Consider the following 144,179-nt stretch of genomic DNA (forward strand, 5'->3'; position numbering starts at 1 on the left):
CATTTATGAATAGAAGCACCAATCCCACATGGATGTTAGAGAGCTTATTAAAAATACAAACAATATCTGCAGAGAACCAAAGAGGAAGAAGACAAGTTGTAGAAACATGCTTCAGGTGTCACCAGGCATTTCCTGGACAGTTATACATACAGCTCTAATTGCAACCTCCCCGTAAATAGTTTTTTTTTCCCCCTCATCCCATCTCCCCCATGCAGAAGTCAGAGCAAGTCCTGCAAGTGACATATACTACCACCCAGCAAAGTAACCCAAAACCAGTAAATTGTTTGTCCTGACACTGAACTCTCTAACCTAAATTCAGTCACAGCCACAGTTAATACAGTAATTTATAGTATACTTTACATGTTTGCCTGCATGAATCCTCTACACCCTGTTAAGCATTGTACCACAGATAGTAGGCAATAGCTAACAGCTGGTAGGAGATAGGTGTGGGCTATAGTTAATAGCTGGTAGGAGATAGAAGGTGTGTGAGGGGGGAGGTTAAATGTCCCTGAGCTTTTGTGGCCTGCCTTAGGGCAAATTGAAAAAAAAAAAAAAGTTTGTCCAAATAACATTCAGCTGAGGCTTAAAATGATTAATTTGACTTGTTCCGCAACCACAAAGGTGAAACATACCCATGCAATGTGGTACCATTAAATGGTATTTGGAATAATGCAGCCTCACAGCTGACACGAATCCACTTTGGAGCAGTTAGTCAGATGAGTTTGAACTTTCTAACTTTGTCTGGAAACAGAACTACAAACCACATATCAGAAGCAGTCTAGGAAGTTTTCACTGACTTTTGTAGTTTCTAGGCATGGTCTGTATTTCTGCTCTCAGTAGCCTATTTGAGTCCCATCTGTAACAAAACTCCTTCGGTTCCTTCTGTTGATTCTACCACAAGGGGATAATCTAGCTCTGTGGTTCATCAATTCCTTTTGCTTGTGGAACTTTCCAGGCATCATGGAAAGTGATACTTCAAGAAAAAGTGAGAATTGCTGACATTTTCCTTGTATTGTCTTTAGGAATATTGTAACTAGATATTCCATCCACTCTGTAATAATTCCAGCAATAATGGTGAGATAGTGCTTTAAGTTAATGATATTTCAAAATATGAGAAGTGAAAGATAATATATCCATAGGAAATATGGCAAGTTATTTTCAAAAACTACTAAAACGAAACCAAAAAGATAACCAAATCTTTTATCTTTCCCACTATGCACCGACACAAAACCACATCTAAGCTTTGCAGAACGTCTCTCTCTGCTGAACTAAGTTCTGTCCTAAGCGTGAAAAGGACTTTCATAAACCTCTCCTGTATGTCTTTCAGTTCCCAATTTACTTTATGTATAGAAAAGCTCCACGTGCAGAAGCTACACTTGCAACACAAAGAATCAAATTGAGTGCCTCCTTTTGACACTGAGTTAGTGGTATAAAAAATGAACAAAGGTTTTTATGGGACCTGGACAAAAGAGCAGACTTTGGAACCACCTGTAATGAGGTACCAAAACTGCAATTTCTCAAAGCAAGAGAAAGACACGAAAAAAAAAAAGTGAAAACTCGTACCTAGTTGTAAGTGCCTTTTGTTTTTTTCAAATACACATTATGTCAAGACAAGAAAATATGTTCAGTATTAGTTGAAAATTAAATGAAAATGTTTATAAAAGTTGAACCTGCATCCATTTTGATGCATCTGTAGGCCATTTCTACCTATAGTAAATTTGACCTGAGCGACATAGGGAACATTTAAAAGCCATGTGGGGAAACTGTGGGCTAAAGCCGCTTGAGGAGGTTACCACTGATTTGGTTCCTCTAAGAGAGCAGGAAACCTGGTGGGTAGGTAAATGGAGGCCATGGTGGTATCCACAAACAAAAGAAGGGAATCGTTAGGGTTGGAAAAGACCTCCAAGATCACCTAGTCCAACCATCCCCCTACCACCAACGTCACCCACTAAACCATGTCCTTAAGCGCCAGGTCCAACTTTTCCTTAAACGCCCCCAGGGACGGTGACTCCACCACCTCCCTGGGCAACCCCTTCCAATGCCTGACTGCTCCTTCTGTGAAGAAATGTCTCCCAATTTCCAACCTAAACCTCCCTGCCTCAACTTGAGGCCATCCCTTTTAGTCCTATTACTAAACCTTACAGGGATGTGGAGCTCTCTGTCCTGGGGAACATACGCTGCGGGAGGCCCACACAGAAAAGCCAGCGGCCTGCAGTTTCAGCCTAGTGACCGAGTCACAGTAGGGCCGGGGCTATCGGCAGCCCCACCGGCACGCCTGAGGGGCCGGCAGCACCTTGAAGGACTCTGCCAGCCGGTGCCACCGCCTCTGCGGGGCAGAGCGGCGCCCTGAGGGACACCAGCCCCCCGGGACCGCGTTCGCCTCCCGGGAAAGCCCCCGTCCCTATCGGCTTCGTCACTCTCGCCCCGCTCGGGGGCTGTCCCGGTGCCGTGGCGGACAGCTCGCCCGCCCCCGGCCCCGGGCAGCCCGGCCCCTGCTCCCGCCCGCCCGGCGCTAGGGCCCGGCGGCTGCCGGCAGCGGGGCCGCAGCTCGCTCCTCCCGCCGGGGCCGCGGCCGCCGGTTGCTCTCTGCGCGCGGCGGGAGCGAGCAGCGCCCTTGCCCGCGGAGGACCCAGGCGCTCCCCGCGCTGACTGGCGGCCGGTGGTGGGGCCGGGAGCGGCCCGGTCAACCCCCCCCCCCGGTTCCCCGGCAGAGAAGGGGCTGAGCGAGGCGGGGAGCAGCGCGCCCGGCATCCTCCGCATTGTGCGAGCCCGCATATGGGCACGGCGCGGAGGCGCGGCCGCGGGGCTCCCCCGAGCCTCCCGCCCCCCGCCGTGCGCTCGCTCCCTCCCTCCCCGGCGCCGCCGTTCGCCGGGAGGCGCCGAGCCGAGGCGTGAGGGATGCTTTTGTGTGCGAGGGGAGCGGCGGCGAGCGGCGGAGCCAGCGGCTGCGACTGCGGGGCAGGTGGCCGCAGCCCTCCCGGCGGGAGATGCTGAATTAGGCGGTCGGAGCCCTTGCGAGCGCGGGGGCAGGGCTCGGCAGCCCGATGGCGAGCAGCCGGAGCATCGAGCTGGAGCACTTCGAGGAGCGGGACAAGAGGCAGCAGCGCGCAGGGCCCCGCCGCGGCGGCTCGGGCTCGGGCGGCGGCGGGGGGCCGCGGGGTAACGGGCTGATCCCCAGCCCGGCGCACAGCGCCCACTGCAGCCTCTACCGGACGCGCACCCTGCAGGCGCTCAGCTCGGAGAAGAAAGCCCGCAAAGCCCGCTTCTACCGCAATGGGGACAAGTACTTCAAGGGCTTGGTGTACGCCATCTCCCCCGACCGCTTCCGCTCCTTCGACGCCCTCCTCGCCGAGCTCACCCGCTCCCTGTCGGACAACGTGAACCTGCCCCAGGGCGTCCGCACCATCTACACCATCGACGGCAGCAAGAAGCTCACCAGCCTGGACGAGCTGGTGGAAGGTGAGGGGGCTGTGGCAGCAGGGCACGGGTGGGCCTGCCCTGGTGTGGTGAGGCACCCCAAGAAGCGATGTGGGGCCCAGTGGGCTGTGGGCGCTTGAAGAAGCTGAGGGGGTCCCCTTGCTGAAATTGGGGGGCTGAGGGGGTCCCTTTGGTGAAATTGGGGGGCCGAGGGGGCCCTGAGGCAGGGGCAGGCCTCGTGTCCTCAGTGGGGCTCAGAGACGTGCGGGGGGCCGGCTACGATGGTGGGCAGGCAGCGGGGACGCTTTTCGTCTCCAAGATCCGCAGGGAAGTTCTTGGCTGCCTTGCAGTTTTCACCGTTTGTGGGAGAGAGAAGTGTTTTAATTTAGTTCCCTAGCTGTTACTACGCTGTCATTGATGCCTCACGGTGGCTTAAGCTTTCCCACAGAAAGCCCCTGTGCTGTGAAAAGGGATGTTTATACCCTCCCACTCGCTAAAACAAGCTGGTGTGAAGTCCCATTTTCAAACGTGACCCAGAGTCTGTGTTCTTAAAGGGAATTAACTACCTATTCTGACTTCCAAAAGCATTCTAAAGAATCAAATGCTTTTTGGAGTTGGCCCTCGGTGGTTTTTGATAATGGAACTTAGCTGCAGAGATTACATAGACCTTGCAAGTGTGAGTAGAGCAGCACTTGACTACTTTCCAAAATGGGGCCAATAGTGCCACTTCTGAGTGAAACGTACACCTCTTCTTTGTATGCAATGAGAATTACGGGGACAAGGAGCAGATAAGATTTGAGTGTTTTTTTTTCAGCTAAACTTACTGTGTCTGCAAGCCTGTTGTGTCACAGCTTCTTTTAAGTTCGAAGCAGTAAAATATTTCAGGTGTATTTGGAGCACCATATCTGGGAGTGTGACAAGATACCTCAAAGTAGGCATATAGGTTTGCTTAGCTTCTGCAGGCACATGTACCCAACAAGCCAAGTTTTCAGTAGATACATGCATGTTCTAGTTAAGACAACTTCCCTAGTGCTCTCTTGTGATATTTTAAAATAGAATTTAAATTCAGCGTTATACAAATTATCTTTTCAAATGTGTAGGTCCTGTTGTGCACGATGTAAGGCCCATAACCAATTTGCACTTGATGCTTCCCCTCAGGTATCTCATGTATCTACCACTGCAGTCTTCCAGCCAGCGAGCCTATATGCCAGGTGTAGCTGATTTGCAGATCTTTAATCTGTTGACGAGCGATGCCAGATCATGCAAGAGGGGAGAGGCTTTGGTATTTGCTTCATTGAGAAGGTCCAACTCAAAAAAAATAAAATGTAGAAAAGTGCACTTCATGGCGGTGACAATGCCTGAAGACTTTCCCTGTCACGTGATGCAATATAAGGCAGTTCCATGGTCAAAACAGAGAAAACATGAAATGATTGCAAAGTAAGATACTGACTCTGTGGTGGTAAAATAAATGTGAAATCAACCAGAAAAGTATTCCATGATACAGCCAGTGGTTAATTTAGAAATAGCTTTAAAAAAAAAAGGAAGAAGCTGGTGTGGGGATGGTAAGAAAAGGAGATGAAGTAAAACTTGGAGAAACTAATGATAACTTGGGGTAACTTTTGAAATGTTGCAGAAAGAATGATTCTTAAGCTTCCGTGGCTTTAAAAAAAAAAGAATGACTTGCTGAACAGATGTGTAAATGCAGTTTATAGTCTCACAACTCTACTTAAGTTAATAACTGAAAGCAAAAAAATGACTTCCTGTCTCTTCAAATACATTGAAAGAGTGACCTTTTTCATTGTTCTTCACTGGAAGAATAAAGCAAAGCAAATGTCACAATTGAAATGCTACTTACATGCTTTCTGTGTAAAATAAAAGGGAAAAAAAGAGTCCCAATTACTTAGTCATCTATCCATGACCAACACAACTCTCAGGAATCTTAAAATAATCCTGTAGCATTATAATTGGATTAGTACGTGCTCCGATTATCATCCCCAAAAACTTTACCAGTTTAAGTCTAATCGCCATATACAGTGTTGGGAAGAAAGCAGACAAATAGGGAATCCATCATTCCTTGAAATTCTCCGAGTTCTTTGCCAGCTGTTTTTTGTTCTTGAGATCCTGGAAGAGGATGATTTGTTTGTTTGTTTCTTGCTTGCTTTCTCTTTTTTTACAGTTCACTTTTTTGCAGCATAGCAGGCTTGAATGTTTGCTCTTTAACATGTACTTGAAGATTGGTAATATGCAAACTCTTGAACTGCAATACCAGAAATAGTTTTGAATGGTGTTTTGTTGTGTTGCTTTTTAATTTTCAGAAAGGAAGGGAATGTTAAAGTGTTGTTACACATGCCAGCTACTGGCTGAACACCAGACCAAACATGGCTACTTGACACAATGCCTAATTATCTGGCGAGTTTGCTTATACATCATCAGTGTTACTGACAGGGTACATGGAATCACAGCAGTTCAGGTTTACTAGTGGTAGCTCTTTGAAGAGAGCAAAAGGTGAATCCTTGGCCACCCTTACCAAGCCAGCAAGATCTGTATTAAACTTCCCCAACTTGAGCCTATGTGTGTTGCTCGTGGCCACTGATGTGCCTCAGTGCAAGCGGCTCTTTAAGGCCTGTTAGCTGTTTAGCAGGTTAGTGTCTGTCTCAAATACAAAAGCTGGCAGTATCAGATTCTATATTGTAATAGTCCAGACTGGTGAATTGAGTCACTGATGCATGTTTTTGGGGATTTGGTTGTATTTGGCAGTCTGTTTTACTGTTTACCATTCTAAAAGGAAAAATATCTAATGCACAGATGTATTCTAGATTTCAAATATTACAGATTGAGTCACAGTAATAAATGTGATCTGGTCACATTTTTATTGAAAAGTAACAAGCTCCATTTTAATCATACTGTTTTTCTTAACTGGATCTAACAGGCAAAAAAGCATGTTCTGTTGGCCCAATCTTAGGCAAATTTCATTTATATTTCTAGCCCCCTACATTAATGAACATTATGGATTATGAGTTTGACATCTTTCTATTGCTTTCTTAGAATGGGACAAGTGAAGAACTTTAGTGTTGGCTTCTAATGCTCTTCCTGATCCAGAGAGGGGATGGAGTTTGGGAATATTATGAATTTCTTCTAGTTTTGTTATACAACTCTACTGTCTGACATTACAGTGACGTTACATTGACATTACATTCACTTTTGGGTAGTAGATTGCTTGTGCAATTTTATGTCTTGGATAGCAGTAATGGAATAATAATTCATTTCTATTCTATACCAAAATCAGCTAATTAAGCATTTGTCTAAATCCTTCAGTTTTCTTTAAAAATGTAAGCTGTCTAAAGCATAACACAATGGTAGTAGAAAGACCTGTGCAGTTCATCAGTGCTGAAGCTTCTGTTTTACATTGATACCAGTCATGCCTTGTCTTGCTGTCCTGTGCTTTGATTGTCTTGAGGTGAACAACGTGGAGTCTCCTGGTTGTTAAGATCTGCTGCGAAGTTGGGAGATTTTGTTGGGTTTTGGGAGAGGAAAGCAACCATAGATTCCTTTCTGGAAAAAAAAAAAGTCACTATTTGTTATGTGATAGGGACTTTTTCTAGTTCTTTAGGTAGGAAGCACTGATAAAGAGTGTTTATTTCTTCACAATGCTTAATTGATACAGTCCTTTTGAAATGTTGGTAGTTTTGTCTGCACAGTTGGAATCAGCAGGCACCTGTAAGAAAGTGTTTGGGGAGAGATTGAAAGCTTCTGAGCAAGGCAGTCCTTAAGCATGGCTAGGATGTGCAGCACAGGGCAGGAGCTGCTTTAAGGAAACGGGCTCTGCCACAGGGTCAAAGAATGTTTTGAAACCAAACGTGGAACAATCCAAGTACCTTCTGCCTGAGATCGTTATTATTTCACTTTATATTACATAAAATGTAATATGTAGTAACATAAATTGTTACATTAAAATTAAAAATCCTACTTAAGTACCTGGGATTCTCTTTAGTACACTGTTATATTAGGTCAAGAATATATTCCCTCTTGTCAGGGCAAGCAGATGGTAACAGCAATTAGGCAGTTTGTAATTTTGCTTGTTGCAAAAGATATGATTACATTCCTGTGCTAAAGACAAAAGCTATAATGCTTTAAACAAAGGCAGAAAAACTGTAGCAGATTTAACAAAGAAGGGTAAAAAGAAAGGATAAAAGGATTTTAAAAAAAAAAAAAGCAGTTATGTTTCAGACTATATGTTCAAAGCACTGTAGTTCCCTAGTCCTACAGCAATGAGGTGTTGATGTGAAATATTGATGTAATTGTTACATCCAAACAAAATAAAATAGTCCCACCACTGTGCACATCCTAGTTTCAGGGAGGGGAGAAGTGTAACGTACCTGAGAAAAGTTGCTTACAGTAGAGGAGGCACATGGTATTAGGGTTGATACCAAGTACCCAGTTGTCTTCTGAAAGCTCTGCAGAAAGCTTGAGATGAGGGGTTGGACCAGAGGTACCTTCCAACCTCAACCACTCTGTGATTCAGGGAAAGCTTGTAGGAAGCTGTCTTCTGAACCTCCTGACTAAGTAAAGTCAAAAGAGAACTAGGAGCAGCTAGTCATCTGCTAAAATTCTTGGTCATCATACCAGGTTTTAAACAGTTTGTGGGAAACGTAAATGCTCTAGATGAGGAATGCTGGTGACCCATACAGGATTACTGGAGGTGACATGAAAGTGACATAATTGTAAGAAGCTGATGAGGAAGGAAGTTCTTTGAGAGAAAGGAAGCAAAGAAAGATGTAAATAAAGTCTAGTCCTTCATAAAAGCGAAAGTTTTATTTTTAGATCAGTCCTTTTATACATGCCGTGAAGACATTGTTCTGCTGAGCTTTGTGTCACAGAACACCAAAAAGGTGCTCTGCCATGATCCTTAAGTTGGAAAGTTAGTAGTCCTAAAAACTGTTGCATTATAGTGAACAAGCAACTTTTGGCACTCTTGAAATTGATGAGCTCCACCAAAACATGATGAAGGATGTGGGATGGTTATATGAAGTGTACTCAGAAACCTGCCCTGTTCTATGTGCTCCAAAGTGGAACATGTTTTAAAAATACGAAGAATAATGCTGGTTGTTTTGTTTGTTTGTTTGTTTTGTGTAGGGATATTTTTACCTGTGTCAGCTATACCATTTTCTGTTATTCAGTGTGTCATTTAAAACGCGGTGCTTTATGTGACTCTCAGAAGACAATAGTGCTAGTTAACACCTTGTAAAACACTAGCCAGAAAATCTTGTTCAGAGGCTTTTCAGATGTCTTCACTTTTGAGCGTTATATACTTAATTTCCTCCTTACAATCCCTGCTAAATGGAGTATGCTCTTTTTTTTTTTTAGTTAGCCTGATGCTAAAGAAAACGAAATATCTGCAAGTCATTCATTAGCAGACACTGTTTTTAAAGACAGCATGTCTGAATGTTTCTAGGCTATATTTTAAAATGCCTTGAAGTTGGCTTCAACTCACAAAACTTGTGCCATGAAGAACCTCAAGCTGTAAGGCAGCTGTGTTTCCTCAAAACTGTACATTTTTTGTAAGTGATGTACACTTGTGATACAAAAAAGACAAGATACATCTCTCTTTTCCTATCCATACCTAAAATTGCATGGCTGAATTTTGGAGATTTCACTTACACCCTAACTCCTTCATCCCTGCATTTATGTTTTGAAAGGAGCCGGATAACTTTCCTGTGAATAACAGTGTGGAAGAAACAGATGGCAAAAGAAAACTTTCCTGGATGAGTTTTTAAGTAGGCAAAGCAGTATTTAGGCGAATAATGGTCTGTGGCTGTTTGTCAGTTGGATTGACCAATATAGTCTTGTTTTCTCTTTTAATCCATTCTGTTAGTCATCTGTCTTTCCTGTGGTGGGGGAATGGTGAATATTATGTTTAGCCTGTCCACTCTGAAACTGGAATCCTTCTACCGGGTACTTAAACATGCTACACACACGTGGGTCTTGCTTTTTGAATAGCAGTGCACCTGGTTACTAAAGCAGTGCAGGTAAATTATGAAGAGGCAGGTAGTGTTTCCTTGCTCAGAGGTAATACTTCATGTCTTCTATCTGTGTTTGGTGTTTTTTTTTTTTTTTTTTTTTTAGTGTTAATAAGACAGAGAGACAGAAGTAAACTTAATCCATTTGTTGATCATATTGTGACTCAAAATGTCAGCAGATGTTATTCCTTTTGAGTTAGCATATGCCCCATTTGAGGAATTTTTGGTGGTAGCAGGATTTCTTCATTGAAGAAGTGACACTTTTAGATTGCTAGGGGTACTGTCATGAAGCGTTGGATGGGTGGCACATATGTTCTGAAATTATGATGCCAACTTAAAAGGAGGTTTCATGCCTCTGCCAAAACTGCTCTGCAGTCTGGCTGAGCTTTCTGCTATAGAGTAGTTTGTCTGGGTTCAAAGCCCCAGCTGTAACCTGTGTATTTGATTCTTGCCTTTTTTCTTTCTTTTTTCTTTAAAAAAGAAAAAATACACACGTATATATTGCTTAATAGATCTTTCTACTTCTTTAGTCCATATTTTAAATTTTTACCTTCAAACACCTCTTTAATATTAGCGATTAACTTCACAATCTGGTTGAAAAACTAGGGACCTGACTGTTTCCTGCTAATGTTAAGTCAAAGACGTGCTATTTATTTCCAGTAGTGCAACTGCTATGAGCATGTGTCAGTTAAGGTTAATATGCATTAGCTTTAAGATATTTCAAGATGGTTTCAAATGGAAAGTCGGCCTTCAAACCATAAAAGTGACTGTATCCAAGTCAGTAATAAAAATATTTGAAATATTGTTTATACCTATCTGTGGAGTTAATCTAGCAGACCTAGAAAGTTGACATACAAATTACTTTAAAAGCTACAGTTTGCTCAAAATGCCACTGAAGCTTCAGAAAAGATTGTTTTAGTAATTGAGGTGATATATATTTAGGTTAGAGGCATGAAAGTCTCACTTAAGGCAGTTAGTGAAACAGCAAACTTATTTATATATGTGATTTGAACTGTAAATCTGTGTTACATTTTTAGCAATGTTTGAAATCAATTTGGTTTAAATAAAACAAACCAAAAATGAACAAAAAAACAGTGCTGTATTTTACATCTTACAAATACCGATTTTCTGGGAGTGTGTGAAGATTATCCGAAGTGTGTATTTATACTGAAATTAATTCCAAGCGGATTTAAAATCAGGTTTTATGTTCAAGCAGTGGGCAAATACTATAGGCAACGTTACACTTGCAGGTTTCTCTATCTGAAAAATATAACATGACGCATTTTTACAAATGACGTGGAGCTTCTTGCGAGTAGGCATGCAAATACATTTTGTACTTAGAAGGGTGGCTAAAATAACAATTTAATAGCACAGTATTCTAAAATGAATGCCTGCTCATCAGGTGATTTTCTTAGGCTTGCTTTCTGAATATACCATTCTCTAGGAAAGTTTCCTGTAGTGAGCTTTATAGCTGTGATTTAGCTCACCCCTGCCATTTTTTTCCTCCTTAAATATTTTATTCTATTGAATAATCAGTTGGATACTGTGTGAACCCAACAAAGTCAATGGTTAATTCCTAGAATGGTCAGTTCCTAGAAAATTAGTCTTCATGCAGAATATAACAAGTGCTTTCTTATGTTCTATTTATGGTGGTTTTCTGGCTACTTTGCAAGGTTCTCAGTAGAACTTAGAAACTATGGCTGAGGTCCTGGTTGTGGTGAAATCACTAGAAGATTAGATACTAACTGCAGTGGAATAAAAACATCCTTTCTCTTTTAAGTTACGAACAAAGCAAGTCACTCAGTTCATGTGTTTTCCTCTCTAATGTTCTCTAATCCTGCCATATGTGCCTGCCTTGCAGGTGTAGTAGTAAAATTCGTTTTCCATGTAAAAACCTGTATTACTAATTTTAGTTTTTATGACTGATGTAAGAAAGCAAGCATGGAATTTAAAACACATAACAAATGACAAATTGGTCATTACAATTCTCAAGTAGTTAGTCTGTTCCCCTATCTGCCAGTTATAGGAAACTGTTTTTGCCAGATATGCTTTTTGAGAAACTAAAACAGTTTGTTCTTCCCATTGAGGTTTGGTTATATACAGCTGAAAGAAGTTATCTGAAATTCATTCTATTAAGGTGTTGCATTATTTTTAATTAAAAGCACTTTCTATTTTTCTCATCTAAAGAAGGAAACTAAGACCCCTGCTTAATGTATAAGAAATAATAAGAATAAATCTGTAATAAATGGGTATTGAAGTTCAGATCATCAGGAAATTTTGTTTTAAATATGCTTCAAGCAAAGGAACTGGTAGGAATGAGGATGTTTTACACAACTGTTGTAAGTAAATAAAGATCTTTTTTAGTCTGTCCTGACTGAAGATCTTATAAAAGGACAATTTCTGCTTTTCAAAGGGGTGTTGAAATATGATTTGACAGGTTGTAGGTCATGTTTGGTGACGGCATTAGGAAGATACTCTGTTATGTGTCTGTAAATTAGAATACCCTGTTGAGATTCTTCTATGGTAAATCTAGCAAAGAGTCTTCTTATTCTCTACCTCTACTACTTACATGTAACAGTTTATTTTGAATTGGAGATCCTGTTTCTGAATAGTCATCATTTTGTTTTCCAGCATTGTTACTTAAAGCTTCAGCTCTGAGGTTTAAATGTGAATTATCTTGAAAGCGTTTCTTGGTTTTGTTTGTTTTGTTTTACTTTGTTTTTAGCCTTCAATACGTAGTGACTGCTGAGATGAAAGTGCAGTGTTATTTTGAATCAGAGTGTTACAGGAAAAGGCTGGTCCTGCTTTCCTGTTCTAATAATAACTGCTTTTTTGTTGGGTGTTAGGAATCCTGTTTTGTGTTTTTTATGGATTTTTTTTTTTTTAATGGAGGATGTTCATCCTTTTCTAGTTTGAAAGGATTTGTTTCTGAACATGGTGGCAAGTTTTGAGGTATTTTGTGGTACTGATTGCTACACTTTAACTCCTTATGCACTGCTCTACAGTCTGTACTTCAGAAGTTACTCTGACTTAATAGGTGACTTCATGTATTGAAGCTTATTTGAAAACTTTTGAGATGCTAGGGGCGCTTGCTGTGTTTACAAAGATATCCTCATGCACAGGATATTGTCACTTTTTTATACAACAGTGAGGTGTCAGGGACTTTCCGAAGTTGAATACCTAGTATTATGTATCCTGAATAATGATAAGGTACCTTTTTTTGTTCTTTTTTTTTTTTGTATGAGGAAATAATAATTAGCATTCTTAAATATCTTAAAAATCTGCAGGTACACACATTCATATAAAAGACAGCAACAAACAAACACAAAACAACCCAAAGCCACTTGTTAGGTGTATCCACAAAAAGTTCAGCATGTAATATTGGAAAAACATATCCTGAGGGTTCTATATCACACAAGAAACTAGTCACAGAGAGGAGAATAAAATGATTTCTGAGGCTTTCTTTTATTATTCAATTATTATTCACTGTCACTCAGAATCTGGTATCCCGTTCTCAACTTGCATCGTGATTCTACATCAGCAACAGTGAAGAGGCTGTTCCTGTTAACTGACTTTAAAGTAAAAATAGATGTCTGTAAAAATTAAATCTTGGGACTTAAAGGAAAACAAAGGCATACTGCATCTGTTGTCTGTGTAATTCCTTAGCAGTTATAATGTTAATAAGTCTATTGGCATGAATTAGAACCATCAGCTTCTTTGAGATACTTCTTATTTGCCAGCGCTGTGTTTAGAGCTAGACAGCTTCATGGCTCATTAGAAATTATTCTGAAAATAAGCAGGAATCTTTCGAATCTTAGCGGGTGTAGGGATGTAGTGCTATTTCACACTAACAGGATAGACTAGAGAAATATCTCCGGAAGCTCAGGCTGCTGGAAGAACCGCTCCACCTATTTAGAATGGTAGGGTAATGCAGTTTGGAAGAGACCTCTGGAGGTCATCCAATCCAACGTCTTGCTCAAAACCAGAGTGATTAAATCGGATTACTTACAGACTTGTTGTAACTTAGCATGTGGTTCTGTGGCAACGTAAGCTTCTAGGCCACCACACTTCTTCCTGAGCTGCGCATTGGTGTTTTTTTTTGTGTTCACCCACCACCTGTAGGGCAGTGCCTGTGTGAGTATGCAGGTGCATGAATATATGGATATTCCATTCAAGGAGCTTGTGGGCTGAAAGCAGCTTATTTATGTATTTATCTATCTATCTATCTGTCTATCTGTCTATCTTTCTCATTTCTGGGGAGAAGAGGAGGAGTCTGTCTGTATCAGTTCCCATTTTGTGCACCATTTGATCTTTGAATAGAAGGAGGAATGGTGGGGATGTGTGAAGACGAAGGACACAGGCAAGACAGTGGCACCAGTGAAACCTCACACCAAATTGTTTCCTTGTACCTCAGCGGAGAACCATCCCAGAGGCTTGTGGAAGCAGAACTGGCTGCCAAACTTTCTTGAACAGAATCATTTGTTAACTTGACTTAACTTCATTCATTGAGTGAACAACAACTTCATTGTTTTCTTTCAAATACAGCAAGTAAACTTTCAAGAAGGTCTAAACACTTGATAAATTAGACAGCAGTAACTGGGATGGGAAAACATCTTTCAGACTACAGAAGTTCTTAAGGGGTCTGAAAGTAGTTTTCTATCTTGCTCTTAGAGTAAACTATACAACTTTTCAGTAAGATCAGCTCTCCAAACAACAGATCTGAAAGTAAAAGCGTTGTTTAAAAGCCCACTAGTGTATATCTAGACATAGGTGTACATTTCAAAACTTTGACATTACTGTCCCACGGTTGTGTTTGCATTCTTTGCTCCTTTTGTGGTGTGTGTATATATAGGAGGATTTTTTGCAGTGTGTTATAGGTTGTTTTATTTCAGTAGCAACTTTGAGCACGTAGCTTTATTTGCAGAACAGTATAAGGTTTTTAAACAATAGTTCAAAAACTTCTGCCTAGAGGCAGGGTGTGCTGGCCAGCGTGGAACACTTGTACCATTCAGTGCTTATAATCTGCGATAATCTGCCTCTCTGAGAAAGTCTTTAGAAGTCATTTTGTGAACCCCTGAAGATGTAGGTTAAAAAAAAAAAACACAAAACACTCAGAATTGAAGATGTTCTTTGTCATGGTTTGCGTATTGCTGGCAGACATTAAAAGGGTTGTGCTAAACAATTAGTGGCAGTTTGGAAAGAAAACTTTCCTCTTCAGAAAGCTGGAGAGTCTCTAGCCTTGTGTTATGTTAGAAGATGGAGAGAAGTAGTAAGACTCCTTAGATCTACATCATGGTTGTTTCTCTTTAGGTAATTTGATGCAAGGGTACGTATTACTAGCCTGTAATAAGTAACATGTTCTGTGTTTTGTTGATGATGTTCTCTCACCTCTTTTCCTCCTATTCAGGAGATAGCAGGCTTTGAACTAGGAAAGAAATCAAAACGGGGAAGTCTGTGCTTTCTTACACCTGTAGTCTTGGTCTCATTTGTGGCATCAACAGGTGCTCTTGGTCTAAAAATGTTGCAGTGACTCCATTTCAACAGGGTATCCTTGGTAGAAAGGCAGTATGTACATACTTCTGGTAAACTGATGTGTGCTTCAGGACAAGGATCTTGAGATGCTTGAATTTTGTTCTCTTAAAACTTGCTCCTTTTAAAATAACCTATTATTAAACAGGGGTGTGTGTGTGTACATATGTTTAAGTATGTATTTGAGGAATATATAGGGGAAGGACCCACATGTTTGCTATAGGAGAATGATCTTAATGTCATGTCTTGTGAGCTCAAGTAATTTAATCACTTGCAAAATGACTTAGCAGTCAGAAATTATGATCAAAAAGAAATGGGAAATATTTTCAACCTCTTTGTTATCCTTTACTGCATTTTATTGCTTAACCAGAAGTCTTTTGAAACCTGTTGACACCACTCTGTGAGATTATTGTTTGGACAGAGTTCTTCTAATTTACTGTCCTTTAGTTAAAACGACCTGCAGTTGAAATACAGGGAAGCCACTGCTTCTGACAAATTTGTTATCTTTTCTAATTGGCAAAAATAGCTTTAAAACCTCTTAAATTAAGAAAATGTCATTTTTTTTCAGGTGAAAGTTATGTATGTGCATCCAATGAACCATATCGCAAAGTTGATTATACCAAGAATGTCAATCCAAACTGGTGCGTGAACATAAGGACTGGGTCTACTCGATCCTTGACATCTTTGACATCCACAAAGAGTGAAGTGAAGGAGAGTAAAGATTTCATTAAACCCAAATTGGTGACTGTTATTAGGAGTGGAGTAAAACCACGAAAAGCTGTGAGAATTCTGCTGAATAAGAAGACTGCTCACTCCTTCGAACAGGTCTTGACTGACATCACAGAAGCCATTAAGTTAGATTCGGGTGTAGTCAAGAGACTTTGTACGCTGGATGGAAAGCAGGTAGGAGAATAAATTGCTGTGAACATCTACTAATTATGAGTTAATCTAAATAAGCTTCTTTGTTTTCATAACTTGAATTCTTGTTACTGTATGTGTGTTATCTCCTTCTGAATAAGGACAATTAAGTAAACTGTAACTCTTGAAATTTCTATTCAAATATTAACATCTATAAAAATTTAAGATTGTCTATATTGCAAAAGAAATTTACCACATTACCTTTTTATATACTAAACTAAGTGCTTTTTGATTATGTTCAGTAATACAGTTTGAAACATTTGAAAGTAAATTTAGTAAAGTTGTTAAAATACGTGCGTGTTTTCAGAAGCAGGGTCATATTTTCAGACTACTATGAAGTGCTGAGTGGTATAGAAAAAAAAAAATACTGCTGTCCCCTTCCCTTTCATTTCCACAGACTGGTATTTAAGAAACAAAGGTATTGGAATGTCATCCTGGAGATACTAACTGAGATGGTCTAAGGTCAAGAATTTTATCTGAAATAAGTATTTCAGAGGTAGCGTTCATGTCTTTGAAATTTGGTTTTACTTCTAGTTTACTACTGCAAAAACATGCTGTCAAGATTAATGGTAAAGTAGATCTTTTATTGTAACACAGAAATACAGAGGAGAGACCCAAAGAATATTGTGCTGCACCAGATAAAAGTGTCAGTAATACATTGGCTGTTGATCATTCAAGTGAATGGCTCATCTCTTCATGGCACAGGACTTCGATACTTGATGCTTTTATTTGACACTCATGCAGGACTTCAACAGCACAGGCTGCAAAGTAGATCATGTTTGATATCTGATACCAGGGCTACGGTATTGTTGACTAAACATTAGGATCCTTGCTCATTCAGAAGGTATTTTTGCACATCTGCATACCTGTATGTTTGCATGCACTACTTGTAAAAGTTTTGATTTTGTATAAGGAGAGCTGGGAATTTTTATTCTCAAGCTTTTCATAATGTGCTTCAAAGAACACATTTTTATGTTGCAAGTTGTTAGCAAATGTATCATAGAAAAAGTGCACTTATTCATGTCATCTGAACATGAGATCTCTCTCAAGTTATGTTCTGTGTGCTATGGATACATCTTTTATAATCAAACGCTTGGAAAGAACTACTTCTGTTCTCTGGTATTAAGTATAGTGAGGCAAATGCATCACTGAGGCTCTTGATTTGCAATATCTGACACTATAATATGCTATTTAGTTCTAATATTTTTATTTTAAATGAAATTTGTTACAAGAGAATCTTTTCTAGGAATGTGCTTTTCTTTTTAAAAGTCCTGAAATGTGATTTAGTCATGTTAAATTTAATTCATTACAAGATACCTTTGAGTATATTTATAATACAGAAATGATTCTCTTCTATGCATGAATTCTTCTGTTACTGTCCCATACAGGGAGATTTTAATTTTCTCAGGCAAGTAGATAAAAAAGATTTGGGAAGAGTCAGGAAAGGCTAAGATTTGGAGTCTCAGTTCAGATTTGCTTCTTCTATTGAATTGTTGATACCGTGGAAACTCACCCATCTGCATTTATGTGGTAGCTGCAGTGGTGCATCAGGGAGTAATAAAATTAACTAACTTGCAGTTGTACATTAAATTTCACATATGTTGCTTACACATTAATGTCACCCATGGTGGATGATGGCTGTCTTCTCAGAATAGAGGAATCCCTAGTTCTCATTGTGAGCAGCCTGCACTGTGAGCAGCCTGCAGTACTCACACTGTGAGTAGCTGCTCCTTAATACTCATCTCTGTGTAAAATGTTTCAGCAGTGGCAGTGCATAAATGTGGAAACCTACACATGTTTGGAAGAAAGGACTTTTGCTCTTCCAGCTAGGCTTCAGGAAGGAGCCTTTCCTTGCACAACCACAATGTAATTATGATTTGGGGGGATCGTGTGGTACAGGTCTTCTACCCAGGACTTCAGACACCCTGATATAAGAGCCTCCTTCTGCTTCTTTTGGAGGATAGAGACTTCTGGAAGTTTTTGTTGTTGTTTTCCCCAAGGTGAAAGGCTGAGCACTGTTGGGATTTTTTTTTTCTTTCTCTTTTCATTGCTGGTATATGTAGAGTTTGGTGCCCAAGGTCTTTGTGGGGTTTGGCAAATAAAGAGTTGCTTTGCTGCCAATTACCAATCGGTGGAAATTTCTGAGCCTATTTTCTCTAATGTGGTAATTGCTTATTCTTCTGAATCTGCTAGGGAGGCAGATCTTTTATATTCGTCCTATTGTTGGCACAGCTTGAAAGGCAACCATTAAAAAAAAAGGCACTTTGTAAATGGCTGCATCTTATAAATGTAGCTGTTGTGATTCTCAGGGTTCCCTCCCTGCCCGCTCCCCCTCTTTTATCTCTGAAGAAATACAGATTTTTTTTCCCTTTTATGAGAGGCAATGGGTTTAGGTTGTGTGTTCAGTTTAATGTGGAATTGATGTTGAAATACAAATGTATAAAACATGCATGTATAAAATTTGTATCCTTTTATTAGGTTATTAGGGAACGTGAGGTTCTCTCATTAACATATGGGACAATTTTGCCTTCCATTGAGGTATTTAATGTGGGTAGTAAGAAATAATCACGAAACCAGTGATCTATGAAAAAATCTTGTTTTTAATTTTGATCAGTACAATGGAAAGGATGTCTATAGAGTAAGTTTTGTACACCCATCTGACTTCATTAATCTTTAGTATAGTAAGATCTTGGTAATAGTAAAGCAGAGAATAATATCAGTGTTGAATCTTTTCTTTGACTGTTTTGTATGAAGACGGACAATTATCTAGCTTTAAATTGTAAGATTTTATAACATTAACAAGGAATCTGTTTATCTTTGTGTTTGAAATGGATTATTTCTAATGGATAAGACTTTTGTGATGGTTTGTGTAAGGAAAAATACTCCTCTCAGTAGCTAGGCTTTAACTTTGCAGCCTGGCTTCTGCAATTCCAGTCTTTGTGCTTCTGACACTGAGGTTCGTCTAATGTATTTGCCTGACCAGAGTGCTTTCCTTACTTGGCTGCATTTTTTTCCCTCTGTTCTTGCTGGAATCTGTCACTTCCCTACTGTGAAGCAAGGACAGTCGCACTGCAGCTTCTGCAGTTGGGAAGTTAACCCTTCCATATCTCCAAAGTGAAGATAAACAAGCTTAAATTATTGTGAAGTGTAGGGTAGCAATATAATGGTAATTTACCTACTAATTGTTTGAGAGTACAGTGGTGGTGAATTTCCTTTGAGAAACTCACAAAAACTGTACAGAGCTCTGAAGCATATATTATTGTCACCTAAAAGAAAATGAAATCTTCACTTCAGGAAGATAGTAACTTCTCAAGCTTGCCTTGTGTTGCAATTGTATGTATGAAAATATGTAACAGGATTGAAGAGATGAATGAGCCACCTCTTCTATACTCCATTCCCAAAATATTGAGAACATGCTGCAGATAAAACATACCTTTTTTTGAAACTTTTTTCTGATGAGCCATAAGTATGATGGTGACGCTCTTTGAAACCTAAAGCTCCCTAATTTTCTGATAACAATTTTTATAAAGGACTTGTTAAAAGTAAATGGGAAATTAATGAAAACATGTTACAGCTGGAAGAATTCATCAGACTTATCATACTCAGTTTTTTATTTTCTAGTGACAGGTTTGAAAGCTCTTAGTAGAGAGATGATGGCTTCTGTAAACTGAATTTTGTATTTGTATTGTACTGGAAATTTGAATAGACCAGCTGCAGCTGTTAAGATACCCCTCAGAGATGGCAGATCTTCCTAGAAACTGAAACAAAGGTTCAGCAGGGAGATTGTAAAGGCTTGAAGCTCATCAGATCTAGAGGAACTCCATGGCAAACAGTCACTGTTGAATTCAGGTTAATGAGGAGGTGATTTTTGTTACAGTTTTGCTGTCTTTTTTATTTTTTTCCTTTAAGAATGGGTTTGCTAGAGATCACTCAGGAGCAATTGGAGTTTAGTTTGCCTTTCTGTGTGGTAGATAAATGGGGTCTGATAGTCTCTGCGGTTCCTGAAAATTCTGCTTCTATCTGAGTGTTTTCTAACTAAAGGCTGTCCACAGCTTTGGAAGAATTGTTGAACTGGAGACAAAATAATAAAAAACTGAATGCCAGTAAGCATTAAGATGTGTGCGTATACGCACCTGCATTTTCCATTAAAATTCATAAAGCAAGGTTTACAGGGAGAGTAAATTCAAACCCAGTGGTAGCAAACTTCAGGTAACATTTGGAATGAAAGGTGATTTGGGGGAAGCTGGGCTTGTGCAATTGTTTCAGAGAGTAACAGTGAGAGATGTAAGCCTGCTGGGTGGAGGATACAAATTTTATGAGTATGAGAAAAACAAAAGAATTAAAGAGGCCCTAAGGTTGTGGAAGCCTGTATGACAGGAAATGAGTTCATCTATGGACACTGCTACACAGTGTTTTTGTCCAGACTTTCAGTCGGAAGGCCCGGAACTGGAAGCAGTGGATATTTATTGCTAGAGGGAAGGAGGAAATGGTGTACTCAAACAGAGGAGATAATTTTGGCCTTCATCCATGGATATACAATTTTTCCCATCTGTGGTTATTTATGGAAGGCAGTGTTATCTGAAACTAACCTGAAATGAACTGTGCTCTGTCATAGATGTAGGGATCTGAAAAATACCCTAAATATGAAAATAGAGACCTTTTTCCACCTACAAATCATGTTGGGGAATGCGTCCTAAAGCAATTTCATTTAATGTAGTAGCACAAAGGCCACACGTAGATGATGTGTGGTTTAGGATTTACCTCAAGAAAGTATTTACAGCTTTTGCCACAGTGGTCAGAGGATCATTACCATTTTGAGGAGCAATGAAAATGCAAAGGGGTAAGGATTTTATTTGGAAGTATCAAAATGATGATGCCTGTGGTGTTAAAGAAAAAGTAGTAAAAAAAAAAAAAAAAAACCAAACAAACAACAAACCAACAACAAACTTGAACATCTTGTGAGTCATCTAACAAGAGTGTCTTAAACTGGCGGTGAACAGTTATGCTGAGAAAGCTCTTCAGCTTTGTTGTATGTGCAAAAAATTAAGGCCATGCCATTTGGAATAGCTGCAGTCTAGCACTGAAAAATTTGGCTTTCGAGTCTTTAGAATTTGTTTGGGGATAGGAGGGTGGCAAGGAACCTGTGTAGTATTCATACTTTCTGGAAATCAATAATTTAGAATACAGTACAGATGAAATGGAGAATGTATGTTTCCTTCCCCTCTTCTCTCCCTCAGGGGGATATAACTCTGGCTTTGGGGATGTGGTGTAGCATTACTGAGAATGTAATGGCAAGGGTCCACTGGGGGTGAATTTAGTCTTTTTCAGTGATGTAAGGTTTAGATATATAATCACTAGTAGCCACTGCCATCAAACTAACAGGTTAGTGAGGTGGGATGTCGAAATAACAGAATATTTATCAAAATGAATGCAAAATCAGACTCTGATATGAAGTCAGCGCTTCTAAATTAGACGACGACAACTGAAAAAAGCTGCTGATACTTTAAATAAAAGCAAATGTGTGTACTGTTAAACTGACATCCAACTTGCCAGCGTCTTTCTGGATCCACAGAGAGGGTAAATCCTACTGGGTTCTCAATTTTTGTCTGTGCGCTCCAAGAGCTGATGGCACTTAATAAAAATGACATGCTGCACGGTGTGGGAAACGACGGCCGCAAGAATAGCGGTGTCACCAGCAGAAACGTGTATTTGCTGATGTATGATTACCATAATTTTAGTACTGGGTTACCGAAATGGCGTGTGTAGCTCTTAGAATAAATGAAGGGTATGCAGTCATTGTCTGCCATCTGCCATGCTACGATCAAATCACATGACTTGGAAACTAAACCTTGGGAATTTGTTGTGTCCCGCTGAGCCCAGCCATTAACAGATAATTAGTCTGGTAAAAATCTTTTGAATTCATTCTGCAGCTGTCATATGCCAGATTAGGATTTGTGTCACATGTCCCTTATTACTTTGAGATCATGGATTTTTTTTTTCCCCATAGTTAAATTACCCTATTTTACTTTAGTAAACAGTTCTTCGATTACCACATTTAAATATTCAAACTTTCCTTTAAGAAGCCTGTTACACCTCACATTGTAAAGCTGTTTACCAACTGCATTTGAAAGGGTTTCAAGATTGAATTTTCTCTGTTGCTGTTCATAACAGTCTGTAAACAGACTTTCCGTTTAAGATCTTTCAGGTTGTCAGGTTGATGGATCTGTTGTACTAGTTGCTGCTTGGTTGGCGGTATTCAGATGGTCAGCATCTCTTAAGTATACTGAAGCAATAATACTGAAATCTTAAAGTATGAAATTTTCTTATAGATTTTTACCAATTATTAAGACAAATGACGTTCTCTTCCATAACATGTTCATGTCAGGAGACGTGACACGATTTGTCAGAGAGGAAATGGAATATTCGTCTCTAATGTTTAAAATATTACTACCTGATTAATTTGCAGTGAACCTTTAAACACAGTAGTTTGAAGGGAAGGTAATAAAGTAAGCAGTAAACGCCAACTTTTAAAAGAAGAGAGCTTTCCAGCACTTAGATGGAATAATGACCCTCTTTGTGGCTGTCAGGTTGTAAGCTTTGCATAGGAAGGGGTGATGGTGTTTTCACTGTAGGCAGTGAAATTCGGTGTCCTTGTAGCACTTCTCTCACAAGGTCAACCACCATTTTCTTCTGTTGTGTAAGTATGCCATTTATGCCACGTTCTTAAATATTTGACTTGTTTGTATTTACTTGACATTTTATTTATTGATATATGGCACAGGGTCGCTGCAATCATGGGAGACTTTTTGAACTAAGATAATACAGGAAAAAAAAAGTATAGAAAACAACTTGTAAACTACGGGGAAAGTTAGGTTTTTGGACTGAGGTCTGGGTAGGCATTTCTTGGCTTTGTCCTTATCTCTAACTTAAAGCTCAACTAGTAATATTATATTAATTACTATATATATTCATTATTAATATATTATTAATATAGTACTAGTATTTTGTATTTAAAATAACTTCAGCATTTTGAGTAAAATTATTGGAAAATAGGCCAGTTAGTTAAAGAAAAACAAAGAGTTTGGTATCAGAGAGACAGAACCAGAATCCTCCTTGTAAGCACTTTATGAGGATGCCCTTTTTTTGCATGTTGAGAACATGCAGTTTCTCTTTTAAAGTAAGAATCTAGTTGATTTAGATGGAAGTAAAATTGAACCAGAGAGATTAAGCACAGATAAATGTGGAATTGGGTCCTATTTATGAAGTATTTGCCGTATTCTCTCTCAATTTTGCAAGGGAGCCTTGCAGACAAGGCAAAGGAGCCTCAGAATATGCCTACCTGGTTGAGCAGGCAGACATCTGACCACAGCTAGCTTTGATCTGTATAATTTGCAGACCTGGATGTGGTGTGTGTCTGGTCAGGCTGCAGACTACCTGACGTTGCATCTACTTACTGTTAGGTGGGTAGATATATTCTCACTCAGTCAAGAAAATAATCCTTTTTGAGGCAGGAAGTATTAAGCTTTTTTTGTGAAGAGAATGAGAATATACTGTGTGTGCTTCGTGATTCTTTTTAGATTTCTATGTGGGTAGCAGAGAAAATTTATTTTCCTATTCTTTCTTTCTCTCCAGTCTCTTCTATAAGTCATCCTAACCATTTATCAGGTAATAGTAAAGCAAACACATCAGAAGGAAAAATACTAACTTTTTACAAGCTTTTTCGTACTAAGTTTCAGATTTTTGTTTCTCCTTTTCCTGCAGAAATGAAGAGTGACTTTAATGAAGGGCATTTGGTACAGTGATTGGGGTACTACCCTTTGTAAAATTGTGGCAATGTGACTATATGACTTATATTAGTACAGCTAATCCAGAAATATATTTTCTAATATTCCAGTTCTGTTTATTTCTAATCTATATAGTTATGCTTCTAACAAACTGTTCTATAAACATAAGCGTTCTGAGTATCTGGAAGAAATTTTCACTTCACTGGAGCTGTAGGTGTTACACAGGGAAATCTTTTGATGGTCCCCATGCAAGCTCCGATACAGCAGATTAATGTGCAAAAACATTAGGGCATATTTGTAACATTTGTGTTAATGTATACTTGTGAAGTTTATAATATAAGTATACTTTCTATTAATTTTTCTTAAAGCATAAATACAGTAAAACCAGTCCTATAATTATGGGAAATCTAAGAGGAGGAAGATGAACAAAGGATAAAATCTGATTCATAAAGTGTCCTTGCAATTCTGTATTTGTCCTTCTTTGTTTTCACATACAAACAATAAAATTCGTTGCAGTTTTAACATCAGAGGGGCTGTTGCTATAGACAATGGATTTGTTACTTCCTATATAGTCCCTGAAGTCTGATGCCTGCTTAAGAATTTACGTCTAGTTCAAGCATTATTTTCCCTTTACTGAAAGGGAATTGTTCTTAGTTTGGGACTGATATATCTATTTGAGGATTGAGAACCTCGCTGTTTTCTTCTGTCACAAACTATCTAGAAGCCCATGGGAGATGGTGCAGTCTAAGTTGCCAAGATAGTATCAAGAAGTTTGTAGGATCTGAGAGGGCTTCGTCTACTATTTAAACTAGAAGTTTGGGTACAGGTTTGTTATTTTTTACACATCAATACAGTTTGATTTCTTTCAGAACACTTAGTCTTTTGCACATTTTTTTTCCATCTTCTACTTTTGAGATGTTAGACTTTAAAAAACATGGTTTTGGATATAAAAAACATTTATATCCAAACAACCTCAAGCCTTACAAAATTCAGAACTGTATTATAGTAAGTGGATGAATGAGGATGTTTGATAACACTTCTTGTGAATTGCATATGCTTAGCTGGAATTCCCAAAGTAACTCTCATAGCTTGCTTGCATATTTTGGAAATGATCTGTGTGAGGTGAAAATTTCTATTCCATGAACTTCTGTTTTAGAACTTTCTCAACACAGTAGAAGATCCTTTTTTAACTGTCTTCAATGTATTTATATCTTAATTTATGGAAGATATGAAATAAATGTTAATACTAGGAGTGTGCACTGGTCATAATATTGTGCCACAATTTTCTTGCTAAAAACTGCATGAAGAGAAGTACAGGTGTTAGACAAGACAGATAAACATTTCTCTTTTTTTTTAAGGAGGTTTTTCGTCTTCATTTAATACCTATGTAACATAATATGAGTATGACTGACATTACACATCTATTAATGGAAATGAAAAGACCTATCTTTTTCCATTTTTTACTCCTGTACTCATTACAGAAATAATGGGTGGACTTGCAGCTGTCTAGACTTTTGCTGAGCTACCTCTGATTGCACAGAAAACAGCCAGAACACAGTGCTGTTCAAACACACTTCATCATTTGCACTGGTTCTTCTTAATCCATCTTATTCTAATTTATACACTGCTCCTATATTAGTGGCAAAAAAACACTACAGTGAATTTTCAACTCAAAACCCAGTTGGCTTCCAAAATAAGAGGGGGACTCTAAACCTACTAATAGCCCAGCCTCAGAGATCCTTACTTGTTACTCACTGTGTGGGAAGATTCTTGCGTAACATCCAAGACCACCCTTCTTCATCTGTTGGTAGGTGGATGTAGGCCCAGAGCCTAAACACTTGTCTGAAATTGAAGAAGATTCAGCTTATCCATCTCCCTCAAATAAGGATTCTTTAATTATAATAAAAACTAACGATAATAGTGATAATAAAACCAGGTTTCATATAGTTAGTCCTGTCACTAGGGACTACCTTTGATGGTTGGGGCCATTTTGTTTTTCAAAAGCCTTCCTTTTAAGTAAGGAGCGGGAAGTCTGTGGTGTTGTCATATGCAGAATGATACTGTCCTGTACAAACTGTTTTCTACTTACTCTTCCAGTTACAAAGGGTAAAATTATAATTAGGAAATGTCAGCTGGTAAGCTAAGAAAAATGAAAAGCATACCTGCTTTGGTTGTTCTCAAGTGTTTGGACACAAGTACTCACTGCACAATGAGGTATAGTTTCTGAACAATTGAAAAGCTACGAGAATAAGAGGTTTGGATATTTTCATTAAACGTGACTCCCTGTTCCTACGCTGCTCTCAGGTGTGCAGCATATATTTAAAATAACTTCCAGATCTCCTAATATTTTTTACCTTCATCTGTAGTAGAGTTTATTGGTGAAATTCTCTTGAAATCACGTCTGCATTAGAGGAAAAATATGCCTCAGGTGTGACCACACGATACAGTTAGAAAGTGTATCTGTCATTTGACTGGAATTTTTTCCCAAAACTTTTCCAAAGTAGTAGTCTCTGCGTTTCTGCCTTCCCTCCAAAACCAGTGATAGCCGATACAGATCTTGGTAACAGGTAATATTGCTGCTCATTGCTCTGAACATGAAGTCTTTGTTGCTGTAGATCTTGAGGAAGGAGGGAGGGAAAGCTAGGGTCCAATATTTTCACATGCAGAACCTTCTATGAATCCTTGTTAGGACAGTGGTACACTACATAAGAATTGCAATATTTGTTTGTATGATGAAAGGAGCGGTTTTGGGGTTATGTGAAGTTCAAAATGATGGGGGACTGAAATAAAAAAGATTCGTCAGGTATGTCACGAGTTATAAATATTAATTTCTGCTGTGTAGATTGTCTTTGCTAGGGATGAGACTGAAGTTAAAGGTTCTTTGTGACCTTTTTTTTCCCCTCACTATTTTATATATCCATATATAATTAATTTTAAAATGTTTTAAATGATTCATCCACCATCATACTCTTGAGTCATTTTCAGCCTGACTAGCCTACTTAAAAATATTTTTAGCTAAGGGCTAGATATTGAGTTTATGATACCTGGATGTTTGTGAGAGGATCTTATTTGTAAAGTGTCCTCAGCTGGCAGGGAGTAAGTTATAATTTTGTGTTATTCTATAAAATTTTACTTTTAACTATCATTTGCCACAATGGAAAGTGCAGGTTTTCTGTGAAATGGAATATTAACAAGGAAACTCTTATTCTAATACTGTATTACCAGGTTTCAGAGAGAAAAGTGACCTTTATCAATAGCATTCTTTATCATATATATACTTGTGTGTCTACTTTGTAAAATACATAAAGTTTTTTTATGAATCTGTATCCTCAAAACAACAAAAAATCATATATTTTTAATAGAAAGTATTAAAAGAAATAGAAAGTATAGTTTAAGGAGATTGTTCATTTGCTTCTAATATCCATCTGCAGCAGATTCTTTGATGGGTAAATCTGGCTGCCGTTTCTTAAAATTTGATCTAGTAAGCTATACTTAAAATCTCAAAATTCTTGAACACATTTCCAGCTATTTTAAAAATCAAATTCTCTTGTCAAAATCTGAGCTCTGAGAAAGTCATTTCCCAAAATACCTGCACGTATGTACAGATACGCATGAAGCTCTTGGTAGCATCTGGATCATCTCCAGCTGGGTTCTTACAAAGAATAAGCAGAAGGTTATAACCAAATGTACATATGTAGCACTTGACAAATTAGTCACTTGCAAAACTGTGGTTATAAAACTGCTGGTTTCAAATTACTAGTTCTGCCTCATTTCTATAGCAAGAACTCGATGTCTGCCTTCCTCTAATTCACTGTGACTCTTCTCCATCACCTCACTGATGGGATTGTTTTTCTGTGTGATTTACATTTCTTTTGTTTCTACTATTGTGGGGAATTAATAGTCTTGGAAATCCCTCGAATGATTTCAGTCTAAAGCTGGCTTTTTTTTTTTTTTTTTTTAAGCATTAGTAATGTTAGTGTGTGCTAGGGAAGGTATACAAATGAAATAGCTATTTATAAAAATGTTTTAAGCTTTCACTCTTCCTATCTTTAACACAAATTTGGAGGTAGATGAAACGTATATGATTTAAGTAATGTGATTTTCATAACTGTTATATTCTTAAATTTCGTTTCTTTTTTGTTCTTGCTGAGTCTCTCACTGCTTGCTACTTCCCTTCATATACATCTTGCAGTAGTAACTTGCTGATACACAGGGGAATACCTGAACTTTTATGGAGTATGTATGCAAATTTAAATTTGGGATGACGGTGCTTAATGAAAGATGAAGCGTATTAAGAGAAACTGGGAGTCATTGCATTTCTGCTGTGATTTTTTTTTTTTTTTTAAGCCTAATGTTTTTAGAGTACCTTCGGGAATATCCATAGTGATAGGTATTGCTGAGCTGAGAAAATTCAGCACAAGTCCAGAAAACCTGACCATCTCCCACTTGTAGGCACTGAGCTGTCATGTTTTGTTTGATCTGGGTATTAAATGAAAAAAAATAAAATAAAAAAAAATCAATTTTAGACTTTAATACAGCTCTTCGGAGAAAGCTTCTTTTGATCCTTGCATGTAACCAGATTTCAGGATGACTGAGTTACTTTGAGTTTATTAATAGTTCTCGCTCCTTTAAAGGCACCGTTATGTAACTGCCATGTACTGAATGTAAATATTTGTATAACAATTTCAAAGGATTGTTTAGACTAGTAAGCAGAGAGTTTTAGAACAAAAATAATATTGCTACAGTCCCCTTTCAACAAAAGAAAAGCCTGGCAGGGAAACACGTATGGAATACTTAGCAGATGCAGTGTGAACCATGGATTTCTGAAGAGCTGCAGTTCACTTTTCCATACCGTATTTGAAGCAGCAGTTTCAACATGGTGTTCATGGAAAACAGATGGTTTGTACAAACCTAATTATGAATAGTAAAGTAATATATTTGATAATTTTAAATTCCCTTATCAGGAATCTGCATCTCTACCAGAAATATTTCTGGGGAGCCTCAGAAAAAGAAAACAGAAAAATATTCCACTGATCCAATATATGTTTTCTAGAAAACTTTTAGGATTATGACTTTATTTTGGGAATAAATGAACCACATTACCTCTAGTCCCTGAGACCTTCCTCTTGCAATTAATTTAAAACAGACTTATTAATGGTAAGTGAGGCTCTGTGTACCAATACAAACCATATCCTTAGACACTTCCCTTAAGGCAGCTTCTAAGAGAGCTGCTTGTTTGTGGAAGGCTTTGCAAGCCAGACAGGTATCTGCCAGCCCCTTTTAATGCACTGTACGGAGTGCACTGTACTGCCAGTCCATTTTAATGCACCAGTACAGAAAATGTCAGGGTAACTGAAATCAAGTAACTGTGACCGGATACGCTGATGTAGATGAGAATTAGGACTCTTGCCTGTGAATCTGCCAAAAGTAGCTGGGCTTGGGTTCTAATTTTGAATACTAAATCAGTTGATCACTGACAGGGCTCCACAGAGATCTGCTTGGCACACATAGTGAAACTCAACCCAGAGCGAGTAAAAACAACATATGTTCCCAGAAGCTGCTTAGGAAGCTCTTTAACACTGAGGAATATCTACAAAAGCATTAGACCTTGAGAGTAGAAATAAGGACACCGGTAACCTCCTGATGAAGGAGTAGTTGCCAGAACTATACTCCTTCTTTAGCAACAGCGACTACATAGATTAAGGCTAATACTGCTGTAAACAAGTGTAGGAGCAGCTGACATTCAAACCAGAGCTCCCATGTGTACAGAAATTCACTCAATGGGAGGAATTGCAAGAGGGGAAAGTGTCAAGTGAATCTGTTAGATAATTAATGCGTGAGATTTATTGATGACATCCTGACATATTTTTGTGTAATAGTCTGCTTTCCCATTTTATGGTCTGTATTATTTCAAGACTGTGGTGATATTTTAGCAATTGAAGAGAATGTCAGAAATCGTTACTGAGAATGCATTTCTGCTTTTGCAGAGCATCAGGTACTTGTGGCCTCAGGAGGAGGAGAATGATAAATTTTATGCAAGATATTAATCAAAAGAGAAAATCTATTTCTTTTGTTTTAATGCTTGTTCAGGATCAGACAACTGATATGTTAAACCATACATGTAATAATGGAAGTTAGCAGAATGAAAACAGACAAATCACATTATATGCTTCTTAAATTAGGATGCTTCTCCAGACATTGCTTATCTTTTGAAGATGAAACAAATAAAGTCTTGACGAGACTGCAGAAAAATGGTGGAATGGGTTTAAGGCCATGTTGTTGTATGTGTAATTGGAAGTGTGTGAAAATGACAGCCTTGCTGCAGTGCTCACTTCAAAGCCCATGTAATTCCACTTCTGAGCAGATGCAGTATCAGCTCCTGATCTGCTACTAAATAGCACTTCCTGGTGCTGCTGCTGGTTGCAAGGTATGTTTCTGATTTTGAGACCACCCACGCTATTTTTATTCCAATGTATTGCAAGCTGTTTGTAGTGTATGATGTGCATTTCTGTGCAGTTGCATACCCAAGGTGCAAGCTGTGCAGTGGTCTTGTGCATACCTCCCTACTGCATGGAACAGGGGTGAGTTTGTAATACCGTTTGGTCCCGGGAGGATCACTGCACAGAAGAGGTGCAATTGCAGTGTGACTCTTTAGTTGGCTCTGACACAAACTGCAGAGAACTGGCAGGGTCCCAGGTATCAGCTGCTGGCAGTAGGACCTAGAATGCCATTATTTTGCCTTAATGCAAAGCTTTATGCTAGAGCATTGCTACAGTTAGTACTGAATATAGCTAGATAAAGCTACCTTGGATTTGTCTGTACGAGGTGGAGTCCACGTTAGCAGAATCACGTTTAGAACTTGCATACGGATGTATATTTCTGGAAAGTAAATGTTTGTTTCAGGCATCGTACCAGTGAAACAAATAGATTTTTATAAACTTACAAATAGAGCATTTGGAAATCGTTGTATCTCTTTCCTCACACTGATAACTGATCCCAGGTCAGCACATCTCTTTCTTACCTCTGCCCCTTTACTGAACTGGAGGAGCTGGAACTTTGGGGAGTAAGAAGGAAGGGAAAGGAAAGCTGTAAGCAAGGCTTTGTTCCAAGTCTTCACCGGGATAAAATATTTGTCCTTCTGTCTGTAATGACAAATTAATGCACCTGAAGCATCATATTTGTTTAATTTATGTATTGTCTTAAATGTGTATGGGGATGTCATGATAATGGTGTCTAGAATCCTGATAATTTTTCCTCTGAAGAAATCTGGGGACTGAAAGACAACTGGTCATCATCAGTCCTATTGGTGAAGTAAGTGTTGTGGCTTTCATTTTGTAAACTTACTGTTGGCTTAGATTATTTAATGATACGATTTTTCAGAAATTTCAAGTATGCTTATATGGATATTATTTGTGGTTTTGAATTCCTTTTCAAACACTAAGCATAATATTTCAGTCTAATATTTTGGGCTGGTATAGTTCCCCAGAATTACAACAACATACCATCATCGCCAATCTCAATATTTTTTTTGTCTAACTGTAGAATAAATTGAAAAAACATTGCAAGTATACATTTTAGCTCTTTTTAAAATCATCCTATGTCTGCTTAGTCTTGGTTAGGACATTGGTTTTGTTGGTGGTGGTGGTTTTTAAGGGAAAGGAGAAGGAGGAAAGTCAGAAGATTTTTCTGTTTTGCAAGTTAATCCTCTTAATAGTAATGAAAAAACTGTAATCTGAGGATTCCCAAATCTTGTTTGCATTGGTATTTCTATCAGCTGCAGCAACAGATGCATTTTGAGCCAGACTGAGCATCTTGATATCAGCCTCTTTAAAGCAGAGCATAGAGTATGGAGCACTGCAGCTTAGATTCAGGCAGACTGAGTGGGACTTTAATTAATTCCACATGTTGGCAGCTGTGATAGGAACATCACAGGAGGTGCTGCAGCTACAGCAGCTTCCAGTTCTGTGCAAAATAAAATAGCAATTCACATGTTGGGGCTTCATTCGCTATTCTCAACTGCATCAGGCTGGCTTAGGATCAGGATCTGCCACCAGGCAGGGCTCACACAGGGAGCATCCTTGGTACCGTTGGAGGTGATCTCCATGTCAGTAGAAACATACGTATTGGAGCCAGCCACTCTCATCTGTTCCCAGTTTTGTTGTCAGCTGTAATGGTTTTGAAAACAAGTAATGTTTTTGAAAACATCCTCTTCCATCAACATTGAAAACAGGTAAAACAGATGTACTCAAATGCCAAAGAAAACTAATTTAGTGGGGAAAAAGACACAGAACAGTGAAGCAATACTATTTATATTACATAGCAGCACTATTAGGCACAAAATTGACTCATAACTGCTCTTGTTAATATGTGATTAATGAGAAAAAATTATGGCATCTCCATAGCTCTTCCACTTCCGTAGGCTGTTCTTAGTTCTAGCCTGAAGCTGACTGGGTTTTACTTTTTGTTTGTGTTTGTTTATCTAGCCAGAAATAGGTGATTAAGGACTTCCAGATGGACTAGCTGTTGTACACGATATGACTAGGAGTGTGAGGGGACTCAACTGCTGGATTTACCGTTTTCCATATGTGAAAGAAATGTGATCAGTGCATTGAAAATAATGAGGGCTGATACAGATTTTTAAGCATTGTGAAGACAAAGTATGAGGAAATGCTTGATGAACTGGTGATTTAAAAACAAACAAACCTTGAAATCAACAAATGTATCCCAATTTAGATTTCTTACTGTATTTAAACAACTCCCAGCAATGTATGAGGGCTTCTAAACAGGTTTTGATGCAGAGGAAAAAATGTTTATTTGGGAAAACAGCCCTTGGATAAAATAATACATTTAGTAAACTCTGACACTTATTACAACAGAAACACAAACTTGGAAGACTGTCATGTTAGCACCAGAGATCACAATGAAAATTTTGGAAAAATAAACTAAGCAAAATCACTGAAAATATTTGGTTAGCCAAAACTTAAGATAATACAGATCTAGATTTTGCATTGGGCCTTCCATTATGTAAATTAAAATTTAGTATTTTCCACATTCATGTAATTCTGAAGTCAAAAGAGGTTTATATTACAGGAATAAGTATGTTTTGTATTTGCTCTTCAGTGGGTGGTAGGCGTCTGGAAGAAAGTATTGAATCGAGTATTGCCAAATATAAGTGGAAAAAATAGGAAAATTATTTTAGTACCAGTATTGGTTTCTGCGGGTAGCAGAGCTAATACATGACTAGCCTTCAGTGTTGAGTTTCACTGTGGTTGATGTTAGAATTTGAAGACTGTGTTTGCTTCATTTTACACTCCATAATTCAGTATCTTATAGAAGGAGGCATGAAAAATATTTTTAAACTTTCTTTAAAAAAATCAAAAATGCAGTGTTTTGGAAATGGATCTTCAGTAACAATCTGTGATGTATCAGTTGTTCCTGCTTTCCTAAGATTTATTTTCAGATACCAGTAAGGAATTCTGAAGTAATTAATTCAAAACAGGATGATGTTTCTCATGCATTTCCAAAGTACCTACATTATTGATGCAGAGGTCCACAAAACAGGATAGTGTTACCAGGTGCTTCCAAAATTCAGCAGCCTTTGCATCTTGAAATGTTTATTTTACACAATGTCCCTGATGTTCTGTCTCGGCAGAAATAGTCATCCAGGCGGCTTGAGGATTTTTTAATTTTCAGTAGTTTATTGCTGAATAATGACCCTTTATGCAGCTAATCTCTTGATTAATCTGTTATATCCTCATTGCTTCTACTTGGTGCCAGCAGTCAAGCGTTATTGTTACGGATGTTGCATGCAAGTTTGACAGACCAGTGTGACTTATGACAGGCAAAGCAAAGCATGGAAACTGATACCTTCACAGTATATATGGTAGTATTTTTATATGGTATTTCTGTTATTTCATCTGTGAAATGTCATGGTTTGAAAGAGCGAGTAGAGAACATGCATAAGTTTAATTTCCTTCCTGTATTTACGTTGCAGTTCAGCGAGGAAGATACAAGAAAACTAGGAGAGGGACTCTTTGTCAGGGAGTGTAGTGATAGGACAAGGAGCAATGGTTTTAAACTAAAAGAGAGTAGAGTTAGATGAGATATTCTTCACTCAGAGGGTGCTGAGGCACTGGAACAGGTTGCCTAGAGAAGCTGTGGATGCCTCATCCCAGGAAGTGTTCAAAGCCAGGCTGGATGGGGCTTTGGGCAGCCGGATTAAGTGGGAGGTGTCCCTGGCCATGGCAGTGAGGTTGGTATTAGATGATCTTTAAGGTCCATTCGAACCCAAACCATTCTGTGATTCGGCAAGAATCAAAAGCATTTGAAAGATCTGTGTGTGCAGTTTGAATGTATGGCAAGCAATTAGCATTGCAAAACCTGTAAGCTAATGGAATCACAAGCTTAGCTGGAAGCATGGTTGTTATATTGAAATAGATATAAAGCTGATTAAACGAAGTAACTTAATGTTTAAAAATGTTAATATATGGAGGCAGTTGACCCAAACTTAAAATGCATGCAAAACCCATTATTGTGCTCTGTAAGCAGCTCAGTGGATTTTAGCAAGACTTCTGGTTACATGAAGTGATATAAATGGGACAGAATATATATATATATGGCACAGAATTGAAAGAGAGACGTGAATTTCTAGAATACCTAAACTTTTTCCCCTCCTATTGCAGTGCTGTGAGAAACAGCTTTGAATGAGTACCAGATTGAAACCTTGAGACAGGAACTTAGAAAACAATAGTTGTATTTCCACATAACAACATTGAATTGCAGCGAGTCTTGCATTTCAACTAGTATATTGAAACTTAAGAGTTATTTAATTCGATCTTTTAAATGAAATTCTGTAACCTCTCCAGGAAATAGTGTCTGCTCACAAACAGTAGAGGCCTTGGATTGCAGCAGATTATAGCAGCATGCCTCAGCAGGTCTTCTGATCTAAAGAATCAAAGAAATGAAAGTAGATTGAGTATTTGGCCGTATGATTTCATTCTTCTGAGTTCTCTGTAGTATGTGAATGCTGTGTTTGTCAAGTAAGGTGATTCTAGCTAAGGGCACTGACTTCTATAATGCAAAAGAGGTTGTACTGAGGAAAATGATACAGTTTATATTTAACAGCAGTTGTGTCATAGAATCTATAATATTTTACTGAACTGGATGAGCCAGCTGTCTGTCCTTATAAGTAGGCTTTTTCTTTTTAAGTTCTTTCTTGATACAAGTAGCTTTTATTTTTAGATTAGCTACTCAGGGCTGAGATGGAAGGTTAGCTGTATGAAGTCAGGGGCTATTTTTGGTTCTGTATTAGTCTTCCCAGTTATGCCACTAAAGGAAAGAATCTGTTATGCTGACTTACTTGTGCTGCCGTGACTAATGCATCTATGGGCAAGGATATAATTCTTGTCTTGTAACTGAAAATGCTATGTTTTTTTTTTTCCTCACACAGGCTGGATTATGGTCACAAGCTGCATTTGTTAATTCTCTGTTTCCAATTTCCACTTATTTCCTTGTTTAATAAGGCTATTGTTTCTAAGTGTAACTCTTTAAATTTAGAAGTGTGATGTTAAACTTCACCGTTGTATAATATACTGAGCTATTCAGTATATTATATTTTATAATATTCTGAGATTTTGTTCAAGTACTGGATAATACTGGGGGAAGGGTTTTTCTGGGCTATTTTTCGTTACAGAGAACGATAATGTGATTTGTATTGTGAATCAAGGTGTGATTCAAATTATTCAAAATTTACAGAATTTTAGACTTCCCAACTGTAATTGTTCCCATATCGAAATAGCTGCACGTAACCAGTGCAATCTTTGAAATACTGTGTTGCAGAAAGAAGTCAGGTCTGTACTTTGGAAGACCAGTGAATGGCCCTTGCCAGAAAGTCCTACAGTACTGGAAGGCTTTGGGATACAGCTACGTGTAGGAATACACTTAAACTTGTGCATATTTCTAGAGCTTAGTTTTCTGACAGGCATTTCCAGTACAGTGAGGATGATCTGTCTGTTGAAATGCACCCAAATGCAATCTTCCATTTTCATGCGTGTTCGTTTTCTGAATTAAACTCTAGGGATATTGAAAAATATATGCAAAAATCTGTTTAAAATTAAAATAAAACTAAAACGTGGTATGTGCTGTATTCTGTCATCTGTTCCACATAGCTGTATGAGTTGTGGTGACCTGACCAGTCTGTTTATGCAGTCTTTCTGCATTGTCATACTGTATTAGGCGTTTCCTGGGCTTGCTGCCAGACTTTTTCCGTTTACAAGGCAGCAGGCGAAGACTTAACATTTGTTTTCTTTCTTACTCTTCAGATTCCCTGTGGGACAGAAGGGTTTTGTCTCCTTCGTTTTCACTGTTGTTCCTCATTACAGGGTATCAGTGAAAGGAGGTTCATTTTCTGATGATGACTGTAATATGTGTCACAGCCATTGATTAAATAATCAGTTAGGAAGCTGGCCTAGAGGCATTATTCTTATTATGGTCTTTGTTTCAATATTCTTTTTTTTTTTTTTTTTTCCCGAATAGGATAACAAGCTGTCTTTATCCAAGGAAAATTCAACATTTACAATGTTTTGTATATATTCAGAAAATGTAATGCTTCCATCACTGTTCATTGAATTTAATGAACTTGAAGGCAAAGATAATCAGACAATGCTTTGTGGAAATCGTAACCTAGAAATCAGATGTAATATATAATTCTACTGCAGTGTCCAGCAGAGCTGAGGAGGCCCTCAGGCCTTTCACAAGTTCATGCTGTGCTTAGTTTTGTGAATGTGAGTAATTCCACTCACTGCAGCAGGACTGCTCTCAAGCCTAAAGCTTGGCTTAAAAAGGGGATTTGCTGGGCTGGGACCAGAAAGCAGGGGACACTGCTTGATCCAGCTATAGAAAAAAAGACCACTGAGATGTTTTCAAAAATGGATAAATTGAGATTGTAAGGATGATATTAAAGCATCTGAATAATTGCTAAAGTATATGTCTATATCATTGTTAAAAGGTTCTTTATTTTTTTCCAGAAATATAGATTATTGTAAAGGAAAATCACAGACTTAAAATATTAACTTAATTTGCCGGTCTCAAAACACTCACCGAGATGTACAGGGATATAACAGAAGACCAGGTAGTGATTTTTGTCATTCTGTAGCATTCGTTAGTTTTGCATTCTTTCTGCATGACCTGATCTTTAACTGTGTTTCACGTTTTAGTCACAAACAAAAAAAAAATCTGCACTTGAGCTTCAGAAATGGAGGTATTTGGCCTAGTCCCAACTATTTATAAAAAACAAATGAGATTTTTTTGTCCTGGTCTGCTAATGACCTTGAAGAGATTGCCTGCTGGGGTAGTCACTGGCATGCATTGCATAGTACTCATAGCTACAGTCAGTAAGAAAGGTGTCGAGTGTCTATCAAGCTCGTGGCTATATGTCCCCAAACCTTAGGACTCCCCAGCCTCTACCCTATGGCTGTTTCAGGCAGAGGTGCTTAGTCCTAGAAGCATTTGAGCTCTTCCAAGCGCTGCATCAGAGGCTAGTAGTTTGTCTATCCATCTTTTCGTATTCTGTAATTTTGTTTAATGTGGGGAGTACCAGCACAATTCTGCACTAGAGCTGTTACTGACCACATAAGCTGGTGAGGAACAGAACAGTTTTTTGCTGTTCAAGTTAAACCTCAGAGATGGCAAGTGCTTCTTTCCTATACCAGCAGGAATCTTATTACTCAGCCTTATATTCCAGGCTTACTGCCTGTCTGATCTAGCAGTGGTTTTGTTGCTATTCTCATGTACCCTGATGTGGGCTTCCATACCTGCCTGGCTCTTGCTCAGTTTATTTTATTTTTTTTTTTACCTGCTTCTAATTCACTTAGTATTGCTGCCTTTGACTCTGTCGTTTCTGCCAAGTGTTAATTTAAAAAGAACAAAAAGAATACTGGCAGTTACAGTACCTTTTTTTTTTTTTAAGGGCATACCAAAGGTTCACTGGTCTACGACTTTTCTCTATATGTCTTCTTCCTGGATATATCCTGGCTACTGATTTGGTTGTTCTCTTGCTATTTACTGAAGACATGGCAGGAACTGTGACTCAGTATAAGGGGGAAAATAGCTGCCTTAAGCTAGTAATGAACAGCTTTCATTCTGGTCTTAGTTCAGTCTCGAAAGACATTTATAGTTTCAGTAAGTAGTTAATAATGGTTAAATGCATCCATCCCCTTTCCCTTGGTCTAGCTGTTCAGTGGAAATACAGGGACCCAGGGGAAATTCCAAGCTAAGAAAATCCATGTTAAAATCACAGTGCTCAGTAAAAAAGAGTGGGAATGCCCTTTTCACCTTCCTCTTTGAGTTCCTGAGGCTGCCCAGAGGAAATTCTTGCTTTTGAAAGTTAAGTCTGCCCCTGCTGGTGATCGAACTGAAATAGAACATGGACAACTGACCTATTTCTGCAGGACTTCTTTGCTTGCATTTTGTACTTTAGGACATGTATAAACCCTTGAACTGTCAGCCTGACAGTTACAGTGGGATGGATCCAAAAACACTGCAAGAATTTTAATGAGACTGTTCATGTTGCAGTGATGAGGAAGTGGCAATGCTATCTTTATTTGAGAAGGGAAACGAAAATGATGATCACAAAAATGACCTGTCAGGCAAAGTAGACAAATCTTTTACTTTTGCTTACTCAGAAATAAAAGTTGATGCAAGGGGCAAAGGGCAAAACTGTTGGTACAACATAGCTGTAATCTGCCCCAGTCAAAGTGGAGTAGCATTGCCTTGGAGAAAAGCGGAGACCTGTCAGACTGAAGGTACGAGCAGGGAGGTTGTATCTGGTTTTGTTATGCTGACATTCAGTGAATTATTTTTTTTTGTGTTTTTTTTGATTTGTTTTGTTTTTTTTTGTAGCATTTTTTTGGGAAAAGGTCATATTGCATTTCTTTAAGAGTTTCAGCCCCTAATGCCTGTCACTACTGCTGAGCTGCAAATATGCACAGATCCAGCTGTTACTGTGCATGCCACTTCTCTTACTTTTCCTTTTGCCTCGTATGTTATGCACTTCCTTTTTCAAATATTTACACCATATCCTATTTTCTTGAAGTCAGTAGGTATACATTTTCTTTTCATTGTTTAAAAAAAATACAGACAATCTTTTGTATATTTTCCAGTTGGATGTCTTAGTTCAGTTTTCATCTAATGTGGGGATTTTGTCATCCAGAGCAGCTTTCCCTAGGCACAGGGTGTGGCTCTTAAGACTTAAACCATCCAGTCCTGTTGCTGTTACTTAAATTGAATCAGCCGTACTAAATTGAGCCAAAGTATTTGTCTTTACAGCTTGTCATTCTACATTTAGAATGAAACATAGTTGTACAGCTGGAATAAATACAATTTATTCAGTGGGCTCCTGGCTGAAGGGTCTTGATATATGGATCTGCTGTGTGCTTTTTTTGTTTGTTTTAATTTGTCACCTAAAGGAAATAGTCTGTTTTAAAGTTACATCACAAATGCATGTGTTAAAAACTTGATTTTTGTTTTGAACTAAAACTTTAAACTAGTTGAAGTCCTCAGATAATATTTAAAGAACACCATACTGCTTACTTATCTGTGTAAATTTCTTTCAATTCTGCACAGCTGTGTTTGGGATAACAGGATATTTAAAGGTATCTTTCCTCTGTGAACTGTTCCACTGTTGGTTAATCTGAATAAAGTAACGATGACATTGTCATAGTCTGTGGCTCAAGAGGTTAAATATTATTACGCTTTACGCATCATTTTTTTTACATGAAGAGAAATGCCATTTGCTAGGCTTTGTGCTCCAGTTGCCAGTTGTCACTTCCTGCCTGTTACTTGCCTTTCCTCTGACTCACAGGGCGCCATACAAAATATATGCCTTTTTTAATGAAATATCCAGTAAAAAAAAAAAAACTATAAGGTGGTCATTTAATTATAGTTGGTTACAGGACTCTTTTTCATATTAAAGATTTGAGACGAATTGAATTCTTTAGTACTTTTAATATGTTTATAAAACACTGTAGTGTCAGTTTCTCAAAATCTTTTAGTGCTTTTTTTCCTCTGGAGGATGGAGGACAAATACCTTGTGGGCGAGATCGTCGTTCAACTTTTCTAATTGTAACTTTGTCATGAAGGATAATTATAAAATCCCTGTTGAATTCTGTCTATAAACGATGGGTCGTTCTTCTTGTGTCTTCCAGGGATGCATCTTCTGCTTGTTACAGTCAGAGGTAGGAGTAGGGGTTGGTGCAAATTACATTTTTAGGCTTATGTGATGGTAATAATGGGAAAGGGATTTCTGTAAAGGTCACGGTTTTCTATAATCTAGTCCTGTAGCTTTATTTGACTGAAATACTTCTTTGTAAAGAGGAAACTTCTTAGGTTGGCTATAAATATTTGTCAGAAATACAAACCAATTTAAAAGGTAAATGTGATGGTTGTATATGTTGCATTGAAACACTGCACCAGCGGACAGCAGAGGATGAGGAAATTTATTTTTCAAATAGATGTGTTTGAACAGAAGCCGTGCAACAAGACAACCTGACAGCAGGCTGGACAGTCAGAGGAGCAACAATGGGTCGCTTTGTATTCAAAATAAAGGGAAAGTAGTGGAGTTACCAGCAGAACATAGGCAATGTTTGTCCAGGAAAGGGTGTTGTCTTTAGAAATAAATAGGGCTTAACACATTTAAAACACTTTACTTAGAATTAGAATTAATTAATTCAGAGTTAATTAGCTAATGTTCTTTTTAAAGCATTCCTAAAGAGTTTTTCTCAAAACATATTTCATTTTTCTGTTGGAAAAAAAAAGAATTCAAAGAAATATGAAACTCTGGTGTAAGGCTTTGTAGTGTCAACTGTAATTAATTCTACAAAGCTTCTTCATGTACCTCCGTATATGCCTTCTTTTAAAATATATATATATATATGTTTAAATAGACCTTTTCTTTCTGTAGACAAGCAAATCACATTCATCATCTTCTTATTCAAGACCATTATCTGTGGTAATTTAAGCCACAGACAGGAGAGATGTTCTGATTGAGTGTTACTGCCAGGCCACTGCTGGAAAACAAGCGCTCTGAGTACTCATGTAGAGCTTTTGTGCTTAAAGCTAGGAATTGGCCAGACCTAAATCTCAGAAATGACATAAGGACTGTAATTCTAAAAAAGCCCTCAATAGTATTGAAAATTAGATATTCTTCTGGTGCTTGACCTTGTCAAGGTGTCTACAGCTTTTCAAATTTAAACATCATGCACAAAAGCCCACAGCATCAGGACTAGCAAGAGAGTTGTTACTTGAATGAGTGAATGAAAGACTCCTTATTTTGCTGGTTTTGCTATGGTATGCATATGTGCAACAAAACAAAAAGAATGGGTAAGACACAGCAGACAGGCACTTAGTGGAGAGAAAAGCTATATTTATCGTATACTAGTTCAATAAATCAAATTTTGTTCACTAGCTTACTGAAATAGTTCTCATATGCAAAGGTTCTACTGCTGATGAAAGTAAAAAGATAAGTAATGTTCAAAATTCAATTGTTTTTAAATTTCTAAACCGATGAATCCTGTTTGAAGCTATAAACAATTGCTATATGATCAAAATATAGATATTGCTATTTGATCAAAATATAGATATTCTTCCAAGCAGAATTGTGTTATTTGCAAGTGAGACCACAGTGGACCTGCAGCATGCAAAATCTCATGCAAACTATTCAGTTCACCTTTCCCTCAGTAGTATTTTTGCATGCTAAGTGAGCACTGTTATCATTAACTGCAGCATATACATTAGTTTGAACTCTGTGGGAAATGAAGACCATTTATTTTAGCATCTGCTTGCATCTTGGGAACTGATTCTATGACTTTATTATGAAGGCCTAGAAAAATAACCATTAGATTGTGCTTTTAGGAAAACCAACAATTTCTGTGAATGTGGTTTTAGAAACACTTTTCTTACCTTGTAATTTTTTATTTTTTTTTTGGGGGGGGGGGGAGCTTGGTAAATTTGAGCAGATCTTTGTTCCTCATTGATTGAACTCTTAAAATATTTTTTTTACATGCTTGCACATTTTACATGTTAACCAGTCAAGACTATTTGTAGGGAGAAGGAGGAATTGCAGTATTCACTGTATGGCAAGCAGCTATGTAAATGTTTCTCACACTTGCATTTATCTGGGTCCAGTTATAAGTACAGTTTAAGACCCTTTACAGTCAGCTGAAGCCTTGGCTTGTGATGGACAGGTGGAAGTTGCGGTGCTTTAAATCAGAACAGAAGGATTCATTTTAGGCTCTGTTAAAGTACAGCATTCAGCTGTAACCTGCTTGAAACAGCACTGCGAGGGCACAGGGGCACAGGTAGGGCAGTGGTGGGTGCGCAGACGTTATGGAAATGGAACCTAGTTTGGGGGCTTTGGGTGGGAACTTGGGCTTCATGGAGTGTTTCCCTCCTTTTCCAGCAGTGCAACTGGGGTAACTATTCTGAAAGGTTTCCCACGCCTTACTTTTCTTATAAGGATGGGTTTGAGTTGGTTGTTGAATTCTCTGCCCTCCTGCTCCTTGTAGGTGGAAAAGATATTTGGTCTTTGTATCTAAAGCAAGCTTTTACATCAGTGGTGATGCTCTTGGGAAAAACAAAACAAAAAACAGAAATCTCTGGGGATGTAGACTCTCCTTATTAGTAGAGGGGAATAAATGCCGTGTTAGCAAAACTCTTAAATTTATACAGCCTTTTGAATCCCATTGGTACTGCCTCTTTGGTTAAACCACCATCAGCAGTTTCAAGTACAGCTTAAAACATCTCCGGGAAATGCAAGTGGGTTGTTGTTGTGACAATAAGATAAAAATAAAAGGATTTTGTTGATGGCCGGAGCCCTTTGGCTTCCTAACACAGTGAAACCAGCAGTTGATGCTGCAAGTGGCCGAGCCGTGTGGCTCCTCGTGCTGCAAGGGCACCTGCTGTTCTTCCAGGGAAAGCTGCCATGACAACTGCGTGGCTTGCAAGCGCCTGGTCCCTGCTTTCCTGCAGCGATGGAGGGTCATTGGTATTCTGGGCAGCTGCCTGCTGCAGGCAGCAGCAAACCCTTCCCTTCCTCGAGATCTGCCAGCACTCGCTGTTAGCACCCTGGGTAAAATATGCAAATGGTGTTGACAGGTATCTGGAAAAGGAAAAAAGGAAAAAAGGCCCGTTTGCATAGAAGCAGTGATTTGTTTTAGCTTGTTAATTAAATGCTTTTACCAAATGGTTCTAACTTTCATAGCTTCTACAAATCTTTTATTCCCAAATCTCATTCAGAGTATGCAATGTTAAATAGGAACGTAAAAAAGAATAGGGAAGCGAGGTGGGGGGCATGTAGAGCACACAGGAAAACATTAATCAGCTTACATTTAAAAAATATCTTCCTACCTGCAATCACTTATTTTCTTAGGGACAGTTAAAAGGAGTTTGGAATTTCTTTAGTGGCATTTTTGGTTTTAATTTGTTTTAAAGCAGACATTTCTTCACAAACTGGCTTCTTGGCTTTTGAGGGGTGGTTTTATTCAAGGTCTTTGGTTTTGTTTCTTTAAAGAATATCTAAAGCATTTGTCATTGTGACATTCCCATCCTTCTCCAAATGTATTTTAACTTCATTATTGCAACAATAAAGAACAGAATGAGCTGTAAAGGGCATGGAAGGAACTTTGTTTTTCCTTTTTTCTTCAGTAAGGACTACCTTTTAATGACAGGGTGAAATAGATGTCTTGTTGGGTTTGTTTGTTTGTTTGTTGTTTTTAATAGGACACCAAAATATGAATATTAAATGCCATAGATAAAAAAAAAATGCAGAAGCAAAAAAATTTTAACAGATTTTCCCACAAGCAATTGATGTAAGAATACCAGAATGCTTCAGTAGGTTTTCTAGCTGTTTTCATCAAAGCCGTCAGCATGCACATATAGGCAAAAATACAGGTATTAAATGTAAGAGAAGGTGGTCTTGGAGGTAATGGGCAGTCATACTTAACATTCTTGACTGTGAGGTTTCCTGTACTTCTTCCTGTACGTGGAAGATAGCTGAAATACCTGGGAACTAGAATGTTTGTCATTATAAAAGAACGTTACGGTATCGCTGTAAAAAGGAAAACAAACTAATTAAGTGTTGCTGACTAACTGAAGACTTAGCATTTGAAAATACTGCATTTGTTTATTTTACTTTGTATATTTTGCCATCAAGGTGACATGCTTGCAGGACTTCTTTGGAGATGACGATGTCTTCATTGCATGTGGACCTGAAAAATATCGGTATGCTCAGGATGACTTCGTCTTGGATCACAGCGGTAAGACTACACATCCTGAACCTACTGAAATAGTCAAGTTCATTGAGATTTCCTTTTTTTCCCCCCTCAAGCTGTGCATTATAGATTGGTATATATTTTCTTATTGATGAAAGCATTTTCCCAAACCATCATCTGAATTCTGTATATCTGTTAAAATGCACTAACAATGTTTAACGAACCCTGTCCCTAAAGTTCAATGGAAAACAGCACTGAATTTTCAAAGGTTCAGTTATGTCTCTAAATGTTCCTAAAACCAGTTATAAACATTTACTTTTGACTTCTATGGGCTACAAGATGGTCTCACATATTGCTGTCATCATGGGATGTTTAAAAAGATCACATATGTAACTGCTAATTTCAGATCTCAGGTTGTCCTGCTAGACAAGTCATATTCCATGTTGAGCCTGTTTATACTGTGAGATGGTAGGGGGTTTTGTGCAGAGAAGGAGGTGAGACAAACCAGGATGTTATGTCCACACTGTCTTCCATTGACAGATCGTGAATTTAACTTGTTTAAGAAAGTTACTTTTCCATACAGAGAAAATCTATAATGCAAGTTCAAGAAAAAGTTCCCTACCAGGGAGTTTTAGAATTGTCTCGGAATATCAAATCATACACGCTTTTTGTTGTTGTTGTTTGTTTTTTCCCTCCTTTTCTTTTTAGGTCTGTATTGTCTGTAAAATCACAGTTTTCCTTCTATGAAAAATGAATCTGAGTGGTAATAAAAATTGCCCTGGCAAGAACCATCAAATTATTTGAGGATAGATTTGGGTTGTGAACTTTTGCTGTTTTTTCTAATTTTTATGAACACCATAATTTCATTACAAAGTCTGCTGTTATATCAAGAGGCATAGGTACGTACCTAACCAGTGGTCCATACAGTAGGACGGATAGAGGATTTCAACTGGCTCCCATTCTAGTGTAATCGACAGCATGCTATTCTTCCAAAACTACTTGATTATGTTGATTCAAATAAAGAGTATGTTTTAACCATTTAAAACTAGCTAAGATATGTTTGTATTCTTGTGCAGACATAGGAGAACATGGTAGTATTAACTCACACTACAAATTCTAGCCTGAACAAAATTATAATTTCCTTTGTGATCCCAAGGCTGTAAGTTTACTCTTCCCATTACACCATGGACAGACTGAGCTCATTTCCTTACTGAGAACCCAGTTATGGAGGGTTTCTTTCTCAATTTGTCTCTTCACCTTCAGTGGTCCTTGCTTCTTGTTACATGTCTGGAGGTCATAATGGATAAAAGCAGTTTAAGTACAGAGTGGATCATGACTTGGCTGGCAGGGGATACAGCTCTACATACTACTTCTGATGGCGACTTTGTATCACAGTCATTGCATTGCCATCATGGTGATGAATAACAGAGACAAAATCGAGAGGGAAATTTATATGATTTCGTGGGGAGAGATTTGCAGTAGATGCTAACTGTAGGAATTCAAATTTCATCAAAATGTCAATACATGTATGACTATTTATTCCTTTCCCATTTAGGTTGTCCTTTATTTAATGACATACAGTTGGTGGTAAATGGCAGTAATCTGTTGTCTCAGCATTTTGAAAGCAATAGACATTTTTCACCTCTTCAAAAATTGTTCACAACATCAGCTTCTTCTGAAGTAAGGTGAATTGAGCTTGCTGTGCAGTTGCCCTATGTGGAGGTGCCGTTACAGCACACAGGATTTACTGAACTGTCAGAGGAATTTTGTCATTGGCTGGCTTTACTCTTTCAGCTGTGCTAACTTGAATAATGGTCATAATCTGACTTCAAGATTTCAGATATTAAATGCAGAAGGTTACATAAAGCATTTGGCTCAAAAATATGTATATGGTATGTGGGTTGAAGTTCTGAGGTTGTCATTATAAATTTGTTTCATTCAGTTTGGCAAGCATGTTTAGGAAATACTGATGTTCTTTTTCTGGATGATAAACAGCAACAGTAGGGTTTGGAGGAAGCTGGTACAATGAATTGTTTTTGAAACTCCATCTGCTTGGTTTGTAGAATGCCGTGTTATGAAGTCGTCTTATTCCCGATCATCTGGCATGAGGTATTCTGGGTCCAAAAGTCCAGGACCTTCACGTCGAAGCAAATCACCTGCCTCAGGTACAACTTCTAAGAAAGAGATAAACACATAAAATGCATGAAATCTAGGATTTGTTTAATGGATTGAAAAGGCTGTTGGCTATACGTGAAATATAAGTGCCATGGTTTGTTTCCTGAGGTAAAAATGCTTTATCAGTTTCTCTCATAGATATAATACTGATTTATAACAAAATACACATTTATTTTTGAATCCTGAAAAGAAGTGTGGCTTCTATTTATTGATTAACAGGCATAAAAAGTTTCATTTTATGAAAACTGGAATATTTTGTACTAATTGTATGCTTGGGATATGCTTTCAGCATGGTGCTTGTATTTCTTGAAGACTCTAAGTACAGGATGGCTATGTGGTTAAATTGACGCTCATAGAATATAGCCTTAAAACTTTTGAATTCGAAAAGTTTTTCCTATATAAGATAAATATTTTCAAAACATAGGCTTTTGTTGTTTCACGTAATTTTAGGAGCTGTTCTGGAATATTTTTGCTCATTAACAGATCTTTTTTTCTTGTGCTTTTTGTAATTTCAAAGAAGGGTTCACATTGTGTATATGCCAGCAGTTTGACTGAACACCACAAATTCCAAACACTGAGCCTTTTATACAAATAAGTAGAAGGGAGAAACTTGTTTTTCCTTTTTTAGTTCTGCATTTAATTTCTAAATATAATAAAACTTAATTGATTTTTTTCCCTCAGACCTGGAGAAGTAGCCCTGAAATCAAACCATTGAATATGTAAATATACAATGCTCTGTTTTGGTTGTAACTATATGCATGTAAGCTCCTGTGCGTGCATTCAAAACTGCAACATGTTTCATATTCTCATATCCATATCAATATTTATTTTGCTTAACTGATGCTGGTTAAAGTCATTTTCTGTCTGTGAGTTCTTTAAAAGTGGAATATTTATCATCTGTTTATAAAGTGTGAATACTTAACTGAAAAGCTTCAAAGGAGGACTGTAGTAAGAACAAAGAAAAATAAAAATGTAGCATGAAGGGCGAGTTTCACCAGCGATATACATTTCATGCGATCCTGTTAACTCCAGCGAGATTGCATGGGAAATCTATCAACAATGAATTTTACGCAACGTATTTAGAAATCAGCACTGTCATTTCCTTACTTATTTCTACTTGGACACATCCATTGGTTAGGTTAATTTGAAAAGTTTATCCAAAGTGTCTGGTATTTATCCTTCTATTTACTTGCCATTTTTCCTCATGTAGTCTTTAGTTATCTTTATTTTCCCTTCTTTCTTTCATGCATGTTCAGAGCTGTTTTAATAACTTTTCTCCTTAATGTCTTTTTCCTTTGTGTCAAATATATGAGTACAGTAAAGAGGGGTGGCCACTACTCCAGTGCATATTCTTCAGCAAAATCCCCAGGTGAGCCATTACTGTTATGGCTGTATATCACTAGTGTGTCTCCTTCCTTTCCATTCACCTTTCCTCTGCGTCTGTGAATATTTCCAAGCTTGTAACACATATTTTGCATTCGGTGAGCCAGAGACTCTAGTGTTTTTACTAAAGTAGATCTTTGAAAAAATATAAGTGATGCTTTATAGTTGCTGGACATCTGCTAATGGCGTCAACATTAAATTTGTGAAGGTATAATCTCACTGCAAGTAGAGGAGCATTCTGAGCAGCAACACATTCGTATTCTAAAGCATGCAATAACAGAAAATTTGAACCAGTGCAAAAAGAAAGGGGGAAGAGCTGACAAAAAAGCAGTGCAAAAACACGTGCCACAGTTTTTCATTTTATTTACAGTTTCTTACTCTCCTTTTTCTTCTTTTGTTATTTCAGCCTAAGTTCTAAAACAGTGAGAAACTTCTTTGGACTTCCAGTTCAAAGTGAAAGTATGTTTGTCATTGCTTTAAAACACTACAGCTCTTAGAACTAATGTGTGCTTTCATTAGCAAATAATTTGTGACTTTGGACTATTAGAATTTAACTATTTAAAGGGTATTCATAGTTTTTTCAGTTTTCAAGGTTCTGATATGGTAAAGAATTGTCACCTAATATGTACAATTTGAAGAATAACAGAGAAGATATTTTTCTGTATGTTCAGGCCACTACATGTGTAGTAAGAAACCTCAGAAGAACTTATAGTTAGAAAATAGATAAGAAAGGTAAGTTTTGCATACACGTAAAATAGCAAATCAATAGCAGCAAACAAGTTTAAGTGCTAAAAACAAATACAGGTGACTTATGTGTTTTGTGGTTTAAAAAAAAAAAAAGTACTGCTGTCTCAGTAGCAGCTGGTTGACTATCTGTACCTGTGAAATTTTTACATCTACAAAGGGCCAAGTCCAGCTTTTACCGTTGTGGTTGTGTACTAACTTGCATGAAGTGGATCATAAAAAGCATTCACAAAGCTGTATCTACAGGCAGCTCTGTTAAGTATGAAGCTCAGCGGAGTGTACAATGTGTGGTAGAATCATAGAACAAAATTTGTAAAGGACATCAGGAGGTCATCTAGTCATGCCCCTGCCAGACTTGTCCACCAAGTCTAGCTAAGATACCAGCTAAGAGCTGGAGTACTGTGAGGGTGGGATGTACTTTCCTAGAGAGTTATGAGAGAAAAGATGATGTTGATCAGCCAGTCTCATGGGTACAGTTCAGTGGTTCTGTCAGTGCTTTAAAGGAGGATAGTGACTTAGAAACAGATAGAGATGTCTTACAGTGCAGCCCTCAATGGTCATACTCAGGAAATACTGACTTTTCAATAAGCTTTATAAAAAAAATTTGTGAATAAAGAAAAATTGTTTTGCTCCTGTAGTAATAGTTGGTCATTTGGAAGCAGATTCTTCAAGTGAAATATCTGATTTTTGTTCATGAACTTTACAGATCAGAATTCAAGAATTTCAAGACAAACTTATTCTGTATCTAAATGCTAATTAGTGGTATCTTAACATCATACTTGAGAGAGAGAGACAGTTCTGGACAACAGGGATTTGTGGAAGCTACAGTGCCATCAGCCTGGCCTAGTGATAGATAGACTACCTATAGATAGACTGCTTAAGTAGAAAATGTGGTATTTAGAAAGCATCTTCAGCACTCAGAGAATGTTGGGGTACTAGGTTAATAGATAGTTGTAAAATAAAGTCAATAATGTTCATTAAGAAGTGATGTATAACCTGGACTCCTGAGTGTGTAAAGAATGTGTGTAGATGTAACCATTATTTACTTTGTAGCTAAACTTCTATTTGTCAGGGTTCCTTTTTAAAATTTCTTTCTGAAAAAAAAAAAAAGATTCTTCAGCAGGAATCAGCTGTGAAACCTTTTAGCTCTTAAATTTCTGCCTAGTGTTTTTCCTCTCCTAGGAAAAATGAGGTTCAGTTAGAGAGGAAATAATGTTGCATCATATTGTGCATTGTGTGTGATGAACAGTATGTTATTTTCATAATGAAATTCATCAGTCTGTTTTTTCAGAAAAATACAGGGAGTAACCTAAATGTTACTCAAATCACTACAGATACAACAGGTATTGTATCAGACCTCCCTGGAAAAGTGGACTTAAGATGAATGAATTCCTGAAGTCAAGAGGGAAAATATTTAATGTTTTCATAAAATACTACAAACAGATACTTGAACTTCTTGGAAGTTCAGGAATTACCTACTAGCTTTTAGGTGCTGGTTTGTTGTTTGTTTTTTTTTTTTTTAAACTAAATCAATTTTTTCTGAACTTCTAGTCAAGTTCCGTATCAGACAAACAGCTCGTACTTCGTTTGCCTATTTTGCTTAAAACAAACAAACAAAAACTTAAAAAGGAAAAAAAATACAAAAAGGGTATGTTCTGTGAAACATTCCACCTGAAAAGTAATCATTGATACAAAAAGGAGAGGTGGACAGTTCAATGTATGTGCTTATGAAGACTTTCTCTTTCCATAGTTTATTGTGCTATATCACAATAAATTATGGAATTTAAAGAGATTATGGCTATTATTTGCCCAAAGCTCTTCCACTGGCAAAGTACAGAGTAGGCTTTTTTAAACTCTGGAATGGCAATGTGTTAATTGTCTGTTGTCTTGGTCTGATATCCAGCCACATGGGTTTTGGGGGAGCAATTGTGTGTCACATGAGCATATAATTTATTCCTAAATGCTGATGAGTCTGTTTTGATCTTTGTATGCAGACTTGAGTATATTATGTTTAAAAGCAAGTTAGGTGTTGTTTTTTGTTTTATTTTGTTTTGTTTTCCTTTTACTCATTTTTTCTTTCCATTTGTTTGCATTTATTGCTTTGGCTAGTTAATGGAACCCCAAGCAGTCAATTGTCCACCCCAAAATCTACAAAGTCCTCCAGTTCTTCACCAACAAGCCCAGGCAGCTTCCGTGGACTCAAGGTAAGTAGCAGAACCATCAAAAATACTCAATTCCCTTATTAATTAAATGATGTATGACATTAGCACTGAAGAATAGAAAGAGTTATAATTCTGTAGGGCAGCCTTGCTAGTATGATTGTTGAGTTAAGGTGGAAAAGAGAGCTGAAGTAAGATTTTTGTATTTTGTCTTAGGCTTCCAGTATGAAACTCAGCTTAGGGAAGGTTGAGGGTGGTGATGATGGCTTGAATATGTCAATTTATCCTTCAAATTTTCCATTGTTTTGTAGATTGCAGAAATTCCCTGAGTAATTTATATTCCCTTAGGCTATTTAAATGTAATATCATCTTCCGGATACCTTATCATCCTGTAGTATTGATCAAAATTTCATCTGAAGCACCCCTCTTCATCCACGGCACTCAATTTCACCACTTAATGCAATCTGAAAAGCATGTGAGGTGTTCCTTTGGGAGTGTCCTTTTGTCTGGCAGCTTTTTCTCTGTGTTGCACCAAAAGAATTCTCCTCTCCTACTTAAAAAATGGCAACATGTACAGTTCTTAGAGGCTGCTCTGAGCCTTTTGCTTGGTGAAATAAAAGGAATGGTCTGGAGCACAGCAGAGCTGCATTGTGCAGCTGTCCATTCAAGGAGAATTTTCTTATGAAATCATCAATTGCAGCCTTTGTGGAAGCGCACTAGATGGTTCTTTCTCTGATTATTCTGATCAAGTAATAGCTCCCACTGGTGAACACAACAGTTGTGAAGAGGCTGTACATTCTGCAGAAAACTGTTGTCTTAATTAAGGGACTGGCAAAAGGACGTGATTTGAATAGTATTTAGTTTTGGGTTTTGACATGCTAATTGTTGCCGCATCTTTGTCTGTTTTTCAAGGAGTAGCACGCTGACTTCTGCCAGGCTTCTGTGATAATTTTGAGAAAAGATTTTGATTTATACGTTAAATTTCAATATATTTTTAGTTGTTTGGTTCATTGAAGCAATTTAGTGTCGATGATCTGTACCATTCTGTACTCTTATCTCCAAAGCAACATGGATTGGTCTTTCTCTTTTAAAGCATTTTCAAGAGCAGTTATAGTTCAGACATTGAAAATTATAACTGTGGTCTTAAAATTTGTCTGGATAGCTCTCATATAAAATTTACACAAAGCCCTCAGCTTGTCAGTGCTATATTTAACACATGCTCTTTTTTCTTTCTTTAGTGAAACTACAAGTTTAGAAACTAGATAATTTGGTTCATTTTTTTTTTCCTGCACTGTCTAGTCTGCTTTTAGCAGATTAAAGCTCCATTAAGAAGCAGATAATTCTGTTAGTAACAAGCAATTTTCAGCAAAGCGGACATGTCGTACTTCCCCTTCACTGTCAACCTCACTGAAGTAAGCTCTTGTACATTTTCATTTTGGAATTTCATTGGTGCTGGGTATTAATGGGTTTTCATGTCAAATAACTCATTCCTCTGGCCAAAGAAAACATCAGAAACTAATTAATCGTCTTGGACCTGAGGTAGTGAGTACCTCTTGTTTTATCCCATTGGGGTGCATCTTTTCAGTAGGAGGATCCCAGCTGCGCTCCTGAGACTAAAGACAGAGAAAGTTAGCTGGTGAATCTCAGAATAAATTCCAAAACAATCAAGTGCACCACACAGTTTCTTGTCTAGAACATAACGTTCTAGAAGTAATACTTTTGTATTACTTAATCAACATAAAACCAGTAACATGGAAAGCATGGTTTTATGCAAAACCAGATTGTTTTAAGAAAACCGTTATTATTTTTGTAGGATTGATCTTGGTCAGTCTGTTGAGGGAAACAGAGAGAAAGCAGAGATCAAGTTTAATATTTTGAGATTATTGCTTTACTCTATTGTTAAAGAATTCCTTGTTGCTAAGACTACATCACTGCACAGACAAGTAGTCCGGCTTCCTGCACTTATTTAAAGAAGGTGCCATGACAGTTGAATGAAAACGTAGATATAAATAAATACTGTGGCAGACAGTGAAGGAATAAAGTATATTTCTGAGATTTTTGGCTTCGAAAATGCAGCATTGTGGCTGCCTTGTTGTTTATAAAGCATACATGTTTATTTTTATAGAACATGAAACAGGAACACTTAGAAAAATGTTAAAAATATGATTTTTTGTGAGCTTGAGTTAGCAGGAAAAGGGAACAAATCCTGTAGAGAGCAGGCCACCAGAGCAGCTGCACACAAACTGTCCTTTATAAACAATGTTGCATGGAAAGACAGAGCAAAATAAAATACATCACTATAGATTAGAAGCTGGCTAAGTTGTTTGAAGATCAGCCTAGTGCTAGGTATCAAGGCAGTAAACTTATAAAAGATACTGATTGTAACAGCAATTTTTTTCTCAGTCTCAGACATCACATCTTACATCATATTCTCTGCATGCCACTTTTCCTTTAAAGTAAAGTCTTTTCAGTCCCCAGGGATTCCTTCTGCTTTACAGCACTTTATCAGAAGTGGTATGCTCAGGCACAGAATCTCCTTGCAGGAAACAGTCCTGATGAACAGCCTATCTTTTAAGAGAAGGGCTTTCCTTCTGCCTCTTTTTCACTCTCCAACTAGAGTACCCTTGTACTATTAATTGTTCAGTACATACAGTAGGCCAGTGTGCTGTTCAACATCCCAGTTTTGCAGAAGTGTTTAAAAAGATTTTACTGGAGTCTGAGGTGACATTGAAGTCCTAGGATTTTATGCTATGGTTGCAGAATAATAAAAACTACAGAATTTCCCCACAACCCCAAATAAATGCCTTTATCCTAGTAAGTGAAAAATATGGATATTGTCTTTTGAGTACAGATGAGTAAATAAATAAGGATACTCATTAAAGAAGCACACACAGTTGTGTGCTGCTATGTATTTTTGTTATTGTTTATTTTTAACCTCACAATTTTAGCCCATTACTAAGCATTTGACTTTGCAGAGAGTTTGTTTCAAGGTAAGGATTCAAATATAAAAAGTAACAGGTAAGGGCATGAGGTAAATGACTGCTCTGTATGATAAGCTTTTTTGAGCTAATGTGCTGAGCTTTTTATCTTTCTATTAAGTTTTCTATGGAGATTAAAATTTGTTCATGGATTAAGAAATAATAGTAATACTGCATTAGTTGGCACAGGACAAATGACTGAGGAGTCCTTTTTCTGTTCTGTAGACAGGTGACATGGTTTAGTGCTTTTATTTGGTTCTGTGTGTTTATAGACTCAAATATGTAACGCCATTAGGGGTTACTGAGCACGATTTTTACCATAAAAATGATCAGTTACTGGATTAAGTATGAGATTTTGAAAAGTGGTGTTGCAATATTTTTATGCTTACTTGAATGCATTTTGTTGTTCCCTCTTGAAAATAAGTACTATGAAGTCTTGACATCTCTTTAAAGAAATAAAATTGTACTAATAAAGAAGCTTTACATTTAAGGCGTTTCTTAGAAACCCAATGCTAAATAATAGTGTTTGAATTTGTCTCTATTACTTTTTTGACTGATTGACCAAATGACCAAAGTGAAAGGGTATTAAAACCCAATCCAACAAATAACATAAGCACTTGCTTAACTTTAAGCTATTGAGTAGTCCCGTTTACTTGAGACTGTTAATGTACTTAAAGTTAAACATGTGCTTAAGTGATTTGAGAGATTAGTACCTTACCTTCATCAAGGCTTTAATCTTCAGTATTGTACACGTGTCTATCTGTTAGCAATTGCATATTAAGAATATTTACAAGGAATTATCCAACCTAGGCAACAGCGGTTCTCTGAGGAATTCTTTACCTGTTGCCCGTGGTGAAGTTACAATTCACCATCTTTCTTGCTCATAGAGCGGATGAGGAGTTGGATAATCTCTGCTGGAAGGGAAACTGATGTTTTGCACTCAGTGTTAAGTCCTCTCACCTCTGTCTTACGTTCACTAAAAGCTTTACATAACGTGACGAAACTCAAAATCTCTTTAGGAGAAAGGGTAAATCTTGACATGATTCTTCAGTGTTTCCAGAGCCGAGAAATAAAATGTATGACATAATAGATATGAAATACCATGTATGCTCAAAATAATGCTAGCAAAATCACTAAGTGTTAATTGGCTATTTTATTGTTACAGGTATAGCTCCTTGATACAGGTGGGCTACTGGTGATTTTGAGTTTCACTTATGAAGTTCTTGTATATAGTTTCTGTCTTACAGATTTTGTTAGTATTGAGCATTATAATAAATACCAACAATATCTAACTAGAAATACTGATTATATAAATATGATTTCATTTGTTTCAAAATATCCTGTTGCCCTTTTTTACCACAGCTTTTCACAGATGAGTTACAGTGACACTGTGAAAGTGTTCCCAGATTTCAGAGAATACTTCTACAAATAGTTATTTCACAATTTCACTAAAATACTTGTAGTCTACAATTAGATTCACCAGCAATTTTAATTCTTTCATGAAGACAGAGAAAGCTTCTTTGAGAATATCAAGTTTTTCTAAAGGCTTGAGAGTTGACATTCTCTTCTTAGCTGTCAATTGAAAGACTACCTTAGCAATGCCAGATCAGACCTTGAGAAAAAGTTAACAATATTAGACTTTTGCTCAGTTTGGACAGATAGACTTGGAGGATTTTACAGGACCTTGAAATATTAGTAATAATATTTGTGTATTTCTGACTAGAATTTTCTAAACAGAAGGGTGTGGGTGCATGTACACATGTGCCACACAGATCTGTCTGTTTAGCACATTATGAATGTGCTGGAGGACAAAGGCATTACATTTAGTGTATATCAGACATAGTATGAGGCTGTTGAACAACCATAAGAGGTCTGACTGAGGTCAAGGAAGCACTTGCATGTACACGTACAGGACTTTTGTAAACCTAGCAATATGATGGCAAAAAGTCTTCCATTTCTATCCAGACAGGCAAAACAGACCGTTAGGTGGAAAGCTGTAACGTTACAGAAAAACATGCTCTAGAAGGCACCATCCAATGTATTTGCAAGAGGCTGCCCATTCAATATGTAAAAAGCCCAAAACATTTCCACAAATACCTGTCACAGACAATTAATCTACCACTGAGTGCAAAGGTTTGTCAAATAAGGTACCATTCTACTTCAAGAGAATATGGGTTTATCCTATGTGTAGACTTCCTCACACTCTTATAAAAAATAAAATCCTACCAGATATATAGTTACATGGTTTTACTTTATCTCCCTCCACCTTTCCATTTTAAATACAAACACTAGATTTACTTTTTTTCTGATGTACAGTACTGTTTTGACTCAAAAGACTTACTAAAAGTCATCTGTACTGGACCAGTAGACGCAGCATAATTAAAATGAAGACTGACAAGCTGCTGGTTTTTTTTTCACTCCTAAATCGTAGACTCAAATTCCGAAACAGATCTTAAGGGACCCCGACCAGTCCTTCCTTGCTACTTATCCATCATGTTACATTTGCATACTCATTTCAGTTCATGCTCTTGGACTCTGTGATGGTTTAAAGGCTTTTTATAGGTTTTGCTTGATCTTTTTTTGTTCTTTTGATTTCTTATCATTAACTTAAAAGTAGAGAACCTGATAGAATATCTGGCAGGATGCAGCTGTCTGGCACCAATAGACACAGCATACTTCATATGTCTAAAAAAAAAATCCTACAGTGCTTTAATTAGTATTTATCTGTTATGTATTAGAAATAGGTGTTCTACTGTGAATGAAGTAATAATGTTGTTTAGGGAGTCATCAAACAGAAGAATTCTCCTGTGGACAGGACTGGATATTAGTCATACAGAATTTAGACTTTCTCTGTAGAGAAAACTTTTTGTTGTTGTTTTTTCACCATGTTAGCATTGAAACTTCTTAAAGTACAAATTATATTTTGAGGTAAATTGTATACATGGACAGCATGCTAGAAATTTCTTCTATAAAAGAATTTCATTCCTTTAAATAGTTTTAAAGATAGGTTTGCCTTCTTGGATACCAGAACCAGTTTGAATAATGCAGAATTTTTAACAGATTGGATATTAGCAGAGATGAAAGGAAGAATGCTAAATGCCTGACGGTTAGTTAACGTCAAGGTACAGTAGCCATGTTAGGTACTAGAGTACGTGTATTATATTCACAAATATGACAAAAAATAGTGTGAGTGTTTCTGAGAAAATGGTGTGTCATATTGGTAAACCTGGTGAGATGAGCCACAGTCAATCTTATAAAATAGTCTAGAGTATAGAGAAATGTGTTGAATACTTTTGTGAGCCTGAAAAAAATGGTTCCACAGAAAAATCATCTCAGTGTATTTGTGTGGAAAAACAAAACAACAATACAGTTGGGCAGGTTTGCTAGCAACCTTTTATAGCATATTTAATTACTCTGTAAATTGATTTGCAACTAGTTTTGAAAACTGTGTTCACTGAGACGGTATCAGTATCTCTAACAATTGTATTGCATTGTGCATTTGGCTCTGGCTGTGCTGTTGAAACAAATTACTTGTGGGGAGACAACCTGAGGGAAGTAAAGGCAATGACTGATATGTCTTGTATTGCATAATGCATAATTAATAACAAACACCACATGAGCGACTGTCAGCATTAGGTGTTCATGGCCAGTAGCATCCCCATTCTGAGGTGACTGGCTTATTTTGAAGACGTTGCTGCTCTAAATTCCGACGTGAGCTTTTGAAAACAAGAAGTCAAATTCTCCCTCAGGTCTGAGTTTTCTAGGATTTGCATATGAGTGAGAGGGTAGATTTAAGTCCTGTGCACTCTGAATTTATCATGTGTAAGGGGAGCAGTATTTAAACAGAGCAGTAGTGCTGTGTGGATTGGAATAGAGGAGAAGGAATTGTTTCCAAGTCTAATCTGCAGTGTGATCATAGATTCCATGCATATTCACTAGTATAGTATCAAAGCAGCGTGTATCCTTTTCTCATCTCCTTGCTAGTTCAGGCATGACTAGTGAACCAGTCAAGTGGGATACCAACAGTGGAAGTTACTCCAAATACTACGTCTGGTTACTTAAATGATTAGAAATCACTTTCTTAATAATAGTTACTTAATTATGTGTCACTTGTTATCAATTCTGACCTCTTCCCAACCTTTTCTAGCTAATCAAGCACCTCACAGACATCTTGAGAATTTATTTCTACTGTGCTATGACACGGGAGGGAAATAACTAGTCTGGTTTTGCTGCTGAGAAACTGAGACCCCCCAGACCCACAGCTTCCAAATTACTGGTAGTGTGGGTTTGCTCTCATCTCTAGAACCACGAGGTAAATTATTGGCAGAGCTAAAGTTAAACCTACTGTTTCAGGTTCTGATCCAGCATCTCTGCCACAACAGTAGCAATAAACCTTTTCTTTTTCTTATCCCTCTTTTTTCCTGCTCCTATTTGCTTCCTTCCTGTAAACACTGTGGCAAGAAGGAATGTGCCCAGTCACATTCTAACTTGATTACAAGGATGAAGGAAGTTGGAAATGTGGGCTAGGTATTCCCTTGTATTGTCACTCACTCAAAATCCAAAATAGTCATCAGAAAAAATATTAGTGATCTAACGCTTTGCAGTGATCTCTTCTGTTATCCCTGCTTCACGCTTGAAGAAGATGTGACTGACGGGTTAAGAAACTGACTCATAAATTTGCATCAATGTCTTTTAACCCAGTTGTCCTTGCTCCTGGACCTTGTTAAACAAATAGGTTGTTTAGAAATACAGCTACATTAACATAGCGTGATTTATGTTTTTTTAGCAATGTGTAGTAGTAGTAGCTGCCTGGTTGCTGTTTGTTGCTACTTCTATGCCAAATGCTGGTAAACAGCATTGTTTTAGAGGTTCTGCAACATTACGTTGTACAGCTTCTAGTTACTGTACCTTTAGCTGATCTGGCAGTTCAGCTGCCACTAGAAACTTAAGCATTCATTAGCATTTCATGAGCCTTTAGACAATATCCCTATCTGTCAATTCAGTTCTTTCATTGACAATAGTGTTAATGATTTAAAATATTCTGCAGTGTAACCAGACAATGTCAGCTAAAATGGGAAATGCTGCATTTGCATTCCCGGTATCATGCAAAGCCATTTCCACAGACACTGAGCTTAAGGCAGAGAAGCATTTTAATCCTTGATGTGGTGAGCAGTGAGAACTATTATAATAGCCCATGAAGAAAACAAGGTACTGGAACTCAACAGAACAGCAAGAAATGCTACATAGAGAAGTATATTTATAGTGTAATATATTTAATAGAATTTATTAAATTACTAAACTACACTTAACTGTAATGGGAGAGTTTATAAAAGCAATGGTGCATAGAATAGATCCAGTATGTTTTAGTGTTCATTGCATTCATTCATATGCCTCCACTCCTTTTAAAAATAAAATCTGATTGTTGTGTATATCCCTGGGCAGTATGACAGGACAACTTTGAGTGGAATTGTGAAGATTCAGATCGAGCACCAGTTAAGTTGTTAGTGCAGCAAAAGCAATTTTCTCCAGACTTCGTCCTTCAAAATCAGTTAGATACTTGTTTTTTTACACAGACATCTAGCGTGAAGGTCTTGTAGATGCCTTGAGTCTTTACATCCATAATAACCTAAAGTACAAACTGCTAAATTGTCTAGCACATTTGACTATCATACATGTTCTAGGCCACCTATACCAAAATTCTGTTCTTTAAATGTAAACTAGTAGGCCATGCAAGTATTTCTACATCACCTTCCTAGTGTGCTTCAGTGCTAATCTGAAGAGGGTGTGGATTGATGGAGTTCAGTTAAGGAAACCTCTGACACTGCCATCTGTGACATAGATGTGTTAGAATACAGCAAGGACTGCGTTCTTGTGGCACTGGCCACTCAGTAGTTGTCTGGAGATGACTGTCTTTGGGTTTGAATTTATGTGAAAATGTATTTTAACCAGTATGCAGTGTATTGTAGTGATCTTGTTCCACAGAATGAGGAGGGAAATGTTTGTGCAGTGGGAGGAAATTTTCTTTGCTGTTTATAGGCTTGCTGAAATGTGTTCGACTATTTATGTAAACAGGAATATCAAGGTTGCATCTCAAGTTGGTGAAAGTGTCACTGATGTATTATAATGAAGATGAACTGTGAGAAAGCAAGAATGAAAATAAAATGGAAGTGGAAAAGTAAACTGACTCTCTATAGGTGTTTTCAGGCTTTTTGAAAATTTGTAAATTTGCTGTTGTTTTCTCGAAATTTCTCCGCCGCCTTGTGAGTACTTTACCATGAGAAATAACAAGATCTTACATACTTTCATAGATCCCTCCACATGGTGGATCTTCTTCCAATGTGAATGGTATACCTGAATCACTCCGTTGCCAGAGTCCTGAAGGTAAGACACCAACAATTACTTTCCTTGCAAAATTTTTTCTCTAAGTAACAGTTGGTTCAGCAATGTCAGATGATTTCCAGTGTCTTCAAATCACTTTTTGTTCTGAGATACCTGATACCCTATTAACAGCCAATCAGAAAAATTGTTAATTGCATTTACTACATCAAGGCCGTAAAGCTAGAAAATAAATTTTATTCTTTTTTGTCAAATAGTAGCATATTACCGGATCCCCCTTTTCACTAGTCACTCTTGAGAATTTGAGTGATTTTGAACGTGACTTGTAGGGCATCACCAGAAATGTGTTACGGCTGGTTTGAGAGTGAGGTTCTCTTCATAACTGCATGTGGTGCTTCAGGTAGAATCACTAGGCCCACCAGCTGACCTTAGCTAAACTTAACCTTTAGTTCCTTAGCTCTTTAAATCAATGTTACTTCTTTAAAATTTTATTTTAAAGTCTTTTTAAATTTAAAAATACTAAAATAAGCAGCTATCAAACTTACATTTTGGATGTTTCAGCAACAGTTAAGTGAACTTGAAGAAGTTCAACAGATAAAACATTTGGTGCGTTCTAAAAATGATCAAAGACTTGGTGCCTCTGAATCACTATTTAATTCCCGTTATTGCTGATTTATTTTTTTGGTATCATCTTTTATGGAATAAGAAATGTAGGAATCAAATTTCGTATTCATTGGTCGAGGTCTTATTGCCACATTAAAAGAAAGAAACAAAAGTGTAGCAGATGATTTCATCATGGCAATGGTAGAGCCTGCTTTATTCTAAAAAAAAAAAAGGGGGAAAAAAATAATTGGATGGGATTATGCTCTTTATTTAATAAAGTTATTTTTACTTGCCATTTTGTTTTTTTTACCTGCCTTTTAGATGAATCTTACTTCCATTTTTTGCTTTCAGTATGCAAAAATATCAAAAAGATACTTCAAAACAAGTGTTTTGTGTTCAGAAAATATTCTGTGTTCATTACTTTTAAAGTACATCCACACACAAAGTAATATTTGATTTATGTGTTCAAAGGTCAGATAACTCTGATTAGCCTTACCTTGTTCATTGTTATGTTCTTAGGTCTTATAAGATAAAAATAAGAGAATAAGCTGTGAGGAAAACAGCTTACTTTTCACTTCTGTTTTGTGTTTATGAATCCTTATTCCGTATCTGCCTATGGGGGATACATTACATCCTGCTGACACCTCTCTTCCTTCGTTACTGACCTTGCCTTTTTGCAGGTGTGAATGGAAACAAGTGCTTAGTGTCATCCACCATTCTAGAGAAGTATAAAGTTGGAAAGGTGATTGGTGATGGCAATTTTGCTGTTGTGAAGGAGTGCATAGAACGGTGAGCAAGGAAAATGTTCAGTAATGCTGTTTATTTTACTGGATAAAGCTGTGTATTAGCATAATTGCATGAAAAATGTGATGAGGTGAATACAAAGAGCAGTTGCAAAGATACGCCTATGCTTCAGGAGAGCTAGACATAGCACAACACACAGAGCTCTCTATGTGTTATTCCAGCAAAGGAATATGAGAGCAGCAGTGGAACATGGCTTTTTTATCCCCCAAATTAAGGAGGTATTACCTTCTTATGGAAGCTCTTAAGGAAAACCCTGTAGATCTTCAAGAAACTCCCTCTCACCACAGGTAAGGCTGTTGTGGCTGGCAGGAAATTTTATGTGGAATCTAAGCAGTCTCCCAGAGCACCTCAGCTCTGCCTCAGCAGTTCTGCTGCTGTAATATCCTACTGCCTGCTGCTTAAATGATTTTTCACAGCTTTAGGTAATACTGTGAGCAAAGTATTTTTAAAGGTATAGAGTCGGTGGCAGTTAGCCTGTGCTATTGACTCCCTTTTGCTTGCTTGTTCGGTGAGGTAGTATGATGAGGAGCCAGGGACTTAAATCAGTCTTTCAGTATTCCAGACTCTGAAATATTCTTGTGCATGACTTCCCTTGGGGTAGGCAGGATACCTTTACAGACCTGTGCTGTATTACTGCTCTTCCCCTGCAAGCTTTGTGTCACACTTTGCTGCTGGTGTAAACATAGCAGATGATGTGACTGTCACTTTCTCAGTTTATGTTTTAGAACCACCTTCTGCTATCTTCATCACTCCGAGAGTTATGTCAGCTTCCTAAATATTATGAAGAATCTCCAACTTGACTACAAGTACCAGGCAAATTCAGCAAATGTCTGTAGAAACCATAGAACTTACAGGAACAGTTTCTATTATTTGATCTCTGTCTGATGGTTTTCTTTAAAAGAAACATAATTATGAATGGAAACAACTCATTCCAGTCTAGCAGATCATAGCTTCGTATACAGACACTCTTTCCGAGTCATCCAAATGAGCCAAAAGGGTTAGGCAGTAAGGCTGAACATGCTAAGCATAGATGTATGGGTCTTACAATCCCTAACATTATGCAGCCATTACTGTTTTTCCTCAAGAGAAAGGTTTCCTGATACTGTGTTTGATTCATTTCTCTCCATTACTGAGGATAATATTGGCAGATGATATGCAACACAAATCTAATACTTCCTTCTGGTTTATAGCAATGAATGATGATCATTATTTTTAATACCTTTTTGAGAAGGTGATATACTAGCATCCAAGGTTTATATATTAAAGAATAAAGACTGAGGTGGCAGCTTCTAGAGATACTAGCTGATTACAGTACTGATAAAGAAAAAAAAAAAAAAGTGACTAACAGTGATCTGAGTATGCTACAGTTACTGTTCCAAACAAGTTCCTATAGCACGTGCAGGTTTAAGATAATGCTTCTCGTCAGTGTCAACATCTAGATTCCATGGTCTTAATGCTTCTTTTTTTTTGGAATGGTTTCTACCAAGAAACTGTGGTTCCACATCAAAGTAGAATCATTTCCATAGTGCATTAAAAACTGCAGGTCTGATACAAAAATTGTGAAAAGGCAATATAGCCAGCTGTGTTGAAAATTGATTTCTGTCCATTTTGTCTTGCAAGAAGCTACACATAAGAGGCTTGAGAGAAACGGCGAATGATGCTTCACAGTGTCTTCCCACACGCTGTAAGGCTGGCCACAAATCCTTTGTTATCCACAGAGTGAACAACATTCATAAAAGATATCAGGTTAAATGCATAAGATAACATAAGCTAATATTTTTAGGAATAACTGCTATGCATTTTGGAAATCACATAAGTTCCGCTGAAAATGGGACATGGGCTGCTAAGTCACTTGGGTTTCTAAATGTCTTCTGTGCTTTCTGGAATGAGAGGATTGGACTAGAAAGACAACCTTCCAATTATTTAAAAACATGAAAAATAAAATTTAAACTTGATTACCTAGTTTTGTATTTGATCCCACCTTTATATTTAGTGAAGCATTATTAAATGAATTTTATATAAAATAAATATACTGCAATTGTTGCTAACAATAATGAGAGAGGAAATACCAACTATAAATTCTCTTTTTTTTAATTTCTTTTTAATTATTATATCTAATTTCTCATAGTGCTGTGCTTGGAAGCCTCAGTTATAAAGCCAGGATCCCATTATATCAGCTGTTCTACAAAAAGAATTAAATGCTCTCTTTTGCAAAGGGTGCCTATATGTCTATATATGAAGACATGAGTCAACAGATGGATACTGACAGCTAGATAGAAGAATGCCAGAAACCTGTCAGACAATACTGGTCAATATGATAGGCAGTGATATCAGCACACAAATTGTGTCGCTGATATCCTTTTTTTTTTTCTTAGGTGTTATAAGGGACATTTGCAGAAGGGATTTGAAATTGGTTAATGAATTGGCTTTGTGAATGTTAACTCCTCTTTCTACACAGTATAAATGCTGAAGGTTTCCTAAGTGGGTTTTGCTGATCAGTTGTTTGCAGACTTTCAGATAGTGCACTTAATTTAGTGTAACATAAATTGCGATTTTGAATTATACACTGTATTCATAGTAGATTTTACATCAGGTCTGTAAGAGGATAGCATTTCACAGATACCACTTAGATAGCACTTCTGTCTAAATACTGGATCAGGTTGTAACTATGACAACCTAGCAGATACAGCTGCACTGTGAGAGCAGAAATTCTGTACTGCATCTTTTCAATAACGGATAATTTGATTGTGAAACAGTAACTCTGTTCCTTTTTTGCAAAGTAGTCATTTTGATTAGCTGTATCTAATGCAAAAAAGTATAGTGAGAATTAAACTGTAAGCTTTAAAATGTACCTGATTTTTCCTTTTGTAATTGCCTCCATTTTTTATTTATTTATTTTTAACCATACAGGTTAGTGCTGTTCTGAGGGACACTGGAGTCTCTTGGTACTAATACGAAACAATATAGTAGCAATAGGACATTTAATTTTAACTCATCCTTAATATAAGTAGTAATGTCATCTTTGGTGTTTTTTGTTTGTTTGTTGTTTTTTAAAAAAAGTCATTCACTTGTGCTTCTTTCTCATTTTTCCCCTTCTGAAGAAATGTAGAACATTTTTGTTGCTTAAAGGGGCAAAAAGCAAAACAGAGCTCCTTCTTTCAGGGACAGTATTTATTGAAAATAGTCATCCTTTTTACTTCGTATATAACCACCTTCTCAAACGTCCGGTCACTTTAGATACTTGCTACAGAGTTCCATAGAATGCTGAATAAAAATAGAGAATGAACGAAATACAAAAGGACAAAATTAGCACCTAAAGAAATCCAGCAGGATTTTAGACTAGTCTGTAATAAAACAGAAGGCCTTAGCTCTACTGAATCCTATTAAATTTTTCCAGTAGGGTATCAGTTTTTCTTCTGCTCACTTACACGTAAACATGCATGATTTTATCTTTAAAGCCTAGCAGTTGAACAAAGCTAAGTGGAAGGCTTAAGACAGATTTTGCATGTTGCATTAAAGTGAGTGCTAGGTCACAGAAGAATGAATTGCAGCTGGAGCCTGGGATTAATATACAAAGTGAGCCAGGTTGTGGTAGTCAGGGAAACAGCAGGCACAAATGTTGCTGAGAAAATGAAAAACAAAATCAAGTCCATTCTGTGAATTTTCTGTCAGCAATCTCCATGGGTCAAGGCATTAAGATCTATATTCTTACAGATAATGCCACATAATGTTGACTGGTTTCTGATTAATTCTGATGAACTGTTCTCATATTTTTATTGCTAGATCCACAGGAAAGGAGTTTGCACTGAAGATCATTGACAAGGCTAAATGCTGTGGAAAGGTAGCGTACAACAATTTACATGCATAAGAATAATAGCAGAAACAGCACGAGCAGCTGCTCATTAGTCATAAATGGTGGGTGTGTTTGGGTTTTCTGACTGTCTGTTCAACAGGGTGATGATATTCCATCCAAGAAGCAAAGCAGTGAGTGTTAGTCTGCTAGATTATAGAGTTAAAAAAAAAAAAAAAACCTGTACCAATCAGAGAGAAATTGATGAAATATAGCCTGATGATTTTGATCTGTAAAACATAAGAGGAAATTTGCTGCTATATCTGTATTTATATAATTCCCTTCCCTCTCTGCCTCTTACTTTTATCTTTTTATGGCTATACATACTCCTTTTATATACAGAATATATATTTGGAAAGAAATTTTCTCAACCATTTCTTTCTGTTTATTTAGTTTCACATCCTTGAGAACAAAGATCTCTTAACAAGAGAATTCATTATGCTTTATTTTTAATACATTAGAAAAAGACAAAAATTTCCTCCGCAACAGAAGAGCATGTTACGTAATGGAAGTAAGTATCCTAGAGTTTCACACACCACCTCACAACTACAGGGATTTTAAAAACAAGGAAAAAAATCAACAACAGGTAAAACACAATCAAGAATGTAGACTATGTGTTAGAACAAATAACAAAAACATAAAATACTTCTATTTTAACTGCTTTGCCTGTGAACAATATACCTTAAAAACAAGGTGCTCTTGAGGAGCTTGACTCAAATGGATAGTTTAGCGTTAGCTAAAAGAAAACTTGGGGCACAGTATTAATTAACAATCAAATTCTGGATTAAAGACTTTGAGAGCAGGACATGAATTCCATTCTCTCAAGGTTACTAAAAAGACAGTCTTTTTTGATGCAAATACCTTATTTTGTATGTAAATGACCACACTGAAATGATTCTGAAGTTAACTTTGCAACCAAGTCAGGCTTTTAATTCAGTGGTATCCTTTTTGTCAATTACATGGAGTAACTGCTTACAGTACAGTTCTGAGTCACAAATGCTAGAAGTGACCTTGTAGGATGCTGTTGTAAGTCTGTGTGATGTTCTTTGTATGCTAAGGAGCGGCACATTACCGGATACTAATTGTATACTAGCATTACTTGCTATGATGACTTGCTCTGGACCTCTGCTTAGAGGTGCTCTAACAGAAATGGTCAATCTGTGGAGATTTTAAGTTGTGTATTAGGTAGTAGGAGATGAATGTTCCCTCCCCCCATCACTTTTTCTCATATTCTCTAAGTTTATTTAAGGGAGAATTTAGAAAGGAATCTTAAAAATGTATAACCACAAGAAAAACAGTGCTAGAATTGCCTTACTGAGATTTAAATGTTGGCATTTCTTCGGCTGTTGGAAGGACGAGCTAGTGTGGTTTACTGCAAAAGAAAACTTCTGGGTGATTTTTACTGCTTGCAGCTTCAGATGTTTCTGTTACTTGTCTGAGTCAGCCTCTTAAGTATCATGAATTGGAATGGTCTGGAGACAGACAAGCCATTCTATGCAGTAGATTTTAGACTTATTTTCTAGTTAGCATTGCTGCTACTTCAAAACAAACAAAAAAGAACAAAAGAAGAATAACACTATGGATGTACACCTGTCTGTTTTGAAAGGACCAGTATCTGTATAGCTGCATACAGATGTGTTGTGTGTGTGTGTGTGTGTAAACAGAGGACTGTGGTTAAGAAGATGTTGATAGCTGTTAGGGCAGTGCCAGAACTGTCGAGAAAGAATTTCAACAAATAAAATACTTAAAATTTGCTACAGCTTAGTCCTTCCTCACCCTCTCTCACATGCCAAGATAAGCCCTATCTTAAAAACAACCATCTGAACCAAATATGCATGACTTGTAAGTTGCTCACTGCTCTCTAGCAATTTATGTTGGATGTCCTAAAACTTGAATACAGTTGACTAATGCATTTTCTACAAGCAGGCTAAATGTTAATTATGTGTTAATTTATCTGTAAATAAAACATATGAATGTAGACTAAAATCTATATTGTACTATCCAGGAGAATGTTATAAAAAGTTTTAGAATTATTTTTATAAATGACAAAAATTGACAAACCCATTGTTGTGGTTGAAAATAAGTAACTATACACTAGTCAGCATGTTGAAGACAGGCATCAAAACAGTAGCTCAGCAACATTTTGGAATCTTTTTTAAATGAACATTATTAGTAGTGATTTTAAATAAAGATCACTTATGCCTTGGTTTTTATTTAAAACAATTAACAATTGAGTCAAGTTAAATGAAGAAGGCATAGGTGAAGCATAGTGTCTCAGTCAGAATTAATGGATATAATAAATTGAGTATGTTACCTGTTCCTTAGGTAGAAAAATCTATAATAAGATTCTAGATTTTGTTTGGACTATTAACACTAGTTTTGAATTTACAGGCTTTCATCCATAAGGCTTAGTATGCTGTGGCTGTTCACTTTTGTCTGATGATGAAATTCAGCATTGTGTTTAACAAAATTGCTTCATGTTTGTTTGTGTTTGTTTTTTTTTTTCTCCAGAGCACGTTTGCTTGGAGCAGACATATGTTTGTTCAGAATGACAATTGATGCTCTTTCAAATTGAATTTCAAAGGTGTGACTGTTGAACCCATATATGCCGCACCGTACTCACCAAATGAGATGCACACATGGCATGTGGTTTCTGAGTTACATAGCCACATAAAGCTTTGGCAAGAGCACTATAAATAACCCTGGAAATAGAAGTTAAAGTAGCATAAGATCTTTAATCACTGCTTATGCACAATGGATCACATCTACCTCTCGTGCTCTGCTCACAAATGCATGAATTGCATGCTACTAATCAGTGCATTAAACATTAGTAAGTTCAAACTCCGGTGAGATGATTTGATATCTGCCAAAGTAAAGGAAATTTCTGTTTTAAGCAGGCCTTGTTACTTAAAGGGAACCCTACATGCAGTATCTGTATTCCAATGTTTATAACAAAAAACGCAAATCATTCTTCCAATGAAAGGAGCATGTAGTTTTCTTCACTCTCCAGTGTTAACCAAGTGCTAAGACGTCTTGGAAAACAAAACATCCTGAAACTAGTTGTTCTTGAAACCCCTTATTTTCTCAGAAGTATAAGGAAGGGGAAATAAAACTCAATCTGTGTGCTCTTAAGCTGTTGGAGCCACACTGACTTAACTGAGCAGGTACCTATTTTGCAGATTGTAAATCTGAACATACATATAAAATGAACTGAAATCTATAACCAAATCAGTTATCATATTTTTCACATATATAATCCATGTCCTTTTTAAAGTGCCGGTCCTTGAAATTAAATCCTAGGTAATCTGTCCTTGAGTAACCTACGCTAAATGAGAGGTGAGAGCTGGAGTGGATCAAGAACATGTTAACTATTGCTGGGGGGTGGCAGGCTACAATGATCCAGGTTCATTGATGTTCTGAGCATCGTAATACCCTCATAAGGAATATAATCTGCACTTCCTGAATTGCTGTCGTGTTCCGGGGTCTTTTTTTGGAGATAATCCATGGGTTATGTGTTTGAAATGTGGTATTTTAAATTAACTGCTGAAGTTCAGTTGGGCTAAAATACAAGTTAAAATCCAGCAGCTGACAATAGTTCTTTACTACATAATGAAATATCAAAATGAGTGCTCACTGAAGAGCTGATCAAAGGAAAAGGAAATTGGCCATTTTGTGCCTATTCATATAAACCTCTCTACTCTTTTACTGACCAGGAACACCTGATTGAAAATGAAGTATCTATTCTGCGTCAAGTGAAGCATCCAAATATCATCATGCTGATAGAAGAAATGGACACCCCAACAGAACTCTATCTGGTAATGGAGTTGGTCAAGGTAAGACTAAGGGTTTAAAAAAAAAAAAAAAAACAATTCTCTGTGCTAGTCAAGGATGTAATGTCTAGGAGAAATATATCTAGAAAGTATAATCAGATAAGATTTTAGTGGCAACCTCCATTTTTAATCATGCAAATATTCTTGTCAGTCAGTTACATTCATGGGATTTACATCTCTTCAATTTTAATTAGACTATTTGCATGCAGGTTTGAGGTAATTTTGCAAAGTATGTGCACAGCTTAGAGAGAAGCGGGTAGTGTTTTTTTATAGCATGTTTAGAATATGCAGTAGCTAACTGTGGTGTGCATATCCCAATGGAACATTTGCGTTTATTTTGCTAATATCTTTTTTTAATCATTTGCTTTAAAGGAACAAATTCTCTTTAATTAGTTTTTCTCAGTCAACTGTAGATACAACAAATAATCTAAACTCAAATGATTATGTTCCATTAAAATTAAACCTTAAAAAATCTCACCTCTTTTGCTTGTATCAAACATTCACTTACCTTATGTCCAGTTGGCCAAAAACTTGATGGTGCTATTGTACTTGTACAGAGAAAAAAAACTCAAACTCCATTCTGCTGTCACTTTGTGAACCAAATATATAAGTTGCATCAAGTTTTATTTCTGCACTCTCTCTTATCTGTGTTCTATACATACAGAGCAGCAGTGCCCATAGGGTTGATCAGCATGTCAGATACAAACTAGTGCAACTCATCACTTTTTATTTCTGTCTGAAACATTGTTAGATTCAGGAGTCCCCAGCAGAATGGCTGCCAGCTTGGGAAACTCTGAAGAAAGTCTGTAATTGTTGAATTCATAATTTTTGTAACATCCCATTTCTCTCCCTTTCTAGATGTTATTTTTATGTAATTGAGGCGTCTCTATTTTTAAAAAAGTTTGGTTTTTTTTGATATTTTAATAGTTTACCATCTTGGTGCATATTTCCTGGATTTCTGCTGCTTTTCCACGTGTACTGAAATGCTTGGAATGCCACCCACAGTGGCTCAGATAAATCACTCCTACAGCTGTATCCAGGGTAACCATCATAGAGACACCCACGTAAAACTCATGGCAATGACTGGAAATGCTGCATTAGTAACTCATTTACGTGTTGTTGTATATTCCAAGAGAAATAGGGTATTCTAGTCAGAGACTGCACAACTGGCCTACTCTGAAATCACCTGGAAGTTCTGCACTTCAAAGGCATCCTGTTTAGCTACATTTATTTGACATTTTCACAATATATCCAATATTTCCAATTTGTAGTTCATTACAATTGCTACATTTTTGTGTTATGTTAGGCTTTTTTTTTTTTTTTTTTAGCTATTGGATTTATATTACTTTAGGCTTTATGCAAAATCAGAGCTGTTTTTTGCTATATGAAAGTAGTATTACACTGGTAAGATGAAAATGGAAAGTGTAGTCATGTATGTAATATAAACAAGTAATCAGAGGTAGAAAGATCAATAGAATGAAATCAAGACCAAAAAAGGGCTGTGCTTTGTGGATGACTCAAGTCACGGTATAGTATCTTGGTGACAAAATCATCTTTTCCCAAATCATTTCTTTTTTAAACTCTTTAACAGGCCTCCAAGCATGTCTTTTGTACAGGAAGATTTTACATGGTGTTTTTACAAGGTATCTTCAACATCTTAATTATTTTTCCTGAAGCGATCTGTTATCTTTCCATTGCTTTAGGGAGGAGACCTATTTGATGCTATCACTTCTTCTACAAAATACACAGAGCGAGATGGGAGTGCAATGGTCTACAATCTAGCCAGTGCACTCAAATACCTTCATGGTCTCAACATTGTGCACAGAGACATCAAGCCAGAAAATCTCCTGGTATGTCCCATTTATTTTCTAATATTTTATCTTACTTTGTTCTCATTAATGCAAATGCTTGTAGATAAATGTCAAAGAGCTGAGTAGAGAACATGAGGAATATTAATTTAGAATAAGTATGTATAAAATAAATCTTCTGCCATGAGATAGCAATCACCATAACCCAAATGAGCTGTGCTCAAACATGTCCTTAGACCTATCTTTATTTACATTTCTATTGGCTGCCATTTGGGTAAGTGGGAATATTGTCTCACAGAACAATGAATTTTAAAGCTGTGTTGATGAATTATTTATTACATTTTGCAAGTGGGAGAGAAGGTGGGCTGCGTGCCATTTCTTTGAGTGATCATATGGTTATCTCAAGAAAATTTTTTTCTTCTTCTTTCCCTGTCATAGCAGGAACATCTTTCTGATGACTTACTAGTATTCTAGCCCTGAACCAGCTCTGTACAAACATTTATTTTGTGATAGGTCACTGACTACATTTTATTCTCAGCAGAGATATAAAATGAGTCTGTTGACAAGAATTACCATGAAATCTGCTTTGGGAACTGCTTGGGATACAGTGCACAGAATGGGAACAGGGTGCTGCCTTGCTTATATACAGAGGTGATAATCAGGTATTACATATTGGGTATGAGATAGCACATGTGGTGCACTGAACAACCAACTCTGCTTGAGTGACTGTCAGCAGGAATGCTAGTAGCATTCATCAACACTTGATAGGCATTTCTTAAAGCCTTCTGTGGTGTTTGTCGATCACATTTAACAAGGAGTCATGGATTATCCCAGAGCAAATTTTGAACTATTAGAAGGATGTGGTTATAAGCTGAAAATATTTTCTAATTAATAGTCAATTCTTTCCCAACCAATTCCACTGGCAGTCTTTAGCAATTGAAATCAGCCCTCAAATAAATTAGATTGTTTAGCAAAAGAAAGAGGGGGAGGCTTCTCCTGGAAAATGTAGACACAGCAGCATAGCATATAAAGGGAGGAGAACAAAAGTGGAAGTTTCACCTCTTTTCAGCACCTTTTCAAAAACAGCCAGTCCAAAGAAATTTTAAGCTCTCATTAGTATTTAAATACGTTACAAATAGGCACAATGTTCTTTATGTCTAGGAAGCCTAAAGAGATTCTTGACAGATGCAAGACTTATTCACAATGATTACAATGTCAGCGTGTTAAGATAGCATACTGGTATTGAATGTAAATGCAAGTATTTCCCGTCAATTGCCACCTGTACTTGGAAGTAGTTAGGTCTTTTGCACAGGGTCACCCAGCTGTCTGGATTCTGTTCTCTTTACCAGTCATGCATTCAAAAATACAAACTATAAGAGTAATAGCAGGTACGAAGTTGCTGTATCAAGGATAAAAACATTTCCATTAACGATATGAATTATACAGAGGAATGAAGGAAGGTATTGCTGCCTTAGTGTTACTCAGTTGTTTGAAGAAACCGAACAAATTCAGCCATTCTAGAGATGCTGGAGTCCTGTGTTCTAGAACCTAGATCCCACTGAAATCACGATAACAACATAAACATTTATTTTAAGAACAAAACCAGTATTAATTTATATGGAATGTGTCCTTATAATTTCCTGTGCTTTTGTTCTTTTTTTTTCCTTGTTATTACTGTCATATAATGCTTGTCTTTCTATTAGAAACTACCTTCTTTCCCATTCAAAATAACTCATAACAAGATCTGCTAGATTCTTTATGAGGCTTTTGCATAAGATGCACTTGTATCTGCACAGAACCTTGGATACTTTGTAGTCAGCTTTCTCTTTACTGAACTCTTCTAGTATAGCTGCACCTGTGAGACTAAGTTTAGGTAAAACATGCCTATGGTTTAAAAAATCTTTCACTGACCAGATATTCCAATCTGATTGTGACCTACAAATTGGCAGCTACAATAAATTGCAAGTATATGATTATATTTTTTGTATTATATTTAAAATCTATCTGTGTTCTGGGATTGGTCCCCCGCGCATTAATTGCTTGAGGCTTGTGGTCTGATTTTAGCTGGCAGACAGCTCTGTTGAACAGCAGCTCCAGCTGCACTGTGGCAAAAAGTTGCCATACCATTTTTCTCTTTTTTCTTTAGAGCAAGGAACCGGAAACATCACCCCAACCCATAATTTAACAGTCAGCATAGCCATGGTCTCACAAAGGGAATAATTTGTTGCTGTGTCATGGAACAAGCCGAGGGGAAGTACCATCTCTACTGTGCTGATCTGACAATATTGCACCTTACTCAGAGCAAGCTGTGCGGTCACCTTCAGTTATTTTAAGGGCTTTTACATGTGTCTCTAGCCTCAGACTGTATTTCTTGGGATATCTTTTTGGAAGATATTGGTGGTTGACTGACTTCGCTACTTCCATAGAAATGTTATGTTTGAGAACTGTTACCTTTTCATCTCTTCTGGTTTTGGTGACCAAGTATTCATTCACATTCATTTGGTGCATTATATCGTGGAAAGTAGGCAGAAGAAGAGAGTAGCACTACCAGATAACAAATAACAGTGAATTGTCTAGGGTGTTATCAGAATTAGCCATACAGATATTTTGCAGCAAGTTCGGTCTTCAGTCCTCAAGGCAGAAATTAAGAAGTAACAATGGAGACGATAAGATATATTGTAAATTTTCTGGAATTTGCCAATTATACAAACTGTCCACAGCTAAAAGTTTCATATTACTGTTCAGACATTTTCTGTGGATAAATTGCTTTTCTCCAGTTGTTATTTGGGGCAGAGCAGATGAGTGTTTGTGGATGTGAGTGTGATTATTTATTACAGTGTTGGCACTCCACTTTTAATTCAGTTGGTTTCATTTCAGACTTTGTCCAGACAGCTTACAGTTCTCATTTGAGCATAGTTTGTCTATGAGTGGGAGTAAATATATATTGGATTCAGGAAGCAACCAAACCACAAGGACTGAGCAATTGCCAGTTGTGAAATCTTAGGATAAGAAAAGATTGGTCAAGTGACAGCTTGATTCTAAATATTTTTTTTTTCTTATAAATGCTGTTTTTCAAACAGCTACTTTTGTAGAAGGATAAAAATAAGGTTATCTGGACTCTTGCTTCCCCTGCAAAATCCATTATCTGACACGTATTGTTTTCAGATGTTTCATTTTACTTAAATGTAGCAGAACAGATGTACTTTTCTCAGTTTATTTGTATGTGATGATCATTCTTTCCAGTCATGAAAAAAAGCTGGAAAAAATTGTAGTCACGGATAGTGTCCAAAACAAATAAGCCCAGTTGTAGTCTCTAAGTGTTTTCTGATGGGAGCTCTGAATTTACAAATATACTTACATTGAATTTCATGCTGAGAAACAAGTACATGAGGATTCATTGGTGAAAGTGACATTGCTCAGTAGAAAGCAAAATTAAACCTAATAGGGAGGAAGGTGGAGATTTCATAATTTAAGTAACAGCTCGCTCCATTCTTACATAAACACTTTTTTTAATAGACTATTGAATATTTTATGAGTGAAGATTAACATAACAAGGTGTGCATCAAGATGCAATTCCTATAAGATGTTTATGTTAGGTAAGACAAAACTATTACAGCCTTCAAAATAATGTCCCTTGTTTTGGGATGGAAAAACAATCTATTCAACAGTTATAAAGACTCTAGAAGTTTGTGCTATATTTCCGTAGTAGATTATTTTATTCAGGTAGCTTTAGAGTTAGCGATCAAGAAGTACTTAAAACACCTTAACAATGTAAGGTCTCTAGAAAATTACATAGAAATGAAAGATATATTAGATACAGCAGAAATCTCCACGCATAGAATTTATTAGCAAGTGTAAGTATTATTAGATGAAAAAAACTTGGTCATAAGCTGAACAGAGAGCTTAATTTAAACATCTGTCTTTCAGCCAAAGCTTTGTTTCATTTCTAAGCATAATGTGCCAATTCCTGTTCTAGTCTAGGTGTCTTTATAGAGACCAGGATTCCTTCAGTGTAACGTGGTTTTACCGTAGCGCAAAGACATGGCCTAACTGGAGCCAAGAGTTATACAGTTTCCTTGTTTTTTTTTTTCTTGGACATTTATGTCAGTCACATTAAGAAGTTACTGTGTGTGTCCTGGACAGCAACCTACCATTTCTCAGATGTATAATATAGCCATCTTTAAGTTTTATGTAAAATTACAAAATATTAGTAAGAGAAATTTTAAGTTCTTGGCTTTTTAAGAACTTGTAAAGACTAGAGTGTCCAGAAGCAGAGTAAACTATAGCAAGAAAATATTTTCATATATTTCCTTTTTCAAATTGAGATTACTTATGGCTGGACTGTCAAGAGAAGCCTGTTCTTTGAAAGTCTATAGCTTAAAACACATTCAAGAATCATGGACTTTAACCCAGCTGTAATACAGGACTGTTGAAGTTACATCTTATTCCTACCTTCTCAGTGTGACAATGATTATTTTCTAAGTAAATCAAAAGATTAACAAAAAAATGCAAATAGCCTCTTCACCATTCTGTTTCTCTTTTCCCAATTCTAGGTTTGTGAATATCCAGATGGAACCAAGTCTTTGAAGCTAGGAGACTTTGGACTGGCAACTGTGGTTGAAGGACCTTTATATACCGTTTGTGGTACGCCCACATATGTGGCTCCAGAAATCATTGCAGAGACAGGGTGAGGATAAGTAACTTAAGACATAGGTCTTGTAACCAGATATTTTTGGCAGGTAGCTCCTACCTGCTGTAAGAACTAGAATGCTCTAATAGGATGGTCCATCTCTTTTAACCAAAATAATTATGAGAAAACTGGCAGCATTCAGCTCCTGAAGGAGGCCAATTTCCCCACTCACCCTGTTGGTTTAATTAAACAACCCCATTTTTCTGTATCTAAACAGGTGGTTGCGTAAATCCAAAGTAATTTCGTGAAATGGCAGAACTTAACCAGTCTTCTATCCTACTAGACAAGAGCTCTCCATTCCATCTTAGCTGACTCTTGCCTTAACTGTGAATTCGATCCTCCTAATGGAGGAAGGTTTGTTGCATTGTTTCGAGCATTGTTCAGTGCATTTGTCATATGGACAAATATTTCAGAGCTGCAGTGATCTCAAATGTCAAAGTGCATTTCATTGGCATGTTTTACATTTGGACAAACTGAAGCTACTGAATAGGAAAAGAAATAAAAGAAAAAAATCTCTTGTTGACCTCTAGTGCTTTAATTTCTTTGCTTTAAATAAAGGTGCAGTTCTTTAACCCTGTGTTACTCATTCATTTAGGAAACTGGAGAATCTTTCTTGTTGCTTAGCAACACATAATAATGTCAGATGTAGTTACTCCAGTATGGGGACTAAGAAGACACATCCTTGTCTTTTATCGCCAGTGATTCTGGATTGGGAAACCTTGATGCCGAATTGAATCGGGATAGTGAGGGGGGCAGGGATGGAATTCTGTGGAAAATGATGTTATCAGGGCTTTCTAAGTCTGTGAAGGACCCTAAGTAAAATCCATATCATCAGCAAGCAATTTATAGCAGAATCACAATGTATGTTCATGTAATTTTCATCAATTGTTTGATTGAGTTTTATTTTTCAGTTGAGCACAAGTAACGCAATCTTGTTTACTCAGGTATGGCTTAAAGGTAGATATTTGGGCTGCAGGCGTGATCACATACATACTGTTATGTGGATTTCCACCTTTTCGAAGGTGAGTGTCACTGTATCTCCTTTCTGTAAGTAAGCCTTATCTGTCTCCTTAGAAAAAAAATGGATTAGACTGATACATTTCCTTTACCTGCTTGGTCCTTTATAAAAGTGGTTTCAGTTGTCCCGCTTGTCATGTTTTGGGATTTTATGTCCTTAATTTTCTATAGGAGCAGCTGGCATACTGCTGTGTCCGGAGATGTGGTGATGGTGGTGTGAGAGCATAGTTTTTCCTTTTGTCTGCTACATTGGACCCAGTTGAATGAATGAGTATACTTTGCCCTCTTGTGGCAGCTTTCTGGTTTTGTGTTAAGGGAAAAAAAGTTAATAGTATACTGAGGCGAGGGGAAGAATTTATGTTGCATTTTTAATTTTGTTAATCTTTTTTGGCAAGCGTCATATGGTTGATGAAGTTTGTTAACACGATTCTCGCTGCTTAATATCCCTGTATGCATGAAGTCTACTAAAAGTCAGATGGATGTGCTTCGCTTCTCTGTAATTTTTTTTGCCAGGGAATGAGAAGGAATTAGCACATTTTAATCAGGAATTCTCTCCTTCCCGTTATTCTTGTAAATAGTGTTTGTCCATTTTTACAGCAAAACACCTAGTTTTTAACTAAAAATCACCAGACCGAATATTTTGCAAAGAATACAATATAAATGATAGTCAATGGAAAAATTATCATTTAGTTTTGGTACTTGTTTTTTGCATGTTATTAGTTTGTTTAAAACTGAAAACATGTTTTGAAAGCTATATTATACAAATAAATTACAATTGCTTTGAATACAGTTTGGGCTGAGGAGGCAAAATGTCCATACTATGCTATCAGAATCAGGACTTAACAAAGGTTAACAAGTATTTGTTGCAAAACCAACCCAAAACTACATTGTTATTAAAACAGAGAGTTTGAGTGGATGTTCACAGTAGTTGGGGCCAACAAACAATTAAAAAAAAAAACAAAAAAAACACTGCCTCTGCTTCCTGAATATTTATGATACCATACTTTTGATAAAAAGGTACTTACCCCCTCAGTAGCCTGCCAGTACTCAGTGGATCATGTGTTTTCCATATCATCTCTTTAGCTTTTGAAAATTCTCCTGTTGCACTAGCTTAGTACAAGAGACTCGTTTCACTACACTTCTTCCCATGTCATAGTCTTTTTGTGGCAGGTCCTTTAGTGCTAGGCTGGCAAGTGACTTATTTTTGAATCACCTTTACTGTCAATGCATGATGTGTTAGCTATGTAGTCTCTATTCCAGTAGAAGTATTACTTTTCTGTTCTTATTACTCCTGATGGTGTAACTATGGCAAAGACCTCAGAAGTGCTGCCACTATATAAGCCTGCAAATTATGCCCTTGTAACAATTGATATAAAATCATTTCTGTCCCATTTCAAAATCAAATTAAAAAAAATCGTGCCAGACTTCTTTCTTCTGATCTTTTTAAATTATTGCTGTTCTACAGTGAAAACAACCTTCAGGAAGACCTTTTTGATCAGATACTCGTTGGGAAGCTGGAATTTCCTTCGCCCTACTGGGATAACATCACTGATTCAGCAAAGGTACTGATACGTAGTCTAACATGGAAAACAGTGTCTGACAAGCCACTGAAAAGACTGTACCCTGTTGAAAATGCAGAACAAAAGATTCAGAACAGACTTACCTGCTCTTCCAGCTGCTGTGCCTTTTTAGTTAACTTAATAGTGCTTAATGAAAGCTCAGGTTTTGCAGACCTACTATCATGTTATTGTCTGAGTGAGTAAGTAAGTATAGCAAAATGGCAGTCACATTCAGTGAACATCATGTTGTTGGGTTTACTTAATGAAGGACTACTTATAGCAGGTTCAGCACTTCCCCTATAACATAACTGTCTCTGGATTTTCCCCTCCTGACGTTCTTTTAAAAGAAGAATGATTGCTATGTGGACTGAATACAATTGACATTATTTGTTCCTATTTTACTCTAGAGCCAGTTATTAGAACTTTCCGAGAGTTGCAGCCAGCTTATTTGCCATTGCTAATAGTTCTTGTGTTATCATTGACGTTTGTGTTTAAAATGATTGATTCTGTAGGATAAAGGTTTCAAATGTTAAACCCTACTTGACAAGTTAATTCAGGTAATGTTCTCTAAATTATGTCTAAAGATTCTCATTAGCACACAGAGGTTATTTATTATCCAGCTAATGAGAAGTTGCATTTTTTCCTGAATTTCCCAATGGCTGTTACCTGAAAAGAGAGCAAATTTATTGATTTGCCAGTGTTTCCCAAGGTCCAGTCATCTCCTACTCTTCCAGACTTGCATTAAGAACAAACAAGGCCCTCAATCTTGGTACTAGAAGCTGTCTTTCACTTAAGATTTACACGGACTAAGTGACTTGGCTGGTTGAGAAACCTCTCGGTTTGTACGTTATTTGCATGAAGAAGCCTTTTCTCAAAACTGAAATGATTATAATCTTGAAATACTTATGAGGAGTGAATATGACTGACAATTTGGAGGTTATAAAAAGTTTTTGAAAGGGGAATTTGGCTCTAATTACATTAATTTGTTCATAAGGGAGAAGGAAATATTTGTCTTGATAGGCTTGTAGAACCAGGAATTACATCAGTAAATTAGCTGTTAGTTACATAACAATAAACAGTTGAAGAAAGTGTGGGGGGGTTTTTTTGTTTCTAAACTTTACTGTCTGCTTTGCAATAATGACCTCTTTAAGGTTTATCATATCCATAAGCAACATAGTCTTACCATTAACAAAAGGTCCACGGAGGCATTTGATAAAGCTGAAGACACCTGCTCTAGTGCCTCTAAAACATGATGAAAGCTGCAAACAAATTATGATGAAAACCATAATCCCAAATCTTTTTTGATTTAACCACGTAATTAAGTATTTTCCCCTATCTATCTGCCTTTTCCTACACTGGGTGATTCTGAGCTGGAGAATTGCGTTAAATGTCCTTTTATTCTTCTGGTGGAACACATAAGAGAACACAGTTTTAAAATAATTTCAGCAGTTTCTTGAATTTCTGATGAAGTTTCTTACCTCTGATTTGTACTCTTTACGTACTGTGACTACGTACCTTGCCCACAGAGGATCATGTCTGTCCTAGGTTTGATTTCATTCTGGTCCCCTGCACGAATGTAGAGAACAAATTGGAACATTATCGCTGATGCTTGCAATATTTACTTTTTGTCTGGTTTTAAAAGAGTCAGTGAATCATGAATACAATAATAGTTGCACTAAGAAGAATTCAGTGCAGATAGCTCTTTTCCATTGTAATGCCCTTCCCCATTCCACTCAAACTCTTCTTTTTCTTTTTCCCTCTCCAAAGGAGTTAATTAGCCTGATGTTACACGTGAATGCTGAAGCTCGATATACAGCTGCACAAATCCTAAGCCATCCCTGGGTGTCAGTGAGTAAAGTATATTTTGTCTCTAATTTAATATTAAATCTATAAAACTAAATATTACAGTGTAGTTCTCAGAAGCAGCAACATGATTCTGCTACGCCCATTTCTGTTTATTGAACCACTAGTCCCTTTTCCAAATGTTAAAGAGATCAGCACAAGTCTGAAGTTAGCTACAGCTCTAACAGTTCTGTTAGCTACTGTGCTCTAAAAGAATAGAGCAACTATTAATAAACTATTATTAACTATTGTTATTTATTAACTATTAATAAAGCAACTATTGCGCACGTTGACATCTTGCTGCAATGCTACTTAAAAGAAATTACTATTGCCTATTTTTTCACAAGAGAAATAAAATTAGTAAATAATATTATTTTTCACATAAGCACTAAGCTGATGACAGCTAGGTACTTCATCTTTTTGAACTGCAGCAAGAGGGAACACGGAAGCGCACTGCTTATTGATTTAAAATCCTGTTTTTATTAATAAATATTAGGTCTACATGTATATAGCCAACCTTTATTTCCACGCACATTTTAAAAGAGAGACCAATATGATATATGGAGTTCCCTCAAACATGAGAAAACAACTGTAATGATTGTGTCTATTCGTAACAGCTCCTTTCAAATGTATTTATGGCACTGTATTTTGTTTCCATGTTTTTGGGGATGTGATGGGCCATTTAAAATGCTGATATAAATAAAGCCAACTGACAAATATGCTTTTTATTTTTAACATTATAGTTATGCTCGAATAAAACTTAAAATAGTGGGACAAATTCATGGACTGAAAGTATACAGTATCACATGGCATTTTAAGAAATAGGAGGTCATAAATAAAACAGGAGTTGCTACGTTCCTTTCCTACGTAATTTCTCTTAACCAGTTTGAACCATAGCTCATGTATGAGAGGGCATTCTTTCTGGGCTGCTTATCTAAATGATTATTTCACAGGAAGTACCTCCGGATGATACAAAATTTCTCTTTTGCTCAGTTATGTTAAATATTTTATTACTATTCCCTAACTTCAATATTATGTTTGTTCTTACACAGGATGATGCTTCCCAGGAGAATAATATGCAAGCTGAAGTAACAGGTAAACTGAAGCAGCACTTTAACAACACCCTACCCAAGCAAAATAACACATATGCTGGCGTTTCTGTCATCATGGTAAGTGAAATTAAATGGTTTTATACATTCTATATTACACTTCGCAATTTTTCTAACAGTGCTCTATGAGCGTGTGTGGTGCAAGAATAGCAAAAGCAAAGCTAGAATAGTCTCTAATTCTAGTTTTTATCTGTGTATTGTGTGGATTCTCCCATCAGCGCTTGAGAGCAACCTAGTCTACCACAGCGTGCTAGCTGAGCTATAAAAGCAAGCTTTCAGATACATGTTAACACTAAGTAGTAGTATGTTGAAATGGAGTTTATGAATGATTTGAAATTTTTCATTATAAAAGCTGTAATATTGTTTTTAATCATACTGATCACCTAGTTAGTTAAGTTGGCTCTTCCCAGATGCCAAACCAATGTTTGATCTTGAGCATGCTGTTGTTCAATACTATGCTTGTGGGGAAACCAGAATCCCTTTTGGAAATTTTTCATAATATTGAATATTTACCACATTAATTTTGTCCCAGTCTAACATACTGGGAACCACATACCACATGTATGTTCCCTAAGGGGGGACTTTATTCAAAGCATATGAAGGAACCCTGATGACCTATAGCTTAACTTACATAAGCAGTACTTATAGCAGGCAGATATATGAATCATGGTAGAAGAAACGCAGTTGAGTTCACTGTTGTCAGTGCTCAGAACTGCACTCGTAATTGACTAGTCACTTTTGCAGAGAAAAAGTCAACACTTCTAGAGGCTGAACTGCCATTCTTGTCTTATTGCTGTCCATTGTGGTTTAATGCAAGGGTGCACACTGTGCACAGAATATCTTCCATTATTAATAGAAAAATAAAGCCATAGCTGATAGTAATGTACCAGTGACTTCTTTCCCCGATAGAATTAATTACTCTCAAAGTCCAGCCCACTTATGTTACCAAAGAGTTGTTCTTATCAACTTAAAGCAGGCAAATTTAAATAACATGTCTGCATATATATACTTTTGCAAATGCATTTATATGAATTAAATAGGCAAAAGATCTAACATGGAAAAGTAGTAACAAAATAAAAATGAGAGAAGTCAGAAAATGTATTTCAGGTTTATGCTGTTGTCTGCGTTTCATTTGACAGTTTGACTTGACAGTTTGAGAGGGACTTCAGAGCTTCATTCTTTATACTGTTGAGACTATGGATAAGCCTGAAGCTGAAAACTGGTATAAAATGCACTATATGTAATAAGAGCAATTTTAATTCTAACTCTCAGCCCCTCTCCAACTTGCATGCCACTTAAGCCTATCTCAGATCTCTGACACAGCGTAGCTTCTGGCTTCTTATTGGTGTAGATTTTTTTCCTGATTCTGTTACTACTGACATCCCTTCAGCCAGGAAAGTACACATCGTTAAAACTTTTATTTTAATTTTCCCTTTTTCTGCCTTATTTCCTCCTAACCGGTATGGAAGGATGTAAACAATTAATTATTTAGTTCTGAATGCAGCTCCCAGTTACTGCTGAAGGGAAACATCTTGTTCAGAAAAAGCATAATCTAATGAGTTTTAAGCCCCCAGTTTGTTATTCTTGCCCTGGTTTATCTTGAGCACTGAAATTTAGTTATCTTCAAGTTAACAAGGTCTTCACTTGTACTAGAAATCATCACTTAAAAACATTCAGACAAGCACAGTATTGTAATTCTCATGTATTGCAGTGCATTGCTAAATCAGCAATATATATTTAATGGAATCCCTTTTAGCATCACTTCATTCAAATACTGTCATCTGGCCAATGCAGATAATACCACCATGTGGCAGATAAGTAAAACTGCACATACCTACTTCAGTGTTCTTGCACAGAAGACTTTCTGCCCTTAAAAGCATGTTGCTGTTAACTCATAACTGATTTTTTTTGTCAGTTTATAAATGTTCTGTTAATCTAAATTTGCTGCAATTGTGTTAGTTCTGCTTAAAGTAAGTCTAGTTTCTGTCCCTTGCTTCCTTCCTTTTTCCTCCTTTCCCAATGCCTGCATTGCTTTCCTCTGAGTAGGTCCAAGGCAATGGTACGTACTAACTGCAGTGCTTTGTTCTGCTGCACAAAAAATACATGTGCTCTGTTCGTCACAAGGAAAAAGGAGAAATAATTCAGCCAGTCTGAAGTGGAAATAGCTTTACCACCACACAAAAATGCTAAAATAAAATCTTCTAAATACTTGCAAAAGAGTTTTCTATATATATAGAAATATAGAGATATCTATCTACCTATATATATAGATGCATATTTGAAATTTTCTAGGCTAGCACTGATAGATGGAACTAGTCATTTCTTACCTCCTCAGACGTATCTTAGTCTATTCCCCTGAGAGCAATTTTGTATATATGTACATCTTAAAGTATCTGAAAGCATTAGAAAAAGTACACATCACCTCTTGTTCACACCACAAAGCTACAACATTGGATACCCTTCTATGTCCAGAGAACAGATTGACAGGTGGCACACATTCCTTGTGAATGTGACACAGACAGTAGCCCAAACTAACAAAATGTAGAACTGCTTGATGAAAGAAAAGGTGGCAATTCTATGAAGAAGAAACCAAAACCAACCAAAACAAACACAAGCAAAAACAACAAAACAAAAAACAAACCACTGAAATAAGAATTGTTTTCATAAAATACAGTCACATCAGCCATCATGTGTAACAGAGCTAGTCAGAAGGTAATCAGTCCTAACTTAATAAAAAATTTTCTTCCTCCAGAACAGTGAAATTCAACCTCCTCTCTTCAGTTCTGAAAAAAAAAGAAAAAAAATCCTAAACTTTATTACATACGTTGTATTGCTATATGCAAGGTGTGAATGACTGTCAGAAGCTGCTGTGAGGACAGCACCATCTGCATGAGCTGTGGAAGTACTTCCTTTCCTTTCCCTTTTTAAATACCGTGCCTTGCCCCTCAAACAGCAGGAACCTATTTATTCACAATTCTTTTTCCAGCAAGTAAAAGAGGAAATGCAAGCCTGCCTGCATAGCAGCTACATTGATAATGGTAAAACTAGTGCATGTCATAGCTAATCTCAAAAGTCTAGCTACAGTTCAGCTAGACATTCCCTTGCATGCTTCATTTGCAAAGTTGATTGCTAGAAGCAGAGAATTCAATTGGGAACTATTGAATTTTCTCCTTGTGCCTGTATGCATGTAGACTTCTGTTGTAACTTGAAAAACAGAACAAAACAAACCCCCTCACTTCAAAATACTTAACCCTTGCCTTTTAGGGGCTCTTATACTCAGTACTTGGGGCTAAAAAGCCTGTCAGGAAGGCCTTGCAGGGAGGAGGGGCATCACCAGGCTGCTGGATGATTCCCACCTAGCCTGCTCATTAAACCTCATATAGCATGCAAAAAGAGTTAACAAAACACAACAGAAAGCAGAGTTAAGCCTGAAAAATACAGGAAGGAGATCTTTGCACCTCCAGTGTGATGGATAAGAGGCAGGTGTAGGAGCCCTTGTCATTGTAATTGTACAAACAGTAATTTGAATCACTGATGTTAAGGAAAATCTAACATGGATCACCGTCTTCTGTCTGTTCTACTCAGAAGGAACTGACCCATTCCCAAAGCCAATTGTCAGCAGGAAATGGAGTGTTTTTCAAAAGGAGAAAATAAAGTGGCTCTAGCTTTTTCTTGAGTTTTAATAGTTATACAAAGTAGAATAGTTCTGGCAGGAAATTCTGAGTGAGAACGATTCCAGAACAACCTGCCTCCCATATACCTGCAAACTACAGAAGTCCTCTACTTGAGAAACTGGAGATGCCAGGCCAGCTCTCTTTGCCAAAGTCAAGTAAAAAGAGAAATTCGAATTTCAGTACCCCATAATGAAAGTTTTCACTACCTAGCTACATGATCAATTTGGAGAGAGGATATTACTTTTTCTCTGCCTTGTCCTTGGTGAACTTGATGCAATAAACCATGGCTGAAACACATACATACTGAAGTTAACTTCTATCAGAAAATTATTTCAGTATCAAAACAACAAATTTTAGTGAATAGTGTATTAGACCAATTCCACTAATACATAGAAATTATCACATTACAAAAGTCTTCTGTAACAATTTCTTCTTTTAATTGTTCAGGAGAAGGCAGAGCACCTGATCTTACTGCACGGTTAGTACATCCCAGCTCAAAATATGATTCCAAGAACTAGTGTCTTACAATGCTTACACATACATATGCAGAGGTCACTATGAAAGTGAAGCATATATTTGTACTCTGCTTTTAACTTCAAGTATCACACGTTTGTAGATTACTGTAGAAAGCCCAAGCTGCACTTGACTGGAATAAGCATACCTTGCACCACTCTACATAACTGAATAACTACAAAGAACTTAATCTGTATTAATTTAAATCTGTATTGTCATTGGTAGTTAAAGCTCTTCCATGAAGCAAGTGGTTAAGCCAAGACTTACAGGGTTTTATAATGATCAATATAAGCCTTCAAACTGTGAAACAAGACCCATTGTGCTGTCCCTCCAAGTCTTAGAAAACAATGCTGAAAGACAGTTTTGACACAGGCACTACAAGATTTCCCTCTAGGTCACTTCAAATATCCTCCTAGAAATGAAACATTACACTGTGGTTTAATATAAATTTGCAGTAGCCTTCAGAGGCTATGAAAGTTGTCTGATTCAGCAGACACCACAGACTCTAAAATAATCCACCTATTGCACTACAGTGTTCTCCATTTTCAGGTATAACATTCAGAAATTAACACGGTTTTGCCACTGTATTCTGTCGGTTGCAGGAGAGCTCACCTTCCTTCTTTCAACAAGAAACAGAAAAGGATTCTACTTAGAAAAATTCCTTACATTTCCATCTGTCACCCTCAAAAACTGAGAGTTCTGTTCCTTGTGGCTACAGAAACATATATTTAAATTATATGTTTAAATTAAAAAGTATTATGTTACTTCCTGTAGCTACACAACTGCAGGTACATAAATTTTGCTAAAAGCTAATATGAAGAGTTCAGACTATATGACAACCACTTTTTTTTCCACATCAGACTTGTGAGACAAAATTGTCTGCTTGTACCATCACAGCAAACACAGGTCTCGAAGACGCATTTTTTTAAAGACTGCACCATAAAAACCTACATTTAAATAAGATTTCTAATTTTATTTCTCCTTTTTTTCTGGCTCTAATGCATGCACTTGTCTTGTAGATTATTTTAACCCTGAAGTTAACTCGGGGCTTTGATTTAACTGCTGGTTTTTTTTATTTTGCCTTGGGTTTCTTGTTTGTTTTTAGAACACAGCTCTAGATAAAGAGAGTCAGATTTTCTGCAGCAAGCGCTGTCAGGACTCCGATAGAGCTGGAATGGAAACAGCTTCTGCAATTACTGCTGCAGCTGATGATCCTCGTGTGACTGGGTCCAAGACCCTCCTCCCTGCTGCTTCTGAGCCAGTCAGATCCCCCTCGCTCCCCACCTCAGTGTCTCCTGAGTTTGCTGGGGATCAGCCTGGTGTGTAGGACTGATTAAACCAAGTGCAGCTGAAGCTCTCTGCACTCTTGCCACAGTTACTCTTCGTTTCATATGATGGTTCGTTTCCAGTTTTCTTGCACCCTCCTGTGGCAAGCTCAGGACAGGCTCTGCCATGAGAGACTGAAATTGTAACAGCGGGTGAACAAATGTGGTCTTCTGAGTGCTCTTTGCCCTCGGTCTGGAGAACATCACTAGGGAAAAAGATTCTGGTAATGTTAGATGATTTTTAAGTTACCTGTGTTAGTTTAATTTACTGCATTCACACAGCCTTGGGCTCTGTAAGTAGACTAACTTAACTGTGTAGCTAACCATATTTTTATATAGGCGTTTGAGATGATGAACAGTTGCCAGGCTTCGCGTCTACCAGCAGGCCCCAGTGCATTCTTTTGATGAGGATTCTCAGAAAAGCAAGAGAGGAAGACAAGGGAAGAAAACTCATATTCACCTTCTATTCTGATGCCTCTACTTTTAGTCAAGTTTCCACCAAACTTGAAGAGGCATATTTTCATAAAAAAAAATAAATTAGTGAACTGACTGTAAAATATCATGAGGCAAACACTGGAGATACAGGGAAAGATGGTAATTTTTGCATAAAGTTTGTTTAGACTTGCAGGCTGCAGGGTAGTGTTTAGATAATGTGAATTTAAATAAAGTGACTTGGGATATGAACACGAGCACTGGACATTTATTTGTAATGAAGACTGGAGTCAAGGAAGCCTTTTTGTTCAAGCTGTTTTCTATCCTAATCACAAATGTCGCATCCACACCTTTCTCCAGAGTCAGGCCACCTATTAGATACAACAAAATGACTTTGGAGCTGTGAACAGAGAGCCTGCTGCATGTCATCTAAGCTAGGATGGATGGAGTAGTTCCTAGTTCTAGGGCAAGCTGATAGAGGAGCTACTACAAATGGCCTCAGAAAAAAAGCTACCCACAAAAAGTAGCTGTCAGAGGTTTGTCAGTGCTATCCCCCTATTCACCTGGTGCAGGCACTGGAAACAAGGATTGGGGAGCAGCTATCCTTAATCTGCAGTCACAGGTAGATGAGGTTTTATCTTTACCATACTGCTTAGTTCAATATTGTATCTATTCAGCTTATTCTTTTCCTTTGCTTGTTCTTATGAATTGGTCATAGATCATTTTCTTTCTTAGCTATACTTTCTACTAGAATTGTAAAAGACAAGACCTGCAATAAACTTTCTAAAATTAAAACCCTCGGTCATTTATTTCTTTGAGAATTCACTTATTTTGTTAGTGGAGAGACCAACTAGGTACCTAGCAAGAAGATTTCATAAAATAAATCCAAGCATTTCCCATAACCTTTTAAAGTCCCTTGATATGTACGGAAGACAGAGGTAATACATAACTGACCATGAGTAATTGTCTCTTCAAAAGGTAAAGCAAAGTGCACAAAGTGCCAATTGATAACTTAAAGTCACAGTACAACTGAGAGATTTACAGGCATATTGACAAAAAAAATGGGTATGAAAAGGTCATAAACTATCATAAAAATGTTGGGCTAGGTCAGGACCAAAAAGGTCTGAGTTGCAACTAGTTATTGTGAGTTAGCTTTTTTTTTTTTAATGGGATCACTGGAATGATTTCAAGATTAAGGGAGACTAAGGGAATAGCCTTTGTATTAAATTATGTACATTTATATTTTTGTACAGTACAACAATATGAAGATAAGCCTAATCTTACCCAGAAACTAATGAGAGTCCACAGGATAGATATGTGTATGCAATTGGTAAGTTTGGTAAGGAGTCTTGGGCTAAGGTAAAGAAAAGATGTGTAATTTCGGATGGGATGGACTAACCCAAACACCTACAGCAAAGAAAGGGAGCCTCTGACAGAGAAGACAGCGACAAGCTACTGAACTGGGAGATGAATAAGGAAGAAGTAGCAGCAAAGTGATGAAGACTGGGTTATTTTAAGCTCTTGTTTTTTTCTAAGAGGATGGATATTCAGCTGTGTAAGGCCTAGATACTTACCTTATGAAGGAAAAATTGACACGGATTAACAGAAATAGCTAAGAAGTTGTTTGCCACAAAGCCTCATAATAAAGGAAAGGATGAAAATTTAACCAGTAATCAGCAGTCAGTTGAACCACTGTTTTGTCGCATGGAAAAAGAGGGTAAAAGGCTTACAAATCTTGAACTCATGAGCCTAAGTTCATGACTGACCAGCACATGAACATTTGAAGACAAGTACTTTGATTCACAGAGGAGAGGCAGCTGATAGACTAGGCCAAGACACCTACTTAAAAATAGTGACAACAGCTGGGAAAAATGATCATGTGGCCAACATACCAGATAAAAACATGGGATATCTGGGCAAGATCTTAACTCAGTCCATGACCGTAGGAAACTTGCATCACTTCTCCATGCCTGAATTTAATGCCACAGATGTTAAAGCTATGGGTATCACAGTGGAACATCAAAATACAGGTCTGTCAGTTAACAATAAAACACTTACTTAATGAAGACTCCTAAGTCCTATGTTTGGTTTGTTATCTGTTGCACGTTCACTTAATCAATCTTTATCCATCACTTACTGGAAGAAGGCAAAAATTATAAAAGAAAAGGTAAAACAGAACTATGCTGTCTGCTACAAAGGGATAGTATCAGCACATAGTAACAGCTAGAGAAAAGTTAAATTCAAGTTATCCTTTTGTCAAGAGAGGACTGCCACATTTTTCATCTTATAAAAATAGCTGAAAGTTATGTACCATTTTGATAGATAGTGATTAAACACCAGCATTTTCATACACTCAGCAGTGCCAGCACAACTGCCACCATGTCTAAATTAAACAAAAAACCAACTGCATTATAAAAAAATCTTTTAAAAAGCCTATCTTTGTAGGTCCTTTGATTGTGAGTAGTACTTCGTATATATCCCAGTGGCCCAGTTCATGAGTTCTAGATTTCAAATCTAGAAACATAATTGAGTCTACCCCGGGTGTAAATCAACATAACACTAAGTTCATTAAGATTCTTGTCAAAATTTACCCTTACACATACACACCACATAGACTGCTATACACACTACAACTTCCAGCCAATTCTTGGGCTTATAAAATTAATTACAATAATTGTCATTAAGTACATTAAGGTAGAAGATGTTTTATGATGTTGGTACTATTATCCAGCACTGGCTCATGCTTACAGTCATTAAGAATATTTCTATAGCTCATTAAATCCTACCTTGCACTATATTAACAAGCAGAGATCTTTTATTTTTAGATGCAGACAGTTTTTTTTCCCCTCCATCTCACTACATACTTGAGGAAGAGAAGACAGGAGAAAGCAATGACTGAATTTAATAGATTTGTGGTTTTTTCTCCTAAGTTAAATATATTTTATTTTTTTAAATAACTATATATGCTCTAAGTTAAAAATGTATGTACAATACCAGAAACTACTTCCAACCTACTTTTGATTGATTCCCGATTTTCCCTTTCTTGCCTTTAAAAAACACAACCACAGGCTTTTTGTACTATACTGGAGTACACCCAGTATCTCATTTGACCAAACCTTTTCTATGGCTACAGTACCTCACCAAGCACTTCAGTTTCAATCCAAATTCCAAGAGTTTGATTTTACAGCCAGAGTTTTATATCGCCTCTAACGATTATATTTTCCTTGTAAGGATCCCACAAATATTTATGTATTTGTTATAAAAATATTCTGATTACTCTTAACAGTTGAACATACAGAGGACGTATTTATTCCTGCAGTAATGCTATCAAAGACAAGTTGTTGCAGAATAAAGGGAATAACATTTTATAAATAATAAAATGTAAATTACATTATTTATACGGAAATAAAAAATTGACAGCCCTAGCTTTGCAGAACACAAGAACATGTGTAAGAAAAGGTATGCTGACTTTGTACTTGGTGCTGTTCCAGAGCTGGATTTAGGAACAAAAAGCATATGGTGGGGTTTGAGCTGGGGAAGGTCGAAGGTCACTCTCTTAATCCAAGGAAGCATGTCTCCAAGACCCCATTAATCTCTCAGAAATAGAGGTTCTGAGATTTGGGTATTTGGTAAGAAGACTATGCCAACAACAGTGACTTCCAAAAGTAAACTCCACTGTCATCTTTCCTGTCCATCTTTACTCAGAGATCATACTGAATGTATAAGAACTAGTGTGGCAAAATACACAACAAAAACTAACAGGCATCCTTCAGAAGGTGCCAGACACTTACTTCCCGTTACCTCTTGGAGGGCCCTGGTGATGCAGGAGACAGACTCTCCTGCACCCTGGTTTGTGCTGAGATCAGAAGCAAGATACTGTTCATGATTTCCAGCAGGGACTCCCACAAGAAGACTGTCATTTCCCTAATCTACTTGAAATCAAAAAAATCATTAGCCAGGAAGGATTAACTTGATATAATGCTGTCTGTGCCCTCCTTAAAACACGGTTCAAATTCCTATTCACAGAGGTGGTTCTGATTGTCTCAGGCTAAACCACTAAGTTAAGAAAGCAAGCAGCAGACGACGCAAGCAGCCTCATTTAATCCCTGTTCTAATAGCCTTCTCCTCCGGTAGTCATTGGTCTGATTATTAGAGCACTGACACCAAGTTTGATGCTTTCACTAATCCAGAGGATACCTTAAAAGTAAGGTAAATACACTGAATTATCCACTATTACAGACATATACACATCTTTCGATTATCTTGGTTTTAACAGTTCAAAAATAGGAAATGATGTTTTGTGTTTACTCAGTTCTTTTGAGCTAAACAAAAATGGCAACTGGAAAGCAACAGAAATGCACAAAACTAATAACCTATCCTAAATGCTGATTAAGTAAAACTTTTAAGATAAAAAAAAAAAAGCAAGGTAATCAAACACTCCTACTGACATCAGTTTTGATGTCTAATGTAAGTGTTAACTAGAATTAGTAAAGTGACAGATTGTTTCTATTCACTGTGGGACTCATTTTCAAATGTTGTTTAGCATATATACAACTGGGTTTGTAGTTGGGCTTAAAAAACACATTCAGCTATGAAGAGCTGAACATCACTGGGAGCTGAACTACTGCAAAGTGAAGATCAGCACAGGCAGCAGAGGGGGATGGCGCCCTTTGGGAAACTCTGAGGGCACTGCTGGTTTGGGACTTATCAACTACATCCGTTTAATTGGGGGGATAAGTTTCAGTGGCTTTTGAGATTCCTGTCAGAAGGAGGTGATCATTTGTGGTGGCATTTTTGTATTTAATCTTTTTAATTTTTTATAATTAAATTAGCATTGTAAAAAAAAAAAAACAAAAGGGCAGGGCCTGAAGAAGCAAGCTGCGGTGCCACCATCCACGAAGACGTTTTCCTCAACTATTGCTACTGATCTTGATTTTTTCCCAATGACATTTGAATTTTATTCTTTTGTCTGTCATGTTTGGAAACAAACACCATAGAGTAAGAATCTTACAAAACGTTGCTTTCAGAGAAGCAAAACCTCAACGGGAAGTACCACCAGCTATTCCATTCTCTCCAGATTACCATTTGCCAATTAAAGTGAGATACTGAAGTCTAGAGTGTTAAAACACTTTAAACATTTAAACACAATTTAAACACTTCGCTTAAAAAGAAACCAACTGTACTGTTCTACGCACTGTTCAGAATGGTCTGATTATGGTTTTGCAGATACCAGGGTTTGCTTGAAAAAGGATCACTAGCACACATGATAAACAAGATAAAAAGCAAAACACTAGAGCAATCTGCAAAGCCGCCTGTCTGTTGCTGGGCAGAGCAAATTCTAAACACACAAATAAGACCGAGTTGTACTTCAGTGCTTTGCAGCTCACAATACACAGTGCACAAAGTAACAGTGGGAAGAAAAATTTAGAAGAACTTGAAGAAAGTAGTAAGTGATCATATCAAACTCTTTCCATTTAGTAAATAGCAATTAAAATCATTTTTCCCCCCCAATTCCATGCAATACAGATTAATTTCCAAAACACACACATAATTAATTAGTTGACTGTCTGATACAGCTCAAATTAGGAATTTGTGATTTCAGATTTTGCAATACAAGTCACTGTGCATTTCAAGAGTATGCATTTACAAGAAAATAGTTGTATTTCTCATTATTTATCAAAGTTGTGAAGTATTCTAAATATTCGTTATAATAGCACGCTTCTTTATGATAAGTCTCCACTAAAAATAAACTGTTCACAGATACAGGTTAGGATTGGTTCTTTTAAACTTTGTTTCATATGTTTCAATCATTTTTTTTCCTTCAGGAGACTGGCTGTATTTTAATAGCAGGTCTTTAGGTTATGCCTAGTTGAATTTCAGTAAATCTAAACAAAATCAGAAACAATTTCCTACAGTTTTTGACCCAGAGCAATTAAAGACCAGCTTTAATTTATGGTGTATAAATACTGACATGCACTGTTAAATTTATTGGTTTACCAAATACCTTTAGGCGGGTTCTGCATAGGAGTAAACTATTTTGGATTTCACGTAATGTTGTATCGCATGGGAAATGCAAGAGAGTGCCTCATCTCAAGCTTTACACAACTGTCCTAACCACATACAAGAAAGGTATCACTGGTTTAGAGCAGAAGGGGCTGTCCCTGGTTTTATTTTAGCTAGGACGCAGCCAGCTTCTTAAAACAATATAGTCATCCTTTATTCCCTTTGAACTATTTTTAAATGGAAGAGAGACAGCAAAACAGATGTGCCCTAACAGAAGCACACGCCACTCAAATTTCTGTGAAGATGAAGCTTAGTGCATAAAATGGAAGAGCTACAATCTAGATGGTCACCATATCCACGCCATTTTACTCACTACATCTAACAGCAATTCTATCCTCACAGCAATTCTGTCCTCACTAAAGGTGCAGTAACACTCGTTTCTCACAGAAGTCTTGGTTTTGAATTTCCTTTTGCTACTAAAATAAATGAAAACTGAATTTTGTTCCAGGACAGTAGCTCTGTACCAAAACCACGGGTTTTTAGAATTGCCGTTGTTCAGATCTGTGAAACAACTGAAGAAACTCCCTTGTTCTTTAAAAATTCCCAGCCTGAAAAGCACCACAGCAAATAAAGGATCTCCATAATATTTCTCAACAGAAATTCAACTTGCATGCTTTTAGAAATACAAAGAGGAATCAAAAATCATGCCAACTTCTTACAGTAGTTTTAAAAAACAACTACTATTATACTGCAGTAGCATTAAACTCTCATTTTCCTAATAAATAACAACCTTCATCAGCAGAAAACCCAAAGTTAATTGTTCCTGTTATCTTGGTACCAGATTAACTCTTTTGGACATTTTGCCTTTTGGGTGCTATACCAGCAAACCTTCAGAAGAAGCAAATTGCTGCAGATGGTGGAGGAGCACCAGGACTAAATTCCAACCAGAAACAGCAAAAAATGTATCTACTTTTGCACGCTTTCCAGCTGTAGAAGTTTTTTGATAACACACTGCACAACATGGCCAAGAACTCACAAAATATTCTCGAAGTATTAGTGCATTCATTTACCCTTGCTTGCAGTATCTCGCAACACAAACTTCCTTCAGAAAAAACCACCGCTCTGTACACACCATCAGCTCTCACCAGAACCTGTAGCATCAACATCAGCAGTTTCCACAAACACAGAACTGATTTCAAGCTACTTGAACCAAGCCTTTCCCCACAAACCAAACTCACAGCACTGCTGCCGAGCAGCCTGACTCCCCGCAGTGGCCAACACCACCTTCCAGAGGAACAGCCCTAAGCCACAATTAACAAATGCCCATTTGGACTTACCAGAACAGGAGGACCAGACTGTCAGGTAAAAAGACGTTGTCCATAAATGCTCCGTCTGAGTTTTGAGAAAATGGAGGACTGGGGAAAAACTCGTCCTGTAAAGTTCCCTCTCTTCAGGAACATTCTGCAAATAAACGCCAGCTCAGGCACAGCTGCAGGTTCATGCCTGGCACCTGTTGATGTCCCAGCTGTGCAGGCAGGGGACCTGACGCAGGTGCTGCTCTGATCAGACAACCTGAATAGTTGGAAATGTAACCCTTTTTTGCCACCTCAGCACAAGCCACATGGCGTGGACTAGTTCAACCAGAGCTGAGATCCCAAGTGGAAGTCCAGCCACCTGCCCGGTGTCCGAGGTGTGTGCCTTCACCCGCAGAAGGAGAGGCATTTCCTACTCACCAGAGCCACCAGCCAAGCAGGGGAGGTCTTCCCAGCCTTGTTCATGGAGCAGAAGTTGAAGATTTTCTTGTCCACAGGAGACCTGTGATATGCAGAACCCTGAACTGCAAAGAAGGAAAATATTCTGCTTCCCAGAGGTGTACTTAATGCCATCACATAGCTGCCACCAGTGCACTCCCACCAGCTGGATTCAGCTCAGGATAGCAACAGAGTCACAGACACAGTCACGCTTTCCCTTTGGGAAGGCATCTGATGATCATCAGGGCCTTTTCTAAGGCAAGCAAACTGATTTGGTGCTGCCATACCTACCAAATCAACTCCCCGTGAAATATTTTGGCCCTAAGATCCCAGACTATTACTTCTGTCAATAATTAAATGTTTCCTAAGTCAGCAGAAGATTGTAAAGAGAAAATTTTCAGGATTTCCACTTGGCAAAATACACCTGGCCACAGCAACGTTTCAACATTTCCCTTTTTTTTTTTTTCCCCTCCACTTAGCATACCAAAGCCACTCCTGGCTTGAGAAAAACGCAAATTGTACTTCAAGAGCATACCAATTTCCTCTCAAAATCTTCTGATGAAAGGGCATGAAAGTTGCTGAACTTACAGAAACACAAAGTACAAGTTTTCCATACCAAATGCTGTTCCTCAGTATACCTGGCACTTACCACGGACATAAGCATAGCCTTCACTTAATCAGATCATCCCTCTGCTACACAAAACATATACATGTAACTGTACCGATACCACCATAACCATAACAGTTTAAAAATGTAAAGAGCACAGAAAACTTAGTCACCATTGCATAAACAGCAAGAGTACTTGTACATGCATTAGCCATAGCGCTTGTTTTCTCTGCTGTGAATATACATTGAGCCACAAGAACTCAATACACCCCACCGAAGCTCTCAATTAGAAATGTAATTTTATTTAATTTCTTCACTCAAACTGAATTTTCTCATTCCAAATCTTTACTTAAAGAGATAGTAGCTAAATGCTTAGAAAAACAGGAACTGCTCTAGTAGGCAGCTAGAGAAACGTATGTATTGATACAGACGGAATGTAAATTTCAACTCATAGATCACAACATACAAAGAAGATTTTTATGCAATACAGACTTACAAAACAATAACAGTTCTTTTCACAAATATTTTCACAGAGTTCTGCACAGCAATCTTGTAGAAAAGTAGATTTGTGCAACACCAAAATAACTTATTGTTCCTTAGTATAAATAATTTTTTTCATTTCCTAAAAGAAAGAGAGCATTTCACATGCTTGGACAGAATCTGACTGGATTTGGTGATAGCAAAATATAAAAGATGTTCCTGCCATACATAGAAAAGGAATATGGTGTGTGCTACAGTATTGCAGGAGTCAGTTGTGGAAAAACGAGAAGAATAGCCTGCAAGTCTAGTGCTTCTGCTGTTGTATAGAGGCTGTGCACCAGCAAACATCTGCCTTTTTAGTGCTTTCACAGTCAAACAGCAGAAATGTGCTTTGGTACTTGCACCTATTAAAAAAAACCCTGCCTCTGCGGGTTCCTAATTTGAGTTTAAAGTCTCCAAATAACCTTTCTGATTTTGAGGAACAATCCACATTTTGGTGTGCTTTGAAGGAGATGCCAAGTAAAAACTAGGAGGATTCACACTCGATGTAACACAAACTCCGTTGCTGATTTCTCTCAACTGCACAAAGCATACAACTAAAAAAGAACTAATTGTCTAGGCCTAGAAACATGCTTGAATAGTAACATTGATGGAAACAATTTGCAAAGTTTAAAATTACATTAACCATAATTTAAATATTACTATTGATTCCCAGAAACTTCAGTGCTGTTGTAGTACAATCATTTGGAAAAGTACAAGACAAAGTGTAGTACAGATAGTACAGATTAAAATTCCCCAAACATCACAATTCATTTCCAGTATGCTAAAATCATATATTCTTCAAGGTTATAGATAAAGCTTCAGGTGGAAAATTCATTTCTTCATAGTACAGCTAGAGCATGAGTTTTAACCATCTTTAGTTTAGGTTTCTTTTACATACAGGGATCAAAATAGACTTCTCATTATGACTAAAAATATAGATTTTTAACTACAGAACCCAGCAGCCATTTTTCTGCTTCATTGCCCTTCCCCCAAAAAAGTCAAGCAAGGTCTACAAAAATAGCGATTAACTTTAAAAAATAGTTTGCTTCTCCCAGGAAATTTAAGTTACATTCAGATGGTATATAGCTATTTATAAGGAATAACGCTGTGGCAGGACACCAAGGGAGGCATGCTATGGCCAGTTTCATTTTGACAACAGCTGCCCACATCAGTGCTAATCGTGGTCTCCGTGAAGATCAGTATCGGGTTTGATATTCATGATGCCAACGATTGAAATCATTGTAGAAAACCACTATGCTCCCAGATGCCATGCCAGTCAGTATACACCTAGGAAAAGCACAATATCATGTTAGTCAGCAGACCACCGCACGGTCATGTGTATGAGCCAACACACCAACGGGTTACGCCAAGACAGGCACGAGGAGACAGCTGGAGCTGGAAGGGCTTCACATGTCAGAAAAGTCCTTAGGGGCTCCCAAAGACTTCAGCAAGCTGGATTTAGCTAATACTGCCATCTGCACAACCTCTGACAGAAGATTTATGGACCACAAAGCCTACCAAAACACCATGCAACGGTTTGTATGGTTGGCCCAAAGCTACAATTGACTCAAGTCACACGACAGAATAGTTTACCAGCATCACTGTCCTGCAACCGCTTGAGATTTCTTGGGATTATTGTTTGGCTTGCTCATTTGTTTTTGCAGCGTATGGGAGTGGGATGAAGCACTGCTGAAGCAGCGAAGTGGAGAAGGTTTGGGAGATGTATTCATTTCAGTTTAGCCTTCCCCATTTAAATTGTGCTCTATATGAAGTAATTGGATGTTGGCATAGTACTTCAGTTGGACATGTTAGTGTTTGGGTTTGAAAGCAATTTGAAGGCTTCAGTGGTTTTAAAAGTTCTTGAAAGCAATTGCTGTACTTTCCCACTGTGGAACTCTTTCTAAATTCCTTAACATTGGCCTACTACGAGAGATAATTTAGACCTATTTGAAAAGCCATGACGCTGGCAATAGCACACGGTAACAAGAGCTTCTGTATCATGATTTCTACTGTTTCATATTAAAGTTTTATGAAAATCAAGAGCATGAGGACATATAAAACTCTGGCATTTTGAAAAAAAAAATCTTCAGAATGAAAAATAAATATTCAGATGGAAAAGCTGCATTTTTTCCTTCAAAACAAAGATGAAATATGAGATCATTAAAACACTGCATTTTGATAATGTCACTACTTCATTTCAATAGAACCATTTTGACTGTTTTTGTATTAGGTTAAAACCTTTCTTACACACAGTCTGTCAAACATATACATTCATGCACACCAAATAAATTAAATCCTCTTCTGCGTTTCTGTCTTCAAACCCAAAGTGAATTGGTTCCTGACTTGAGCACATGGATACATTTATAGATGTCCATATTAAATTCCAGTTTATTGACGTGAACATTTTGTTGACATGCTATTATAATTACCATTTATAGATTCTCTAAATGCAAAACTGTATACATATTCAGGGGTCTAAAATTCAACAGCTGTAACTCAAGCTTTTGAAATACTTTTAACAGCACTTTGTTTTTAATGGAACACTGTTGTGTTTTTTTTTCCAAAATGCCTATAATCTCTAATTATGTTTAACAAGAAGAAGTTGAATGTTTGACTGAAGTCCACAGATTTTGCTGACTTTTTTTTTTTTTTTTTAACAGATCATTTCATGTAAGCATTAGAAATGCAGTCCAGGTGAAAAAAAATATTAAAATATTTGCTATGGACTTCAGTGGAAGGTTAAGAATCTCAACAATATGCTTTACTACACAATGTAGGTGCTCCTAAGTGATCTAGGAGCTCAAGCCTCTTCGAAAAGCATACGGCAACTCCACTAAGCATATACACCAAAGCAAAAAAAAATTCTCACCTGTGAGCAAGAAGTGTACAAATGAAATTGTAAACATGACATAAAAAAAAACAGTACTATTGTAATAAAAATACAAACATCTTTTAAGTACAGCAGCATTGGCAAGTGCAATGAAAAAACACAGTAAAAATATTATCTAATTGTCTTCAGTAGAAGAAATCTCTAAGGGGAGTCAGGAATTATATAGATAAAATTACTTTCTAGAAATGAACATTAGTATTTGCTTTTACCGAAGTATGGATGTGTAGAAGGAATCTTACTGTGCAGCTCTTTTAACTGATCTATTTTTTACACGAAGATCTGGAATTAGGAATGTGATTTGTACCGTAAGTGATCAAAGAAACATGAAAAGCACATACGTAACCTTCCACCTCCATCTGACCCATACTGTACATGCACAGGCCAATAGTTCAACCTATTCTGAAAGTCTGCCAAAGTAAGACTTCTTGAATATCTCTTCACTCCCTGCAAGATCTGAAATACTCAAAAAGATTATCTGCCCTAAATATGACATTCCAGAAAGAAACTTATGAAAGTACAGAATTCTCAAGATAACCATCATGATCTGAGATCCACAGAATATCAGAAGCAAAACAAAAATATAATTTCACTGTAAAAATTTCTCTGAAATTCACGTGAACACCAGACTTTGCTCTAACCTTTGGTCATATGACAGGGCCATGGATCGGATTCCAGCATCACACCCTGGGTAAGCAAAAAGCTGCTTGAGGTCCCACATCTGCCATACCATGACAACTCCATTGTCTCCACCTGTAAGCAGGTACTGTCCATCTCGACTCAGTTGGATTGCCTAAGGGGAAATCGCAGATATTTGTTGGTAAATATATGTTGCTTTTGTTCCCCCTCTCACACTTTCATAAAAAAGTTTCATATTGACAGCTGGCTGTCTAAGGAGATTTGATATCAATGCAAGCTTTTGGAATACAACATCTTGTTATGTTATTCTACACAGCAATAGAACTAATGTTATTATGCACAAGTATCTTTAATACATTAGACGGCATTACTTGAGTTTTACCTCACTTGTGATTTATTCCATATTCCAAAGATGTAATATGATGTCAACTAAAGAAATTTACTCTTCTAATTAGACTTACAAGATCCAGCAGCACTGGCTTTAAAATCTAGTACCTGACATTTCCCCAAATGTTTTTAATACTAGCCTAGCTGTAGCTGTCCTGTCTGGCAAAGGGCCGAATAACGAAGGGAACTGTAATGATATACAAATAACAAGAATTAATTTCAACCTGCATTGTTACATTCCTGCCCTGGATTAGTAAGATAATGGACCACCCTTGTTAATGGGGACTGTGGTTCTTTTCAACATCTATCCTGAAACTGCCTGTGACGAATTCACTGACGAATTCACTGGCTTATACCCTGAATTTGCTTGTACCATGAGGACTGATGGCAAAGCTACATTTGAAATCTTAGTTTGGGATCCAGATCATGCTGAAAGATTGGACATCATTGGTTTTCACAGTGAAGACTTCTTAAAACAGACGTTTGGAATCTATTTTGATGTTTCTTATGTGCTATTGGAAAAATCATGATATATACTGAATACCTGGAAGAACAACAACTTTCCTCAGTTACCTGATGATGATACCACAATACTATCTGACATTAAGATGACTGCAAAGCATGAGAAATATTGCTTAAAGAGGAATTGTATAATATAAATAAATGTCACTTTATGTGACATTATGTGACATTTATTTATATACATAAATGTCACTTTAAACAAGCCAAAATGTTCAAAGAACTGTTCTTGAACTTTTATTAAAATAAAACATGCCTATGGGGTCACTGCTACCTTCTGCTAGTCTCTGACAAGTTTCTACATTCCCACCTCTACTTGCTCTTGCAAACATCCTTTTCATTCTGTTCTTGACTCTATCCTTGATTCTGTTCTTCTTTCTCTTCTGCTCCCCACCCCCCGATACCCCTTTCCCTTCCTCATCCAGGATCACTTCATCTCATTTTTGGTTATGGAAATTTTGTGCACCTTACTGTTGGAGTTGATCATTGCAGGGAAAAATTTGCACCTCCTGCACCCCTGGGCTGCAGACATCCAGTACTGAATGTAGATGCTAAGTAAGCATTGCCTACTGAATGCATTTAACCTGAGACTTTTCAAAGATTTGTGCATTGGATAAATTTGGGCAGCTTTCCAACAAAACACAAATCCTTCACATCAGAGCTGATTCTTGATAAATTTCAGCCTCCTGACCCAAGGCAGGGAGCCACAAGACTTTTCAATAGAATAACGTAATCATGTAGGATATTCAGAGCAATGACTTTTAAATTCTAAGCAAACACATTTGTCCAGCCCCAACCACACTCTACAAATTGGTTGGTCCATTTTAAAGCCTTGTCAGTGAAAGGCAAGGAAATTGCCTGAAGATGATAGTCTACAAGCAAAATTCCAGCTCAAAGGCTTAAACTTAGGAAATAGCAGAAAGAACTTAAGGCAGGGTCTTGCAAACATATCCCTTTGTGTTGAAGTCTGTAAGTATTTTGGCACTTGCAATCTCTGCTTCTACAGACTTTCAATTTGCAAAACTTACACTGTGATTTTAAATTTCTGAGGAAGAGGAAGTCATTGGCTTTTTAATATACTGACTATAGAGTGCATGCACCACAAAACCAGGAGAAATTAAAAGACAAAGATGTTTCATTCATGCAACATTAAAGTGTTTATACAGACTGCTGACAAGCCTAGAAACCAAAATAAACAGTCTATATAAGATACTGCTTTCTGAACAGCAATAATTGAAGTCAGACATACTGCATATCTGTATTTTTTGTATTGCTGTACTCTATTACTATGATGTTAAATACATCTTTTAAGGATTATATGATGTACAATACTTACATTCAGATACAGTTTCTATAGGTGACTTTTATATTATCAGCTTTGAGTGTTTACTGCAACAACCCCAAGTAATCAGAATGAATCACATTGACAAGATTTTATTTCATACAACAACTTTAGATGAATATAATTCAAATACATATACTGTAAACAAAATACGGTGATAACACTGAAATAAATAGATGATAAACCTATTCCATCTGTGTTTTGAATTAAAGTAACAACATATACATGCAAATCTAGAAACAATAAAGTAGAATATGGCTTTTATTCAACCATTTCTAACTATGGAAAACTGAATACTAACCCAGGTTAGAGCTTAGTAGGCTAAGCTGAACCTTCTCTCCCCAAAAACAAATGCTCCCACCACAAACTGTTTCTGTCAGCCTACAAAAATACGCTAAGCACCTCCCAAAGTGTAGCCCCAAGGAGCTTGAAAATTAATTCAGACACTCTAACAAGAGCATAACAACTCAGTGTTCACTCTTTCTGGTGTAGAAAAACTTAAGAGAAGACCATGAAAATTATCTAGAACTTCTATGCACTGAGTAGAGGATCATGAGATCTAACATACCACATACAATTATTAAAAAGATTATTCATTAGAAGCAAAAATCAATATAGGGTGGGTTTTTTTTCCTCAATAGCAATGGCAGTCTCCTAAGGGTATTTTTAAACTGCAATGAAGACTGTGACAAATAATTATTTGCTACACTTATAAAATTCAGCTGATGAAAATCCATTAACCTTCTGGTCATGGTTCACTTGAATTTTATACTTGAGGCTTTTACTGAAGAAATGCTATATTAAAAGGCAAATTAAAGCCATTAATCTTTAACTCTTCCCCTACCTGCATAATGCAGTGTTTTTTGTGATCTTTTGATTAAATAAAGTATAGGCTTTGAACCCTTATTTATACCTATGCAATTTTACTAAGTCATTGGCTTGTCAGGAAGACAAGATGTTGATTTATTTATTTTTATTGTTTACTAATAAATATATCAGCCACTTGCCTGCCTCTGTATATACACGAATGAAGGAATGAATGAAAGAAAAAAGTCACACTGTCAACATTTCAGTTTCATGACATGCCCTTCAAGATTTAACAAAAGAAAGGATGCTTTTACTCCCAAGTACTCAAACTGGTATAGAAGAAGACATGAATCAATTTTACTGTTCTGCTTTTCCCCAGTGTGGTTTATCTGTGGTTCTGCTAGGTATGAAAGTGAAACAACTCTGCAACTAATCGCTCTCACAACATGAGGTTCAGACTCTCAAATAATCCCCAAAGAACACAATTTCAGCAATGCTCTAAAAGCTGCATTTCTGACTTGTGTTTCCTTGGAAAGTCTCGAAACTTTGCACAAATCCTTTAACATCTCAGATTTTTTGAAAGGCAGTACTTCGTAAAAAGGCAGAACTGACACTGTGACAGCCCTGGCTTACAGCAGCAGGAGTCTTGTGGGCACTTCCACATTTCAAAACAGACTCAGGGAAGGAAAATAAATTGGTTCCTCTGGGTGAAACAGCATACAGCCTTTGTTTAGGGTAAAATAACTTTACTTCTTAGAACAAGCAGACTATTTAGAGTTAAGTTATTCATTAAGATATCTAAACATTACATGGTAGACGTACTGCGATATGCCTAAGCTCCACTGAGCAATACAGTATGTAAAACAAAAACAGGTGGAAGGCATTGATTAGATTCTGAATTTCCCCAGAGTGTCTGAAATTTTTCTAGCAGTTTTCTAACACAGGACTATGAGAAAGAAAATTAGAATGTTGCTCCAAACATCATTATTGAAAACTGCTAGTTTTGTCAATAATGTTCTGAAATGCAAGTCCATAATGACATAGGCAAATATTAATGAGAATTTTATGTTACAGATTTCTACACTTCTGACCTTTTCCTTCCCTTGTCTATTCTTCCAGAGCAAAAAGGAATGAAAAGTGTTTGTCTGCACAGCCTGTGGGTATATACTTTTCATTTTAAATGCCCCTACTTCAATTACGCAGTTGCCACTTGCCTTCTAACATGATATAGTGCAGAAGCACTGGGAAAAAAAGGGTTGTAGCTTGTTTAAGCATAAAGCCCAACTGGGACCACTGGGAGAGAGGGAAAACAAAACAAAACAAAACAAAAACAACCCCCTGTACATATGTAACTCTGGCCAACAGAGAGCGGAACTTCCATTGCCTCCAGCAAAATTCCCAAAGCTGTGGGTACTGACTGAAACACTACAGAAATTGTTTTAGCCAGCAAGGGATTTTGAGATATTTTACAGATTTGCTTTCCTGGCTGACAACATAATCACAACTGAAAGTGACAGATCATCAACGTTATTATTATAAAAAGAGAAAACACTGCAATATGTATGTGTTTTATGGAAAGAACTGGGCTGAAAGGTAGGCTGAAAATATCAAAAGCAGTTGTACAAGGACAGCTAAAGGTGCAATTCAGAGAAATTAAGAAAGATTACAAATTGAAGCAAGAATTTACATTAATTTGGAAAAATGGCCTGGGACAGAAATATACACTTTCCTACTTTATTTCCCCAGCCTCACATCTGCACTTGCGGCTGCAATAGCATTCAAAGATTGTATGCCCTCTCATCTACTGCAGAACAGCACTCTCATTATGGAAAAGAGACCTACACAGAGAGTAATTTCAGCATGTTCTACCACCAGTGCACCTGAAATTTGGAAAAACACAAGGATGTTGGATTAATAGAATATAGCACACAACGGTGTTTTAGAAGGTTGTAAGTGGAATACAGTGAACTACACTGGAGACTTCAGTGGTAATGGTGCGTTTACTCTTTAAGTTATAAAATGGAAATAATGAAAACTAAAATTCTTTCAAATATATTGGCATGTTCTTACATCTTAATAATATGATCAGAGTCGAGAACAGATGCAAATTTAAAAATGCTCACAACTTTGCCCAACATATGAAAAAAAATCTACAATTCTGTAGAAAGAGCATGAGGACAAAGTGGAATTTTCTTCCTGAAACAACTAATCCAAAAAAAGGAGAAGCCTTTGAGAGTTTTCAACTCAGGACAAGACTGGAAATATCAGCAGCTGACTTGCTAGGTTCTTACATCAGATTTTGGTAAGTCAGCTTAGAGGTGTAGTACTACTACAACAGCAGAAGTGCCCTTTGACTGATGTTTGACTGACTTTTTTTTACTGTGAGGGTGACTGCGCGCTGGCACAGGCTGCCCAGACAGGCTGTGGAATATCAGTCTTTGGAGATACTCAAAAGCTACCTGGACAAGGTCTTGGGCAATCTGTTCTAGGTGGCCCTACTAGAGCAGGGGAATTGGACCAGAGGTCCCTTCCAACCTCAACCATTCTCTTATTCAGTGTCCCTCATACCACAACAACTAGCATACAGACCATAATTTCAGGTAACTCAGGTAGCCTGAATGCTGACTGAGCAATGTGGTCTCACTTGATGTTTTTGTTGCATTCTGTAACTTTCTACTAGATTTGATAATGCTTGTTCATTTTCTTTTTAGTTTCTTTTTCCTTTCAAAATGAAATTTCCTTTTTCATTTTCATTGTGGTAATGCTGGTTCATTTTCTTCCCTTCTCTTCTCTTCCATTCCCTTTTGTCCTCATTCGAAGTGGGAATATTTTTGTTTCGAGGAAAGGATTCTTTTGACATTTCTGCTTCACTGCAGCATAGCTGCCAGGTTCTGCTCTGCTTCATAGGTACTATTTCATAGGAACTGTCAAAAGATCTGCATTTTGTATTACCAAATAATTTCCATAAATCCATAAGCTTAAAATACCTTCTGCATAGTTTTGGACTTGCTCCATGTCTCTTGCAGCTGAAGACGTGGAAACTAGCTGCCTGGTCAGCAAATGCTAAAGACACTTTTAAGAGCTAAAGAGTTGAAATATAGACATGTGCCTATAAACTTCCTGTAGCTCAGCACAACACGTGCTATCTCAAGCTAATATGAAGGAATGTAGACAGAGATGCCAAAAAAGGGCAACTTCCAAAATAACACGTCCAACAACCTCCTCCTTTTAGACTCAAAAGTAAAGAAATAGCCTGACTTCTGATCAGCAATTAGTAATATTTGTATTCTTCTGTTCAAGGAAATGCCTACAGGATGTTTCTTACTATATGAACAGAATTATTCTAAAATAAAAATAATACTTCTATGGCCTGGCTATGGAAAGCAGCTCCACACAACTCTAGAACTGAGAGCTTCTCCTGATACGAGAACTGACAGTCCTTTGCACACATTTGAGTACACTCACCTTGATCTTGTCATCTGTTTCCATAGTGGCTTGAAGTCTCCCATTCACACTGAATACACAGAAGAGGCCATTTTCATAATATATTACACATTGGCCTTCTCTTGAAGCTTGAATAAGTTTTGGTCTCAGGCAATTTTCAGGACCTTCTAATGTCCTCAGCAGATCTCCATTCATAGAATGTATGAGACATGGTCCTTCTATGAGACAGAATAAAAACTCTAGATATTCATTCACATCCTCATTTAAAGATATAAATATATTACTATTATATATATTATATAATATATATATATTATAATAAATTATAATTATATATTAAATAATTAGCAATGGATTCTATGTAAGTAATTGCTATTATAATACATTGTAATACATTGCTATTATAATACATTGTAATGATTTTTACCATGTTTAAGTGGAAAGTCTCTGAATTTAAGGGTGACAGAGTAAAATGAACAGCTGATGCTTTAAGAGTTTTGTGTTAAGGTATTTTAGAACACTCAGCAAACCTAGTTAGAGACCTAACGGAGATTTTATTTTGTGGATTTCCTTTTAGAATTGGTAGTAGTTAATTCTGAGAGCATAAAAATAAATGTACTGAATCCTTACATGAGATTATCAAAATATACATAATATAACAAGACACAGAGGTAAGTGTAATGAATTTACATATGTGTGCACTCTAAAAGAGCATTTTCTCATATTAAGATTTTTAACCCATGTATGATTCATTAAGTATTTGCTTGTTAACATATTCAGACAAATAATTGATTTGCATGTAAGCCACAAGTGTTCACATGCATAAAACAGAAACACATACAGGTGCATACATTAAGTACACCCAACTTATTTGAAAAGGGGTTTCAGAGTAGATACTTTGGAAACACTAAAACAGAGAGATCCTAGTTCTAAGAAATTCCCAGTTTAAAAATGAGAGCTTGAGCAGAATTACTACAAATTTTAGTTGGGAGTTTATATATACACCCTTCATCAAACAAACAAGACAGCACATTCACTTTCTCCTGAAACTAATTCTTGCTTTCCTTTATGAGAAGTTATCCGTAAGGAAAAGAAAGTCAACAGCAGTAATACATTTTTCACCTTCCTGGCAGTCAAGAGCTAGATCCAACTGTATGCTATACGCAATTACACTGGATAAGCAAACAAAAAGAAATTATAATCAGTACACTAGAACAGGGAAACTGATGTGGTTGCCTCTTCTTGTAGATGTCTGAAAAAAAACCACTCAGTTTTACTATGTTTAAAAAGAGGTTTCAAATTCATTTGAATTCTGTAGCAAGGTTAAAAATAACCTTCTGTAAACAAGGTTAAAAATAAAACCACTGTAAAGTTAATAAATTCTGTCACTTTAGACTATATTCCTTTTTGCATTAGGACTACAGCTTTATGAACAGGAAGAAATGACAACAGCTTCCTTACCTTTTGAACCACTTATTACCAAACCAAGTTCAGCACAAATGGTAGCACAGGTGATCTCATAGTCGTGTCCTGTCAAAATAGCTCGAGGAGTTGCAATATCACCTTCAATGAAAAGACAATAAAAGCGATCCTTGGTTACAATCTGTTTCCAAAATCACCACTTCCAATCACTGAAGCATCTTCAGTTTCCTTGTCCGTGGAGTTCACGTTCCCTACAAATCACTTCTATGCCGCTGTTCGCATTTGCTTGTTTTGTACTCATATCTATGTAGTATGGCAGAAATACGCTACAGGAGCTCAGCTTCTGCTTTTACTAATGCACATTCATATGAAAGTCAGGTGTGGAGTAAAAAACAGCACAAGTTGGAGCACACATACTTGCATTTTCCCTTCCCGCCCTCCATCTCCTCCTCTACCTTTGTTGTGGAGAAAGAGACCTAATTCAATTACAAAATCTTCTTATAGCACTAATAAGTAAAGACAGGCATCACTACGACAAGTATTGAGATGAGGCACCTAAAATGCCCCAAGATGAAGAAAAACATGCACTGGGCAGTTTTATTTTAATCTAGCAACAGTGTTGAAACTTCAGCCTGATGTCTGAGTTCCTTGTAAAATGTGGGGCTTGGAACACAATCAGTATGAATTTCCGATTACCACTGGTCCTATTAGATAGTTCCCTGCAACAAGAACAAGCACACAAAACTCTTTTTCCAAGATTCTCTTTGTAATCAAACATACACTGATTCCAGAAGGAAAAAGAAATTGTATAAATGGCAGATTTGAATGAATAAAATTTTGTATTCTCCAGAATACAAAGACACAAAAAGGGTAAGGAAATGCTATAAAGCTCTTTAAATAATTTTATACTTTCACTCACAGGTCACTGTCTGCACCACCTTCATTTAGAATGCTAGCATTTCACAGAAAGCACATGTTATTCTTGTATTACTGTATAATTATTTTATTCATAGGATTTCATGAAGCATACAAACTTAAAAGAATGTATCTTTGGCAATGTTGTCATGTAGTTTCAAAAAGGATTAGACCAGTATTTAAGCTGCAAGAAATACTTTCACTTCACAATAAATGATGATATGACTTCTGTGAGATGCCAAAAAGACAGTGAGGTAGTAGTAAAATCAAACTTTTTTTTTTTTTTTTTAAATTATTTCAAGAACAGGTGATGGTTTTGCAAAGGCAGAGAGAAATAATAGCGCCAACTGACTCCATTTGTTACTGACTCAGGAACACTCAAATTATATTTGAGGTTATAACTTCTGAAAAGATAAAAAGAGCACAATGTCATTAATTTGTCCATGTAGAGCTTTAGCAGTACTAGAAATAGTGGTTCTGTGTCTCGGAAATTATGCAAAATATTAAAACAGGTAGCTATTCAGACTGCTTGTGTACAGTGAGAGAGATCTGTGGAAAGCAGCATAGATTTGGGCATGCATATATAAAGCCTCAGCTATTCTCAGTAGTTTACATTGTTAGTCAGACCATTTGCAACAATTCCCAGAGTGTCCATGCAGCTGCCACATTCAAATTGCTTTTTAGAAAAGGTCATAATCTATGACCAAGTACCAAATCAAGGATTTTGACCTTTCTAAATCTTATTTATTCTCCAGTCACTTTTATAATTTATATCTAAAATACAAACTTTTGAAAAGTAAATAAATCTGTTTCTTCTTAGATATATATATGCACGCTAAATAGTATATGAATACACACACACATATATGTATGTTATCAGCATTGTAAGTCTGAAAATGCTTTGGAGCAACTCACTTAAATGTCCCTAATCTCTTAATAAATAATCATTAAAAGCTATTGCTTTTGTTTCATATAATGTTTTGCAAAACACACTCAAACCCAGGAAGTATGGCAGACAGTTCAGAAGCAAAGGAAAAACTCCCAACAAATTAGAAGCATAAGGGTAAACTTAATGACCTCTAGGTACTGCTCAGGTGACTGATTCTACAAATGCGCACAAACCTTTTTGAGAAAGTTTTCTTTATTGAACTTTCCTCACCTAAACATGAGACAGGCACCCTAGAAGATTCATAAAAAAACACTGAGTAGACAATCCACAAATTTGCAGCTTTTGGGGAAAAAATGTAATAATAGCCATTACTGTAACAATTCAACTTCTTTAACTGAGTTCTTTCTCCCTGTTGTCCTAAGACAGGAGGGAGCTTTACGCATTTAAACCTTCTGTTAGTGTAGTTTCTTTTACTTGAGCTACCTACATTAGCACAATGTTAGCATTCTGTGTTTTACTTCATTTTGCATTCAGAAATTGCATTTAACACATACTTGCACCAATCAGCAAGGAATTAATCTAATTATATACTACATATGTTAATGAAAAATTCTTGTTTTAAAACTTTTGATATCAGAGAAGTTTTAAATGTACAATTTTGTAGTGGAGGTAATGAATATAAGATGTTGGAGTTTGAAGGACTTGTTAGAAGCAATGCCTGAATGAAATGTTAGGAGGTGCAGATGAACAAAATCCTTCCAGTAAACTTATTGCTTACAGCAACTTCATTACTGTAGGCTTTACCTGTGTTAGGCTGTCAGTAAAAATAAGCATAAAATGTAGGAGATAAGATTTTTAAAAAGTAGAAATCGAGCATATATATTTATCACAGTCCACAGAAAAGTAAAGTTAATAAGTAACACCCTCAGTCTTTTTAGAATTTGGACTTGGCTTCAAACATAAAAGAGTACAAATCTAAGGTGGCAGGATCAACATTTCATAAATTATATCAGCTGTTTACTGAACTACATTTAAGAAATACTTTAATATAAAACAGAAATACAAGAAATCTCAACAATATCTTTAAAGAAATTAGGACCTGAATAATACTGTAAAACAGGAGTCCTGTGAAAAGTCAGGCTGACTCCTTTGATAAGAATGTTAAGTATTTAGGGGTTTCCAAGCCTCTGATTTTCCAAATAATGGGGTCAACTTAAAAGCTGGTTGTAGAGCAGAACAGATTTCTTTAAAAGCTTTTAAACTGTTATTGCTTCAGAAGATTGTCATGGTTTTCAATAATGCAAAGAGAAAATTTTATTTTGTTGCTGGTTTAAGGGGCACCACTTCAAACTTTTCTAAATTGTTTTAGGGAACCAGCTTGCAGACCTTTTGAAAAGCTGGGGAAGTGACTTCAAAGGGAAAAGAGTCTTTGTCCGTTAAGCAGGTTTACGACCAGTGATGCAAACCCTAACTAAGGACTGAAAAGAATACTCAGTGCATCTTTATGGAGATCCTTAAGGAAGATGAACAAGTCAAATGAGATTAAAGATAGTTCAAATCCTAGCACTAATAACCAAGACACAACAGTTTTACAGATGTGCTTTTCTCAGCATAGTATATAATAATATCCTTAATCTATACCGTTGCTGAATTGCTACTTGCAGTTGAATGCTGCAAGAATCTTAATGCCACATTCGCATTGCAGCAAATGTCATCAATGATTTATTTAAGTCATAGGAAGTACACATAAAGTTATTTCCCAGTAATGGACAGAATACTTTACCTTTACAGTAACCATTCAAATTATTTCAAAAGGACTCTCCTACATTTCAATAAATAATTTCTGCAAAGCTGTTTTCCCATAGAAAACCACTCTTCCTTAAGTGATTAAAGTACATTTTAAGTCATAAAACTCAAGCTTCAGAAGATAAAAGAACATCATATGATATCATGTCAGCTTATAGTGATATTTCAGTGTAAAAAAAAAAAAAAAAGTTAAGCATTTACAAACTATGTTTAAAGAGGAACAGTGGGATTATAGCAAAATCAAAACTTTCTTCTAGTTTAATGACATCCAGAAGCAAAAATGCATTACTGAGCAACAAGAAATTGTTTTGTTTTGCTGGGTATTTTTCCACTATTTTTTCAGCTTTGGTGATGCTACAAAAGAAAACTGATTCATGACATTTTAAATCCTTCAGCAGATTCTTACAAAGACAACTTTCTATGTGTTCAGTACTAAACTGTAAGAGCTGAGCCAAATATAGTAACTCATCCAAAGAAAAACGTTTCCAGAAAGAAAGAAAGAAAGAAAGAAAGAAAGAAAGAAAGAAAGAAAGGAAGGAAGAAAGAAAGAAAGAAAGAAAGGTAGATCAAACTAGAGGTTGACCAAAAAACTTATCTCACAATAAAATACACGAGATACTTCTCCTACTGTTTTTGGTGAGATAGTATTATGCTATACAATAAAATATAAAATATTTGACTATGCTCTTTTTTATGTTTAATGCTGAGAAGACAGTTAATTATGATAAGTCACAGACAGCCAAACAGTAATTTCTAAATTATTATCCCATGATTGTAGAGGCTGTAGGGCACTTTCAAATGGCAAATTAATTAAGTGATTTTATGTCAATATAAAATCCTAATTAAATGAAGCTTCAGTTAACCAAACTACCTTTTTACCTACTTCTTGCTAAAACAAATGATTGAATACTTTCTCAGTAGGATATGTCAATCAAACCAAATTACATATGAAAGAAGAGACTTCAAAAGGCATTTTATAAATACTGCATTTTTGGAAATTGTTTCATGACAAAAATTGAGGAAAACAAAAGGTTTGAAATAGATTTGAGAAGTAAAAATGTACTTACAGAATATATGACATTTGGACACAAGTGCTTTCAGTTAAACGTAAGGAAATCAAGAAAACTACTTTGCTGCTAGGCTTCTGTGTTAATTATATTGTGAGTTTCAGAGTTTAATTACATCAGTAATTATACTATCAAATTACATCAGTGATGACTATCAAATATTATAGAACTCTCTGTATTAAAACTATTTATAAGTCACACACAGTAAACACCTAAATAACAACCAACTGGTTAAAAAACATTTCACTGCTACAGAAAGGCTAGCTTTTTGATGGATGTGAGATCTTACTAAAGTGATATTTCTGAATATTTAAAATATTTATGAATATTTCAAATATTTTGGAAATATCTGACACTATTTTTCAAGTATTCCTAAAACTTCAGTTTCAAATCTTTCCTTTGCGATTTGGATTTTTAACTTTTTTTTTTTTTCATATTATATGGGAGCTTTACTGTTTTCCTGTTCCTCATGACATTCCATCAGCATTTCCTCTCATTCCTTCAATTTTTTTCTCTAACTCCTTCCCATCCGTTCAAACTTTTTACAACAAAAAATACAACCTTATGCCTAGATGCAAGTTTTGTTTTTGCAAAAAATCATTCTCAACCATACATTTCCTGATGAAAGGAACGATATATTTGAATAACATATCATTCTATCCTGATATTGAATCCAAAGTCATAAAAAGTATAAACCCTATGCTATAGTGTTGTTCAGTAAAGAGAAAAATGTTAAGTTTATCTTGTAGAATTCGTTTCAGTGAATATAACACAGGGAAGGCTTACTGTATATATTGTCATATTGTACAAAAGTTACTAATACTTATTCAGTACTAATATGAGAAGTCTTCACACACATTTTATCAAGAGAACAGGTTCACTATGTCTGCAAAATAAACATAGTGAAGAAAATTATCTAAAAGGCCTTTGTGAATTGAATACACCAATTCAGATTTCAAAAAGTCAGTAATCCCCAGCCTCTCCATTCCTACACTGTGTGCAAAACAAAGCTTTCTGTAACCAGTTCACTCTTCCTAGGGATTCATCTGCTGGAAGTCATTCAGCAGCACCCCCAGCTCCATACAGACCTTTTCGAAGCCCCCTGAAAGTATCTGCAGGTGAATATTCAGGGTCAGTCTACACTAATATTTTAATATTTGCACAATCCCAACTTCATAAACTGCTACTTAAATATCAGCTTTGAAGTTTTAAAATACTGTCATTTTTGTTTGAGAATGCTCTAAAACAGCTTTATGAAGGGGCTTTTTTTTATTTGTTTGTTCATCCTTAAAAATCTGTTTTTCTTCATGTTTATATCGTGTGGTTTATATTTATAACTATTTGATTACCTACTGAGTCCAATAAACTAGAAGAATAGAATAGAATAGAATAGAATAGAATAGAATAGAATAGAATAGAATAGAATAGAATAGAATAGAATAGAATAGAATAGAATAGAATAGAATAGAATAGAATAGAATAGAATAGAATAGAATAGAATAGAAAAGAAATTAAACAAAATAAAACAGATAAGGAGGAAAAAATAAGCAACTATTTTACAGTGAAATAGTGCCTACTGCAGAATAGTTGTAAGAGAAAAGATATCTCACCATATGCTGAAACTGACTGCTAGTTTGAAATGTATACAGTATTTCAAACTTTGATGAAAAATAATTTGAGATTAAAGGCTTCGTATGAGAATTCAATTCAGTTGAGCAGTTATCAATGATTTCATTTTTGCTACTGAAATATATCAAAATAATTTTTGTTTGAAAGAAGAAAAGTGTATCATTTCAAAATAATACTGTTCCATAACAGCATGTATAAAAGTCTGTGCTTAAGATATTAGATTGCTTTCTTAAAGTTGATTTGAAACCAATGCACTGTTTGTGTACTGAACTACATAGATCCCTACCACCTTTTCATATTGATCTAACTAGGAATACTGAAAACACTAGGTTCAGAGCAGACATACATTAGTTGTCTTTTTAAAATTATTTATTTCAAAACAGATAGTTTTTCAATGAAGCAGGCCATAATCCTAATTACCTACAGTATTACTCAGCGGAGTAATCCTTACTTGTGTGATGATAGCATTAAAAGACATTAGTCCCAGAAACCCTTACAAATTAATTTCTGGTCCGAGTCAGAATTATTGTACTGACCATACTTTTTTTTTTTTTTTTCTACAACATTTAAGTTGGTCATGAAGATTCTAAAATATTATATCCTAGACTATAAATTATTACTTCTGCATTACTCTGCTTTCTCTTATTTGGTATAGACTTAGAATTGAATGCTCATATTTCCCAGCAACCAAACCAAACAAGGTAAATAAATGTGATATATTATTAGTACATCATCCCACCACTATGCATATGGTGCACATTAAGGTTGTATTCATTTACCATATGAATATAATTCCTTTTACCACATCAACTATTAGTTACAAGTTGTAAATATAGCATTGTTTTTCCTGGAACGTGAAGGTCTGCATTACATCATGAAGCACTAAATATCCTTATCCTTCTGGAGAATTTCATGCATATAGTTTTAGTGACACCTGAAGCTGGATACTGCCAAAAAAGCAGCATCAAAACTCTTCCTCTGTTTCAAGTCTCAGAATACATACTGCCTTCACTTGTGCCTGGATTGTGCCTCAAAACTTGCTTTACTATATCATTTGCAATTACTTACTCTGATTGTCAAATCTTGAAACACATTCTCCCTTTCCAGTTGAAAACAAGGATAATACAGATGCTGTACATAGTGTAGGGTATGCTTTTAGCCAGAACAAATAAATATTTACAGCACACAAATTTACATATTCATCAGAACCAAATCATACAACTGTTAAAATGGTTTGCTGAACCATCACAGAGTGCAATTGCAATTTCTGCTTGATGAAGACCTTGCCCTCATATCTATCTATAAAATTACTTTCTTGGCATTATATAAATACACAATTAGATTGCTTATACAGTATTACTGCAACTTCCCAGACATATCACAATTCATCCACCTGTTAAAACTCTTCTTTTTCCAGTTTAAATATTTGGAGGCTAGAACCATCAATTATATGTGATTTATAGACTATGTGGAAGAATGAGGCCTCAATCTCTTTGAGGTGTCAATGTGTTACAGTTTAAAAAAAAATGACAGTGGCCTTTTGTAGCTGTATAATTTAAGGCTCTGTTCTAGGTTCATGCTGATAGTCCCGGTGCTTGCTGCACTGGCTACAACAGTGCCCTGTGAAGACACAGGGAAATTGCAGGTCCAATTGGAGCATCAGGGCCTCTGTCCACTAAGCTTTCATGGGGCTTTCATAACTAACATCAAACAGCACAACAAATGTTTGGTAGAATATTTAGTGGTTGTTACCCTTTTCAAAACATACTTCAGATATTTTTATATACCTTGTGGGTCTTCCCTATGAAATAAGTTTTACTGAATTTACCTTGTAAGCATAGAAAAAGTTAACATTGTACTTGCTGAAATTCTAGTTAAAAAAAAAAAAAAAGTATTTCCTTTCTTTTTTATAGCCACGCTTAACAAAATACTTCTGATATGTTTCTATTTCAGTACATACATTAACCTTAAGTTCACATTGTATTTTCTTATTACAATGCTAATAAAAAGGTGAAAAAATATACTAACAATGAAATCCAAATGTTTTTTACACCAAATATGTCAAAATCCATATATTTTAAACATTTTACTAGGCAGTGCTTTGGAGAGAATCAGTCCCAAGATCAGCTTTCAACACAATGCCAGCAGATGGTGCTATAGGATTCTTGCTTTACATACAATATTAAGCGACTTTGTCCAGCCATTTTTGAGAAACAAAGAATATTTGTTATGTCCGCAGTTAAATAATGTTAAAATATTATTGAAGTATTTACTGCATTTTTATGAAGGAGGACACACAAAATAATATAATGCATATGGGTCAAAAAGTAAATGTGCTGTTGAACACAGAAATGAGCACATGCAGACTGTTTTTAAACTCTCAGTGCTGTACTATCATAGAGCAACTCTCTTTTCTTAACAGACTGACTGCAGTGAATGGCATTGATAGACTTACTAGCCGCCGCAGTTCCAAGCATATTTTAATGTTTGAAGGCTCTGCAGATTTTTAGCTATTACAGTGAACCACTGTTTGACAGAAATTAACAATATTAATAGAAGAATTTTCATTTATAACTAATGCAATTATAGATTTAAGGACATTTTGAAACCAAACTAGCTAGCAGGATACATGCAAAAGGGAAAATTGACAGGTATAATTTTTACAACTACTTCCCAAATACTTTTTTTTTTTTTTTTTAAGAAAAGACAATGTTATGTAAACTACTTCCCAAAATGTTTTTGTTTAGGAAATAATAGTTAAATTCTAAATAAATATTTATGCTATAAACATTATTTAAAATTTGGAATACCTTCTCTATTAACATGGGTTTTGAAACTGAAAACAAAGGTCTGTATGATGGAGAAACTTGGGAACCAAAATGTAGGTGTAATTCAAGATGAGGATAAGGATGGGGAAGGAGGTAAAGAGTTTTTTTTGCTACCGAGTTAACATCAGGCAGAACTACTTGCAATCTGTGTGACTTTTCACTGTATGCAAAGGCAAGCACATATGTAAATCTTCATAGCATTCAGGTTTATAGGATTAGTGTGTCTGAGTACACAGAAATTATTATCTATGACATTACTCCTATATCAACCAATGCAGAGATGCCCTTCAAGACATATTTTCAAAATTTAAATCACCTGCATTGTTCACAAGAAAAAATAATTATCAATGCCCTTCAAGACATATTTTCAAAATTCAAATCACCTGCATGGTTCACAAGAAAAAATAATTATCAAGCATTTATTAAAAGTTTGAATTTTCAAAATGAAAAATGTATATAGCAGTTGAAATACCGTTTTTTTCCTTTTGCTATAACTAATACAATTTAAGCTAATGAATTCTTTAGTCTCCAAACCATAGCTTTCATTTAATAATCATGTTAATTGAAAACTAGTCTTTCAGAAATTGAAATGCTGATTTAGCATTTCAAAAAAAGCATCTGTAAAAAAAAAAAAGGTTCTTTCAGAAGTAGCTTAGAGAGTAGCTAGACTGTTCTTTGGCAAGACAGGAAACTGGTGATTAAATGTTGAGTCCTTTGGGAGATTCTGTATTTTATGAATTGAAAAGATTATGTATTTTTAAAATCTATATTTAAGGAAGATATGCTACATGTTAACAACAGTAAAAGTGTTCAATGAATCCTCTCAATTAAATCTCTGTTAAATCCAGTAATTCTTTTTAAATATGAAATCACATGCTTACAATCCCACATGTGCCCTGCTACACAGCTACACTACTAAAAGCATTTAATTTCTCTAACACACTTCAGAAAACCTGAATATAATATCCTCTAAAAATATAAAACTACGCAATGAAAGCACCACCACAATCCTCATGATGCAAATGTGGTACATACAGAGAGTAACATTTTCTAGTTTTATGGGCTAACATAAAAGAGGTAATATAATTTGTTTTATTCACATATGTGTGGAAGATCAATGCAATAACTCAGAAGAGATCACATTAGTATTAGTGGTAGTAATACAGTTATACACTGAGTCTCTATATTTCATTAGTACCGGATACTTTTATTGGTTAACCCTTAATATCTTTAGGCAAAACAGATTTCTATATTAAATATATTTTTGGTTTTTAAAATAATTATGAACAAATCTGTAGAAATTTTAAAAGCAACAGAATAGTCGCATCATAGTCTATGGATATAGTGCAAGAATAACAGAAAAGCACTTTTATCTTCACCTCAGCTGTGAAAATGCTTACCATCTGATAAGCATAAACAAAATGAAGATTATTAAATTTACCACTGCACACCAAGAAAGTGCAGCCAAAGAAGACAATTGCAACGAAAAAAACACCTTTGAAAACATTTGATTGATAGATTGACGTTCACTATTCTGATTGGTCTCTACCTAGTGTGCAGAGGTGAGGAATCACTAAGAAGGCCGGAGGAAATGGGATATTCCAGCTAGTAAGACATTTGTTGGTAAAGTATTACAAGAAATTCTCTGTAGCAATTTTTTTGGTGACAATTTTTAACTTATAAGACATTACTAGAGATGACCTTCTAGATAAGATTATAACAAATAAAGCAAAACAGATCAAAAACTTGATGGTGAAAGGAGCTTACACAAAAAGATACGAGAACATTCAAGATGCTTTATAAGTGAAAAAACAAGGGCAACAAGATAATTTTTAAAGTATTTTGGTAAGAAAAGTTTCAACATATACAGAGCATTGCTCTGTAAGATCTCATGGGAAGTAAGTCTACAGAAAAAAAACAAAGATAAAGATAAAATGGATACTAGCAAGAACTTCTCTAATGTAAAAGAAGGGTAAGACAGACAAGACACCAGCTGGCATAACTGAAAGTTCTCCAGTGAAAAGGAAAAAAAGTCCTCCAAGAAAAAGTCAGGCAGAAAGATCAAAATAGGTGTACTGTTCTAAGAGATACGGTACGAGCAAGCAAGGACAAAAATGGGATAGCCAAGGAAAGATGAGGTACAACTAGCAATGACATCAGGAGTAACAGTCAGTCTGTAAACACAAAAAGAATGTTAGGATGTTCATGAGAAGTTGGTCCATTATTCAGTAAACAGCAAGCAAGCAATATCAATAGATGATGTCAGGCATTTCAAAGTATCTCAATAAAAGTCTTCAATGAGAAGGCGAGCTGCAGTCAGACAACGAACATAAGTAAAAGCAGCAATGAGAACTGTTGTCTCATTTCAGAGAATACCTAAAATGAGGTAAATGTTTGGAACTCAATTGGCCTGATTATAGTGATATGAGGATATCTTGAAAATGAAACTAAATAATCCCAGAGTTGTACCTGGGAGACTGGGCAAGGTTCTGAAAAAAAGAAAAAAGAAGAGTTAAAAAAAATAATATATATATATATATTGTGTTGTTTAAGAAATAGGCAAAGGAAGAAGTGAGAAATTAGACAGTTGTCTGCTTAATTCAATTAGAAAAATAAAAATACTGGCAGAACATTTATATATATAAACACACACAATTTCCTCGAGGAAAACAAGGAGAAGAGTAACAGCTGATTTGGATTTGTCATGAAAAAATCATGTCTAAGCTATTTTTTTTTCCTGCAATGGCAAGTAATCGGATTTGTGTTCAGGGAGATGCCACGTATTTTGACTTTAGTAAGGATTCTGGCAGTTTCACATGAGCAATTTCATATGGAAAATAGAGAAGCACATGTTTAGAAGATGGTACTATAGGCCAATTGGAAAGTTGTATTCCAAAAGCTATTCATTGTCAAAATGGTAAATATATCAATGAATATTCCTGGGCTGTGCAATGTTTAACATTTTCATTAATGACCGATTTCATAGAATAAGACTGCAAATTACATCTGCAGACATGAGTTGCTGCAAGGACAACATGAGAATTCTGAATGCATTTAAGAAATCAGAGAAACTGTCTAAAAATATATATAATTTGGGAAGGGTAAAAACAAGATTCCACAGTCAAACTGCACAGAGGAAGAGTAGCTAGGGATTCTTCAGAGAAGACTGAAACTTACATTGGCTCAAACACTTCAAACAAGAATTAACTTTTAAAGAATTAACAGTTGTGCTGTTTTGAAACAAACAGGTACCCCACACGGATGTGAGAAGTAGTGCTGTGGAAAACTGACTCTTTTCTACTTATTACTAGAAGGGCTTCAACTGCAATGTCTACTTTGAGAAAGACAGACAATTGAAGAGAAGAGGAACAACAACAACAAAAAAGAATCAGAGGTTTAGAGGAACATGATTTATGGCAAAAGCCAGAAAAAAATGGGTTAGTTAAGTCTGGAAGAAAAGATTTGTGGGTCATAGTAATCCAAATAAGTTGTTGTTGCACAGAAAGAATGAATCTGTTTTCTACACAAAGAATAAATATATGTGACAGAATTCAACTGAAACAAAATAAAATAAAACAAACCAACCAACCAAACAAAAAGAACCTGGACAGTAGTCTGAACACTGGGAAAAGATTTCTAATGATAGGGGTTTGGGGCCTGTAAAGCCCCAAAACACATCTGCCAAAGTTTTTACTAGCAGGTTGACAAACATCACTCAAGAATGGTTTTGATGTAGTTTTCCCAAAGCTTTCTCTGGGGAAACAGTGACCAAAGTTCCTGTCAGCTCTGCTTCCTATGTATCAGTCATTACAAAGTAAAATGCAATCCCTCAACCTAGGAAATGTCCAAACACTGAGTTGCCACTTGAGCTTCAAAGAGAGAGTAGGATCTGAAAGTGATGCAGACCATTTGTATGCAAATGAATTCTCTCATCTTTTTCCCTCCCTGCCACCCCCCACTTCTCGCTTCCCCTCCATCCCATTGCACTAGGCTGGCCAAGTGCAAAACCTCGCATGCTTCTGCAAGTGCACCGCCCTCTCTGAGTACCCTCTGCACATAATACCACCTTATTCGGGAATGTTATGAGTCCTGAAACATTATGTCACGTCCCCAAGTGGTACTGTGCTATTAGATCTGAGTCTCTACATATGCAAAAGCCAACCTTGTGACAGAGATCACACATGGGCTTCAAGGGGTACTAAGGGGAGGGTTTGCATCCTCTCCCTCCTGCCTCCCCCACCTCCCAAAGCCAGCCGCATGCCAAGCAGAGAAATATAAAAGGCCCTTATGCTATCCAAAGTGACTTCACATCTCCACAGTAAATTATGCTAATTAATGTGAACTTAACATGGCTCAGGGCTTTTCTAAAGGATACAACTATTTCAGATACTTTGCTCTGTTCTTAATTATTTCTAGGCTTGGTCAGAAATTGTCCACAAAAACATTTCTGCAACAGAAAATGCCTGTGCACCGAAGTGAAGTACTGCCATGTTTCCACATTTTCCAAAACAATTTATTTAGAAAGAATAAACCCTACATTTGATCAAAGAGCATGGTGGAGTATTTTTTGAATTTCAGGTTTTAATTTGAGAAGAAGGAAAAAAGGACTTAACCTAAATGTAATCAAGCTGTTTGGTGAAGAATAAAAATAGTTTCCAGCAGATGTGTCCCATGTAGGAATTTGTATCTTTGATATTTAAATTCATCAAATTTGGCTTAAATTGATCAATGCAATCGAGAGGTATATAAAGTAAGCAGACGGTGAGACTGCGTATCATTTCTTTAAGAGGTCAGCTTAAAAGTTAAAAATTAAAGAATGTAAATAATGACTATTTCAGTAACATATTTCTTCTGTTAAACCAAAAATGTAAAGAATTTTCCATACAGTCCAGTTGGCCAGAAAATTGTCCTTGATAAAGAATATAAAACAAAACACTTATTTATCACGTATGGCATAGCCCACCTGGCTTGTCAGCTTGAGTTAAGTAACATTCTAAAACACGAATACATGCAGCCAGAGATCAAGAGCTCAGTGCTTCCTAAAGTAATGAACCCAGATAAAGGCACTGAAATAAAATGTAACTGGTTGTACTAGTGGGTGCCCAATGGGATAATATTTAGGGTAACTTGGTCATACTGGTCTGCTGACTGATATATATCAGAGGCACCAGGAACTATGAAAGAAGGAAAGAAATGTTCCTGGTTTAGATTATTTTGCTCAAACCTCTCTAGCTTCATGATTTGGCTACAATCATGGCTATTTAGATGCCTGTTGCCGTGAAGTCATTTTTAAGATAGAAATTAGAGATAATTGAATAAAGAAAAAATATGAAAGTATCAACTCTGAGAGTATCTAAAATTACAATGAATAAAGATCATTTAAAGCATGAATAAAATATACATCAAGGTAAAAAAAAATCATAAGCTTGAAACACAAAGAAACAACATCAGACAAGTTAAATAGTATCCCACAAGTGGATCAAAGATACAGTTGCAGTAACGGAGCTCAAATCCCAACAAATCTACTGGTGCTTTCATTTCTGACAAAATCAGAACTAAGCAGAAACAGCTCTTTTTATTTGCGTTTTCAAAAAAAAATTATTTGATTTTGATTGAACAGAGACGCCTATAGAAAGCTATTTCTGGGAAAAATTAAATCCCCAGATTACCATCTCTTTGAAGCAGAAACTGTCTTTTGCTATACACTTCTAGGCCAATGTATAGTGCCATGAGATTCCAATTCATTACAAAGCTTTCCAGGCATGCATGCTACATCCCAAAAATAAAAAATAAAAAAATACTATTCATAGGAACCATTGTATCTCCCTTAAAGTGCAAGTTTAGTAGGACTAGGAATTACAAACAAAGAGAATCATCAGTAGTTAAAATAATCTAGCATAAAGTTTGATTAACTTTGAAAACTGCAAAATTTTAGTATCGTAGACATTTGCATTAGAGAAGATGGTCAATGGATTAAAACAAAACATACAGACCTACTCTAGTCGTACACTACCAGCTACAAAATCTCAGCATGTGATCTGCCAAGGTCATAAAGGAGCCCATAGCCTCAAAGCCTTGTTCACAAAAGAGGCAAGTCTCAAATGCTGTGGCAAGTACTCAACAAGAACTTCTCAGGACAGGCCTAGAAATTGTGAAGATGGGCTGTTCTTGCAAGCCTTGAAAACAGTGTAAGGAGACACCTACAGATGTTCACTCCTTCATCTAGGAGTATCTCGAGTTTTCTTCTCAAAAGGACAGCCTTTCCCTTTAGGATTTACAAGCTTATTTGACTAATCTGTCAAGGTCTTAAGTTCCTTTCACAGACTTTTGGGAGTTTTCAGGTTTACAAGCTCTGCAAAAATAGTGCAAAGTTTGCATTTTCTTTAAATTGACAGATTGCAAAATACATACATATAAAGTATGTGCAGAGATTTTGTTCCTCAACCAACGCCATATTTATTTAACAATGCTCATAAAATTATGCTAGCCCTGTTCAAAAGGTCCCATCCCTTGAATCAGACTGTTGGAGGAATAATTCTGATAGATTGCTTACATACTCTGCCTGAAGTTCCTGCAATTTCATGACCAGAACCTTGTCATTCAGAAATCTTGTGCAATTTTTGAATAGTTCTCAAATGCACAACGAACATCAAACAATTTACATGTTAGTCAGAGATTCGTTCCAATATTAAACAATTGTGCTTCTTCAGACTAGTTCACAGGATGCAGTGTCAATTGAACCATCTCCCTCTCTTTTTCTTTTCTTTTCCCAAATTCAAATAAATCCAGTTGGGTAATAGACTGAGCATGAAACACACTACCAAACTGAATAACTTGGAGGATGCTGGATATTGTTGACATTATATGAAATCATAAGCTAGTTGTAACTGCAGTATATGCCAGATGTAACAGTACTTCTTGTTCTCCAGATGTCCATTTTGTCTTTTGCAGACAGAAGGTAAGTTCTTACCAGTCAGAGAAGACTGAGTGAATGGCAGAAAACACTCTTCTGAAGAAAGACAGAATATACTGCTTCTCACCCCTTTCTATTCAGGCCATTTTCTTTTTGGCTGAACAAGGAGAACAGAACCATTATTTGGCCATGATGTCCCCCTCTACTCTCACAGGTAAGTTCTCACCAACCATCTAAAAAGCCTGAACTCTGTGAGCTGTGAACTGTCTCTTTCAGGATTTTTCTCAAGCTATATGTCTGCCTTCTTCTTTGTTTTGGGAATCAGAAATTATTTTTTGTAAGGAGTAAAACTGGCATAATTACAAGATCACTTTCTACCTTGTCTAGTATATAATGCAGGCACAGTTACATTGAACAGTCATGTAGTTTCATTATTTTCCACAGGAAATGATGAGTTAAAAGACTGAATTTCCTTAAGTAAAAAGACTTGAGATTCCTTGGGAAATGGAGGAAGATGGAAGAGATCAAAATCTTTGGGAAGTGTGAAGTGAATTTGGTTGAGGAGCGATTTAAACTGAATTAGGTGGAAGCAGCATTACTCTGACTTATTAGTTTGATTATATGGTTTGAGCCTAGTTGCTTGCACTGGAACCAATTAAAATGCCTAGTACATGACAGCAAGGATTAGGCTCGTAGCGCTCTACCAAAGTGTGAAATAAGTTTTTGCCTGTTTCTTTAATCCTTCCCATGTGCCTCCCCTTCTTTCACCTAAATATCCAGCTCAGGCCATTACACATCTCATTACAATGACCACGGTCTAAGTTAAAATGCAGTATTTGCATAGCTCTATTGATAGCTGAGATACCACTATGAGAACCTATGAGCATCAGATTACAGTTGCATAGAATACAGTCTGCATTGGAGTGATGTATCATTTGTTTGTTTGTTTTAAACAATCCAAATGCAGGTCTGTCATGAAATCATCACGTGGAGAGAAAAAGATCTATCCAGATTGAAAAGGAATTACACTAGTTCCTTTCTCTCCCTCCCAGAGCCACTCCTCCCCATTTGAATGAGTCACAAGACCAAGAATGTATTTGTAATGTTCAGCATCGCTTAACTTTAAAAATTTCTACTCATGCTGCAAAACAAGCACTGTTTATACTCAACTTTTTAAACTAGAACTGACCACAACTACAAAAAGGAAACACTGTATTTTGACATCAGCGTTTCCTAAAACTTTGTTTCACAAGATGTTCATCCAAGTCATTTTCAGACAACTTCCTTATAAAACAGGTTTTGCTTACCTCTTGGATTATCACCAATGATGTTAGTTTTGCCATTCCAGTACCAAAGCAGCAGTGTTGCATCACGTGATCCTGACAGAATATAACAATTTCCTCCAATATAGGATTCAGAACGAGCAAGACAGGTTACAACATCCCAGTGGCCAAATATTACTTGTATCAGTCTCCCTGAAACAAATAAAATCCATTGTTTTAAAAGGACACTTGAATGCTTTGCCAGGCACATTATATACATCACAAAATGTTTTAGAAATATTTTGTGTATAAAAATAGGTTCAAAGAAAAACTATAGTGGATAGTAGTACTCTTTTTCATAACTTGATGGAAACATTTTAAAAGTGCATTAGTCTATATACAAGCTGTAAAAAAAAAAAAGGCTTCAGTCCATAAAGATCATATTTAATTCAAAGGCCGATCATGCCATGGTTTTTCTTTAAGTTAAGTTTACAAGAAAATGACAGGAAAAATACAAATATGATGATGATGTGGGAAATGGAAGCAGAAGATGCTACAGAACATTTAGGATCCATAAGAAATTGGTAGTATGAGAATTGCCTACAAATTATAGCATATTCAGCTATTGAACATATCCTTAAACAGAAAAAAAAAGAGATTCAGTTAAAAAAATTTACACTTATTTCAACCAACATCCTTCCCTTTTAAAAAATTCTGTAACATCCACAAAATCTCTGAAGACAAATGCAGAAAAAAAAAAAGATAACGACACTTATCTATTCATATAGGACAAACATGTTGGCCCTTGTCAGGCACATATAATGTTAAAAGGAAAGGAAATCTCAGGCAGTTAAAAATGTGTCCTTCAGGAGTCTACATACACATGAACATCACAATTACTCTTTAACGTTAACTAAACTGGACAATATTTTCAGATAAAAACGTAAATTTGGATGCTCATGTAAAGCGGATTTGCATGTGGAAGGGTGAACATGTGTAAGGTCGACATTGGAGATCTCTGCCAGACCACCCTGCCAGAGGGAGAACAAACAGGTGGGGAAAGCTCCGTCTTCAGCAATCTGGCTGAAGACAAAGAGATCACTTGCCAGAGACTGGCTCCTACACAGCAAACACTTCAGGGGCCTCACTGGTTTCTGGATCTGTCAGCAGCGTTTATGGTTCTATGAAATGAGAGTGTGAGCACTAAAATCCGTCTCACTGGATATGCTGAAGCCTGACAATTGCAGATCTTGTTGGGAAAGGACAAAAGATACACCCACACATGCTTCGTATGAGCCTGCTTGGCCCATTGAGGTAACTTGGGCTAGGCCAAATTCTGCATCCAATGACAAAAGGGAATGTGATGCCACTAACAAGTAACATGGGTTTTCTCAGCCTTAATGACCATGCATCCATTTGTGTTCTGAACTTAGTAAAGAATTCGGAAGAACAGAAGGGATAAAAGAAATCCTGCTTTGGCAGAATCAATGATATATGAAAAAAAAAGGGGGGGGAGGAAGGGGGGGGAGGATTTCAGTACTACTGTACTTGAATTAAAATGCTCTGAAAAGTGTTTAAAAATAATAACTAGTAATGTGACAAGTAGCAACACAAATTAGTGTTGGGACTCAAATTAGGCATGTCTCAATAACATCTTGTGGTTCATGAATTAACAAAAGCTGGTCAATCATATAGTATAGGTAGTGGGAAGCATTCATAGCTCTTTCTACACACTACAAGGGCATTGTATTCATAACTAATAACTACATAACACTTAATAATGAATAGTAACAAAAGACCTAAGTGAGAACAAGGATGTCAATAGCCTGATTTATAACAGAAGATCAAAAAGTTAATTGCATTAAAGTGGAGAAAACCAGCAAAAGCAAGAGATAGGTATGAGTATCTTCCAAAAGGAGGATTATTTACATTGGTACATGAAGAGAAAACAGAATAGCATGATATAATTTAAAGGAAATTTAATTTAAAGGAAACTTATACATAGGATTTAAAATGAAACACTGGCTAAACTCGGAAGTTAAGTAGAATTCTCCAAGAGAAATTGTGAAATGAGGTATTATCTCATGAGCATGTTCAGACTGGAAGGGACAAAACCCATGAAGGCATACCTACAGTACAGATCTACCTTCTGTCTCTAAGGAGAGGGATCAAGTAGGTCTTTCTATCACTAACCTCTGTAAGTCTATAACAGCACTCTATAGCAGTCACCTCTGTATAACAAGGCTTTGCTTTGGGCCAACGAGTCACTTGAGTGTCTCACATGCTGACCAGTCAACAGATTTGGTCAGAAGAAATTACTGAACTTCAGAGCTGAGAAGGGAGCAATGAAACACTCGCAGGCAACATAACCTCCTTTTGGCAACACACAAGAACATCTTAAAAAGTGTATGTTTTTCCTTGAAAATTCAAGTTGGCAATTACCTGGTTTAGATTTGAAAGTAATTTAGCTATATGACATATTTTTCAGTTATATACCCTTAGGTATTCAAATACCTGAGGTGATTTATGCTCTTAGAACACAAGTTTATGTTATAAACATTGCTGAGTTATAGAGATTTCTCTTTCAATTATACTCTATGTTTATAGGTTCTGTTCTTGAAAACAAACATTTTTCAAGGCTATTTGTTTGACAGTTGTTCATGTAGTTGTACTTGCTAGTTTTACTTTGTTATCATGGAGCCAAGGTTCAGTCAATTCCATCAAAATTATCAAAGTAAGAAATACACTTTTGTTTGTTTTCTTCTTCATATTAGTAAAAAAAAAAATCATTAATCTCGTAAGAGTTCCTCAACTTTCTTATTTCTTTCCTTTAATATGAGTTGTCCTCTCTATACAGTAATATCAAACATTACCATACTCACTCAGATATCCCTTTTTGACAGAACAAATTTTCTAGTTAATGTTTTATTTGACAGCTGTGCTACAAATAATTAAAATAAAAATAAGACTCAAGTCTCTGCACTACTGAATCTCAAAAGCTGTCTAGAAATCATTAGCACTGCTGGAGGAAGGTTTTATTGTGCTTCTGCTGTGCTAGCTGTGCTGAGAACCCATGATTTATGTTAAAAGTATTTCCTGCTAAAAACAACCCCCCCAAAATCTAATAGGAGAAAGGTCCTCTTTTCCTGTAAGAGCTAAAATATAATTAAATTCAACTCTTGTGATAACTTGCTAATATGTTTTACTGATCATATCACCTTTCTCCCTTGCTGTTCTGCTGATTTCAGAGTAAGCATTTCACTGCTCTATTCTCATTTTAATTCCAAGCAAAATAAACTACAACTGAATTTACGTGATTTAAGCTAGAGCTAGAGTTGCTATATAGACAAACAGGAGACACACAAAAGACAACTTTTTTGCAACCTTTTTGACAACTGTGCTTTGCTTTATATCATAATTAGTTATGCTAGTATCAAGGTGCCTAGCATATCTGACTTACACACAGAGGGCATAACTTAATGAAGTATGCATAGTTAAGACTGATACAGGTGAAATAATATAGCTTCCTTCCATAGATATAAGATAAAATAAATCCTCCAACATCAAAAGAAAGCTATCTGTTCATATAAATCAAGGATATACACTATTTATTGTAGTTAACTAAATTTTCTGGAGATCTTTAAATTCACAGGTTTCACAAAAATTTATTTTCATCAGTGAGAAAATTAAACTAAAACAGGTCTAACCAGATGTCTGTATAATGAATTGTAGCCAGTCAACATAAAGGAAATGGAACTTCTCATTTATACTTAAGGTTTTAAGAGTGCAAAAATGACAGATATGCTGTACTGCTAAAATATGCCATGAGATTTAGTCTTAACAGATTTGCATAAAAGACCATCCTGTTTTGTAAAATATTTTGGTTTGCCAAGTGTGAAAAACTCCATTAACTAATGTATTTAAGAAATGATGACAAACACGTAGGATATTCCCTGCAGATTAATAACTTATTGGAAAGCTTGATGGCACACACACACACACATATTAACCACACCGGGTCATTAATCCCAAAGAAGTACCTTGCAGTGAGGTCGCTATTCCCATTATAAGATAATGAAAGGGAAAAAATCATATTTATTTTTTTCTGGGGGCTCCATAGCATTTAAATTCCCGCAGCTCTTTCACTCAAGGATTCTTTTCTATTTAGCATGATACATGTGTGACTTCAACTGTTTGGATACATGCCGGTTGACAGACTAATTTTACTGCTACCCATTACTTTGATCAGCTTATGTTATACAAAAGAATTCAGTAGCTCCAGATCAATTTTTCTAGTATACCATAGCTTTCAAAGGTTTTCATGAGTATTCCTTTGCCAGATTTCAAGACTTCATTTTCGAACTTAAGGTAGAAGGGTTTGTACTTGTTCTGTGATGCTTGCCTGTATTTCCTTAAAGAAAATCTCTGGTGCTTAAAGCCAACCAGAGTTAAATTCAAGTAAGTGCTTTAAGTACAGTTAATTCTCCTCATACACCAACCTTCACAAAAACCCATTAGAGGCATTTACTTGTGAAACTACAGTGTAACAGCAGGCACGCCTCTCACACAGTCATATGGATTTGAAGTGTGATGCTATGGCTAAATAAGAGCTCCTTGTCTTATGTCTGCCATCATTCAAAAAAACAAAAACAAACAAACAACAACAACAAAAAACACGATGGTATACAATACACAGTAGAGGCAGAAAGAAAAGATCTGACAAATATTTATCAGTAGGTGAATAAACACACTCTACTCTCTCCTCCCACCCCCTCTCACCCTCCCCATTCTTTCTTTATTTGAAACAGCAGGATGATGATGAACAGAAAATCATTCAGGCTATTCCCATATTTTAAAAATACATTACCTGAATCAGTAGAATAAACTCGGAAACTCTTGTCCCAGAAGCCACAGACCAAGATGTAACGATTATCAGAGGTGATGACAAAACACTGGGAATGTACCTGAATGCTTTGGTCTAAAAGGTCAGTGATTTGCCTTCTGTGCATACCTGTATTGCTGGCTGAACAGAAAGACACAGAAATCAAGAAATTTCAGCATCCACGTACAAAGAACAAAAGCACATTTTAGAATCTTTATGCTCACACCGAAACTATTTCTTACTGCTGTTACTTGTTTTTGTGGCAGGGATATTTTCTTTCTGTTTTTACTATAAAATACTAATTACACTTCTGGGAACAATGATAATTCCTAGTACTATATATTCTAAAATAGAGGAAATCCTTTCTTTAAATAAAATGTAACTGACAAATATAAATGAAAGACTCCAAAAATGAAAAATATATAAAAATGTAATAAGCTTCCCACCCCAAAATTTCTAGCATAGGAAATTAAAAATGTGTATGTACAGTGCTATATAGTGGCTCCAATGCAGCAAAGAACAGACTTATGATTTTAAAACTGTATACAAGTAGTGTTTCATTGCAAGCATTGTAATTTAAAAAGAATAACAGCAACAAATATTACTACCAGGCTCTTACAGAGCACTTCACACATTTTGAGCACTGCACAAAAATTAATGAGCTCATATCCACAACCTGCTTTAGAGCTGAGAAATAATATTTATCCTACTTTGGTCACCTGCTGTGTTTTTTGTTTTTTTCCATGTAATCTTGTATTGTGAACCAACAGAATAGACAGTAATAAAGGAACATATTTTTGTATTATATTTTGTCTTATTAATTGACGCATTTATGTATGTTTATATAGGTCCCAATAGGTATGTACCATGAAAATCCTACTCTGTAAGGAGAACTTTTAATATGCTTTGTTTTTGAGGGAACCTGGCCCCCATCCCAGGTAAGTAAGTTCTCCTTAGCCTGGGTTTGTCTGCCAACTGCTCGAAGCATGATCACTTCCATTCCAGGTGGACTGTGGGCCCTGTCTCTGTACTGGTCCAGTGTTCTTCTCGACAATTTGTTCTTAATCTTCTTTCTATTTTCAGAGGCTAACCATCCCCTAAGCTTTGCGCTTATTCCATTTACTCTCTATCAAAACCTTAACTTATTTATGCTTTCATTATGTATAAAATGTTGATACTGTGTTGTCCATCTTGGTAGCAAATAATTCTGTAAGGTACTGTTACTTGCTGTGCAGGTAACACTTAACACGGCATTGATCACTGCAGGGACCACTTAAAGAGCAACAACAGTGCTTAATAAAAGCACAGTGAAGCGCTCTTTATTACTGTGACAAAATAATGGCAAATGAAACCAAAGAAACGTTCAGATCAATGTATTCAGTATAGTTAAGACTTTGAAGACTTTCCACCTAAAAAAAGAGGTCTATAATCTACATCATTTCAGACGTTACTGTTTTATATCTTCCTGTGCAACTGGAAAATTAGGAAAGCATGAATTCCTCCTTATGACTAAGACAGCAACAAGATTCCTGCTATAACCATAAAAGTGTAATTTTGTAGTCCTCTTAGGTGCCATTTCTAGGTAAATGTGTCTAGCCACAATTAAGAACCTTTAATATTATCTACATAATTACTTGCTTGTACCCAATGATGCTACTTAACAGTGACAAAGAAACCTTTAAACCTTTTAAACTATGTCCACTGTAATCACAAGGCTGACTTGAGATCTATTGTATGAAGAGAATTTAAAACATTTTTCAGAACCCAGAATGTTAATTTTAAAGGTGTTTACACCAAAGAAAAGTATATTTTAAAGTAAAGATATGCCTAAAAATGGTATTTTAATCTTGAAAATTGTGAAAAATGCAAATGATAATAAGAAATTCGTTCTTCACAAAGGGTAGAAAAATCATCAGGCTCAGTGTGATTTGTTGTCTGGTTTGGATTTTTTTACTGTGATATTTGTTGTTAAGATCTATTTGATTGCAGGCTTTAAAGAAGAATACACATTTCCTGCTCTAAACATTTTTTTGGATGAAATCTATTTCAAGAAGGAAAACAGAGTTACAGCACATGTTTTACTCATTATAAATTATAATTACTCCATTATTCAGAGGGAATTGATTTCAAAAAATTTTTGGAAAACATTTCAATTTTATCAGCTCTGTAAAATGGTTTAATATGCCCAGAGTGTTCCTGACTTAATTATCATAGAGCTTATCTAGCAAAATGGCTACACAGCAACAGTCTATATCTATAGACCAATACTATGCAGTTCCTACTGATGTGTATACTTGTTTTTGAAATTAATTCTCACTGGCTGACAAAACTCTCATTCCACCCTATCTAAAGAAGTTCATTTTTGTTCTGTTCCATGCTTTTATATTTGTTTGCTTTAGTTCTTTTTCACTTAAATTACCATTAACAGTTTAAAAAACAGAGCTAAGTTTGTACTGTAATATAATTGGGGGGAAAAAAAGAAAAAATCTCTTTTTTTTCTCCTGTGAACTGTTGTGCAATTGTTTATATTTGGGAGCTAGGTTGTAAAGACTTTTCGGGTGTTGATCACGTTGAAGGCTCCATTTGCCAGGCTACATGCTCCCAAGTTACAGTCAAGGATACACTCCCGAAAGTATGGGGCTGCTATGAAAGAACTGACCAAACTCTAACCATGCTAATAGAAAAATCAGCTCTATATAAACTAATAAACCTCTATAATAAAAAGTCATGAATTGAATCTATTACACTGAGTCATTAAATAGAAGTTAGACATTCCTCCACCCCTTTTTAATAAAAGAAAAACATACACAAATTTAACTAGTGATGGTGATCAAAAGATGCAATACCCTTGAAAAATGAATACTAATATCTCAATACTAAAACTGAGTGGGCAATATATTTCAACTTTGAAACCGCTTTGCAATTACACATTAATCCCCTCTGCCTGAACAGCAGGTCTATGAAGAAAGGATTGATCTCCTTTAATGATGAAACCCTGGCACCATGGTTTTATTTTTCACAACACGGTGCAGTTAAGAACCCCACTGTTATTATGAAAATTTCCTCAGCAAAGGAGCTCCATCACATTACCAGTGCACCAATTCATCATAACGTGCCTCGCTCCTGCTCATCAACAAGTCTGAGTGATGAAAAGATCCAATATTATCCTGACAGTACTTCATGCACATTCTCAATCACACATTATTACAGCATCCATATTAATTTTCACTGACACGCGTCCTAGGCCTGTTCAAATTAGGCAAACCAACGAGGGGGAGTTGATGAAATACCAGCATAGCCACAGCTCATTGCATTCCAATTTGCATGCAAATGGTTTATCAGGAAAATTCCATTCCCAGCAACCAGCAAGTGAAAAACAACCGTAATCTACACTTCAGGGCCACCATACAGAGCTTAATGAATCGCAAAGAGAGAAGGAAGTGACAGACCTATGAGAGGATCGATTTCCACTGGCAGCTGGTAAGGCTGGTCTTGTACAGCACCTTGATGAGCTGGAATTCAGGAAAGAAGATTTTAAAACTCTGCATTTTTTTAATATGTGATGCCACATACATTTTGTACATCAAAATTATGTCCATTTTTTTTTTTAACCATCCAAGATTCTTCTGCACCATTAAAAAAAAAAAATCCAGGTGCTTTCACAGGCTGCTTATTAAACATTTATTTTAGATTAGTGCTATTCTGAATGTATGCCATCAGCAGCAGCTCCGGTCCTGAGCCATAAGCTCTAGCAGATGCTTTACTGGCAACCTCTCCTGTCGCAACAAAACAAAATTAAGTGGTAAAGAGCACTGAAAACAAAATGTGACAACCATCTGCTGACTGTAGCAAATACTGTTTTCTCCTTTACTTTTTAAAGCACTGCTTTGAACAAGTAAAGCACAAAGGACATTTTTTTAATATGTCAGTTTATGATGCAGACAGGGAAATCTCATAGTCATACAGTATTTAAGGAATTGTGTATCACCGAAAAACATTTATTTGCAATTTTGCATAGAAGTTTATATATAATTCTGCAGACCTACATTTCATCTGAGCACCTGACATGCCAGCAAGATGTTTACCTCCTGAATTTTCTTTCAGTGCTTAAAAAAAAAAAAGGCTTTTTTTTTTCCACAGCTTTGCTAAAAACAAGCAACTCCCACCAAACAGCCCAAGACATTCTTGCAAGTGGAACAAAACATAATGGCTGAATACTTACATCTATGATTTTTCTAACTATCCTCCATAGCTTAATATAAAAATTAGTATCAACTGAACAGTTTCCTGAGCAATTGGGAAGTCAAGGTTCTGCTGTGATGAAACACTAAAGCAGAACAAAACAGGAAATCTGCATGACAAAATAGAGGCCCTCTGTTGGGTACTAGTGCCATTAGACATCAGCAAAGCCACCAAACTCATCTACAAAAGCAGGAACAATTTTTTTAATACACATCGACAACTAGTTACTTGGCAACTTAACGTTCTTACCACGATGCCTCACTAGTAAAGACAATGCTCAGCCCACAGCAGGAGATAAAGAGTAGTACTGATACCTGACCTGTAACCTCAGCAAATCCTATTTTGGTATAAAATTTGAAGGCAACAATAGTGAAGACTAGTTTCAGGTGTCCATATCCGGATCTCTTAAGTGTGGTATACCACTAACGGCCTTCAGGCTTGATCAGTGTGCTCTCAAAGAGGTGGGGTGAAGTGTTTTTTTGTTGGGTTCTGGTTTTTATTCGGTTGGTATCAGGGTTTTTATTTTGAACTGTAGGCTTTCTCAAGAATTATATAAAGGCATGACAACCATAAAATATCTCTAAATAAAAAAAATAGTGACTCAAAAGCACAGATTACTGTCCTCCCTTTCAGAAGAGAGGGGAAAAATAACAATATGTGAAGGTTTCGTTCAACTCATAATAGTTGATTACTACACTCAAAAACCAGTTGCTACTCTCAACAGTTGCTTGCTTTCTCACAGATGGCCAACCAGCAGGCTTATGAGGAAGTCAAAATCAACTCCTACCACTTCAGAATCTTTTCTCTTCCCTTGACTGTGGCACATCCTCAGAGACATTTTTAAAAGGCTGGGTATTATATGCCCACGGTCACACATCCAAGGTATGGGAGTATATTGTCATCCTCCTTTCAAACAAATGTCAAGAGCCCTGTAAATAATTCTTGCTCATACGATGTTATCTAGACAAGCCTCCCTTCCCCCCTTCCTTCCCGCCTTTCTTTTTAAGCATTTCTTGGGTGGGTGAAATAATACATAGATGTTTCTATTTGCACAAAGTTGAGAGGTAATTTGTAAGAATCAGGAAAAAGCATGGGAGTTATCTGTCTTTTTTCAAAATGTAATCAGATACCTTAGCAGGAATTTTAGTGATGTGAGTATTACTTTGGTGCAAATATTTTCTATGTAAGTTATTTGAGTAGAAGCTCTTTTTTTCCCCCTTTTTTTTTTGAAAAGCTTTTGACCAGATTTACTGCACAGAACAGAAATAAAACTACCTTTCAGGGCTTGGGCCTGAAACTGTCATAGCTAGAGAAAAGAGGATGAGTCCCTTTAGAATTGAAAATAGAATGGCTATATTCTCAAGTCCAACACATTTTTTAAAGTATAATGAATTTGATTGATTGCTATGCTAATGGATATGTTGTTTTCCTTTCATATTGACAAATACATAAGCACCTAATAACTTTAGGACGTTTCAGTCACAGAAGAAACTGACTTCCCACATATTTTTATCTTGTAATTCTCATTGAGTGGCTTTAACATTAGAATATGGTGTTTATAATAAACAAGAAAAAGATAGCAGAAAAGACTTCAGCCAAATTCTGCATTCTTTAAAACTTCTCTCTGACGTGATGTGGTGCAGGTTTCCATCATCTGTTTAAAGAGTAAATTGAAGAGGAATAGTGTGACTGTTTATTATGATCAAGCAGTGATATACTGTTTTTGTCTTCCTGCTTATTTCTTGATGACATGGAGAGATTTTTTTGAAACAGTTTGTTGTTACACACCTTTTGTGTGCCACACATCTCACTATTCAATAGTTCAGATTACCTTTTTAAGGAGAAACTAAGTCCATATGTGAAGAGCACGCCACAACGGGGCTTGCACTTCACACTTTAAATTTAAAACAGTTTGGCAGCAAATTTTGAAGCAGACAATAGATGTACTGCCTGATTGCAGTGGTTTCTTATGCTACTTACTTTAATTTACTTACCAGGAAGATTATGCCACTTGTTTACAGCAAATAGCCTATTTGCAGTAACAGTGATCACAGCAGGGTTGGTCAGACCTGGCTGGGTGTTGGCTGCTACATGAGTGACAGGGGAGTTGGATGGGAACTTTAGAACCATGATAACATCCTGTTGAGCTTGGTCTGTGAACATCAACGGACTCTGCAGGAGGAGATACTGTTGAGTGCACACAACAAGAACCCAAATACATGGGAAACGAAAACATGGGGAGGAGAAGAGAAGACAGGACAAGAGAAGGAAGACTGCATTAAAACCCACAAGATCCAAAAGCAGCTGCAGTGAAAAGCAAATGCAGTAATAGTGAAGAGGCTTGTGGAAACAACCATTTTAGGTAGAAATTCTCTATGTACACAATTAAGTTGACTGCCTTGCTGAACAGGGGTGTCTAAATACAGGCTTTGCTCCAGATCACTGAAGATTAAACCAAAAGTTTCCAATCACCTAACTCTGCCAAAAGAATTCTCCTTCATATATATCTACAGAGATAGCATGTCAAGGAAAGCAGTGCCAAACCAGGAGGGAACAACAACAACAAAAAAAGAGTAAGCAAAAGAAATTCCTGCTCCCTGAGATTGTCTCAAGTTGCATTACATTGGCAGACTACAATTCTTTACAAGCCAGATGAGAACATAAAAGCACATTAAAATAAACAGATACACACACAGACTAGATATATGCTCTGTATATATTTCTGGTGTACAAAAATAAGATTTATGAATGCAAAGCAGAAGATTTCACTGCAAATGTGTTTCAAAGGACAAACATAATTAAATGCAGTTGTAAAGAATATAAAGTGGACGTGATTACAGACTATCCTGTGTTGTTTCTAGAAATACTAATGGGAAGGAATGAATCCAGACTCTCATTTTCACCATGATATTTTTAGGGTTTAGTTTTTTTCATTTGATAAGTTGAAAAGATTAATAACCTTTTTAACTAAGATCTCTAACAACAGTGTGAATGTCGAATCAAAATATCAGGGACCTGAGAGCTGGATGTCAAGCATAAGGAGGAAAAGCAAATGCAATAATAGTGGATTTGCAATTGCGTGGTGTACCTAAAAAAGAGAACTCCACTGAGATGTAGAAATACAACCATCCTAGCCACCAGTAGCCATATTGTATTTGTATTCTTCTAGTATTTGTATTTTTCTAGAAACTGAATTAGAACACAAATGAAGTGTTCTTGGCTATTTTCCACCTGCAATATTTCATTACATATATGTGTATGTAACTACATACATTTAATGTATACTTATACAGAACTAATAAAAAAATTAAATAGATTTGCATTTTTATTATCACTCCTTTTTAAAAAGTTATTAAGAGTACTTAGAAAAACATATTGCTCTATGAATTCCTATTTACAGTCTTTGCATAAAGGTGTAAATAAAAGCAACTAATAAGCTACCCAGACACCCTTCTGAGCAAGTGGCTAAAAGCCAATCAATATTATGAGTTAATCCTCCCTGGATGCTCATTCAATTAAAGGTGTCAGTAATGCCTCATCTGATGTGGCCTCAATTAAATCCAGCTATCTGATGGTTGAAAACACAAGGGGATACAGCAACAGCAGCAAACCCAGACAAATAGGCAGCCTTCGTGTGACTGCTAATTACTACACCTGGTGTATATTATGGCTTGTGCACTTAACACAGCACGTGGTAGCTTTCAATTCGGTTGTATTCATGCATACGTGCACACACAAGGAAACAGAAAACTCAGGAAAAAATACAACTATAAATAATTTAGAATTGTGACAGGGAAAACATCCTTACTGTATTTCAGCTCCAGGAATACTACTTGTAAAACGCTTACTACAGTGCTATTATAAAATCACGTATTAATAACCACAAAACTGGTCAAAGCAAGTGGAGAATTAAGGTTTTTGTTTCTGTGTGTACCTCAGCCCAAAAAAACACTGTAGTTAGAAACAGTTTACTTCACAAAAATCAATTTTTTCATTACAGACTAAATCTTTACTAATTCAGCATCATGAAAAATACTATGATCAAACCACACAGACTGCTTTCTGGCATGAGATCTATTTATCTAACAATGGGTCTGACAAACACGTCAACAACCAGCTTCTCAAGTTCCTCCTCTTACTGAAACAAGTCTCCATAAGTTACCGCAAGTGCATGGTACACAGTATCATGACAGAGAGGGTCACATCCAGCGTATAGACGTATGATGAGGATGCCTGGGCTCCCCGAGATCTCTTTTGACAGAGCTCTTCTGAAAGAGAGCCCCTTGGCTGCATACCCTGCAGGTCACTGCACTGGTCTGCTGGCCCTCTCCTTCCCTAGGACACCACGTGGGAGGTGCAAAGGGCCAGCAGATCACAAAACAGCACAGTCAGCTTTGTCCATACAGTACATGGGATCCGAGGGCAAAGCCAGTCTACAGCACAGCTGTCAAAGGGTAATGTGCACATGCTGCACAAACGGTGTTGGGGTGGACAGTCAGCTGAGCAAACCTCATGCCCAACACCTTTATATATTTGCATTTGAGAAAGGCTAGTAGCTCAATTTGACAAAGTTTTCATTTCTTAGACTCTTGGATTGCAAGGTTTGTAAGCTACTTTGGACAGATTTCTGATTTTTGTGTAAGTTTTCTAAAACCATTTGAACTTTTGATATGTTTTTAATCTAATAACCTCAGTCTGCCTGTGTAGGACATAAAGATCATGTTTTACAGAACATACATGAAGAAAATTCCTTTCTTTCTTTATGTCTTTCTTTCTCTCTCTCTTTTTTTTTTTAATATATATTTCAGGATAAAACATCCATCTTAACAATAAGGGAATGTAACCTTTTGAAAAACTTGTGAATTAGCAAACCATTTGCTCCACTTGTCACAGTATCACTTAACATACTTAGTTCTGGATCTGTGACAACACAAATGATATTTTAGACCCAAGGACTGCACACAACATGATATGGAAAGTAATCAGCAATAAAATAATAGTTTGTATAATAAAATTATATTAGACACAAGTAGAGGTAAAAGGGAAAGCATGCTAATGCTCACTGCCTGGATTTTATCACCCTAGCTTTACTGCAAAACACATTTAGTCACATTCTTTGCTATGTAAGTTTCAGCTCATGAATTCCTAGTAATCCTGGTTTTAGGGGAAAACCTATGCCTGGGGGAAAAGACAAGGAAGTTCCACCTCCTAAATCCATGCTTCTTGGGGAATCTGCCAAAGATTAACTAAATTGTCTCCATGATGACTGGCTCTCACCTGTACAGGTATGGTATTAACAAAATAAACTGATGAAGTGTTCTTAGATTACACTGACAAAAAAGGTCTGTACTAGAAATCAATAAAATCCTTCCAGCAATAAATAAAAGAATAGTTAAGCATTGCATACATTCACAGTCCTACAAACTCGTAACTCATCTGCTCTTTTTAATAACAGAAGTCCACGACCACATAAAAGAAATGCAAAGTAGCAGGTACTGTAACTTTAAAATAGCAAAGGAAGTGAACGAAATGGCAGGTCGCAAAGAGTTAACGTGGTACTTACCACCTGCATGGCAGAACTTCTTGGAGGATGTGGTTCTATGAGCAGTTGGGAAGGGGTCTGTCCAAAACTTCGTATTTGAGCTTCAACAGCCTGGAAAAGGCACAGGCAGGTTTGCATGTTAAGAGGTGCTAATTACAGGCAATAGAACCATAACTGTCACCTGAAAATGTCATTCCACACTTCTGGCTTGTTTCATGTTGAAAATCAACCCCGTGTGTTCACTGTGGGGCTAAGTGCTTGGCACTGGTACTAAGAATGAGGTAATCATTTTAGTACTGTGGATGCTATTTCCATGAGAAACTCTGCAAAACCTCATCCTGCTCAATGATATTAAACAGAAACCGGCTATTATAATCAGAAACCCTCTTTATTGGCTCCATTTTTCCTTTCTAACACTGGCTTATCCTGTTTGTATCATAACTCAGACACAAAAGTTAATTTTTTAAAAGTTTCTCTACGTATTAAGCATTCTACGTTTTATTTAAACTGCATCGCCTAGTTTCAACAGCAAGAACTGCAATGAAAGCTACAGCAAACTATTTTTTTAATTTTCATTTTTATCCAAAAAAAAAAAAAAAAGGATTCATTAAACCAACAGCAAGACTAGTATTAAATGTAACTAAAGGGGAATGTGACGATATAATACAGCATTTTTTTTTAAGTTTCACTGTATCTTCAGCAGCATGCTGTATCATTTTCTTCATAGGGCACAGGTGAAGATACCATTTAATGCTTTGCCATTTCTTAAAGTTATTTATTTTTAAATGTGTGAACTTATTTATACCTCTTGCCTATAGATGCCCAACTTGTTTTCTATGTTTCCACCTATTGGCCCACTGGTTCAAATTAAAATCATGCAGCCAAAATTCAACAAGTTATTTTTTCTCAGCCAAGCAGCTGAACTATAGCCACAGGACCATGCTAATCCTACAGAAAATCTCAAGTAATTCATTTTAGATTAATTTATTTCATTGTGAGCTAAACTAAGTAAAATTACCTTGCAGTTGCTGTCAGCTATCAGCTCACATATGGGCTGATACTTCAATTTCTCTGTGTTGCTTGGTGCATCGAGCCCTACATTCCCAAAAGTGTCTAGTAATGCTGAATACCTAAGGTGAGGCACTACTAGCAAGTCCTAAAAATCAGAAAATCAGGCCTTTCAGTAAAGTGCTATAAACGGGGCACTTGAATGGTAGAACACAAAAACACTAGCTTATTTTTAGCTTTTATAGCACGATTGTTCTTTCTCTCTGAGATTCTTCTTTTTCATGGTTCAACACTCATCTTATTCCTAAAATCAATTATTTTACTTAATAATAAAGCCTAGTACTAGGAAACACAGTCATCTCCTGTTACAGGAATAACATCAAAAGTGGAATGCACCTGAGGCCTTCAGATCACCAAAATAATAATGCTCTGAGATAGGAAATGTGCCATCCAAAACAGTACATTTGGTAGGGCTTTTGAAATACCTGAACTCATCAGAATAGGACTTCAAATTGCTCTATGGTCAGATTATAAGACTCTTGCCCATTCTGGAAAGCACCTTAATCTTCAAAGAACTGGTGAATACATAAATTTAGCAAAAGCTCGGTGTAATCTGCCATACAAATGCTGAAATTCAAGGAGTACTTTTTGAGGAACAGCAGTATCACAATTTCATGAAACACTAAAGCTCAGTAAGGCCATCAGAGCCCCCTTCCTAGTGACAAAACATCCTAAATTAAAATTCAAATCTGGGTTGTTGTGACTTGAGATATCAAGGGAATCACAATGGCATAGAATTGGAGGTCCCTTTAGACATGTGGCAATAACAAAGCAACATCTTACTGATCAGCAGCTCTACGCTACCTGTAAAAAGCTGAAGGCTTCCAGATTAAAAGATTTACCTATGTTTACTTGCAGATTAAGTGGATATTTTTACTAGCAAATTGAAATTCTGTTTTGCAATGAAAGTGATACCAGAAGAATATAAGATGCAAAATGCAGACAGTCCTGGATGCAAGCTATTCTGTGCACATTAAAATCTTTAGGGCAAACCTACAAAATCTATTTATTTCTCCATATTTCCTACATATTACTCAAAATGAATAAAATACTTTTTGAAGCACAACTCCCATGCATTTATTTTAGATAGAGCTGAAAATAGAATTGATAAGATGAGGAAATAATAAGCTTCAGATTTGTTAACTTGCTTTTACATGGACTTAGAATCAATATAGAAACTTGCATTCCCAAATGTCCCATATTCCACATTTAAAGAGAGTCAGAGTTTTGTGATACCCATTGAATCTGCTGTGTCCTTTAATTTCCAGTGCTACTTCTACAAACTATACTCACTTACATAGTGCCAGTACTAAGAAAGGGAAAATTAAGCACAGGAACGTATTAATGCAGAGCATTTCAAATACATTAATCATAACAAGAGCACATACTGATGTAGAACAAAAATCAGATGTTAAAATTGCTTCAGTCAATGAAAAATCAGTGGTCATAACACTATTTTTCAATGTGCAGACCTTGAGGAACTCACCACCATCCATTAAAAACTGGAGGAGACACAGTTATGATTCCACTGCTTACTCACACACTTGATGCTCATCATTATCAGATGAGCAGACCACACTGCAGCAGCAGAACAGCTATTCATCTCCCAGCCTGCCTTAGTGCAGAGGATAATCCCTTTGGGATCTTAAAAAGAAGTATAAAATATTCTGCTCAACCTGCAAGTAAATAGCCATTGCCTATTTTCACACAACTGGTGTTCCATCAGCACAAACTGCTGACCAATGGGACAATGTTTTTGCCAAAGCCTATCTTAGGGGACCAAAAATTCTCGATTTTCAGTCTGTATGTAACAGTCTGTTTCCACATCCATGTTTATAATCTAACTTGAGCTTGGGTTTTACAGTTTAGGCACAAACAAGTCTTCTAGACTCATTAGCTTCCATTTGGTCCTCACATACTTTAAGAGAACATGAATTTCTAGGAATACAACAGCCCACTGAAACGATCTTTCTCTTTCAGCCAATGGAAATGGGAAAATCTACATTTGGATCACATCCTACCACAGGTAAAAGTTTGATAAAACATCAGATTTGTAGAGAGTACAGGCACAGATAATGGTATCTGTATGTTCCCTTTACCACACATCTTCAGAGATCCAACAGAAATTTGCAAAACTCGAGTAAAAATCAAGGCAACAACACCTGAACAATTGTGTCTAGACATTGCAGCTGGACTTCAGCAGAAAACCTCCTTGCATTCCTTTTCATTACTAATAAAAATGTAAAGATTTTTTTCTTTAGCTTCAAGACTTCTTTATGACTTCTTCATGCTGACCAAGACACTGTACTAGCTCCCCCAAATGATTAGTTCCTTGTCACAGATTGTATTCAAAGTCTATCCAGATGTCAACAGTACATGTTCTGATGATGTCTCAGTCAGAAGGATCACATACAGAAGATGCAAGATGACCTCCCTCCATCAGCAGAAACATACGATGGTGGTGAAGCTAGAATCAATCCACATTCTCTCAATTTACATAACATGAGAAAGAGAAATATGGGGGCATTTTAGTCAACAGATGTCACTCAGACTTTTATTCAACCTATCAAAGAAAATAAGTTAGGAGCACAGAATGCTTTCCTCAGAGAGATAATTATTATCTCCTTTAAGATAAAGGAAAAGGACCTACCACTTACCAGAGAATATACAATAAAATGATCATGGGTCAAGAAGCCATCAACTTACTTTCTAAGAAATTATAGCCCAGCTTCTAACTTCATTTTCTTGAAAGATGCATTAATAGCATTAGTCAGCATTACTAAGAGACGGCCAGCCTCTTCTAATGGCAGAGGAAGGGTATGTATTCTGACATTGCTGAATCTCTTAGAAGCGTACAACTGTTTTGATTACTATAGGCACAAATATTTGGGAAATTTTCTATCTATTGGAGGCACTGTATAACTGGAAAGGAATAACCTTTGTTGAAAGATACCTTTACTTCTACAATCTCTGAAAGCATGCTGCACACCACAAAGTAAAAGATAATATCATTCAACATTTTGTTTCACTGCTTCTCAAATATCTCAGTAAAATAGCTTTCTTCCTGTTAATCCTCTACAAAAACAAAACTTTGGTAAGGCCAGAATTGTTCCAGATGCTACAACAAGAAGTAATAAAATGAAACAAGCTAACTAACTCTTTACTATAATCCACACAGTATGCATCACAAGCCACGTATTAATATGACAAACATGGTATTTCAAATGTTAATTAATTTGTAAGCACAGAAGTCATAAGCAAATTTCACAAGTTAAAATTTATCTGATTACCACAATACAGTGTTCGTAAAAAAATCTCCTGGATTATCTCCTCTTTTCTTGGGGGTTGAGAAGAGGACAGGGGGGAATAAGGAAGCAAATTAAAAGAAAATGAGTGTAAAAAGGAAAACTTGCTGTAGCTATAGTACAGCTTTTGGCTACTGCTTAACACAGATCTTTTCAGTCTCTGAACCTACCCTCTAATCTAACTGTGAAGCAAGTTAATTCAACAGTATGCAGTACCCACCAAATACGGCTGTAAATTTTTTGGGAAGGAGGGTGATGGGGAGGTTGAACATATGGATGCAGTTAAGGTAAAAACAGATGTTTGTTACTTTTCTTTGCAGCAACACTCAGAAACTAAGTCAAAATTGCTTTTTTTTCATGTTTATGTCTGAAAGAACTATAAAATTAAATATGAGGGAGGGAGGGTGGAGGGGGAACTGCAGTGAGTGTCACAGAGAAAGAATGAAACGGTCTCTAGTTTTGAACTCAAATCCTGAAATGAAGGCCTGTATAGTTAAAAAGCAAGACATACACCATTTAACTCTAGATTTAAAGACCCTTAAAAGAGACCTAACTCAGAGTGGCTTTCATCATGCATGCTCAGACACAAAGCACCAAACTGTCTAAAGTGTCTAAGAGACACCATACCCATGTTAAACTGCACCCCATAGCTTGAACGCCCAATTACAGGTTACACACTTATCGTTACAAAGAGGCTACTTTCTGTCAATGTGTCTTTACATATCTGTATGTGAGTATTTC

The 144,179-nt window shown here is 36.6% G+C and overlaps 2 protein-coding genes across 9 annotated transcripts in view; one reads left to right on the forward strand and one right to left on the reverse strand.

Annotated features, from left to right (window-relative positions):
• Positions 1-2,609: 2,609 nt before the first annotated feature.
• On the forward strand, positions 2,610-87,555 carry DCLK2 (doublecortin like kinase 2). Of its 5 annotated transcripts, XR_007166123.2 has the most exons (18): positions 2,610-3,459; positions 15,532-15,866; positions 43,872-43,974; positions 45,993-46,094; positions 47,423-47,473; positions 50,341-50,435; positions 59,677-59,749; positions 60,988-61,096; positions 64,895-64,952; positions 68,675-68,794; positions 70,495-70,641; positions 75,153-75,286; positions 76,234-76,311; positions 77,772-77,868; positions 79,633-79,713; positions 80,760-80,876; positions 81,956-82,038; positions 86,109-86,286. XR_007166123.2 is itself a non-coding variant. In XM_013175309.3 (17 exons), the coding sequence occupies exons 1-17, from the start codon at positions 3,045-3,047 to the stop codon at positions 86,328-86,330; spliced, it is 2,337 nt and encodes a 778-aa protein (XP_013030763.3). In that variant the 5' UTR covers positions 2,610-3,044; the 3' UTR covers positions 86,331-87,555. The 5 variants fall into 5 exon arrangements, 3 of the variants coding, with proteins under 3 accessions (XP_013030763.3, XP_047927798.2, XP_047927797.2); XR_007166124.2 differs by lacking the exon at positions 47,423-47,473; XM_013175309.3 differs by lacking the exon at positions 81,956-82,038 and having other exon boundaries at positions 86,109-87,555.
• A 7,848-nt stretch (positions 87,556-95,403) lies between these two features.
• The window catches only part of LRBA (LPS responsive beige-like anchor protein), a 397,410-nt gene continuing 348,634 nt past the window's right edge, over positions 95,404-144,179 (reverse strand). For 3 of the 4 annotated variants that reach the window (XM_066996727.1, XM_066996726.1, XM_066996729.1), the window contains 9 exons: positions 139,087-139,176; positions 135,518-135,710; positions 132,731-132,793; positions 129,267-129,422; positions 124,445-124,612; positions 107,130-107,231; positions 105,690-105,886; positions 99,172-99,323; positions 95,404-96,930 (listed from right to left, as the gene is read on the reverse strand). In XM_066996727.1, coding sequence (XP_066852828.1) covers positions 96,840-96,930; positions 99,172-99,323; positions 105,690-105,886; positions 107,130-107,231; positions 124,445-124,612; positions 129,267-129,422; positions 132,731-132,793; positions 135,518-135,710; positions 139,087-139,176 — 1,212 coding nt within the window. In that variant the 3' untranslated portion in view covers positions 95,404-96,839. The remainder of the gene's footprint in view (positions 96,931-99,171; positions 99,324-105,689; positions 105,887-107,129; positions 107,232-124,444; positions 124,613-129,266; positions 129,423-132,730; positions 132,794-135,517; positions 135,711-139,086; positions 139,177-144,179) is intronic. The other variant, XM_066996728.1, reaches the window with a different exon arrangement.

The sequence above is a fragment of the Anser cygnoides genome, chromosome 4, assembly GCF_040182565.1.
Source record: "Anser cygnoides isolate HZ-2024a breed goose chromosome 4, Taihu_goose_T2T_genome, whole genome shotgun sequence".
NCBI classification, from domain to species: Eukaryota; Metazoa; Chordata; class Aves; order Anseriformes; family Anatidae; genus Anser; species Anser cygnoides.

Bases quoted from the DNA above. Each gene is read 5' to 3' on its own strand.
- DCLK2 (XM_013175309.3), top strand. From the start codon at position 3,045: ATGGCGAGCAGCCGGAGCATCGAGCTGGAGCACTTCGAGGAGCGGGAC. The intron at 50,436-59,676 runs GTAAGTAGCAGA...ATACTTTCATAG, and splicing joins GCAGCTTCCGTGGACTCAAG to ATCCCTCCACATGGTGGATC. The intron at 76,312-77,771 runs GTGAGTGTCACT...GCTGTTCTACAG, and splicing joins GGATTTCCACCTTTTCGAAG to TGAAAACAACCTTCAGGAAG.